Genomic DNA, 144,179 nt, shown 5'->3' on the forward strand with positions numbered 1-144,179 from the left:
ACTTCTTCACACAGAGAGTGGTGAATCTGTGGAATTCTCTGCCACAGCAAACTGTTGAGGCCAGTTCATTAGCTATGTTTAAAAGGAAGTTAGATATGGCCCTTGTGGCTACAGGGGTCAGGGGGTATGGAGGGAAGGCTGGGTTCTGAGTTGGATGATCAGCCATGATCATAATAAATGGCGGTGCAGGCTCGAAGGGCCGAATGGCCTACTCCTGCACCTATTTTCTATGTTTCTATCATCATCATCAGGTGCCGTGCCCAGTTTGAGCTTTGACTGCCATGGCCCACACACTCCTGTTTCGGGTCAAGTGGATCAATTCATTGGTATTCATTTCCAGTTCTCTGGCTGCTGTCTCCATCATCATTTGTCTTTGTCTTCCTCTTGCTTTCTTCCCTTCAATCTTTCCCATAATTACCGTGCATTCTAACTCCTCTTTCCTAATCACATGTCCAATGAAGTTACATTGCCTTCATTATGGATATTTATAGATAAACACAGATGCTTCAAAAATGGTAACAGATGAGGGGGAGGACTGGGAGTGCCTGATACTAACATTAAAAAGCAGGTGAGGCTGCATGATGGCTTCTCAGTGTATACAGGTGAAATGACAGCTGGGTGGAGGAAGGCAGATTGATGTGAGTTATAATATTGTCTGATCAAGCCAACAATCAGGAGTCTAAAAGATTTACACCCAAAAACAAGACCAGACATTATGTGTGAGATAATACAAACCGTATTCAGTTTTAAAATGATGGGACTCTGCATTTCATTGGCTTTGTATCTGTACTTGGCACAATGACAATAAAGTTGAATCTAATCTGATCTATATGTTTCATGTCGATTCCAGCACATGTTGTATTAGAGGGAATGTGCAAGTGGGATAGATTAGCAAAGGAGGCAAGTGGGTGAGCAGAAGTGGACATTCAAATAAATTACAGTAAAGGAGAAATGAAAAACATTAAAAATGACATGTTAAAGAATGGAGAAAACATTAGGATGAAGAGAAAACAGGAAGACAACTTTATAATATCTGGAAAGAAGCCGGATAGTTGAGAAATGCAGGAAAGAGCAGGAGAGAAGAGGTGATAATATCAAAATTGAGGTTTGGTCACACAGGGTACATTATTTTTAATGAAGAAATACAATAATGTGAGATGTGAGTATTGTAATCAACAAGAAGTGGTTGAGCATACATTTGTGAGGTGTCCAAGATACAATCAAGAGAGGGGATGGATGATTTTAAAGCTATCACGGAGTAAAATACAATTTAACATTAACAATATTTTGCAAAAGGGATCACAGGATTATTACTTTAAATATATGATGCAGTTACATAAGATTACAAGTTTTAATAGAATTTGATGCAAATATAAATGTGTATGATTTAGATATTCTGACCCACAGTCCAGTTCAGAAGGCAGCTGTAATGCACCTTACATTCAAGAGAATCTGCAGATGCTGGAAATCCGAACAACACCCGCCAAATGCTGGAGAAACTCAGCAGGCCTGGCAGCATCACAAACAAGAGAAAGTCCACGGATGATGGAAATGCAGATGCTGATGCTACCTGGCCTGCTGAGTTCCTCCAGCGTTTTCTGGGTAATGCGCCCTAAAGCTGTTTGTTAACCAGCATAAAATCTCAGAAGGAGAAGAAGAGAGCGAGGGAGGAGGCCAAACCGTGGGCAGGTTCCATGAGAGCAGAGGCAGAGCTAATTAAGCAAGGGAAACAGATATGTAAATGATGAGGTGGCACTAATTAACCGTGGAAACTGGGAGTGGGGCTAACTCATATAGTGGGATATGTGAATGAGCAATAAACTGATGTGCCATGGAAACTCAGTGGGTCGAGCAGTATCTGCAGGGAGGTGAGCGGGGGAGGGTGTGAAACCATCCAGGGTTTGGGTCAAATTTGGCATGTCCCCATCGATCTTTGTAAAATTTTATTGAAGGCATCCTGTCTGGATGCATCACAGGCTTGGTATGGCGACAGCTCTGCAGGTGGCCACAGGAAACTACAGCACATTGTGGGCACAGCTCTGTGCGTCAGGGGAACCATCCTCCCCTCAATGGGGCCCATCTAAACTTCAGCAGCCAGTAAAATCAAATAGCCTAACCACTCCAGACATGTTCTCTTCCAAAAGCCTGAAAGCACGTGACACCAGACTGAAGGACAATCTCTACTCCGCTACTATAAGACTATGAGATAGTTCCCCAGTGTGATAAGTTGGACTCTCTACATTGTTATGTTCATGTACCTTATTGTTTCCCTGAACCATGCTTTCTCTGCAGCTGTTATTCTACATCGCTAATACATAAGCACAGTACAGCCGATGATTTTAAACATAGAAACATAGAAAATAGGTGCAGGAGTAGGCCATTCGGCCCTTCGAGCCTGCACCGCCATTTATTATGATCATGGCTGATCATCCAACTCAGAACCCAGCCTTCCCTCCATACCCCCTGACCCCTGTAGCCACAAGGGCCATATCTAACTTCCTTTTAAACATAGCTAATGAACTGGCCTCAACAGTTTGCTGTGGCAGAGAATTCCACAGATTCACCACTCTCTGTGTGAAGAAGTTTTTCCTAATCTCGGTCCTAAAAGGCTTCCCCTCTATCCTCAAACTGTGACCCCTCGTTCTGGACCTCCCCAACATCGGGAACAATCTTCCCGCATCTAGCCTGTCCAATCCCTTTAGGATCTTATACGTTTCAATCAGATCCCCCCTCAATCTTCTAAATTCCAACGAGTACAAGCCCAGTTCATCCAGTCTTTCTTCATATGAAAGACCTGCCATCCCAGGAATCAATCTGGTGAACCTTCTTTGTACTCCCTCTATGGCAAAGATGTCTTTCCTCAGATTAGGGGACCAAAACTGCACACAATACTCCAGGTGTGGTCTCACCAAGGCCTTGTACAACTGCAGTAGTACCTCCCTGCTCCTGTACTCGAATCCTCTCGCTATAAATGCCAGCATACCGTTCGCCTTTTTCACCGCCTGCTGTACCTGCATGCCCACTTTCAATGACTGGTGTATAATGACACCCAGGTCTCGTTGCACCTCCCCTTTTCCTAATCGGCCACCATTCAGATAATAATCTGTTTTCCTATTTTTGCCACCAAAGTGGATAACTTCACATTTATCCACATTAAATTGCATCTGCCATGAGTTTGCCCACTCACCCAACCTATCCAAGTCACCCTGCATCCTCTTAGCATCCTCCTCACTGCTAACACTGCCACCCAGCTTCGTGTCATCCGCAAACTTGGAGATGCTGCATTTAATTCCCTCATCCAAGTCATTAATATATATTGTAAACAACTGGGGTCCCAGCACTGAGCCTTGCGGTACCCCACTAGTCACCGCCTGCCATTCTGAAAAGGTCCCGTTTATTCCCACTCTTTGCTTCCTGTCTGCTAACCAATTCTCCACCCACACCAATACCTTACCCCCAATACCGTGTGCTTTAAGTTTGCACACTAATCTCCTGTGTGGGACCTTGTCAAAAGCCTTTTGAAAATCCAAATATACCACATCCACTGGTTCTCCCCTATCCACTCTACTAGTTACATCCTCAAAAAATTCTATGAGATTCGTCAGACATGATTTTCCTTTCACAAATCCATGCTGACTTTGTCCGATCATTTCACCGCTTTCCAAATGTGCTGTTATCACATCCTTGATAACTGACTCCAGCAGTTTCCCCACCACCGAAGTTAGGCTAACCGGCCTATAATTCCCCGGTTTCTCTCTCCCTCCTTTTTTAAAAAGTGGGGTTACATTAGCCACCCTCCAATCCTCAGGAACTAGTCCAGAATCTAACGAGTTTTGAAAAATTATCACTAATGCATCCACTATTTCTTGGGCTACTTCCTTAAGCACTCTGGGATGCAGACCATCTGGCCCTGGGGATTTATCCGCCTTCAATCCCTTCAATTTACCTAACACCACTTCCCTACTAACATGTATTTCGCTCAGTTCCTCCATCTCACTGGACCCTCTGTCCCTTACTATTTCTGGAAGATTATTTATGTCCTCCTTAGTGAAGACAGAACCAAAGTAATTATTCAATTGGTCTGCCATGTCCTTGCTCCCCATAATCAATTCACCTGTTTCTGTTTGCAGGGGACCTACATTTGTCTTTATCAGTCTTTTCCTTTTTACATATCTATAAAAGCTTTTACAGTCCGTTTTTATGTTCTCTGCCAGTTTTCTCTCATAATCTTTTTTCCCCTTCCTAATTAAGCCCTTTGTCCTCCTCTGCTGAACTCTGAATTTCTCCCAGTCCTCAGGTGAGCCACTTTCTCTGGCTAATTTGTATGCTACTTCTTTGGAATTGATACTATCCCTAATTTCTCTTGTCAGCCACGGGTGCACTACCTTCCTTGATTTATTCTTTTGCCAAACTGGGATGAACAATTGTTGTAGTTCATCCATGCAACCTTTAAATGCCTGCCATTGCATATCCACCGTCAATCCTTTAAGTGTCATTTGCCAGTCTATCTTAGCTAATTCACGAGTCATACCTTCAAAGTTACCCCTCTTTAAGTTCAGAACCTTTGTTTCTGAATTAACTACGTCACTCTCCATGTTAATGAAGAATTCCACCATATTATGGTCACTCTTACCCAAGGGGCCTCTCACGACAAGATCGCTAATTAACCCTTCCTCATTGCTCAAAACCCAGTCCAGAATAGCCTGCTCTCTAGTCGGTTCCTCGACATGTTGGTTCAAAAAACCATCCCGCATACATTCCAAGAAATCCTCTTCCTCAGCACCTTTACCAATTTGGTTCACCCAGTCTACATGTAGATTGAAGTCACCCATTATAACTGCTGTTCCTTTATTGCACACATTTCTAATTTCCTGTTTAATACCATCTCCGACCTCACTACTACTGTTAGGTGGCCTGTACACAACTCCCACCAGCGTCTTCTGCCCCTTAGTGTTACGCAGCTCTACCCATATCGATTCCACATCTTCCCGGCTTATGTCCTTCCTTTCTATTGCGTTAATCTCTTTTTTAACCAGCAACGCCACCCCACCTCCCCTTCCTTCATGTCTATCCCTCCTGAATATTGAATTTTGCATGATCTTTTAACCTAATCTGAGATCAATCTGCCCCTTCCTTCCCACCAGCCCTCCATTTTTCTACCATCCATGTCTCTTAAATGTCACTAATGTACCAGCCTCCACCACCACCCCTAGCAGCGACTTCCATGTCCCCTCCACTCTCCGTGTAGTTGGGCGGTTCTAAAGCATTTTGTACCACTCTACACTACCAGTGTTCACTGCATGGTCTGATCTGAATGAACAGTGTGCAAGACCAGCTTTTCACTCTGTCTCGATAATAAACCATTTCCAATTCCACACCCTGAGTCAGGACTGAGAGAGAAGATGGGCAGTAACAGAGTGGAAAGAGAAGATTCCTTGAGATTTTGTGGACCGGTTTCAAAGGTACATTTAATGTCAGAGAAATGTATACAATATACATCCTGAAATTCTTTTTCTTCACAAGCATCCACGAAAACAAGAGGAGTGCCCCAAAGTTAAACCCAAAGCCCCTCCCTCCCAGCTCCCCCCACCCACGTGTAAGCAGCAGAAAAGAAATGATCTACCACCACCCCCCCCCCCACCAGGCACTCCAACATACAGCAAAGCTTGACACTTCTCTCCCTTTTCTAGATCTCACAGGAGACAAACAAGCCAGTGATATTTACTATAAATATATTAACAAGAAACACCAACTCCCACAGCCACTTCCCACACTGTCCTTGTAACAATGCCATTCCTTTCTCCTTGGTTCTCTGTCTCTGCCACCATTTGCTCTAAAGACAGGAGGCCCTCTGTTCTGGGGCAGCTGAAGTATTGTCCCTATTCAGGAAGCATGGCTTCCCTTCTGCTGTGCTCAAATCTCACATCTTCTCTGTTTCTGACACCTCTGCTCTCTCTCAGTCTCCTCAGACAGAAAAGAGAGAGAGTTTCCTGCCCTTATTTTCACCAGACGAGACCGCACACCCAGCGTGTCATTCTTTATCATTTCCAGCAGCTGCCTTGTGATCTTACTACCAGTCACATTTTCTCCTCCCCACCCTTTTCCATCTTCCACAGAGGGGGCACTATATATATATATATCCAATTGTTTCCTACTGGTTACAGTTCTTTGTCTAATTCTGGAAGCTTCTTGAGTATTGCATATTTGAATAGGGGCTCTCTGATTAACTCATATTTATGAGTTTGAATGGAATGTCTGTTATCTGTGCTATAAAAAGAGCAGAGCATGTTGGCTCTCCGTCTTTCTTTTCCTTTGTTCTTTCCTGCTTGTTACTGGACGCTTGCTGTTCTCCATTTCCAATTCCTTTGTTCTCTTTTTGCTTAATAAAACCTTTGTGAAGCAACAAGTTTTATGTCTCATTCTTGAAATCCTTAAGAACCTCCAAGCAAAAGCATCAGAATTGAACAATTTTTGGCATAGTCAGAGGAACGGGTGTGAAGATTTAAGAACGTGGAAGAATCCCAGACCAAGTGGACACTTTCAGTACCTAAACTTAAAATGGAGGTAAAATCTTCCTCTATAATTCCAAATTGTCCCAGAAAACTGTCCAGTTCGTGCTTCAATATACCATGTAGGGGAAGCTTAAGAGTGAAGAAATTACTATACATTGCTATTCTGAAAAAATCAGATTTAGAAAGAAGACCAACATTGAAGCTAATATAATACTGAAATTATGCTCATATAAGTTGGTGCAGTATTGAATAAATTTTCCAGTTGTAACCTCGTGCTTAAAAACGTTAGATTGCAATCCAGTGAAGGAAAAGCTGACATTAGCAAACCAAAAATATCAATTGCAAGTCGACAGAATTTTGGTTGTAGTACTAAAATAAAATATTGACTGCAATCCAATAAATTTTTTGCTTGCAATCCAAAAATACTTAACTGGAGTCCTATAAAGATTTTGACGCTATCTTACGAAATTTTGGTTGCAAGAGATCCAGTAATATTTTGGATCACAGTCCAAGTGATAAAAGTTTGTAAAAGTGTTAAACCAGATTGAATTAAGACAATGGCCAAAGTCGTGAAACCTACTAAAGAATCTCCAGTTACGGGTGAACAGATGCCTGAGTGTTTGAGTTCTTACCTGAATGAAACATCTGTTTCATAAAATTAATGAAAAAAAACAGATGAAACGTAGGATCAATTTAAGTCTTTTGAGAAGGCATATGATAAGATCCAGAGAATGCCTGCGGGAAAGGGAAAACAAACTGGAATATATGAGTTAAAGATAGGAACAGTTTGATTGAAAGTGTGAGTGAGTGAAAAAGTTAACAAAGCCAGTAAAGGTGTGATTGTGAACTAATCAATTGGGAAAGAAAACTGAAACGTGTGATAAACTACAAAAACTGTATGATAGACAGAGTAAAAAGTCTATAAAGAGCAAATTTTTGCTTTAACTAAATGATTGAACAGATAACAGGAAATGTTGTCAAATCAAAGTGCATTGTATGGAGCTTTGAAGCAGACTGAAGCAGTATCCGAAAGCTTGGCAGGAATTTCAGGTGGGCAGCTCTGCCAGTGACACTTCTTGGAAAACACTCCCTACGTTGGACAATGAGACAATGCCAAACTCTGAATTGGCAACCATGTCACAAGTTACTCTAGTGAAGACTAGGGAAGTGAAGACACATAGGACTGAAGATGGAACCTACAAAAGGAGACTGACAGTGGATTATCAGGCTTTTTCGAGCAACTTGTGCTTGAGCCTACTTGGGGAAAAGCCATCTTAGATTTTGTGTTGTGTAATAAGCCAGATCTTATTAGGGAGCTTAACGTAGGAAGAAACCCTTAGGAGGCAGTGATCATAATTTGATTAATTCACATTGCAGTTTGAGAGGGAGAAGCATAACTCACATGTATCGGCATCACAATGGAATAAAGGGAATTACAGAGGCATGAGAGAGCAGCTTGTCCAGCTGGATTGGAGGAGGATACTGGCAGGGATGACGACAGAGCAAAGATACAGTGGTATGCAAAAGTTTGGGCACCCCTGGTCAAAATTTCTGTTACTGTGAATAGCTAAGCGAGTAAAAGATGAACTGATTTTCAAAAGGCATAAAGTTAAAGATGATACATTTCTTTAATATTTTAAGCAAGAAAACTTTTTTATTTCCATCTTTTAAAGGTTCAAAATAACAAAAAAGGAAGAGGGCCCGAAGCAAAAGTTTGGGCACCCTGCATGGCAGTACTTAGTAACACCCCCTTTGGCAAGTATCACAGTTTGTAAACGCTTTTTGTAGCCAGCTAAGAGTCTTTCAATTCTTGTTTGGGGGATTTTCACCCATTCTTCCTTGCAAAAGGCTTCTGGTTCTGTGAGATTCTTGGGCCACCTTGCATGCACTGCTCTTTTGAGGTCTATCCACAGATTCTCAATGATGTTCAGGTCAGGGGACTGTGAGGGTCATGGCAAAACCTTCAGCTTGTGCCTCTTGAGGTAGTCCATTGTGGATTTTGAGGTGTCTTTAGGATCATTATCCTTTTGTAGAAGCCATCCTCTTTTCATCTTCAGCTTTTTTACAGATGGTGTGATGTTTGCTTCCAGAATTTACTGGTATGTAATTGGCTGCAACAAAAACCCAAAGCACGGTCGATCCACCCCCATGCTTAACAGTTGGAGAGGTGTTCTTTTCATGAAATTCTGCACCTTTTTTCTCCAAACATACCTTTGCTCATTCCGGCCAAAAAGTAATATTTTAACTTCATCAGTCCACAGGACTTGTTTCCAAAATGCATCAGGCTTGTTTAGATGTTCCTTTGAACCTTTTGAACAGAACTTTTTGGAGGCAGATTTTGGAAAGGTGCAAAAATAACAGAGTTGTTATCATGGGTGACTTTAACTTCCCTAATATTGATTGGCACCTGATTTGTTCCAAGGGTTTAGACAGGGCAGAGTTTGTTAAGTGTGCCCAGGATGGATTCCTGTCACAGTATGTTGACAGGCCGACCAGGGGGAATCCCATACTAGATCTAGTATTAGGTAACGAACCAGGTCAGGTCACAGATCTCTCAGTGGGTGAGCATCTGGGGGACAGTGACCACCACTCCCTGGCCTTTAGCATTATCATGGAAAAGGATAGAATCAGAGAGGACAGGAAAATTTTTAATTGGGGAAGGGCAAATTATGAGGCTATAAGGCTAGAACTTGTGGGTGTGAATTGGGATGATGGTTTTGCAGGGAAATGTACTATGGACATGTGGTCGATGTTTAGGGATCTGCTGCAGGATGTTAGGGATAAATTTGTCCTGGTGAGGAAGATAAAGAATGGTAGGGTGAAGGAACCATGGGTGACGAGTGAGGTGGAAAATCTAGTCAGGTGGAAGAAGGCAGCGTACGTGAGGTTTAGGAAGCAAGAATCAGATGGGTCTATTGAGGAATATAGGGTAGCAAGAATGGAGCTTAAGAAGGGGCTGAGAAGAGCAAGAATGGGGCATGAGAAGGCCTTGGCGTGTAGGGTAAAGGAAAACCCCAAGGCATTCTTCAATTATGTGAAGAACAGAAGGATGACAGGAGTGAAGGTAGGACCAATTAGAGATAAAGGTGGGAAGATGTGCCTGGAGGCTGTGGAAGTGAGTGAAGTCCTCAATGAATACTTCTCTTCGGTATTCACCAGTGAGAGGGAACTTGATGACGGTGAGGACAATATGAGTGAGGTTGATGTTCTGGAGCATGTTGATATTAAGGGAGAGGAGGTGTTGGAGTTGTTGAAATACATTAGGACAGATAAGTCCCCGGGGCCTGACGGAATATTCCCCAGGCTGCTCCATGAGGCGAGGGAAGAGATTGCTGAGCCTCTGGCTAGGATCTTTACATCCTCGTTGTCTACGGGAATGGTACTGGAGGATCGGAGGGAGGCTAATGTTGTCCCCTTGTTCAAAAAAGGTAGTAGGGATAGTCCAGGTAATCATAGACCAGTGAGCCTTATGTCTGTGGTGGGAAAGCTGTTGGAAAAGATTCTTAGAGATAGGATCTATGGGCATTTAGAGAATCATGGTCTGATCAGGGACAGTCAGCATGGCTTTGTGAAGGGCAGATCGTGTCTAATGAGCCTGATAGAGTTATTTGAGGAGGTGACCAGGCATATAGATGAGGGTAGTGCAGTGGATGTGATCCACATGGATTTTAGTACGGCATTTGACAAGGTTCCACACGGTAGGCTTATTCAGAAATGCAGAAGGCATGGGATCCAGGGAAGTTTGGCCAGGTGGATTCAGAATTGGCTTGCCTGCAGAAAGCAGAGGGTCGTGGTGGAGGGAGTACATTCAGATTGGAGGGTTGTGACTAGTGGTGTCCCACAAGGATCGGTTCTGGGACTTCTACTTTCTGTGATTTTTATTAACGACCTGGATGTGGGGGTAGAAGGGTGGGTTGGCAAGTTTGCAGACGACACAAAGGTTGGTGATGTTGTAGATAGTGTAGAGGATTGTCGAAGATTGCAGAGAGACATTGATAGGATGCAGAAGTGGGCTGAGAAGTGGCAGGTGGAGTTCAACCTGGAGAAGTGTGAGATGGTACACTTTGGAAAGACAAACTCCAAGGCAGAGTACAAAGTAAATGGCAGGATAATTGGTAGTGTGGAGGAGCAGAGGGATCTGGGGGTACATGTCCACAGATCCCTGAAAGTTGCCTTACAAGTAGATAGGATAGTTAAGAAAGCTTATGGGTTGTTAGCTTTCATAAGTCGAGGGATAGAGTTTAAGAGTCACGATGTAATGTGCAGCTCTATAAAACTCTGGTTAGGCCACACTTGGAGTACTGTGTCCAGTTCTTGTCTCCTCACTATAGGAAGGATGTGGAAGCATTGGAAAGGATACAGAGGAGATTTACCAGGATGCTGCCTGGTTTAGAGAGTATGCATTATGATCAGAGATTAAGGGAACTAGGGCTTTACTCTTTGGAGAGAAGGAGGATGAGAGGAGACATGATGGAGGTATACAAGATAATAAGAGGAATAGATAGAGTGGATAGCCAGCGCCTCTTCCCCAGGGCACCACTGCTCAGTAAAAGAGGACATGGCTTTAAGGTAAGGGGTGGGAAGTTCAAGGGGGATATTAGAGGAAGGTTGTTTACTCAGAGAGTGGTTGGTGCGTGGAATACACTGCCTGAGTCAGTGGTGGAGGCAAATACACTAGTGAAGTTTAAGAGGCTACTAGACGGGTATATGGAGGAATTTAAGGTGGGTCTTATATGGGAGGCAGGGTTTGAGGGTCGACACACCATTGTGGGCCGAAGGGCCTGTACTGTGCTGTACTATTCCATGTTCTATGTTCTATGTTCTATGTTCTATATTCTCCACTCTGAATAGTAACAGACCAGAGGAGCCCAGGGGTCAAAAGTGTTGTATCTTTTCAGGGAGGCTTGATGAACAACTGGTAGTCACTTCCCATGACAGAGACCGGAATAGAGCGTCTGCTTTGGGAGTCTGGCAAGGTATGTGGCCTACCCAATTGATCTGTCTGAGTGTAACTACATCCTCACTGCTGGAAAAATTGGCTCATTGGCGGGAGGCAAAGAGTGGGAATAATGGGGGCCTTTTCCTGTTGGCTGCTGGTGACCACTGGTATTCTGTGGGTAATGGTGTTGAGACCACTTCTCACAATTGATGTCAATGATTTTGATGACAGAATCGATGGGTTTGTGGCCGAGTTGGTGGACAATACAAAGACAGGTGGAGGGATAGGCAGTGTTGAGGAAGCAGGGAGTGTGCAGAAGGGAACCAGGATGATAGAGCTGAGGATGAGCCAGCAGGTTTACAAGTAGACGATAGGTGTTAATGTGAATGTACAGAAGGCCAAGCCAAAGATTGGGCACAACTGCAGACAGAGCAAAGAGTTAAATTGTACACAGAGGCAAAATTCAAAAGAGCAAAGAATGCAGGACTGAAGGTGCTGTACTTAAATGTGCGTAGCATTCAGAATAAGGTGGAGGAACTTGTGGTGCAATTAGAGATTGGTCAATATGACGATGTGGGCATCACTGAGTCGTGGCAGAAAGAAGGCCATAGTTGGGAGCTTAACATAAAGGACATACTTTGTATCAAAAGAACAGGCAGGAAGGCTTAGCCTTAGGTGGTGCTGTGGCTCTGTTGGCAAGAGAAGGAATTACATCTTTAGAAGAAGGTGCCTTGGGGTCAAAGAATGTTGAATCTTTGTGGGTGGAATTAAGAAATTGCAAGGGTAAAAAAAACGTTATGGGAATGATATTCTTAGCCAGAAGAAACTACAGTCTGTTCATGCAGGATCAGGGAATCATAGTAGGGTGCACACAGGTGGATAAGATGGTGAACCCACGTGTTTTTTAGTTGAAATAATAAGTTACTTGTTGGTAAATACAGATTCTCTATGCCTCACTGATCATTATTTCAAGGGGTGATTCTTGTAACAATATCTAAGCCTCCGAGTAGCAGCCAAGATGTGGGGTTGAGATTGCAAACGGAGCTGGAAAAGGAATGTAATAAGGGTAATGACACAATTGTAATGGAGGACTTCAACATGCAAGGGGATTGGGAAAATTGAGTTGGTGTCAGATTGCAAGAGGGAATTTGTTGAATGCCTATGAGATGGCATTTTAGAGCAGCTTGTGCTTGAGCCTACTTGGGGAAAGGCTATCTTAGATTGGGTGTTGTGTAATAATCCAGATCTGATTAGGAAGCTTAACGTAAAGGCACCCTTAGGAGGCAGTGATCATAATTTGATTGAATTCACACTGTAATTTGGGAGGGAGAAGCATAACTCATATGTATCAGCATCACAATGGAATAAAAGGAATTATAGAGACACGAGAGAGAATATTGCCCAGGTGGATTGGAGAAGAATACTGGCGGGGATGACGACAGAGCAGAGATGGCTGAAGGTTCTGAGCATAGTTCTCAAGGTGTAGGATAGATATGTGCCACAGAAGAAGCAGCTCTCAAATAGCAGGGGTGGGCAACCGTGACTGACAAAGGAAGTTAAGGACTACCTAAAAGCCAAGGGAAGGTTATATAAGGTAGCAAGAGTGAGTGGGAAGTTGGTTGATTGGGAAGCTTTTAAAATTCAACAAAAGGCAACTAAAGAAGCCATAAGAAGGGAAAAGTTGAACAATGAAGGCAAACTAGCCAATAATAAATAGCCAGGATATATAAAGAGTATAAGGTTATATAAAGAGTAGAAGAGAGGTGAGAGTTGATATTGGCTCATTGGAAAATGATGCTGCTGAAGTAGTAAGGGGAGACAAAAAATGAGATGAACTTAATGGGTATTATGAGGAGTGTTTGGCAGCTTTGGGCCTGTACTCAATGGAATTTTAGAAGAATACGTGGGGACCACATTAAAAACTACCGAATGTTGAAAGGGCTGGATAGGGTGGATGTGGAGATGATGTTTCCTATGGTGGGGTTATCCAGAAGAGAGGCCACAGCTTCAAACTTGAGGGGCAACCCTTTAGAACACAGGTAAGGAAGAATTGTTTTTGCCAGAGTAGTAAATCTGTGGAATGCTCTGCCACAGACTGCAGTGGAGGCCAAGTCAGTGCATATATTTAAGGCAGAGGTTGATCGTTTCCTGACCAGTAAGGGTATCAATGGGTATGGTGAAAAGGGAATGGGTTAAGTGGGATCTGGGATTGGCCATGATGGAATGGTGGAACAGACTCAATGGGCTGAATGGCCTGATCCTGCTCCTATGTCTTGTGGTCTTATGGACTTGGATGGATTAGGAGAATGGGCAAAGAAGTGACAGACAGAATATAGTGTAAGGAAGTGTATGGTCATCCTCTTTAGTCAAAGGATTCAAGGCATAGACTATTTTCTAATTAGGGAGAAAATTCAAAAATCAGAGATACAAAGGGACTTGGGAGTCCTTGTGCAGGATTCCCTAAAGGTTAACTTGCATGTTGAATCAGTAGTAAGGAAGGTGAAAGCATTGTTAGCATTCATTTTGAGAGGACAAGAATATAAAAGCAAACAGGTAATGCTGAGGCTTTTTTAAGCATTGGTCACACTGTAATATTGTGAGCAGTTTTGGGCCACTTTATCTAAAAGATATGCTGGTGTTGGAGACGGTTCAGAAGAGGTTCATGAGAATTATTCTGGGGAAAGAAAGGATTAACTTATGTGGAGCATTTGATGGTTTGGGGCCTGTAGTCACTAGAGTTTAAAAGAATGAGGGGTATCTCATTGAAATCTATTGAATATTGAAAGGCCTAAATGGAGTGAACATGGAGAAGATGTTCCCTATAGTGGGGGAGTCTAGCACAAGAGGGCACTGACTCTATAGAATAGAGGACATCCTTTTAGAACATAGATGAGGAAGAATTTCTTTAGATAGAGGATGGTAAATCTGTGGAATTCATTACCAGATGGCTGGGTCATTGGGTATATTTAAAGTGGAGATTCAGAGGTTGTTGTTTAGTCAGGGTGTCCAGGGTTTTGGGAAGAGGCAGGAGAATGGGGTTGTTGGGGATAGTAAATCAGCCACGATGGAATGGCGAAGAAGTCTCAATAGGCCGAATGGCCTAATTCCCCTCCTACAGCTTATGATCTCTCCTTCTAGATCATACCCTATAATCCAGGCAGCACCCCGGTTAACTTCTGCACCGTCTCTATAGCCTCCACTATTTCTTTAATAAGGTGACCAGAAACACACAGTGTGGCATAACCAAAAATTTCCTTACTCATAGTCAGTTCCCCAACTAATGAAGGAAATCATGCCATATGCCTTCTTTGCACGCAATCTACTTTCAGGGAGTGATTCCAAGCTGTCTGAATTTAAGATCATCCTTTTTGAATGTATGAAGATGTATATTTTTTCACTACAAACAATGGTTTAAATGTATGGCATTCAATCAATTTTCAAACAACCCAACGTTTAATCTAGTTTGCATCCATATTAATTATAATTATTTTTCTGCTTGTGATCATAACAATTTTGAAAGCTTACAAAGCAAAAATACAGATTTGCAGTTTGCCTAATAAGCAAAGAGTTCTCATCACATTTACTTATACAGTACTCAGTCACTTACTCATCTGGACAAAGTAAATTGCAAGCTGGCAGTTTACCCAAGATTGGGACTGACTCCCAGTTTCAATTCTGTACAGTTAAGTTCTCCTCATTCTCGAAGTATTTTACTTTCAAATCTTTGTTGTTCTTCCTTCAATTGCTCAGAAGTTTTGCAATTCTCAAACTAACTACTGGTACATCTGCACTATACTCTCAATATCCTTAAAGAAAGTGTGAAGCCAAATAATGCACAAAGCCTTTTTGTTTATATATATTTTTACTTCAAAAAAAATCTCAAAATTTTCCAGATATTGCAGCAAAAAAAGTTACATGGACACAACTTTACAAAACACAGGATTACTTTTCAGGCAAATACAGACAACACAAAAATTAAATTTTGTAGTCCAATACATTTTGTTAAAATCCACAGGACTTTGGATAATATTCCACCTACTTTGATATACGAATAATTTCATCTACTGTGTCTTTAACAGTTCATTGCTGGACAGAGGGAGGAATAATTCCTTCCTTACTTCATTGGAATGGACTATATTTTGCTGCTGGATATTAGAAATTATCAGTGAACACCTATCAGGCAGCTAGTATTTAAAAAAAAAGAGGAAATACAAGTGCATCTTGACTAATCCAAACCCAAATCATCAACAAAACAAAGGTTAATTTGCCTGCAGCACTCAGTAATTCAATAAATAAAATTATCAAAATATGCATAAAGTTACAGCTCTTTGTGCCAGATGGTTGTCATCATGAGGTCTCTTGTTTATATAGGAAAATGTTTGACAAGAATGGTAGAATCCAGAACAGCTTCAATTCCATTGCACTGGAAGAGGCACAACAGGTCCACCAGCATCAGCAGTTAGTGCAACCCATTCGGTGCAGTCACAATCAGAAACAGAGAAGACACCATTTAGAAACTTAAGAAAAATTAAACTGTTAAGGCAAGAGAGAAGAAATTGCTGTGCAATGAAGAACAACATACAAATGGAATCATCAAATTCTCAGTGAGACACCACACCTGGAACATGCAAAATGTGTGTGGAACTGGTACAGCACATAGGCCTCGTCACTATTCTTCCAAGGAAAACCTTCTGACTTAATGTGGAATCAGGCTTACTTCCAATTTATTTTCTATTCATGCTCTGAAAGCATTGACTCTTCTTCAACATGATTTAATTTTGGTTATATTTAATATGAAAGGACCCAGTAAGTCTTCTAAGGGTAAATAAAGTATGTGCAGAAAAACAACTACTGCTGGAAGGTGCTATAAATCAGTGTCACTCTTGAGTCAAACTAAAAAACAGGATCAAGACACAGAGTGCAGATGATGGAAATCTGGAGAACACACAAAGGAGCTGGAGGAATTCAGCAGGTCAATCAGCATCAATGGAGGAAAATGAACAGTGAATGTTTCGGATTGAAATCCTTCATCAGGCCATAAAGAAAAAGATAGCCAGTATAAAAAGGCGTGGGGAGAAGTATCTCATCTCTTTCTTTCCAGTCCTGATGAAGGATCAACCCAAAACATTGGCTATTCATTTCCTTCCCTGGATGCTACCTGACCTGCTGAGTTACTCCAATGCCTTTGTGTGTTGCTCCACACTTCAGATCAAAAAGCATGTTAGACCAATATCTCTTTCCAAGAGGGGCCACTTTATTCAAAGGTTCCAACAGAACTAAGCATTTCTTTTTGTCTTGATATCTGGACACCAAAATGAGAATTTATTACTTGATGACATTCACCAGAATTTATCAGTTTCCAAATTAAATCAATCTGAAAAGGAAGTGGCAAGCATCAACACAAATATTACTTGTAATTTAAAATCATTATACAAACTTACAACAGTTTTTTTTTATTTTTGGGAACTGGTTGTTTTATTACCTATTCTTAAATGCCCCTGAGTGATAAGCTGCCTTCTTGAACTGTTGCAACGGGAGGGAGTTGGACCCAACAACAATGAAGGATTGGTGAGAACATTCCCAAGACGGGATGCTGTGTGGCTTGGGGGGTAGGCACATGAAAGCAATGGCGTCCCCCTGTACTTGAAGCCCTTTCCTTCCTAGTGGTGGAAGTCATGGGTTTTGGAGATGCTGTCAGAGCAGCATCAGCAACTAAGTACATTTTATACAGTTCTATGATTCTGGAGGGAATGAATGCTTAGGGGGGTTGGGGGTGTTTTGTCCCAGATACTTCATTAATAACACTTTTTCTGTAAAAAGTTACAGTAATATTCACTGCTAACAATGAAGAGGTGAGTGAAGGTGAGGCTGACTTGAGGGTCTAGCTGTGTGAGTGCAGTGCAAAGTCAGAGCGAGGTCGAGATGGAGACAGGACATGTGAAGCGAAGGAGTTTTGGAGCCCAGATGCCAAAACAGAGAGCGAGGTCTGATCGATCTAAGCTCTGACAGCATCTCCAAAACTCATGACCTCCGCCACCAGGAAGGAAAGGGCTTTAAGTACAGGGGAACACCATCCCGTCAAGCCAATTTGGAAAGCTCTGTTACGAGCTGGAATGTGGCAGCACAGTCCAGGCCCAGAATCTATTGATGCAACAGGGCCCAATTCTTTGAGCAAGGTACAACCTGATGTTTGGATGATTTAAATGTCGGGCCAGGGGGAGATGATGGATGGGCCAGCTCTGCTCACTGTTCTGTGATGTCTGCTCCACTCTTTGCTGCACTGAGGAAGAGGCTGTGGGCCTACTCTGGCTACCTTGGGCTTTGTCTGAGAACTCACTTTTGTTCTGAATGCTGTTGCTTGCTTTTATTGTTTGCACAATCTGTGTTTTTTTTTCTCTCTCTGTGCATTGGGGGTTTATTGCTCTTTTTTGAAGGGTTCTTTTTGGGTTTCTTGTTTTGTGGTAGACTGTAAGGAGAAGAACCTCAAGGTTTGAACTTTGGATGACCAAGCTTCATAAGTGTTACTGAGCTACACTCATCTTGCTGAATGAGAGTATTCCATCACACTCCGAGCAAGTGTCTTGTTGATATTAGAAGAGCCTTATGGTATCAAATGAGTCACTCATCACAGGATATCTAGTCTCTTCCTTGCTTGTGCTGCCACACATTTACTATTCCAGCTGTTTCTGATTAATCAGTTGCAAACAATCCCACTCTTTGCTCATGACAAAAGGAAGATTATTGATGAAGCAGCTGAATTTGGTGGTGAGAAGGATACTGCCCTGAGGAATTCTTGCAGTGATGTACTAGAGATAGGATTAATATCCAATTACCAACATTTTGTGCATGTTACATCTAGCTTCCTCTGTATGAGGTATTATGACTCCAATCACTCTTGAATCCCACTGATATCAGATTAAACAGGGTCCTTTGATGCTGCACTCAGTGAAATGCACCCTCAGTATCAAGGGCAGTAACTCTCACCTCTCTTTGGTCCAATTATGGATCAAGTGATGAGGTCTGCGGCCAGCTGGTTCTGGCGAAAACCAAACTGAGGTCTGGTGGTCCAGTGATTGGTGAGTGAGTGCTGCTTGACAGCACTGTCAACAAAACTTTCTTCACACTTCCAGTGAGTGACAGCAGACTGGGTGGTGGTTAGCCAGATTGAATTTGCCCCAGTTTTTTTAGAACATACCAGACTATATTTCCACATTGTCAAACCAATGACAATGCCTCTGTTGTCACTGTAGTGGAACAACTTGGCCAGAGGTGCAGCTTGCCCTGACGCTCCTCAGTATTACAGTGAGTTGTTGCGTGCTGTATCCAGCTCGCTCAACCATTTCTTGATATCACATGAACTGAATCTAACTGGCTTCCTTAACAGAGAGAACCTCAGGAGGATGGAGCATCACTCGGCACTTCTGGCTGAACATGCACCTGAGTACTTCAGACTCGTGTTCTGGGCCCTGCAGCTGGCAAGAAAGGGAACATTCTTTTGAACAACTTCCTTCTCCAGCACTGCTCATAACCAGACAGGATAGAGTTGCATAGTTTTGATCAAATCTGTAGTGAAATGTCTATGAAATGCTGATAATGTTGTCAGCATGCTTATAGACTTGGGTTGTAGCTTTACTGGGCATGCCTGGTGCTTACCCAAATTTGCTTTATGGAGCCTGGCCTGATATTAATGATGGAGGGAGAGATGTGCCAGGCCACGAGGTTACAGATTGACATAGTGAACATTTCTGTCGCTGAGGATGGTCCCCAGCACCTAATTTTAAACAGACAGAACTGAAACTATTCCACTCAAAGCTACAACAGTTGAATGATAGAAGGTGCCCTAACCAATATAATTTCCAATTTCATGCTCCAGAGGAGGCTTGCCCAACTGAATAGTTGGCACAAAATAACATGGTCACAGTCCAACAAGGGTCCTTTAAAATCTTAGGATTGTGCTCAGCAGTTTCCACAATGTGGAATTGGAGGCAGTGAGGACTATGATATAGAGGCATAAATGGGAGCTATCAGGCTTAAAGTACTACCTAGCTGTTACCATCCAAAGACCTAGAACCACATTGGAAGCCAGCAGGGCACTGCCAAAAAGCAAAATAAAAAATCCAATGAGATCCCGATGATTCTTCTCTACAATAAGTGAGCTGAGCGTGGCCTCCAGGAAGGAATTCAATATCCACTGTCCATCCAGAGCAAAACACGGCACAGCATTTATTACCGCGAGAGCTCCTGATAAAGAAAGCATGTATCTGGGACAGTAACATCAAGGAAGCTAGTCAGCAATAAGTTATAAAATGCCTTCATCTACACTTTTGACAAGCAATATCTTTATATTCAATTATTCCACAATATGGATAATAATGGGCTATAAACTCTGGTAATAAATCTACCTTAAACCATAAGACATAGGAGCAGAAATAGGCCATTTGGCCCATCGAGTCTTCTTCACCATTCAATAGTGGCTGATCCTTTTTACCCCTCCTCAGCCCCAGACTCCAGCGGTCTCCCCGTAACCATAGAAAAACTACAGCACAGAAACAGGCCTTTTGGCCCTTCTTGGCTGTGCCGAACCATTTTCTGCCTAGTCCCACTGACCTGCACACGGACCATATCCCTCCATACACCTCCCATCCATGTATCTGTCCAATTTATTCTTAAATGTTAAAAAAGAACCCGCATTTACCACCTCATCTGGCAGCTCATTCCATACTCCCACCACTCTCCGTGTGAAGAAGCCCCCCCTAATGTTCCCTTTAAACTTTTCCCCCCTCACCATTAACCCATGTCCTCTGGTTTTTTTCTCCCCTTGCCTCAGTGGAAAAAGCCTGCTTGCATTCACTCTATCTATACCCATCATCATTTTATATACCTCCATCAAATCTCCCCTCATTCTTCTACGGTCCAGGGAATAAAGTCCTAACCTATTCAACCTTTCTCTGTAACTGAGTTTCTCAAGTCCCGGCAACAACCTTGTAAACCTTCTCTGCACTCTTTTTTTTTTAATTTTATTTTTATTTGGATTAGGAATTCACAATTATCATGTACTTTTTTCACACATATAACCTTTTCCATTTTTTTTATATGTATAAAACTACAATTATTTATACATTCTTAAGTACACATTGAGATGATATAAAAGGAAAATAAACATTTAAATAGATAATTATGTACTGTGGTAAATCTAACCTATTAGGCTAAGTAATGAAATTAGTTGTTAAGAAAAATGGTAATAATAGTTTCCATACAACCCTTCTGGACCATTTCCACTGGTCCAAAATGTTGCATACAAGCCTATATACCAACCATTGTAGGTGTTTATATCCCAATTTGTTCGTGCGTGTTCCTGCCCGCAGACATAATTATCCAATCCCTATGTACTTATTTACTTAATTTTTTCATTTTTTTTTATCCCTTTCCCAAATCTTTCCCTTTACTTGTGTTAATTCTCTATTTTCCAAAAAAAAACAAACATTTACACTAGGGGTGCTTACGTTAGCAATATTACTGTGTTGATGAGAAGAGCAATATAAATCATTAGGAGAGTCATCTAAAGTCTGCTCGCATTGGGGTTATATATTCAATCCATTTATTCCAGATTTGATAAAATGTTTCTTTTTGAGTTCTCAGGGAGTAAGTCAACTTTTCCATTTTAAATATTTCCAAGATAATTTTGTACCAATCTTCTAATGTAGGTGGTATTGGATTTAGCCATTTTCTAGTGATTGATTTCTTACTTGCCGCTAAGAGGGCCTGCAGCAACTTTATATCTTCCTTCTGTTCAAGGAACAATACATGCCCCAAATAGAGCGTCTCAAAGTTCAGAGGTATCTGGGACCTAAGTACCTTAACTAATGTTCTATGAATACCTTCCCAAAATAGACTTAATTTAGGGCAATCCCAGAAAATATGAAAATGATTTGCCTCCTTGGAGCCGCACCTTCTCCAGCACATCACATTTGTATCTTTATATTTTTCCTGATATGGGGTCTTGAAGTATCTTATAATGTTTTTCCAACAATGTTCTCTCCAAGTCAAAGAATTAGTCGAGGACCATTGAAAGCTGCAGATTTTCCCCCAAGCCTCCTCTGAAAGTACCAACCCCGCTTCTTTCTCCCACTTCTCTTTAATATACAGTGTATTTACATTTTTAGCATGGGAGAGTGCATTATATAGGCGAGAAACTGATTTACTAGGTATTGAACTGCAAGCCGAATTCAGAATCTTGAAAAATTCTAATTCTACTGTTGATAGGTCTGTATATCTACAACTCTGGTTAACATAGTTTCGTACTTGAAGGTACCTAAAAAAGTCATTATGTTCTAGGCCATGTTTGTCCTGCAGGATTTGGAAACTTTGTAATACTCTTTTATCTATAAATGAGAGGTAGGTTGTAAGACCTTTCTTTATCCATAGCTCAAATCTTTTATCTCCTCTGTTGGGAAGGAATTCGGTATCATATGCACACCATCTAAAGAGTTTTAACATGTTATTAATTCCACATGAATTAACCACCTTCTGCCATACTTTTAATGTAAGATTTATCCAAGCATTATTAAATTTTTCCAACTGGGCCATCAATCCTTTGTCAGCTATTGAGGCCTGAAGAGGAAAACTATCAACTAATCCAAATTCTATTTCCTTCCATCTAGCCTTATATTCCCTATTACACCAATATAACAGAGGGGTTATCTGTGAGGCATAAAAATAATTTCTCAGGCAAGGAAGAACCATACCTCCTCCTTCCTTCCCTAACTGTAAGGTGTTATATCGAATTCTAGGTTTCCTTCCTTGCCAAATGAAGCGGGAAATCCATTTGTCCCATTCCCTGAATTGATTATCATCCACCTCCACTGGTAAAGTACGGAAAAGATATAATAACCGAGGAAGAATATTCATTTTTATAGTATTTATCCTTGAATTTAAACTTAAAAAGGGGATAAGATTCCATCTATGCATATCTGCTTTTATCTCTGAGATTAATGGCCTGTAATTTACCTGTGACAGTGTTGAAAGATCCTTCGGCAGGGTTATTCCTAAATATTTTAATGATTTAGCTTCCCACTTAAGATCGTATGTATCCTGCAATTTTTTGGATGGTGTATAATTTAGGGACATAACCTGCGTTTTCTTTACATTTATTTTATAACCTGATATTTTCCCAAAGTCATCCAACAGTGTAAATAATCCTATAAATGATTTTTCTGGTTCACTCAGATAGACCAAAACATCATCTGTGAATAACGCCACTTTCTGTTCAATCCCTGCCACCTTGATACCTTTTACGATTTCGCTCTGTCTTATTAGTTGGGCAAGTGGTTCAATATATAGCGCAAAAAGGAGAGGAGAAATTGGGCATCCCTGTCTAGTGCCTCTCTCTAAAATGAAGGAGTCAGAGAGGTCCCCATTTATCTTAATTCGGGCTGTAGGGCTGTCATATAGAGTCTGAATTACTTGAATAAACCTTTCTTGAAAGCCGAATCTTCCTAACACTCTGTATAGGAATGCCCAACTAACCGAATCAAAAGCTTTCTCAGCGTCCAATCCTACTACCATTGTCTCTGTCTCGTTCTTATTAACCTGTTCTAATATGTGCAGAGTTCTCCTTATGTTGTCCTGTGTTTGTCTTTGTGGAATAAATCCAGTCTGGTCTAAATGAATTAGGCCAGGTAAAAGCTTTTCCAATCTGTACGCTAATATAGATGTAAATAGTTTGTAATCTAAATTAAGAACACTAATTGGCCGATAATTGCCACATTCTAGTTTATCTTTACCCTCTTTAGGAATAACTGAAATAATCGCTTCTCTCCAGGAAGGTGGAGTTTCTCCTCTCTGCAAGATCCAATTAAAGGTGTTAAGTAGTAATGGGGCTAACTGTGTCTTCAGGGACTTGTACCACTCTGAGGTAAACCCATCAGAACCCGGAGACTTTCTAGCCTTTAACCTAGAGATGGCCACGTTCAGTTCTTTGACAGTTACTGGTTCTAATAAACTTTCATTTTGTAAATCTGTAAGTTTAGGTAGATCTAAAAAATTCAATACACTGTCTATATAGGGCTTATTGGGGGCCCGAGTACAGCTCTCGATAATATGTTTCAAAACTCTCTTGAATTTTCCCTATTGTACTCTCCACAAGCTTTGTCTTTGGATTCTTTATTTTATGAATTGTATTGTCTGCTTGTTGTTTTCGTAATTTATATGCTAATAATCTAGCTGATTTACCTCCTACTTCATAATTCTTTTGTCTCAGGTAAAGAAAATTTCTTTGAGTTTCCAACGCAAAAATATCATCAATTTCACTTTGCAATTTCCTAATTTCCTGTTTTCGATTTGAATTACTTTTGTTGCTATCTACAACTTGAAGTTGTTTTAATTTTCCTTGAAGGTCTGCTAATTTTTGTGCATTGATTTTTTTCATGTGAGTAGTAATGGAAATAATTTTCCCTCTCAGTACAGCTTTCAATGTATCCCATAAAATCACTGGTGATGTTTCTCCCGTGTCATTAAGGTCTAGATATTCTTTGATTTCTCCCCTTAATCTCTCCATTACTTCCGGGTTATTGAGTATATGTGAGTTTAGCCTCCATAGTGTTTTCCTCATTTTCCTTTCCAGGATTAGAGACATAGAGACTGGGCTATGATCCGACAGATCAATTGTTGCAATATTACAGTTTTTTATCCTGAGTCTAACTGTATTAAAGATAAAGAAATAGTCTATCCTTGAATAGGCTGAATGAGGGAAAGAGTAATATGTATAATCTTTACTAGTAGGGTGTAATTCCCTCCAGACATCTATAATTCCCAACTCTTCCATCAATGAATTCATTTTCCGAGTCAGAGGTTTATTCTGACTAACTATTCTTGAAGAATCTAATATAGGATTTAATCTAATATTAAAATCCCCTCCACAAATTACTACCCCTCGAGAACTGACCATTAGGTCAAAAATGTGTCTATAAAATGACCATTCACTACTTGGAGGAGCATAAACATTCAGCAATGTTATTTCTGTACCTTCTATTCTTCCTGTGATTTTTACAAACCGTCCTTCTTTGTCTCTAGTCTCTGAAATATGTTCATAATTAAGAGTACTTGATATTAAAGTAGCTACCCCTCTTTTGTGACTCAATTTATATGATGAATAAAATACATGCTTAAAGCCCATGCTTTTTAATTTTCCATGTTCAGATTGGCTCATATGTGTTTCCTGGAGGAAAGCTATTTGTGCCCTCTCTTTTTTCAATTTAGACATAATCTTATTTTTTTTAATTGGATTCAAAACCCCATTAACATTATAGGAAATTATTTTTACCAATTCAGTTTGCATTTTTCTCTAGTAGAAAAAAAGCACTCTCCTTTTCTAACCAAACAGTAAGCAATCCCTTCTCAACAGTAAACCAAGACATATAACCACACCCTAGACATTTCTGAACGTATAACATTTGAAAATTTTTCCCGACTTCCCACAGTGAGGCCTGAGCACCGACCCGCCTCAGTTCAGAGGTATAACCTCTATCTTCACCCTGTGATAGAGGGCCCTCAGCAGTTTGAATAATCATAGAGAATTTTCTCCTATTTATGTCTCGACCATATTGCTATCATTCAAGCTATTCTACCTAGTTTATTTTCAGTTACCAGTTTTCATTTTACTTTTAAGTCCGATTTACTCTTTTCAGTCCGATTTACTCTTTTCAGTCCGATTTACTCTTTTCAGTCATTTCTCTTAATTAATCTGTATTCTCTGTACATTCGCGTCTGAATATTTGCAGCTTTTCCTTGTAGTTTGACACTCTGGTTCGAGTGGAGCGTCCTCGCCCCACTAACTGCCACGACTTCTGCTGAATCCTCTCCAGTAGCGACTCCGGTTGGGTGATAACTTTAATAGGTAGTCCCCGGTCCGCCAGGTCCAACATTGCCTCCTCCACCGTAGCGTAAGTTTTTGTCCCTTCGTCGTAAAAGACTCTCAGCCGAGCTGGATACAGGGTCTGGAATCTGATGTTGTTTTCCTTCAGGACTCTCTGTGTTTCCGTACATTCCTTCCGTCTGGCAAGAATCTCCGGTGCGTAGTCGTGGTCTAAACTGATTTTGCAGTTGTTCCACATGAAACCTTTCTTTTGCCATGCTCTTTTAAGCACCTCTTCCTTCGTTCTGTAACTGAGAAATCTGATCAGAATCGACCTGGGCTGGGCGCCTGCCGGAGGCTGTGGTGCCAACACGCGGTGAGCCCTTTCTATCTGTAGGTCTTTTGCAGCCGGTATATCAAGGTTCTCTCTAAGCAGCTTCTCCACGAAGGGAATCATCAATCCGGGTTTACCTTCGGTTCCTTCGGGAACTCCGTAGATCCTCACATTTTCCCTTCTCGAGCGGCCTTCTTGATCTATTAGTTTCCACTGGAGCTGGTCTTGTAGCTTCAGCATTTCTGCTATCACTTCCTTGGCGTTTTGTAGCTTCTCTTCAATTCCAACAATCCTCGCTTCGGCTTCATCTATCCGCGAGTTAGTTTTTACTATTTCTCCTTTAATATCTTCCAGCTGTTTGCTGTTATCTTGTTGGAACTCGCGAATCTCTCCGAGAATCAAAGACAGAGTCACCGATTCCCCCTCATTATCTCCGTCCTGGCTTGCCGTGGGGGAGCTAGGCCCGTCGCCTTGCTGCATCTCTTTATGTTTATCAGCCTTCGAAGCGGACTTTTTATTCTTGTTCTTAGACATCATCCTTGCCCCTTTTATTAATATAGTTATGCAATATTAAGTATTTGTCTAAATTCGATTTTGGGGCAGTTTACCTTCTTTTGTGTCGGGAGACCTTTTCCTTACGCCGCCATTCCCTTGATGACCCGGAAGTCCCCCCGCTTCTCTGCACTCTTTCAACCTTATTTATATCCTTCCTGTAATTTAGTGACCAAAACTGAAGACAATACTCCAGATTCAGCCTCACCAATGCCTTATACAACCTCATAACATTCCAGCTCTTATACTCAATACTTTGATTAATAAAGGCCAATGTACCAAAAGCTCTCTTTACGACCCTATCTACCTGTGACACCACTTTTAAGGAATTTTGTATCTGTATTCCCAGATCCCTCTGTTCTACTGCACTCCTCAGTGCCTTACCATTAACCCTGTATGTTCTACCTTGGTTTATCGTGCAATACCTCACACTTGTCTGTATTAAACTCCACCTGCCATTTTTCAGCCCATTTTTCCACCTGGTCCAAGTCCCTCTGCAGGCTCTGAAAACCTTCCTCACCGTCTACTACACCTCCAATCTTTGTATCATCAGCAAATTTGCTGATCCAATTTACCACATTATCATCCAGATCATTGATATAGATGACAAATAACAATGGACCCAGCACTGATCCCTGTGGCACACCACTAGTCACAGGCCTCCACTCGAAGAAGCAATTCTCTACTACCACTCTTTGGCTTCTTCCATTGAGCCAATGTCTAATCCAATTTACCACCTCTCCATGTATACCTAGCGACTGAATTTTCCTAACTAACCTCCCATGCGGGACCTTGTCAAAGGCCTTACTGAAGTCCATGTAGACAATATGCACTGCCTTCCCTTCATCCACTTTCCTGGTAACCTCCTCGAAAAACTCCAATAGATTGGTCAAACATGACCTACCACGCACAAAGCCATGTTGACTCTCCCTAATAAGTCCCTGTCTATCCAAATGCTTGTAGATTCTGTCTCTTAGTACTCCCTCCAATAACTTACCGGCCTATAATTTCCTGGATTACTTTTCGATCCTTTTTTAAACAACGGAACAACATGAGCCACTCTCCAATCCTCCGGCACCTCACCTGTAGACAGCGACATTTTAAATATTTCTGCCAGGGCCCCTGCAATTTCAACACTAGTCTCCTTCAAGGTCCGAGGGAACACCCCGTCAGGTCCCGGGGATTTATCCACTTTAATTTTCCTCAAGACAGCAAGCACCTCCTCCTTTTCAATCTGTACAGTTTCCATGATCTCACTACTTGTTTCCCTTAACTCCATAGACTTCAGGCCAGTTTCCTTAGTAAATACAGATGCAAAAAACCTATTTAAGATCTCCCCCATTTCCTTTGGTTCCGCACATAGCCTACCACTCTGATCTTCAAGAGGACCAATTTTATCCCATACAATCCTTTTGCTCTTAATATACCTGTAAAAGCTCTTTGGATTATCCTCCACTTTGACTGCCAAGGCAAACGCATGTCTTCTTTTAGCCCTCCTGATTTCTTTCTTAAGTATTTTCTTACACTTCTTATACTCCTCAAGCACCTTATTTACTCCCTGTTTCCTATACATGTCATACAACTCCCTCTTCTTCTTTATCAGAGTTGCAATAGCCCTTGAGAACCAAGGTTCCTTATTCCTATTCACTTTGCCTTTAATCCTGACAGGAACATACAAACCCTGCACTCTCAAAATTTCTCCTTTGAAGGCTTCCCACCTACCGATCACACCTTTGCCAGAGAACAACCTGTCCCAATCCATGCTTTTTAGATCCTTTCTCATTTCTTCAAATTTGGCCTTCTTCCAGTTCAGAACCTCAACCCTAGGACCAGATCTATCCTTGTCCATAATCAAGTTGAAAGTAATGGTGTTATGATCACTGGAACCAAAGTGCTCCCCTACACGGACTTCTGTCACTTGTCCTAACTCGTTTCCTAACAGGAGATCCAATATTACATCCCCTCTAGTTGGTCCCTCTATATATTGATTTAGAAAACTTTCCTGAACACATTTTACAAACTTTAAACCATCTAGACACCTAACAGAATGGGAGTCCCAATCAATATATGGAAAATTAAAATCCCCTACCACCACAACTTTATGTTTCCTGCAGTTGCCTGCTATCTCTCTGCAGATTTGCTCTTCGTTGACTATTGGGTGGTCTGTAATACAATCCCACTAATGTGACCATACCTTTCCTGTTTCTCAGCTCCACCCATAAGGACTCAGTAGACAAGCCCTCTGATCTGTCCTGCCTGAGCACTGCTATAATATTTTCCCTAACAGGCAATGCTACTCCCCCACCTTTCGTTCCTCTGCCTCGATCACATCTGAAACATCGGAACCCTGGAATATTAAGCTGCCAGTCCTGCCCCTCCTGTAACCAAGTTTCACTAATTGCTATAACGTCATAATTCTGCGTGTCAATCCACGCCCTCAACTCATCCACCTTCCCCGCAATACTCCTAGCATTGAAATACATACACCTCAGAAGATTTTTACCACCACTCACAACCTTTCTATTAGCGGATTTGCTTGAACTTTTAACATCATTTACTTTCACCCCAGCCACACTGTCAGCTCTGGCACTCTGGTTCCCATCTCCCTGCAAATCTAGTTTAAAGCCTCCCCAATAGAACTAACAAACCTCCCTGAAAGGATATTGGTCCCCCTGTAGTTCAAGTGTAACCCGTCTCTCTTGTACAGGTCCCACCTGCCCCAGAAGAGGTCCCAATGATCCTGAAATCTGAAACCCTGCCCCCTAAACCAGTTCCTCAGCCACCTGTTCATCCTCCAGAGCATCCTATTCCTACCCTCACTGGCACGTAGCACAGGTAGCAATCCTGAGATTACCACCCTCGAGGTCCTGCTTTTCCACTTCCTACCAAGCTCTCTGTACTCACTCTCCAGGACCTCCTCACTCTTCCTTGCTATGTCATTGGTACCGATGTGCACCACGACATCTGGCTGATCACCCTCCCACTTCAGAATATCATGCAAGCGATCAGAAACATCCTTGACCCTGGCATCCGGGAGGCAACAAACCATCCTAGGTTCTCTGTCACGACCACAGAACCTCCTATCTGCACCTCTAACTATCGAGTCCCCTATGACTACCGCTCTCCTCTTTCCCCCCCTCCCTTCTGCACTGCAGAGCCAGACCCAGGGCCAGAGATCCGGCTACTGCAGCTTGTCCCAGATAAGTCATTCCCCCCCCCCCCACAGTATCCAATGCGGCATACTTGTTGTTGAGGGGAATGGCCACAGGGGAACCCTGCTCTGCCTGCCCTTTCCTCTTCCCTCGCCTGACAGTGACCCAATTTCCTGTCCTCTGCTCCTTTGGCGTAACTACCTCCCAGTAGCTACTATCTATAATCTCCTCATTCTCCCGAATGATCCGCAGGTCATCCTTTGATGCTGTGTCCAACCAAGACCCAATCAAGCTCTACCTTAAATACACCCAACAACCTGGCCCCCACAAATGCCTGTGGTAACAAATTCCACAAATTCACCACCTTCTGGCTGAAGAATTTTCTCTGCATCTCTGTTTTAAATAGACACCCCTCTATCCCGAGGCTATGCCCTCTTGTCCTAGACTCCCTCACCATGGGAAACATCCTTTCCACATCTAAGTAGTTCAATATTCGAAAGGTTTCATTGAGATCACCCTCATCCTTCTAAATTCCAGCGAGTACTGACCCAGGGCCATCAAACATTCCTCGTATAATAACCCTTTCATTCCTGGAATCACACTAGTGAACCTCCTCTGAACCGTCTCCAATGCAGCACACTTTTTCTTAGATGAGGAGCCCAAAACTGTTCACAATACTCAAGGTGAGGCCTCACTGGTGTCTTATAAAGCCTCAGCATCACATCCCTGCTCTTGTATTCCAGACCTCTTGAAATTAATGCGAACATTGCATTTGCCTTCCTCACCACCATCTCAACCTGCAAGTTAGACTTTAGGGTGTTCTGCACAAGAACTCCCAAGTCCCTTTGCATGTCAGATATTTGGATTTTCTCCCCATTTAGAAAATAGTCTGCACATTTTTTTCTACTATCTAAGTGCCTGACCGTGCATTTTCCAACATTGTATTTCATTTGCCACTCTTGCCCATTCTCCTAATCTGTCTGTCTTTCTGCAGCCTACCTGTTTACTTAACATTTCCTGCCCCTCCATCAATCTTCGTATCATCCGTAAACCTGGCAACAAAGCCATCTATTCCATCATCTAAATCATTGATATACAGCATAAAAAGAAGCGGTCCAACACCAACCCCTGTAGAACAATACTAGTCACTGGCAGTCAATCAGAATAGGATCCTTTTACTCCCACTCACTGCCTCCTACCAATCAGCCAATGCTCAAACCACGCCAGTAACTTTCTTGTAATACTATGGGCTCTTAACTTGGTAAGCAGCCTCATGTGTGACACCTTGTCAAAGGTGTTCTGAAAGTCCAAATTTACAACATCCACTGCATCCCTTTAATCTTTCCTACTTGTAATCTCCTCAAAGAATTCCAACATAGGTTCGTCAGGCAAGATTTTCCCTTAACGAACTCAAGATGAATTTGTCCTATCTTGTCCTGTGTCATCAAGTACTGCATAACCTCATCCTTAACAATCGACTCCAACATTTTCCCAACCACTGAGTATAGGCTAACTGGTCTATAATTTCCTTTCTGCTGCCTTCCTCCTTCCTTAAAGAGTGGAATGACATTTGCAATTTTCCAGTCCTCTGGCACCATGCCAGAGTCCAATGATTTTTGAAAGATCATTACTAATGCCTCAACAATCTCTACCGTTACCTCTTTTAGAACCCTAGGGAGCAGTTCAACTGGTCCGTGTGACTTATGTCCCCTGAGGTCTTTCAGCTTTTTGAGCACTTTCTCCCTTGACATGGCTTTGAATCTTATTGTTGGTCTGCACTGCACTTTCTCTATAACTGTATGCTTTATTCTGCATTCTGTTGTTGCTTTTTCCTGTACTACCTCGATGTACCGATGTGATCATTCTTTTACATTACTGTCATGGTAGGACTAAAATTGATATTCTGTGGATTTCTTAATCTATGTATTTCATTCATTCTAAAATCTTGGAATCATACTCTCCATTTATCCATCAAATCTATCCCAGCTCAGTTTGCCCCATTCCTTGCACTTTTCATAAACCTGATCCTGTTTCCACCATCCCAGAGGCCATCCATTCCATTTCCCATTCTGACATGTTGGTCCATGGCCTCCTCTACTGTCACAATGAGACCACACTCGGGTGGGACAAGCAACACATTATGTTCCCTCTGGGTAGCCTCCAACCTGATAGCATGAACATCAATTTCCTGAACTTCCAGTAATTGTACCCCTCCCCCCATTCACCATTTCCCTCACCCACCTTATTTGCTTACCAGCCCATCACCATCCTCTGGTGCTCAACCCCCTTCCCTTTCTTCCATGGCCTTCTGTCCTTTCCTATCAAACTTCCCCTTCTCCAGCCCTGTATCTCTTTCACCAATCGACTTCCCAGTTCTTTACTTCACCCCTCCTTCTCACCTTGTGTTTCTTACTCCCCTCCCCCTACCTTCTTACTCTAACTCCTCATCTTTCTTTTCCAGTCCTGATGTTAGGGTCTCGGCCCGAAACATCGACTATACTCTTTCCCATAGATGCTGCCTGGCCTGCTGAGTTCCTCCAGCATTTTGTGTGTGTGTTGCTTGGATTTCCGGCATCTGCAGATTTTCTCTTGTTTGTGAGAAGACAATGGCAAACCACTTCTGTGGAAAATCTTTCCAAAACGGTCATGGTCATGGATACAGAAAACAACAGCATGAAGGGGTCTTCTCCACAGGCAACGATCAGATTAAAGATAGATGGAAGACCATGATAGCCCACATTATATGACATGGCACATAATGATGATGACGATGATGATGTATTCTTGAAGAGCAGCTTCCATTTCAAAGCTGAAAGTCCCACCACCCACTCATTAAATGGATGCGGTATGGACAGAGTGTTTGATTGGATCAGGATCGTAGTACGGGTACAGTAAAGTTGAAGCTAGTTTAGCTTTTGGATCTCTTTGCCAACCTGCAGTGCACTTTCTCTGTAACTGTATTGCTACATTCTGCATTTTGTTTTTCTTTTACATGACTTTGATGTACTTGTGTATAGAATAATCTGTCTCAATGACATTCAAGCAAAAGTTTTTCACTTTATCTCAGTACATGTGACAATAATAAACCAATTACATGTTATGGGAAGTGGTGCCAGAGTAGGTTGTATAAATTCATGCACTGGGATGGTTGCCAGTACCAAAAACTAGCATTGGCTGAGAAGTTTGAAAGACACTGTTAGAGTTGAAGAACAACTGTAGAGACAAAGGGGAACTAAGTAAAAGGTAGAGGAGAAATAGTGACAGCAGCTCTAGTTGACAAGCAGATCAAAGACTACGAGTCAAAACCAATCATTTTATTCTACAGTGCAGAGATTCAAGGTGGGAAATTACAAGTCACATTGCAGAGAATGGTACAACAGCTCACAGGATGGTGTAAACAAAGTAGGGGTTGGGTGGATGGAAGTATGGCAAACCTTGCTGTGGTGAAATGGTGAAGAGGAGAGGCAAAGAGAAGCTGGGCAGTTTGCAGAGAGGTTGAGGGAGCTCCAACAAAAATTATTTTAACAGAAAGGGTGAACTTAGAAAGGAGGTTTTTACTTCTTGGGAATTTATGACAGCCATAACCTTGGCAGCATGTGACAACCCCTCTCGCAGAGAGACTTCCATCAACCTTCTTGACAACAGGAAAAGGATACTTGCAAAAAGTTTCTATTACAACCGGGATGTTCAAGTGTAGGAAACCAAAGCGTGGCATGTAGTTGGTAAGACTCACTGCAACCAAAAAAATACATATCAGAAGCCCATCAAAGGCACATAAAACATATTAGTCCACAAGCTTATGAACATGGCCACAAAATCATTTAAAAAATTAACAGATCAATGCACCTCCATTCAGGGTCCCAATAGTCCTTCCAGGCAAGGCAACACTTCACCTGTGAATCTGTTGGGGTTGTCTATCTGGTGCTCCCAGTGAGGCCTCCTCTACATTGGTGAGACCCAACAAAGATGGGGCACTGTCTTGTCCAGCACCTTCATCCCATTCGCACAAAACAGGATTTCTTGGTGCCCAATCATTTTAATTCCAACCCCCATTCCCATATGCTGCTCCACAGCCTCCTCTACAACCTCAATGAAGCCACTTTCAGATTGGAGGAGCAACTCTGGAAGTTTGAAAAATCGACGTTCATGCCATCAGGTTGGAAGCTACCCAGACTGAACATGAGATATTGCTAAGAGTAGCCTCATCATGGAGGTAGAGGAAGCCATGGACTGGCACGTTGGAATTGGAATGGTTGGCCACCGGGAATTTTCCTGTCCACCTTCTTCAATTCTCCACTCTGGACCCCCCCACCCGTTACCTCTTCTCTTCTCAACTGCCTTTCATCTGCCCCTGGTGCCCCTCCTCTCTCCATGATACACTCTCCTCACATCAGATTCCTTCTTCTCCAGCCTTTTGCCTTTTTCACCCATCACCTCCCCGCTTCTTACCTCATTTCCCTCCCCAACACACCTGGTTCATCTATCACATTCTGGCTTGTACTCCTTCACCTCCCCCTCCTTACTCTGGCATCTTCCCCCTTCCTTTCCAGTCCTGATGAAGGGCCTTGGGTCAAAATGTCGTTTTATAACATGTTTTGCATAAAGCATTTCCAAAGGTGAGAAATATCTGCTCAATGAAATGGAAGGTCCAGCTCCACTCATTGCCTTGGGGGAAATGGGCAAAGTTTGTTGACATGATCACGCTAGGAAACAGGGTTCGCAATCAGAAGATTTGCAGAAAGTGTGAAGTTATTTGAAACTGCAGCAGAAAATTCTGCTGGGCTTAATGGTTTCAGATATGATGTAATCATGAAGATAACCATTGCATCCGTTTTCCATAATGTCCTAATTATACATCTTACAGCATAAAACAGGCCATTGAGTTCTCCATCTATGTTGGTGTTGATATCCCCTTTGTCTAACTGAATCAGCAGCATGTTAACGTAGCGGTTGTAAGACTGGAGTTTGATTCTCACCACTGTCTACAGTTTCTATGTTCCCCGTGACTGCATGGCTTTTCTCGGTGTGCTCCGGTTTCCTCCCTCATTCCAAAGACATCCGGCTCAGGGTTCATAAGTTGTGGATATGCTATGTTACCAGCGGAAGCAAAGCATGGCAACACTTGCAGGCTGCTTCCCAGCACATCTTGGACTGTGTTGGACTTTGACACAAAAGACACATTTCACTGTATGTTTTGATTTGCACGTGACAAATAAAGCTAATCTTTCTCTTATCTTCAGTGTGGCCTTCATTCTTCTCTCTCTCCCCTGCTTGCTAGCATCAGCTTAAAACCATCAACATCATTTGGTTCATCATTTCCTCTAGCAGCATATCCAATTTGTTTTTACCACACTTTGGCTACAGAATCATTAAAAATTTATTACTCTTGTGTTCCTCCTGGTCATTAGACAGCTACCCGACTGTATCCCACCCTTCCAGCAGCTGGAGGACTGTGACTCACAGGGCGACAGGCCCAGATCATTCACAGGTACATTTTAAATGTGGGCAAGGTTTCTACCTCAGGTTGTGAATTCCAGACAACCATCAACCACTGGGTGAAAAGGGTATTTCTCTCTCCTGTTTCTACTGATTGCCCTATTGTATTTTATGGTGAACAACTTCTGTTGATGGCTTCCAGTTAGGCTCTTCCCCAAGGTGGAAGTGTTTGTCTCTCCGGATCCTCTCTGTGAAAGCCTACTACTGTTTTAAAGATTTCTACTGTATTAAGTCACCCAATATTGTTGAAGAAAGAGCATCCAGTCTGTTCACCCTTCTTGATCTGAAACTCTCCCATATCTTGTATCATTTATGAACCTTTTCTGCACCCTTTCCACAGCCAGTGGGCTCTTTTCTTAATATGGTGACAGCATTTATACATGATACCATGTTGTCTAAAAATGTTCCAGATAGGTTTAGCGTTTATTTCTCAGTTTAAATTCCTTCCACAAACCAGTGTGTTTACTTATTTCGTGGCTTTGAGCATCTTTTAGTAATGTGTGCTTTTGCTTTATTCCCCTACTGCTAACTAGGCACTCGCCTTCCAAGTAATAGAGACTTTGTTTTTACTATCAAAAGTGAAAGCACAGAGGAATATCTCAAGAAATTTCTGATACGCTCATTCGCTGCTGTCATTACTACGCGGTCAGGAATCTTCCGGAGGGAAGGCCTCAAAATCCCCGGCTTTGCCTGCTGTTGGCGACCGAGATGGAGGTCGAATCGTTCGGACAGAGATGGCGCTCAGTACTCGGTGTCGGAGAGTTGATTCGGAGGCTCGAAGTTTTCGAATGACTCAGAGATGGATTGTGGTCGGGCATGGCAGGGAGAGTTTTTCTTCCTTCTCCCATCTGCGTGAGATGTGGGACATTTGAGAGACTTTGAACTTTTTACTGTGCTCATGGACTTCTTCATCAAGTTATGGTATTGTTGTACTGTTGTAACTATATGTTATAATTATGTGGTTTTGTCAGTTTCTTCAGTCTTGGTCTGTCCTGTGTTTTGTGATATCACACCGGAGGAAATATTATATCATTTCTTAATGCATGCATTCACTAAAGGACAATAAAAGAGGACTACATGTCTTCAAAATCTAAAAAAAAGTTATTACCTTATTTTTATATCGAACTGAACTTAAATTGCCAAACGTTTACCCATTCTTCAAGTTTATTAATATTCATCAGTCATTTGTTTGCCATCTTCCTCAATGTTGACTACCCCTGCAAGTTTACCATCAGGTCTAAGTTATTACTATGCAAACAGTTGCCCTGGCATTGATCCTTGCAGAACACCTCGACTCACCTCTGCCTCCCCATCCCCAACCCATAAATAGCAACTCTTTACGACTATGCTCTGCTGTTTATGTCTTGATGAGAGATTCTCTGACCTTATGCATTGGTCTACAACAGTGAACCTTAACCAAGGTCATTCAAAAACCTGGATAGGTTATATAAAACGAGAGCTATTTAATTATAGTAATATATTTGTCTACATATTGTAACTTTTAAAAATTGATCAAGCAAGATTTTCTTGTTTCCAAACCCAAGCTGATGATCCATTGTTTCATTTCTATGTGCCCTTTTCTCCTTTGTTAACTCATCTCTGTGTGTCCTTTGCTCTACTTCATTTTTCCTACCACCTACATATGTTATGCTGACTAGCATGACACATCCTACTTTCCTTAAGTACAGGTAAGACATCCATCAACAATCTGGTATGTCACCTTCTTCTACTGAATTATTAAATACGTGATAATGCCTCTTTTATTCTTTCCTAGATTAGATTTTAAATTCAAATCTCATTACCCATCTCATCATCTAATGTCCTTTTGTTTCACCTCCCTCATAAATATCAGTGCAAAATAATATTCCAATACTGCTTTCTCTCTGTCCCTACATCTGTTAATTCTCACCCCATTTTATCTGTAACTGGCAAGTTAATGAACAACTATGTCCTAATACTCTCACATTTCTTTTTAAGAATGAAACATCACTCGGTTAAGCAAAATGTTTCTCAAATGAACACAAAACGATTACCCCATGCCGCATGCCCCTGTTAAAAGGATGCAAAACGGTCAGGTACCAATGTAGTGAGAAAGTGGATTTAACCAAAGGAGAGAGGTTCCATATTCGACATGGAACTTTGCATTGATTCTCCTGCTCCATGTCCAGTTGAAAGAAATGGGCAATCTGCCTGAGGAAGTGGCCATAGAGAGCCAAACCTGGCAACATGACCCAAGTAGGGTCAATGTGTTCAGGTCGGGGATCAAAAACAGGGCCAGGTTTTAATAAAATGGACTGAGTTTAGTAGTAAGAGAAAAGATTCCATGGTGGAGGCTCAAGATGATGGCTTTGGACTTTGAGAAGAAGGAAGTAGCAAAATATCTGCTTTATAATGAAACAATATAAAGTGCAGCTAAGTATGCAAGCTCAGAGGAGAGAGAGATAGTGATACTGGGGGTAGAATCAAACCATGGAGAGCTGTGTTCTTTTTATTATGTGCCACTATCAATATCCCAAAGCTATGAAAATAAAGTAACAATATCTGAGCTGAGGTACTTACCCAGAAACTGTTACATTCTGTGCTGTTCTACGGACATCACTGATCTCTAAGGTATGTTTTCCCACCCCAGCTCCAGGATCTCACACAGAGCACTGAGATGCAAGAGTGAATCTGGCACAGGATGACTCCATTTCTCTGCTCACCTGCCATTTCAACTGGCACATGATCATTGGCAGCAGAAGCCCAGCCAGAAGAGAGTGAACTTGATGTGAATCTTAACTCAATGTAATGCAGCCAATTGTCTATAGAACCACACTGCCACATACCTGCATACTGAAGATGTACAGGGTGCCCAACAAATAACATATCCATGTCAGACGAGTGCTTGACTCTGATCAGCCTGGTTTGGTTTTCCATGGAAGGCTTTGCACACAGGCTACGGATAAACTCCTTCTGACAGTCTGCATTCCGCTGACACAACCGACTAGATTCAATGGTTTTCCTGGCTGGCAGGCAAACATGCTACAAAACCAAACAAATGAACAAAAGAGAGTGAGGCATACCAAGTCGTATACAGCAGCAGTCCCCAACCACCGGGCCATGGACTGGTAGTGGACTGCGAGGAAACGATATGAGTCAGCTGCACCTTTCCTCATTCCCTGTCACGCCCACTGTTGAACTTGAACATAGGGTTGCCAACTGTCCCGTATTTACCAGGACATCCTGTATATTGGACTAAATTGGTTTGTCCCTGTGACGAAGGCCCGTCACTGATTACGGACGGCACATGACACACTCAGTAAAACACTCATCCCCAGCAGTAATAGTGACTGGGTCTGAAACAGAGCTGCTGCATGGAGGTGTCTCATATCAAGGCAACAGCAACCTGCACAGGTGTGCTGATGGTGGAGGATACCATCTTTAATTTGGATAATTGAGTTAATTAGCTTTTGGTTGGTCTGGTGGTGGGGGGGGGGGGGGCTTAGCAGTTATAAGCCTCAGGTTACCAAGGCTTTGGGTTTTTTTTCTTTTGTGTTTAGTCTGTGGGTGGCTATATATATATAGTATTTTTTTCCACTTTTTTTCTTGTTTTGAGATAAATAAAAGCACCTCAATCTATTTTTGTGACAAAAGCCATCTGGTTATTTTTCTTAAACAATTGACCCACAGTCTTTTGTGACAGTCCCATATGGGACCGCCCTTGTCCCGTATTTCCCCCGCTAAGGTAGAGCGTTCCTATGAAACCTTTTGTGCCGAAATGGTGTAAAGCAAAGAAGCAATTACCATTAACTTATATGGGAAAAATTTTTGAGCATTCCCAGACCCAAAAAATAACCGACCAAATCATATCAAATAACACATAAAACCTAAAATAACACTAACATATAGTAAAAGCAGGAATAATATGATAAATACACAGCCTATATAAAGTAGAAATAATGTATGTACAGGGTAGTCGGGAAGATTAAGCCAAAACCAATTTGTGGAAAAAAAATCGGCACGTACGCGCATGCGCACGTCATGTATGCGCACACAGGTGCCCGAGCAAGGCTTCATGGTCATGGTAGTCTTTCTCGAGGTAAACACAAGCATCCCGTATTTGACTGCTACTTTTGTCCCTTATTTGGGAGTGAGAAAGTTGGCAACCCTAACTGTAAAAGACATGTTGAGGTGAGTTTAACCCTACCTGAACACCTCCCCCCGGTCGGCCAGTCCTTAAGAATATTGTCAATATTAAACCGGTCCGCGGTGCAAAAAAGGTTGGGGACCCCTGGTATATAGCACTCGAGAAATACCAAGTCGTATACAGCACTTGAGAAGGGTAATACAAGCTGTATTCCAAGCTGTGGAGGTTCTATCAAGCCCAGCACATTTTTAACACAAACTCTCCAAGCTGCTAGTAAAATTTAAAAGGTGTTTTTCTCTTCTTTAAAAGTCCTTTTACAATCGCAAGGCACTGCTGGACATTAAAAAACTTCAAGTACTGCAGGTCTACCTTAACAGCGTGTTGCTCGATTGCGGAGGAACTAGTCTTGGTGCGGACTGTGTCATTGCCTACTACAAAACGGCATCAGAGTTGGTGCGTGAAGGCGGTATGCAGCCTACCAGTGAGTGATGGATTTGGACATTTTTCTTGTCTGTTGAACATTGGTAACGTAGAATACTGGAAATTCTGTTCACTGGTTAATTGGAAAAGACAGATGGCGGGGGAGCTGCGTGGCCTTGGTTGTAGTGAGGGCTAGGCCTTGTTCCAGAGTGTCACCTATCGCAGCTGCCAGAGGCAGTGTGCAGCGACATCCATGCTGGATTGGGGCAGGTCCCTCCCACCAATTATCACCTCCACTGTTCGCTCGATGGAAGACAAGTGGGATTGGGTGCATTCGTCTGCAGAATACTGAGGGCTTGTTCTTGCTGAAAACATATTGCTCCATCAATCTACGAGGCAACTTAGGGACTTAGGCTATATTATATTTTTCTTGTGTGACTACATGTGCTATACATACCTTGTGCTGTGTGTGACTGTTGGTGCCGTGTTCGGCACCTTGTCCCTGGAGTAACACTGTTTCAATCGGCTGTATTCATGGGTATTCAAGTATGGTTGAATGACAATTAAACACCTACTCACTGACAGCCTCCTGTTCCCATCAGTTACACAAAATCTCACCAGATCTAAGATGGCGGCGCACATGGACGCAGTGGCCCCTCGGGGAGTGATAAGTGTATATAGTGTTTGTTCTGTTTGTCCTGGACGCATAACATACAGTTGGAATATGCTCGTTAGCATCAGGGCATACTATGTCGGAAAAACTGACGAGTTCTGGTGTGGCATGCACTGCTCCTGGGAAACACTGTCTCATTCTGCCCTGCAGAGCTGACGTAGTTAGAATGACAATAAAGTTTTTTGAATCCTTTTTTGAATCTTGAAAATACTGCGGGAACTCAGCAGGCTAGGCAACATCTAAGGAAAAGAGCACAGTTGCGTTTCAGGCCAAGACCCTTCAGCAGGACTGGATAAAAAAAGATGAGTCAGAATTAGAAGGCGGGGGGAGGGGTGAAGTGAAGAGCTGGGAAGTTGAATGGTAAGAGATACAGGGCTGGAGAAAGGGGAATCTGATAGAATGGACAGAAGGCCACGGAAGAAAGAAAAGCAGGGAGGAGCACCAGAGGGAGATGATGGGCAGGCAAGGAGATAAGGTGAGAGAGGGAAAAGAGGATGGAGGGGTAGGAAGGTATTACTGGAAATTTGAGAAATCGATGTTCACGCCATCAGGTTGGAGGCTACCCAGATGGAATATAAGACGGGATCTCCCAGTGGCCACCCATTTTAATTTCACTTCCCATTCCCATTCTGACATGCCAGTCCATGGCCTCCTCTACTGTCGTGATGAGGTCAAACTCAGGTTTGAGATTTCTCGAACTTCTGGTAATGCCCCCCCCCCACCCCGCTTCACAATTCCCCATCTCCTTTTCCTTCTCTCACCGTATCTCCTTGCCTGCCCATCACCTCCCTCTGGTGCTCCTCCCTTTTTTCTTTCTTCCATGGCCTTCTGTCCACTGCTGTCAGATTCCCCCTTCTCCAGCCCTGTATTTCTTTCACCAATCAACTTGCCAGCTCTTTACTTTACCCTCCCCACTCCCCGTTTCACCTGTCACTTTGTGTTTCTCCCTCCCCTCCAACCACCTTCTAACTCTGACTCCTTATCTTTTTTTCTCCAGTCCTGATGAAGGGTCTCAGCCAGAAATGTCAATTGTACTTTTTCCATGGATACTGCCTGGCCTGCTGAGCTCCTCCAGCACTTTGTGTGTGTTGCTTGGATTTCCAGCATCTGCAGATTTTCTCTTGTTTTTTTCCCATTAGTTCTTAGGATTGCAGAGTATTTTAAATTTCAGCAAAATCAAAACCTCATGGGTATATCAAAGCTCTGTGTGCTGGAGGTTGAGGTACAAGTTTGGGGAGGGTGGTGATGGGTTGTAGGGGAGGGGGGAGGGTGAAGGGTGAAAAAGAGAAGTGTGGGGAGAGAGCTGTGACTTTGGTGTGGACTAAATTCATTCATATGCTTCTTGAAAGTTTCTGAGTACAGTATACCTGCATGTCAAGGAAGAGTTATATTCCTAGAAAACTATCCATGTTGTGATTTTTCTGCAAGGTGAAGCATTGACAAAATCTGGCTTTTTCTTCCCGATTTTGTGTTTATTTTACTGACAAGTTCCATGAATGTGAATTTCCACTCTATTCCTCAATTTTTTTTGGCTTTGTTTTGTGAACTTCCCATAGGTGAATTTCTGTTACTTGGACTACTATAACACAGGAGAACACTATCCTGAAGGACAATTTGGTTTGTGCTAACCAAGAAGCCCCGGGGGAAAGAAAGTCATTGCCCCTCGCTAAAGATGGAAATGATATCATACAGGCTTTGTTTCTCAAGGTATAATGTAAATGTGTCAACAGGAAGTGAAATTTTTCATTAATTAATTGGGCTCAAATGTCATGGCATTGCTACCAGTGGCAAAACACCATTGTTTCAAAGTCAGAGGATACAGGGAGTGCAACCATACTGAAGGAGGAAGTGGAATGGTGACAGCATGCAGGAATAGCAAGAGTAGACAGTGAGAGTCCAGGGATAATTAGGGGCTGAGAGACAGCCAGTCATGAGAAGGCATGAGTGGGGTGGGAGTTGTGGAAAAAGATGAAAGAGGGGCAGTGGAGGAGGTGACATCTGTGTGGCAGAAATAAGGAAGTAAAGGCAGAAATGGAGACTCGGATAGAGTAGGAGGTGCTGGCAAAAGAGTGGAGCAAGAGGGATGAAGCAGAAATCAATATCAGAATTAAGTTTCTTATCAATGACACACGTTGTGAAATTTGTTTGTGGCAGCAGTACAGTGCAATTCATAAAAACTTACTAGTAGTTACAATAAATAAATAGTGCGCAAAAGGAATAGTGAGCTATAATCGATATAAACAGCAACCTGATGTAAGTATTGCTGTTGTCCAGGTGCCCCAAAGCCAAGTGGAGAGCCAGTGAGATTGTGTCTGCCGTAGATGCGTTGTGGCTTCTTACTTGGACAGGAGTTAACACTAGCCCTAACCAACCTCTTGAAGCACTTCATCACAGTAGACGTGAGTGCTACCAAGCTATAATCATTCAGGCAGCTCACCCAGGCACGAAATGAGAAGGGATGGGAAGACATTGGGGGATGAAGAGGAGAGATTAGGGGTCAAGTTGGAATCAGAGAGACCAAACACACTGACAAACTGGGAAACTTGAGCTGATATGGTCGGATGGGGTGGGGGTGGGGGGAATGGATGGGGAGGAGGAAGTGACAGGGTATGTTTGGAAATTCAGTGACACAGTGGGACAGAGGAGGGACAGGGTGAATGGTGGGGGTATGGGTGGAAACAGAGTTTGATAAATCATTATTGACCTGAACTCTGACAGTTTTTCTGCCTCTGTTGATGCTGGCTGATGTACTGAGAATATCCGGCTATTTAATTTAATCTCCAACAACAGTATCGTGTTTTGTGTTGGAGTTGGAGTTATACATTAGTATCCAATTGTCTACAGATTGAACATAGAAGGTAGAAATACATCATTTTCTGAAAGAAAGACTTTTACTAACATACCACAAGATGAATTCTAGGGGGACAGCTTTTAACAATGCATATTCATTTTATTTCAAACATCTTTTTCAGGATGTGGATCACTTCTCAGGACAGTATTGATAGCTCAAGACTCTCTATACTGCACTTCCAACCATGATATCTACCAGCTAGGACAAGGGCAGCAAACCAAGGGGACAGCAGCAGCAGGAAGTTGCCCTCCAGGCCACATAATGTCCTGAGTTGGAAGTATACCACCGTTCCACCATGTTGCTGGATCCTGGAAAATCTCCGTCCCTAACAGCACTGTAGGTATACTCACACCTCAAGGCCTGCAGTGGTTCAAGAAGGCAGCTCACCATCTTCTTAAGGGCATTTAGGGATGCTAATTAAATGCTCTGGGTGGTGTGGTGGAGATATGTCTCCACCAAATGAGGCATAAGGCCCTCTTTCCCTCCGCTATTGATAATGGCTGGGGTCACTCGTCTTCTAAAGACACTAAACACAAAATAATCTGTAGATGCTGGGATCAAAGCAACACTTACAGTATGCTGGAGGAACTCAGCAGGTTGGGCAGCATCAGTGGAAATGATGAGTCAACGTTTCGGGCCGGAACCCTACGTCAGGACTGAAGAATGAAGGAAGGGGAAGGATTTGAAGAATGCTTGTAGGTTTGGTTGAAAGACCAGTAATTTGAAAGACAAAGGGGTGGGGGAGGGGAAGCATTGACGTCATAGGCAGGAAAACAATGGGTAGTAGAAGAAGGAGGCGGAACCAAGAGGGAGGTGATAGGCAGCTGGGGGAGGGGGCAGAGTGAAATAGGGATAGAGGAAAGGAGGGGGAGGGAATTACCGGAAGTTGGAGGATTCTATGTTCATACCAAGGGGCTGGAGACTACCTAGACGGTATATGAGGTGTTGCTCCTCCAACCTGAGTTTAGCCTCATCATGGCAGTAGAGGAGGCCATGTATGGACATATCTGAATGGGAATGTGAAGCAGAGTTGAAGTGGGTGGCTACCGGGAGATCCTGTCTGTTGTGACGGACGGAGCGGAGGTGCTCGACGAAGCGGTCCCCCAATCTGCGTCGGGTTTCACCGATGTAGAGGAGGCCGCACCGGGAGCACCGGATGCAATAGATGATCCCAACAGACTCACAAGAGAAGTGTTGCCTCACCTGGAAGGACTGTTTGGGGCCCTGAATGGTGGCAAGAGAGGAGGTGTAGGGACAGGTGTAGCACTTGCACTTACAGGGATAAGTGCCAGGTGGGAGATCCGTGGGGATGGACGTGCGGATAAGAGAATCGTGAAGAGACCGATCCCTGCGGAAAGCAGAGAGGGGTGGAGAAGGAAAGATGTGCTTAGTGGCGGGGTCCTGTTGAAGATGGCGGAAGTTGCGGAGGATAATGTGCTGGATCCGGAGGCTGGTGGGGTAGTAGGTAAGGACAAGGGGAACTCTGTCCCTGTTGTGGTTGTGGGAGGATGGGGTGAGGGCCGAAGTGAGGGAAATAGAGGAGATGCGGGTGAGGGCATCATTGATGATGGTAGAAGGGAAACCACGATCCTTAAAGAAAGAGGACATTTGAGATGTCCTGGAATGGAAAGCCTCATCCTCGGAGCAGATGCGGTGGAGACAGAGGAACTGGGAATAGGGAATGGCATTTTTGCATGTGGCGGGGTGGGAAGAGGTATAGTCGAGGTAGTTAAAGACACTGCCCAGAAGAAGGCAATGGCAAAGCACTTCAGTACAATTTGCCAAGAACAATCATGGTCAAAGACCATGATCACCCACATCACACGTAATGGTGATGAAGATGAACTAAATGAGGGCTGAGCCTGCAAAGCCCACAGCCACAGAGAGATTTAAAAAAATACAAAATAAATAAACAGCAACTTACACTTATTATTCCAAACTGTAGGAAAGGTATCAAATTATACATAGAGGCACACAAGACTACAGATGCTGGAATCTAGAGCACTGGAAGAACTCAGGCAGCATCGATGGAGGGAAATGGGTAGCTCCTGAGATCCTTCATCTGCACTGAGAGTAGGGGGAGGTAGCCGGTATGAAGAGGTGGGGGAAGGAGGGGAACAGGAGCTGGCAAGTGATAGCTTGATCCATTTGAGGAGGCATGATAGACAAATGGACAAGGGGAGAGTAGACACTACAATAGAGGCTGGGTTGTGATAGGTGGCCACCACAAAAGGCTTCAGATGATTGAATCTGGTAAAAGAGGAAAGATGTGCACGGATTCAACTGAGGGAGGTGGGAAGGAAGATTGGAATAATGGGGGGAGGGGACCTAAAAGAGAGAAATTTGTGGGTAATGAGCAGGTGGACAGAGAAGGATGCGAAAGGAACAGAATGATTGGGGTGGATGTAGGAGAAACCAGGTAGATCAGGAGGACAGAGAAAAAGGGAAGTGGGTTTGGGTAACCTGAAATGAGAGAATTCTAAGTTCATGTGCAGATTGTAGACTATCCAGGCAGCATACGAGGTGCTGCTCATGTAATCTACATTCTACCTCATCCTGGCAGTGGAGGAGGCAGAGAAGTTGAAGTGGGAAAGGAAATTAAAGTGGCTAAAAACCGCTGAAGGTGGAAAAATGAAGTATTCAAACGAAGTATTCTACCTATTGTTTCCCTGACAATATCATACGGTAAAAACCTCAGATTTTGTTCCATTGTTTAATGTGAGGTTTCATTAAACGGGTTTCTGCTGGATTATAATGGTCAGAAAAGGTTGATCCAGACGTCAACATTAGTTGTAACAAAACTATCATTATTTCCCAGTTAGCAGTTCAAATATTTTGTTTTTCATCAAGCGCAGATCACGGAAACAATGTGTTTTGTAGAATCTCTTGTGTTTAATTTTGCATAAAGACGGGAGGACTTTTACGGTTGTTAAACACTGAATTAGTCGTGTGAGAACTAAGTGTGGTGAGGCTCACCTGGGGCATCTGCAAGTTGCCATGGTAAGAAAAGCAAATATCCACAAGGCTGTTGTTGCTACAACACTCAGTGGTTCCGTCAAGCCTCTTGTATGCTGCAGAGAAGAAAAAGTAATATTTCTCGGTTGCTCCACAGGGAAACTTAAGATCTCCTAATATGATTATGGAAATATCTGGAACTTAAATATGGTCCCATGGTGTTTATACTTGCGTACTATTGGTTGTACAGATGAACGTGATACCTTCAGGCGTTTGGAAATTGCTCCCAAGGATGAACCAGACTTGACATATTTTCTGACCTCAATCCCACAGAAAATTTGTGGGCAGAACTGAAAAAGCGTGTGCAAGCAAGGAGGCTTTCAAACCTGACTCAGTTACACCAGTTCTGTCTGGAGGAATGGAACAAAATTCCAGCAATGTACTGTGAGAAGCTTGTGGAAGGCTACCCAAAACATTTGACCCAAGTTAAACAATTTAAAGGCAATGCTACCAAATACTAACAAAGTGTATGTAAACTTCTGACCCACTGGGAAAGTGATGAAAGAAATAAAAGCTGAAATAAATCATTCTCTCTATTATTCTGAGATTTCACATTCTTAAAATAGTGATCCTAACTGACTTAAGACAGGGAATGTTTTCGAGGATTAAACGTCAGGAATTCTGAAAAACTGAGCTTAAATGTATTTGGCTAAGGTGTATGTAAACTTCCGACTTCAACTGTACATCACATCTGGGTATGACAACTGCTTTGCTCAAGACTGCAAGAAATTGCAGAGTTGTGAATGCAAACCAGTCCATCATGCAAATCAACCTCTCCTCCACTGACTCCATCCACACTTCCCACTGCCTTGGGAAAGTAGACAACATATTCCCTTCCCTACCCTGGTCATTCTCTCTTACCCCTCTCCCCATTGGGTAGAAGTACAAAAATATGAAAGAATGAACTCCCAAACCCAAGGACAGCTTCTATCGGCTGTTCTTAGTCTCTTGATCAGACCTCTCATATGTTAAAAGATGAACTCTTAAACTCCAACCTACCTCATCATGGACCTTCCACTTTATTTGTCTACCTGCACTCACTTCCCCTGTAATGCTAACACTATATTATGTATTTTATTTTTTAGTACCTCAATGTACTTATGCACAGCATTATCTGTATGGACGACACACAAAACAAAAAGCTTTTCACTGTATCTAGGTACACATGACAATAAATTAATTTGCATTTGCTTCGGCTATTTCTGCCATGTCCAATGTTATTTCAGAGACTATCATCAATCAAGAGCGGAGTTACAGGGTCAGAGTCATACAACACAGAAACAGGCCCTACAGTCCAACAAGTAGCTAAGTACACTAATCCCATTTACCAGCATGGAATGTGGTTCAACTTCATGTCTAGATACTGTACATTATATGTCAGAGTATCTGCTTCCACCATCCATTCAGGTGTAGATTCTGTAGAATTAACTCCCATGTCTTGACGAACATTCGTTGTTGTCTGTAGTCCACCGCCCACACTGCAGCCAACTCTGAGGACTCGTTACCTCTTCACTGAACCCAACTCACTCCATCTAGTTTGGGCCTCGGTTGCTTAGTCTTGCTCATACTCTATTCCAACAAATTACAAGGGGTAGAGATAGGACAGATTTAAATGAAATGTTTCCTGATAGCAGAGGTGTCCAAAACTAGTTACTTCTCTCTACCCAATTCTATTCCATTCTCCCTCACGTCCACTTAAAATACAAATTACACAGGCCACAGCCCCGGAACGAATCAAGCCCATCAATTACTTTGGAACTACTTCAACATTGGGAAATGCTCCACACAGCAAAGGACCAGATAATTCTCTGAAGGATAAATAATGTATATGTCTGTCAAATAAACCAGAGAGGTGGTTAAAATACAAAGACACTAAACACAAAAAATAATTGTCCAATCCCTATCTTTCTTCTACTCCATTCCCACCACTGGGATCTTCTCTCTCCCAGATGTTCCAAAGGAGACACGTCATTTCAGTATCAGTCTCAGTGTCATTTCATTTTCAGCTTCCTGTGCCAACTAATCACTAACCTCCTTCCCCAGATTCTACATCTGCTGAAAATATGACACCTCCTACTATTTCCCAGTTTGTTGAATGCTCTTCAGTGTCAAATGTTAACTAATTTTCAGTCTCTGCCTGACATTTTCAGCATCTACTTCCAAAGAGTATTATCTGTACCTCGAGCCACAGAGCTGAGGTGCTGCAGGGTCACTTCATTAACACAGTATCCAGTCTGAGGTTTCTGATGGATTTCTTCAATGCACTTGTGCCAATCTTCCACACAGTGAACTGAACATTTTTCTACATACTTAATAAGATCACCGGTAAACAGTCCTCTGGGTCCACTGGCTGGTGAATTCTGGGAAACAGAGAATATGCACAATTAAACCTGGAGTAAAATAATCAGCTTGAATTAAGAGGAAAGGGAGTTACTTTGTGTTATAAAGCTCTGGTCATGACAAAATTGAGATATCCTGTTCAGTTCTGGGCACTGCCTCTCAGGAAAGTGTACAAAGGTTAGGCTTGAGAGAATTCTACACTAATAATACCAAGAAGTCATAGAAGCACATTTAGGCAATTTTACCCATCGAAGTCTACTCTGATGTTTCATCATGGCTGAACCATTCTCCTGCCTTCTCCCCGTAATCTTTCACACCCTGAATAATCAAGAGCTTATCAACCTTTCCCTTAAATACACCCAATGACCTGGCCTCCACAGCTGTCTGTGGCAATGAATTCCACAGATTCGCCACCCTCTGGCTCAAGAAATTCCTCCTCATCTCTGTTCTAAATGAACAGAGGGTGTGCCCTCAGGTACTAGACTCTATCGGATCCTCCCCACATCCACTCTATCTGGGCCTTTCAATATTTCAATAGATTTCAATGAGATCCCCTCCTCATCTACTAAATTCAAATGAGTACAGGCCCACAGCCATCAAACACTCGTCATACAATAATCTTTCTGTTCCCAGAATCATTCTTGTGAACCTCTTCTGAACCTTTTCCAATGTCAGCACATCCTTTCTTAGATAAGGGGACCAAAATTGCTCACAATACTCCAAGTGATGTCTCAACATTGCATCCATATATTCTCAAAATAAATGCTATTGCCGTTGCCTTCCTCACCACCGACTCAACCTGCAAATTTAGGGAATCCTGCACCATAATTGCTAAGTCCCTTAGCACCTTGGAGTTTTGAATTTTCTCTCCATTTAGAAAATAGTCTACACTTTTATTTCTTCTACCAAAATGTATGACCAGAACTATATTCCATCTGCCCATTTTCCTAATCTGTCTAAGTCCTTCCTCAACACTACCTGCCCCTCCACCTATCTTTATATCGTCTGCAAACTTTGCAACAAACCCATTAATACCTGACAAACACCTTTACTAACAGACTGATTCCATCAAGGTGCATCACAGAATACCACAGGAGATCCTTTTTTCCTGTGGCTATAAGACTCTACAACTCTTCCTCCTGAAGTACATGGTTTCATTGCACACCTGTATTTTGCACTATTACTTTTTAATGCATATTTTGTATTTTTTGTACCCCAATGCTTACATTTTGTATTTTAAAATATATATTTCTGACTGAACAACCTTGCAACAATAATTTCCTTCGGGATGAATAAAGTTTTATCTTATCTTTTCAATTCATGTCATCCAAGTCATTGACATAGAATGTAAGAAAAAGTGGTCCCAACATCAACCCCTGTGGAACACCACTAGTCATGGGCAGCCAACCAGAAAAGGCTCCCTTTATTGATGCTCACTGCCTCCTGCCGATCAGCCAATGTTCGATCCACGTTAAACCATGGGCTCTTAGTTTAAATAGCCCGTGTGACACCCTGTCAAAGGCCTTCTGAAAATCCAAGTGCACAACATCTACCAATTCTCCTTTGTCTATCCTGCTTGTTATTTCTTTAAAGAATTCCAAAAGATTTGTCAGGCAAACTCCGCCTTCTGCCTGTGAACATGTAAGACAGCATCTTTCTGTCTGCCTTTAATTTCTTCCTTTCCCAACTTAAATTTTGAAATTTTAACTTTATTCAGTCGGATCTTTCAAAATGTTAATTACAACTGCGGCTACCTTGAGAAGCTCAAAAAAAAATTCCAAATACTGGTAATGGTAAATCTAAAAAAAACCGACGAAGCTTCTGAAGAGCCAGCCTGGGTTAATAGATTAGAAAGTCAAATGAGCTCTATTGTCGCTGAAATAACTCAACAAAAAGAAAATCTTCTTCCTTTGGAGGGAAAAATTGATTCTTTGATCTCGGATCTTAAAGAAGTAACCCGTAATGTGGCTGACATTTCTTCTCATTTGGAAAAAGCACAACGTCGGATTGTTGATTTGGAATCTCGTTCTCGTCGTTATAACATTCAAATTATTGGATTGAAAGAGAGATCAGAATCTGCCAACACACTGGACTATTTCGCTAAAATGTTTCAATCTCTATTTCCTGAGGCATTTTCACAATTGCCCGATATCGAAGTAGCTCACAGAATTGGAGTTCCAAAAGAAGGTAAAGATCGTCATGTTATTGTGCGTTTCCTTCGTATTCGAGACAAAGATCGTGTTATTAAACTGGCAAGAAAACAAAGACTGTTCAAATTTCAAGGCTCTGAGATTCATTTCTTTCAAGATTTTCCACGCGAAGTTGTTCGACAACGTTCTGGATTCGCGACCGTAATGCGAATGGCTTTTCAAAAGCAGATGTATCCCTTCCTTCTTTATCCAGCTAAACTAAGGTTTTTCGCTAAAGACTCTGGGGTTCGTATCTTTGAAGATCCAGCCGACGCATTGCGTTTTATTAATTCTCTCTCGAATGAGTCCGAAGTCTGAAGACTTCCAACTATTTGATCGTTTTGCGATATAAGGAATGATGAGATTGGAAGAATTGAGAAATACAAAAAGTCTTGGTATTAAAAAATACCTTTATTTTTGAGATAGACTGGTTTGGACGGTTTTAACTTTAGAAGATATTTTATGAGATCTATTGGAAGACTGTAGAAATTTTAAACCATTTAGAATTTCTTTCTACAAACAACAGGAATTCTGCAGATGCTGGAAATTCAAGCAACATACATCAAAGTTGCTGGTGAACGCAGCAGGCCAAGCAGCATCTATAGGAAGAGGCGCAGTCGACGTTTCAGGCCGAGACCCTTCGTCAGGACTAACTGAAGGAAGAGTGAGTAAGGGATTTGAAAGCTGGAGGGGGAGGAGGAGATGCAAAATGATAGGAGAAGACAGGAGGGGGAGGGATAGAGCCGAGAGCTGGACAGGTGATAGGCAAAAGGGGATACGAGAGGATCATGGGACAGGAGGTCCGGGAAGAAAGACGGGGGGGGGGTGTCCCAGAGGATGGACAAGAGGTATATTCAGAGGGACAGAGGGAGAAAAAGGAGAGTGAGAGAAAGAATGTGTGCATAAAAATGAGTAGCAGATGGGGTACGAGGGGGAGGTGGGGCCTTAGCGGAAGTTAGAGAAGTCAATGTTCATGCCATCAGGTTGGAGGCTACCCAGACGGAATATAAGGTGTTGTTCCTCCAACCTGAGTGTGGCTTCATCTTTACAGTAGAGGAGGCCGTGGATAGACATGTCAGAATGGGAATGGGATGTGGAATTAAAATGTGTGGCCACTGGGAGATCCTGCTTTCTCTGGCGGACAGAGCGTAGATGTTCAGCAAAGCGGTCTCCCAGTCTGCGTCGGGTCTCACCAATATATAAAAGGCCACATCGGGAGCACAGGACGCAGTATATCACCCCAGTCGACTCACAGGTGAAGTGATACCTCACCTGGAAGGACTGTTTGGGGCCCTGAATGGTGGTAAGGGAGGAAGTGTAAGGGCATGTGTAGCACTTGTTCCGCTTACACGGATAAGTGCCAGGAGGGAGATCAGTGGGGAGGGATGGGGGGGACGAATGGACAAGGGAGTTGTGTAGGGAGCGATCCCTGCGGAATGCAGAGAGAGGGGGGGAGGGAAAGATGTGCTTAGTGGTGGGATCCCGTTGGAGGTGGCGGAAGTTACGGAGAATAATATGTTGGACCCGGAGGCTGGTGGGGTGGTAGGTGAGGACCAGGGGAACCCTATTCCTCGTGGGGTGGTGGGAGGATGGAGTGAGAACAGATGTACGTGAAATGGGGGAGATGCGTTTAAGAGCAGAGTTGATAGTGGAGGAAGGGAAGCCCCTTTCTTTAAAAAATGAAGACATCTCCCTCGTCCTAGAATGAAAAGCCTCATCCTGAGAGCAGATGCGGCGGAGACGGAGGAATTGCGAGAAGGGGATGGCGTTTTTGCAAGAGACAGGGTGAGAAGAGGAATAGTCCAGATAGCTGTGAGAGTCAGTAGGCTTACAGTAGACATCAGTGGATAAGCTGTCTCCAAAGACAGAGACAGAAAGATCTAGAAAGGGGAGGGAGGTGTCGGAAATGGACCAGGTAAACTTGAGGGCAGGGTGAAAGTTGGAGGCAAAGTTAATAAAGTCAACGAGTTCTGCATGCGTGCAGGAAGCAGCGCCAATGCAGTCGTCGATGTAGCGAAGGAAAAGTGGGGGACAGATACCAGAATAGGCACGGAACATAGATTGTTCCACAAACCCAACAAAAAGGCAGGCATAGCTAGGACCCATACGGGTGCCCATAGCTACACCTTTTGTTTGGAGGAAATGGGAGGAGCAAAAGGAGAAATTATTAAGAGTAAGGACTAATTCCGCTAGACGGAGCAGAGTGGTGGTAGAGGGGAACTGATTAGGTCTGGAATCCAAAAAGAAGCGTAGAGCTTTGAGACCTTCCTGATGGGGGATGGAAGTATATAAGGACTGGACATCCAGTTTTCTAGAATTTCTTTCTGTTCGCTATATATACGATTTAATTGTTTCTTTTTGCTTTGTATGGTTTTGTTAAGAACTCTTAACTACTATTCAGGTTTCTTTTACGTTTTATAGTTAGATGTAAAAATTTAAAGATGGCGATGTTTTCTTTCCTGTGCAAATATTTCAAGAATTTGTTTTGGAAGTGCTTTTTTTCTTATCTAATGTTATGGAAGTTATTTTCCAAATCGAAGGCAGTTTCTGTTAACTGTTTTTTCTAATTCAATTGTAATGTTTTCTATGTCGACTGTAATGAGTTGCATATCTGGGAGAGGGAGACAGATTACTTTTTTTATTTGTACCTTTTACCTTGGCAGGTGGAGTTCAGAATTGTTTCTATGCATTTCTTGGGGCTTGCATCAATTAATATCGACTCATTTCTGGGCTTTGTAGGTTGGGTGGGTTTTTTACTTTTTTAATTTCTATTTTTTATTCCCATTATGGAATTCCAGAGCATATACAATTTATTATTACTGTGTTTATTATCGCCAGTTCAAATTTCTTTATCCTGACATGTGTTTAACTGCTTTCTTTAGATATAAAGTTTCATGATGTTAGTTAAACAGTTAAATGTTTTAAGTTGGAATGTCCGTGGTTGAAATCATCCTATTAAGCGTAAGAAAACACTTAAAATTATTAATCGATTCCAACCTGATATAATTTTTGTACAAGAGACACATGTCAGGTTATGTGATAACAATCGATTTTTTAAATTTTGGAAGGATCCTCTGATTCATGCAAACTCTCAAAGTAAGATTAGGGGTGTTTCCATTTTTATTGATTCCAATATTCCTTTTAATCAGGAGGATATTATATCTGATATCAATGGTAGATTTTTGATTGTTAAAGGAACTATTAAAATTTAAAAAATGGTTTTGGTTAATATATATGGACCAAATACTGATGATCCTTCATTTTTAAAAAATATTTTTGCTCTATTACCTGATTTAAATGAATATATGCTATTAATTGGTGGAGATTTTAATATTTGCTTAAATCCCCTGTTAGATAAATCATCATCTAGACATCAACTCCCTAATTGTTCTGCATCACTTATTAATTCCTCTTTAATTGATTATGGCTTAATCGAAGTTTGGAGACATATGCATCCTACGGATAGAGAATATTCCTTTTTTCACATGTTCATAATAAATATTCGAGAATCGACTATTTTATAGCCGACCCTCGACTTCTACTTAATGTTCAGAAATGTGAATATGATGCAATTGTTATTTCTGATCATGCTCCTTTAAATTTAGTATTTGATTTGAAAGATATTGTTTCAACAAGACCACCTTGGCATTTTCCAGAACATTTGTTACAAAGTTCAGATTTTGTTGAGTTTATTGAAACTCAGATAGAAGAGTTTTTTCTCTTTAACAATACAGGAAACATCTCAATGTTAGTAATTTGGGATACCTTAAAAGCTTATTTATGTGGTCAGATTATTTCTTATTTAGCTAAGTTGAAGAAACAGACTAAAATAGAATTAGATGAAATTGCTAAACAAATTAAAGAATTAGATAATCTCAACGCAATCTTTCCAAACGTTGAATTATTTAAAAGAAGAGTGGAACTACAATCACAGTAGAATTTATTATTAACTTATCATATTGAAGGATATTTGCTTAAATTAAAAACGCAAACAACAGGAATTCTGCAGATGCTGGAAATTCAAGCAACACACACAAAAGTTGCTGATGAACGCAGCAGGCCAGGCAGCATCTCTAGGAAGAGGTGCAGTCGATGTTTCAGGCCAAGACCCTTCGTCAGTTACTTATTTTTATACACACATTCTTTCTCTCACTCTTCTTTTTCTCCCTCTATCCCTCTGAATATACCTCTTGCCCATTCTCTGGGTCCCCCCCCTTGTCTTTCTTCCCGGACCTCCTGTCCCATGATCCTCTCGTATCCCTTTTGCCTATCACCTGTCCAGCTCTTGGCTCCATCCCTCCCCCTCCTGTCTTCTCCTATCATTTTGGATCTCCCCCTCCCCCTCCAACTTTCAAATCCCTTACTCACTCTTCCTTCGAAGAAGGAGTCTGAGAGTCTGAGTGGGAGTGCCGAGAAAGAGATTTTTGAAATTTTCGTTATTTTTTTTCTCCAACGGCTTTCTGAGAGGCGGGACTGCGCAGGCGTGTGACGTCGGGCAGTGCAGCGCGGCAGATTTAAAAGGGCAGACATCTTGCTTCGGGTTTGATTCGAAGAAGGAGTCTGAGAGTCCGAGTGGGAGTGCCGAGAAAGAGATTTTTGAAATTTTCGTTATTTTTTTTCTCCAACGGCTTTCTGAGAGGCGGGACTGCGCAGGCGTGTGACGTCGGGCAGTGCAGCGCGGCAGATTTAAAAGGGCAGACATCCTGCTTCGGGTTTGATTCGAAGAAGGAGTCTGAGAGTCTGAGTGGGAGTGCCGAGAAAGAGATTTTTGAAATTTTCGTTATTTTTTTTCTCCAACGGCTTTCTGAGAGGCGGGACTGCGCAGGTGTGTGACGTTGGGCAGTGCAGCACGGCAGATTTAAAAGGAACAAAGCCTCATAGAGCGGGCAGCGTAGTTTGCGGGCGGCGGAGTGAGCCGGGAGCAGAGTGAAGACTTAAGGGCTTCGGCTCACCGGGCTGAGGCGGAAGCGGGCGAGGCGAGGAAGGTTTGACATTCATTTTCTGTTGCTATTTGAGGAGAGGGGCATTATGACTGTGAGGGCAGTTTGCTGTTCTCGGTGTCGGATGTGGGAGGCCCTGGAGTCTCCAAGCCTCCCGGACGTCTACATCTGCGCCAAGTGCATCGAGATGCAGCTCCTAAGGGACCGCGTTACGGAACTGGAGCTGCAGCTCGATGACCTTCGTCTGGTCAGGGAGAGCGAGGAGGTGATAGAGAGGAGTGGAAGGCAGGTGGTCACGCCGGGGCCACGGGAGGCAGACAAGTGGGTCACGGTTAGGAGGGGGAAGGGGAAAAGGCAGGTGATGGGGAGTACCCCGGTGGCTGTGCCCCTTAACAACAGGTACTCCTGTTTGAGTACTGTTGGGGGGGACAGCTTACCCGGGGGAAGCGACAGTGGCCGTGCCTCCGGCACAGAGTCTGGCCCTGTAGCTCAGAAGGGTAGGGCAAGGAAGAGGAGGGCAGTTGTGATAGGGGACTCGATAGTAAGGGGGTCAGATAGGCGATTCTGTGGACGCAGTCCAGAGACCTGGATGGTAGTTTGCCTCCCTGGTGCCAGGGTCCGGGATATTTCTGATCGTGTCCAAGATATCCTGAAGTGGGAGGGTGAGGAGCCAGAGGTCGTGGTACATATAGGTACCAATGACATAGGTAGGAAAAGGGATGAGGTCCTGAAAGGAGAATATAGGGAGTTAGGAAGGGAGTTGAGAAAAAGGACCGCAAAGGTAGTAATCTCGGGATTACTGCCTGTGCCACGCGACAGTGAGAGTAGGAATGCGATGAGGTGGAGGATAAATGCGTGGCTGAGGGATTGGAGCAGGGGGCAGGGATTCAAGTTTTTGGATCATTGGGACCTCTTTTGGCGCAGGCGTGACCTGTACAAAAAGGACGGGTTACACTTGAATCCTAGGGGGACCAATATCCTGGCAGGGAGATTAGCGGGGGCTACTGAGGTGACTTTAAACTAGAATGGTTGGGGGGGTGGGAATCAAATTAAAGAGGCTAGGCGTGAGGAGGTTAGTTCACAACAGAGGGATGGGAACCAGTGCAGAGAGACAGAGGGGTGTAAAGTGAGCATAGAAGCAAAAAGTACAAAGGAGAAAAGTAAAAGTGGCAGGCCGACAAATCCAGGGCAAGCATTAAAAAGGGCCACTTTTCAACATAATTGTACAAGGGCTAAGAGAGTTGTAAAAGAGCGCCTGAAGGCTTTATGTGTCAATGCAAGGCGCATTCGTAATAAGGTGGATGAATTGAAAGTGCAGATTGTTATTAATGATTATGATATAGTTGGGATCACAGAGACATGGCTCCAGGGTGACCAGGGATGGGAGCTCAACGTTCAGGGATATTCAATATTCAGGAGGGATAGACATGAAGGAAGGGGAGGTGGGGTGGCGTTGCTGGTTAAAGAAGAGATTAACGCAATAGAAAGGAAGGACATAAGCCGGGAAGATGTGGAATCGATATGGGTAGAGCTGCATAACACTAAGGGGCAGAAGACGCTGGTGGGAGTTGTGTACAGGCCACCTAACAGTAGTAGTGAGGTCGGAGATGGTATTAAACAGGAAATTAGAAATGTGTGCAATAAAGGAACAGCAGTTATAATGGGTGACTTCAATCTACATGTAGACTGGGTGAACCAAATTGGTAAAGGTGCTGAGGAAGAGGATTTCTTGGAATGTATGCGGGATGGTTTTTTGAACCAACATGTCGAGGAACCAACCAGAGAGCAGGCTATTCTGGACTGGGTTTTGAGCAATGAGGAAGGGTTAATTAGCGATCTTGTCGTGAGAGGCCCCTTGGGTAAGAGTGACCATAATATGGTGGAATTCTTCATTAATATGGAGAGTGACATAGCTAATTCAGAAACAAAGGTTCTGAACTTAAAAGGGGTAACTTTGAAGGTATGAGACGTGAATTAGCTAAGATAGACTGGCAAATGACACTTAAAGGATTGACGGTGGATATGCAATGGCAAGCATTTATAGGTTGCATGGATGAACTACAACAATTGTTCATCCCAGTTTGGCAAAAGAATAAATCAAGGAAGGTAGTGCACCCATGGCTGACAAGAGAAATTAGGGATAGTATCAATTCCAAAGAAGTAGCATACAAATTAGCCAGAGAAAGTGGCTCACCTGAGGATTGGGAGAAATTCAGAGTTCAGCAGAGGAGGACAAAGGGCTTAATTAGGAAGGGGAAAAAAGATTATGAGAGAAAACTGGCAGAGAACATAAAAACGGACTGTAAAAGCTTTTATAGATATGTAAAAAGGAAAAGACTGGTAAAGACAAATGTAGGTCCCCTGCAGACAGAAACAGATGAATTGATTATGGGGAGCAAGGACATGGCAGACCAATTGAATAATTACTTTGGTTCTGTCTTCACTAAGGAGGACATAAATAATCTTCCAGAAATAGTAAGGGACAGAAGGTCCAGTGAGATGGAGGAACTGAGTGAAATACATGTTAGTAGGGAAGTGGTGTTAGGTGAATTGAAGGGATTGAAGGCAGATAAATCCCCAGGGCCAGATGGTCTGCATCCTAGAGTGCTTAAGGAAGTAGCCCAAGAAATAGTGGATGCATTAGTGATAATTTTTCAAAACTCGTTAGATTCTGGACTAGTTCCTGAGGATTGGAGGGTGGCTAATGTAACCCCAATTTTTAAAAAAGGAGGGAGAGAGAAACCGGGGAATTATAGACCGGTTAGCCTAACTTCGGTGGTGGGGAAACTGCTGGAGTCAGTTATCAAGGATGTGATAACAGCACATTTGGAAAGCGGAGAAATGATTGGACAAAGTCAGCATGGATTTGTGAAAGGAAAATCATGTCTGACGAATCTCATAGAATTTTTTCAGGATGTAACTAGTAGAGTGGATAGGGGAGAACCAGTGGATGTGGTATATTTGGATTTTCAAAAGGCTTTTGACAAGGTCCCACACAGGAGATTAGTGTGCAAACTTAAAGCACACGGTATTGGGGGTAAGGTATTGGTGTGGGTGGAGAATTGGTTAGCAGACAGGAAGCAAAGAGTGGGAATAAACGGGACCTTTTCAGAATGGCAGGCGGTGACTAGTGGGGTACCGCAAGGCTCAGTGCTGGGACCCCAGTTGTTTACAATATATATTAATGACTTGGATGAGGGAATTAAATGCAGCATCTCCAAGTTTGCGGATGACACGAAGCTGGGCAGCAGTGTTAGCTGTGAGGAGGATGCTAAGAGGATGCAGGGTGACTTGGATAGGTTGGGTGAGTGGGCAAACTCATGGCAGATGCAATTTAATGTGGATAAATGTGAAGTTATCCACTTTGGTGGCAAAAATAGGAAAACAGATTATTATCTGAATGGTGGCCGATTAGGAAAAGGGGAGGTGCAACGAGACCAGGGTGTCATTATACACCAGTCATTGAAAGTGGGCATGCAGGTACAGCAGGCGGTGAAAAAGGCGAATGGTATGCTGGCATTTATAGCGAGAGGATTCGAGTACAGGAGCAGGGAGGTACTACTGCAGTTGTACAAGGCCTTGGTGAGACCACACCTGGAGTATTGTGTGCAGTTTTGGTCCCCTAATCTGAGGAAAGACATCTTTGCCATAGAGGGAGTACAAAGAAGGTTCACCAGATTGATTCCTGGGATGGCAGGTCTTTCATATGAAGAAAGACTGGATGAACTGGGCTTGTACTCGTTGGAATTTAGAAGATTGAGGGGGGATCTGATTGAAACGTATAAGATCCTAAAGGGATTGGACAGGCTAGATGCAGGAAGATTGTTCCCGATGTTGGGGAAGTCCAGAACGAGGGGTCACAGTTTGAGGATAGAGGGGAAGCCTTTTAGGACCGAGATTAGGAAAAACTTCTTCACACAGAGAGTGGTGAATCTGTGGAATTCTCTGCCACAGCAAACTGTTGAGGCCAGTTCATTGGCTATGTTTAAGAGGGAGTTAGATATGGCCCTTGTGGCTACAGGGGTCAGGGAGTATGGAGGGAAGGCTGGGGCGGGGTTCTGAGTTGGATGATCAGCCATGATCATAATAAATGGCGGTGCAGGCTCGAAGGGCCGAATGGCATACTCCTGCACCTATTTTCTATGTTTCTATGTCTATGTTTCAGTTAGTCCTGACGAAGGGTCTCGGCCTGAAACGTCCACTGCACCTCTTCCTAGAGATGCTGCCTGGCCTGCTGCGTTCACCAGCAACTTTTGTGTGTGTTGCTTAAATTAAAGGCAGTTTTATATTTTTGGGGATAAAAATAATAGGCTATTAGCTTCCCAATTAAGGGCTGCTAAAGCTAAAAGACAAATTTTAAAGATTCGTAAAGATAATGGAGATATAGTAAGTAATTATGATGATATTAATAATATCTTTCAGGATTTTTATTCAGATCTCTATAAATCTCAGTTTCCAGCAGATCCCTCTGAAATGAAAGCTTTTTTATGTCAGATTAAATTTCCTCAAATCACTGCTGAAGATCAACAGACCCTTGATGCTCCAATTGTTGAGCAGGAAATTCAGAAAGCTATATGGTCAATGCAATCAGGTAAAGCTCCTGGACTCGATGGTTATTCGGTAGGATTTTACAAAAAATTTGAAAAATTACTTTCTCCGTATCTTTTGGAAATATTTCATGAATCTTTTGAGAAAGGCAATTTACCTTCTTTTTATGAAACTTCTGTTTCTTTAATCCTTAAGAAAGATAAAGATCCTACTCAATGCTCATCTTATAGACCTATTTCGCTATTAAATGTGGATGTTAAAATTCTTTCCAAGATAATGGCTAACCGTTTGGAAAACATTTCATCTAAAATTATCTCTAAGAATTAAACAGCTTCATTCGAGGCCGTTACTCTTTTTCTAATGTTCGGAGATTAATGAATATTATATATTCACCATTATCCAAAACACCCCAATGTGTTATTTCTCTGGATGCAGAAAAGGCATTTGACAGAGTTGAATGGACTTATTTGTTTAATGTATTAGAGAGATTTGGCTTTGGTAATAATTTTAATAAGTGGATTCAAATGATCTATAAGAACCCTATCGCTACCGTTATTACTAATAATCTTAGGTCTTCCTTTCTTTTTACCTTCATGAGGTACTCGACAAGGGTGTCCATTAAGTCCTTTATTATTTAATCTTGCATTGGAGCCTTTGGCTATAACAATTCGCAAAGCTAAAAATATCCATGGTATTACATAAGGTTTCTCTTTATGCAGATGATCTTTTGGTTTATATCTCGAATCCTGAAGAATCTATTCCTAACCTTTTGGAATTATTGAATGATTTTGGAAAATTTTCAGGATATAAACTTAATCTAAATAAAAGTGAATTGTTCCCTTTAAATGTTCCTGTTTTTATATATAAGGACATTCCATTTAGAATTGTGAATTCTTTTAAATTTTTGGGAATTATCATTACAAAAAAAATAAAGATCTTTATAAAGCTAATATAGTTCCTTTATTGGACTCTATGAAACAATTATTTTCTAGATGGAATCCTCTTACATTTTCTTTAATAGGTCGTATTCATGCCGTGAAAATGATGATCTTACCTTGATTTTTATATATTTTTCAAAATATACTTATCTTTCAAGCTAAAAATTTTTTTGATCAAATTGATTCTACTATTTCGTCCTTTATTTGGAAGAATAAAAAACCAGGAGTTAATAAGTTTCATTTACAAAAACCTAAAAAAGGTGGACTCGCACTACCTAATTTAAGATTGTATTATTGGGCTGTTAATATTCGACAATTATGTTTTTGGTTATATTGGCTCTATAAGAACCAAAAACCAGCTTGGATTGATTCAGAATTCAAAGCTATTAATCAATTTTATTTAACTTCATTATTAGGAGCTTCATTACCTTTACAACTTGCTAAAATTTCCAACTTAAATTTTTACCCTGTTATTAAACAGTCCTTATGGATTTGGTTTCAGTTTCGCAACTTTTTCTAACTTCAAACAATTTAAATTGTCTAGTCCTGTATTTCGAAATTTGCTATTTAAACCTTAAATTACTGATCCCATTTTTCTTTTATGGAGAAATGAGGGGATTTGTTCCTTTGCAGATTTATTTAGTGAGGGTCGACTGATGTCTTTTGAAGAGCTAATTACTAAGTATTCTCTCTCTCACACACATTTCTTGCAATATTTACAGGTCAGACATTTTTTACAGAAATATGTTTCTACGTTTCCAAATATGCAAGAATCTGATTTGTTGGACACTATTTTGAATATGAATCCTTTAGTGAGAGGTTCCATTGGTAGAATTTATAATTTATTTTTACTACAAAAAGATAACCTCTCACTAAAGATTAAACAAGACTGGGAGAGAGAACTTAATATGACTTTTGTTAATGAAGACTGGTCGCGAGTTTTGAAAATGGTTAATTCTTCTTCGATATGTGCCAATCATTGTCTAATTCAGTTTAAAATTGTTCACCACTATTATTTAACAAAGGAGAGGCTATCCAAAATATTTCCTAATTTAGACAATTACTGTGATAGGTGCAAAAATGAAGTAGCTACTTTGTCACATATGTTCTGGTCATGTCCCTCGTTGAAACCTTTTTGGAAATCTTTATTTTCTACAATTTCTAAAGCTTTGAAAATTAATTTACAACCTAATACACTGACTGTTCTATTTGGAATAGTTCCACATCATATTCAGGGTATTTCATTTTCAAACCAACATGTAATTGCATTTGTTACATTGTTGGCAGGAAGAGCTATTTTATTGAAGTGGAAAGATACCTCTGCTCCTACACTAACTCAATGGTTTTCCCAAGTAATGTTATGTCTTAGTTTGGAAAAAATTAGAAGAGCTTTTGATCCCCGATTTGATTTTGAGAGAAGGTGGGGCTCTGTTGTTAAATATTATCATCTAATTTGAAACAATTTACATGGTTTCCTTCCAATTTTATGTTATATGAATGTGATTTGATGGTTGTTGTCTTCTTTTTCTTTTGTGTATATATACATATATATAAATGATTGTAAGATGTATCGCACTGGGAGTTGGTTCCTAATGGGTTTTTTCCCCTTTTTTTTTGTTTTATAGTTAGTGGGGTTTTTTTAGTTAGCTGGGGTTCCCTTTTTTCCTTCTTTTTCTTTTATAATTTTTTTTTTCATTAGCATATATATGTTCTTTTTTCTTCAGCTTTATTAATTATGTATATACTAATTGGTTGAATCTCTGTATTTTATAGCTGTAGAAGATTATATTAATAAAAAGATTTTAAAATGAAAATGATTTGCCAGGCAATATTTTCCCTGAAGGAAACCATACTGACTTTGGCCTATGTTATCATGGGCCTCTGAGTACCTTGAGACTTCACTCTTAACAATTGACTCCAACATCTTCCCAACCATAGGTCAGGCTAACCAGCCAATAACCTCCGTTCCTCTGTCTCCCTCCCTTCTTGAAGAGTGGAGTGACATTTGCAGTTCTCCAGTCCTCTGGAACCATTCCAGAATTTAGAGATTCTTGAAAGATGATTACCAATGCCTCCACAATCTCTTCAATTACCTCTTTCAGAACCCTGAGTGCAGTCCATCTGGTTCAGGTGACTTATCTACCTTCAGATCTTTCAGCTTCCCAAGCCCTTTTTTCCCAGTAATAGCAATTGCATTCACTTCATACAATTGCTTGTTTATCAATGTATAGAAGGAGGTGAGTCGATTTTATTGTTTGTTAATGTTTTGCAAAACTGTACAGTTTAATGAGAATTCTTAACACTCCATAAGGCCATGCAGCCTTTTGTAATACCACGTAACTCCATATGCAACAATAGCTGAATTCCAGGAAGGACATGAAGCCTGAACTACTGATGTTATCCATGTAATTAAAAGCCATTAATAGTGTTAACACTTTGGATAAATTGTATAACCTGCCTTATTACTTGGCATACAAATTTCTTGAATATCCTACACTTCACTTAATTAACATTCCGATGACTTAGTTCTTTGCAAATTTATCAAACAAATTACTTAAAGAGCATACAAAAACATTGAGTTTTAATACTTGTAACCATTAAAACAGACTAGTGATAACATCTCCTCCTTGCTGACGATCAACACTGGTGCACTTCTGGTGTGTGTGCTTAGCCCATTGCTCTACTCCTTCTATAGCCATGACTGTGTGGCTAGGCATAGCTCAAATACCATCTATAATTTTTCTGATGATACAACCAATGTTGGAAGAATCTCAAACGGAGATGAGAGGACGTACAGGAGCAAGATATGCCAACTAGTGGAGTGGTGTCGCAGCAACAACCTGCCACTCAACGTCAGTAAGACAAAAGAGCAGTTTTTGGATTTCAGTAAGGGTAAGATGAGGGAACACAAACCAGTCCTCATAGAGGGGTCAAAAGTGGAGAGAGTGAGCAATTTAAAGTTCCTAGGTGGTAAGATCTCTGAGGGTCTAATCTGGCCCCAACACGTTGATGTAGCTGTAAAGAAGGCAAGATAGTAGCTATATTTCATTAGGAGTTTGAAGAGATTTGATTTGTCAACAAAAGCACTCGAAAACTTCTATAGGTGTACTATGGAGAGCATTCTGATAGGCTGCATCACTGTCTGGTATGGGGTGGGTGTTGGGGTGGGGCCCACTGCACAGGATCTTTCGAAGGTACAGAAAGTTGTAAAATTAGTCAGTTCCATCCTGGGTGCTCGGCTCTGTAGTACATATGACATCTTCAAGGAGCGGTGCTTCAGGAAGGCGATCCCCATTATTAAGGACCCCCTCCCCCATCACCCAGGACATGCCCTCTTCTCAATGTTACTGTCAGGAAGGAGGTACAGAAGCCTGAAGGCACACACTCAGCAATTAAGGAACAGCTTCTTCCCCTCTGCAATCCGATTCCTAAATGGACATTGAACCCATGAACACTACCTCACTTTTTCATATATATTCATTGTTTTTGCACAATTTTTAAACTATTCAATATACACATATATATTTACTGTAATTGATTTACTGATTTATTTTATATATTTTTTCCTTTCTATATTATCATGTACTGCATTCAGCTGCTGCTGCTAAGTTAACAAATTGCATGACACACACCACTGATAATATAACTGATTCTGATTTCAATATAATTGGTTTATTTTGTATTTTATTTTACAGATTTAAATACATTATTCTGAGAAGGGTCCATAGACTTCTCTAGACTGACAAAGGGATCCATGGCATAAAAAAAGGTTAAAAACCTCTGATTTAGAGGGACATGGGTCAAACTCAAGCAAATGGGACAACCAGATGAACAACTTGACTGGCAGAGGTGAGTTGTGAAGATGGTACCAAAGATCTGTACAGATTGCAATTACCCTGCACTTACCTGTACAGATAAATTGCAAGCAAGAACATTATATACTCACTCAAAAGATGTTTCAGCCCCTGGGTTAACAGAGGTTTACAGATAGTCATTTGGTTTCTCCATATAAATCTGTTAATTTGCTCAAAACCATGCCGAGGAAACATTATATTTAGTTTAACAACAAACTAGGAAAACTGTTGATTAAGTTGATCGCATTATTATCAAATTTGAGGCCTCCAACAGGCTGAAAGGTTTACCATTTAACGCTGATACTGGTGTTCTTTCGAAAGTCCAAAGGGCAACACTGAAGTGTGAGTGTGGACCCAGGATGACTGATCAGTGAGGCAGACCCTCATGCAATGGAAACTTACACTTTGCCTTCCCAACAGCAAAAGCAAGAAATGTTTCCATAGAAAAAGGAGATGGCAAAGAAGGATGAAACATTCTGCAATTTCATTGAATTCACTTTTGGAGATAATTCCTACTCTGTGTTTTTGAATAAACACAGGCTTGATTCAGGGACAGCCACAATAAATGGCCCAGTCACTAAACTGGCTCGATGATAGGCACCAACACACTACTGCTACAATGAAGTAGTGGTGTGTGGTATTAGTAATAGCAAAAGATTGTCAAAGGTGGCATTAACAATTCCATGGATGTACAGATACAGTGACCCAGGCGCAATCGTGACCTCCAGTATTGTCATTCCATGACAGAAGAAGTGGTAGAGATGAATAAAATTACAATATCTAAAAGACATTAGGACAGATACATGGATAGGAAAGGCTTAGAGGGATGTGGGCCAAATGCCAGCAAATAGGACTAGCTCAGGAAGCTTGGGTAGCATAGTCGAGTTGGGTCACAAGGCCTGTCTCCATGCTTTATAACTTAAATCACGTCCAACCAAAGCTCACCAGCTCACTGCTGAGGCAACAAGGTTTATAGGAGTGCCGTGTCTCTGACAAGATATTAAATTAAGACCCCTCAGAGAAAGAAGAAAATTGCATATTTCCTACTTCCCAGAAGTTCAGTCAAGTCTGGATGACAAATTTAAGTGGAGCACCAACACAGAGGCTGTGGACAAGAAGGGCCAGACTCACCTCCACTTCCTGAGGAGACTGAGGTCATTTTGAGAATGCAGGCCTCTCCTTCACGTTCTACCAATCTGTTGTTGCCAATACAACCTTCTATGCAGTAGTGTGCTGGGGCAATGGCATCAACACGGGTGATGCCAACAGGCTCGATAAACTGATTAGAAAGGCTTGGTCTGTTATAGGAGTCAAACTGGTCACACTGGAGGCTGTGGTAGAACAAAGGACCCTATGGAAAATCCTCGTAATCCTGGACAATGTTTCTCACCCTCTGCATGCCATCTTGTCTGAACAGGGCAGCACTTTTAGTAACAGACTAGGACAACTGCACTGCTCCAAAGAGCACTATATGAGGTCATTCTTACCCTCAGCCATTAGGCTCTATAATAAGTCAACCTATACCCAGGGAAGTGATGATCCCCTCCTGTTCGGGGTAACTTTTTAAAAATTTCTTTCTTAGTTATTTCCTAATATTTATACCTGTGCATTTGTAATGCTACTGTGACGCTGTAATTTCCTTTGGGATCAATAAAGTGTTTATTAGGTTATCAAGCACTGCTGAGCGTAGCAGCTTATATCTCTAATTCTGCTGTCAACATCACCAGATTAACATTTTTTGGCCTGATGACGCATTTCAGAAGCAAGTTCTTTTTTATTCCTTAAAATGAATCAGCTTTGAAGTTAAAGAAGAAAAAGGAGAGAAACCATCAAACATGATCTAAACACGAGGAATTCTGCAGATGCTGGAAATTCAAGCGTCACACATCAAAGTTGCTGGTGAACGCAGCAGGCCAGGCAGCATCTCTAGGAAGAGGTACAGTTGACGCTTCGGGCTGAGACCCTTCGTCAGGACTAATTGAAAGAAGAGCTAGTAAGAGATTTGAAAGTGGGAGGGGGAGGGGGAGATCCAAAATGATAGGAGAAGACAGGAGGGGGAGGGATGGAGCCAAGAGCTGGACAGGTGATTGGCAAAGGGGATATGAGAGGATCATGGGACAGGAGGCCCAGGGAGAAGGAAATGGGGGGGGGGAACCCAGAGGATGGGCAAGGGGTATAGTCAGAGGGACAGAGGGAGAAAAAGGGTGTATATAAATAAATAATGGATGGGGTACGAGGGGGAGGTGGGGCATTAGTGAAATTTGATAAGTCAATATTCATGCCATCAGGCCGGAGGCTACCCAGACGGTGTTGTTCCTCCAACCGGAGTGTGGCTTCATCTTTACAGTAGAGGAGGCCGTGGATACACATATCAGAATGGGAATGGGATGTGGAATTAAAATGTGTGGCCACTGGGAGATCCTGCTTTCTCTGGCGGACAGAGCATAGGTGTTCAGCAAAACGATCTCCCAGTCTGCGCCGGGTCTCGCCAATATATAGAAGGCCACATTGGGAGCACCAGACGCAGTATATCACCCCAGCCGACTCACAGGTGAAGTGTCGCCTCACCTGGAAGGACTGTCTGGGGCCCTGAATGGTGGTAAGGGAGGAAGCGTAAGGGCATGTGTAGCACTTGTTCCGCTTACAAGGATAAGTGCCAGGAGGGAGATCAGTGGGGAGGGATGGGGGGGACGAATGGACAAGGGAGTCGCAAAGGGAGCGATCCCTGCGGAAAGCAGAGGGGGGGAGAGGGAAAGATGTGCTTAGTGATGGGATCCCGCTGGAGGTGGCGGAAGTTACGGAGAATAATATGTTAGACCCGGAGGCTGGTGGGGTGGTAGGTGAGGACCAGGGGAACCCTATTCCTAGTGGGGTGGCGGGAGGATGGAGTGAGAACAGATGTGCGTGAAATGGGGGAGATGCGTTTGAGAGCAGAGTTGATGGTGGAGGAAGGGAAGCCCCTTTCTTTAAAAAAGGAGGACATCTCCCTTGTCCTGGAATGAAAAGCCTCATCCTGAGAGCAGATGCAGTGGAGACGGAGGAATTGCGAGAAGGGGATGGCATTTTTGCAAGAGACAGAGTGAGAAGAGGAATAGTCCAGGTAGCTGTGAGAGTCAGTAGGCTTATAGTAGACATCAGTAGATAAGCTGTCTCCAGAGATAGAGACAGAAAGATCTAGAAAGGGGAGGGAGGTGTCGGAAATGGACCAGGTAAACTTGAGGGCAGGGTGAAAGTTGGAGGCAAAGTTAATGAAATCAATGAGCTCAGCATGCGTGCAGGAAGCAGCACCAATGCAGTCGTCGATGCAGCGAAGGAAAAGTGGGGGACAGATACCAGAATAGGCTTGGAACATAGATTGTTCCACAAAGCCAACAAAGAGGCAGACATAGCTCGGACCCATGAAGGTGCCCATAAGCTACACCTTTAGTTTGGAGGAAGTGGGAGGAGCTAAAGGAGAAATTATTAAGAGTAAGGACTAATTCTGCTAGACGGAGCAGAGTGGTGGTAGATGGGAACTGATTAGGTCTGGACTTAAGTTCATTTTAGTTATTGTCAGCTCTATTAAACATTCCTTGTTTGAAGCAATAAAATGTAATTTTAGGGATAATCCCATTACACTTGATATTCAGATATGATGGCAAGTCATCGCTAGTTTTAGAGTCAGACCCTTCGGCACAGTGTGACCATGAGACCGTCAATTGCCCGATTAATCAACACTTGTTCCACAGGCTATTGTGCCTTAGTGTTTCAAGTGTTCCTTAAATGTTGCAGGACATCTGAACCCACCACCTTCTTAGGCAGTGTGTTCCAGATTGCATCTGCCCTCTGAATGAAAAACATTCTTTCTCAGATCCTCTTTAAACCTCTTACTCTGCATCTTAAACCTAAGCCATCTAGTATTAGACACGTCTGTCATTAGCCGAGATGAATTAATTACCTCTGTGACTTCAGTAACCAGTGCCCCAATTCCAGTGTAGTACAAGGGAAGGAGAAAGAGTGGCAATGAGTACAGGATGAGCAGAGCCATCAAGGCCAGGATGAAATTGTGCCATACACCTGCCAAAAGAGAGTGGAACAATTAATACTGTTTGAATTTGCAGTCCAAAAATGAAGACAGTTTTAAATACATTCTTAACTCTTCTCAATCAAAATATTTGGAAGGTATGGTTTACCTGCACAAAATACTCGTAATTGTTGGAGTGGGGAAATCAACTGCAAATGGTTTGTGTAGAGGTCAACAAATGCCCCAGGATAGACAACAAAAATAAACATTCCAAAGCCGTTAAATCTCACTTGCTCCCTGCACACAGTAAAAAAAAATTTCAATTCAATACCAGACTAATTGCTGCTTGACAAGCATTGAAATCAATTTCTAGCAAACTATACTGCACTAAGAATGGCTGAGGTCTTGCGATATGGACAGAAAAAAGCTTAGTCCACTGAATACACAGCTTCGGTGTTTTGCATCAATTAACTTTCCAGGTACCATTGGTTGTAATTGTCTCTAAAGCATTCCAATGGATAGAAGTCCAAGTAAAGAAAATAAATCCAAGACCACTTTCAAATATATTTTTCATCATTAACCTTGTCTAACTGAGTAACTATGTGACTTTTATAGCCCCTGAGTACAAAGTCAGGCTTAAAACTCATGCTACACAGGGCTGATGAATAGCAGCTGGGTTTGAGGCACACAGTTCTGAGTTAGTATCTAGTGTTACGAGAATACACATAAAATTAAGATGTTTGCTGGACTGGGCTAGCATCAATGGCATCAGCAGTTGGTCTGCCACCTGCCCTCAGGGGACGGAGAGATAAGGAACAATGGAGCAGCGTCTGGAGATGTGTAATGAAGGGACGTGGGAGAGAGAGCTGTCTGGAGCGGCTCCCCCTTTGAACCCTGAACTGTTTGAAGTGATGGACAGGCGATACCCCAGCAGGGGGATAAAAAGGGACAGGTTCGCTAAGACAGACACACACGCCACCCGAGGTAACGAGACCCTGGAAGCGGTGCGCCTCTCACGAGTGGGTGAGAAGCACCAGACAACGACAAGGGTGGAAAGGTACGATCAGCGGGAACCCGGTGTGTGTCCGCCCTTGCCTGGGTGCCGGGTTCACTGCAGAGGATCGACCGCATCTGGAGGAGGGGTCACAGTCGGTGACCTCAGGTGACATCACCAAGGACCCGCCCAAAAGCTGTTTGTGAGCCATCTCGCTGGTCTGTGAGTGAAGCCGTGTTCTGAATGATCAGTTGTTCCTATTCTATGTCTCTCTTCCCCCACCTTGTCCATCGCCATGGCAACGATTACTGTGAACTGAACTACTAACTGGACTGAACTTTGAGTCATTTTGAAATTGGTCATTTACCCCTAGACAACGATAGAGCTTGATTGATGCTGTTATCTTAATTCTGTGCACATGTGCGTTTATCATCGCTGAACTGTTGCATTTATTATCCTTTCGATTAATGTGTTGCTTGTTTCTTTAATAAAACTTTCTTAGTTCTAGTACTCCAGACTCCAACTGAGTGATCCATTTCTGCTGGTTTGGCAACCCAGTTACGGGGTACGTAACATAAGTGGGGTTCTCGTCCGCGATTTTGAACGCTAAATTTGGGACGGAGTAAATTGATTGGGTTAAAATTCCCGAAAGAAAGAAAAGTCAAACAGCAGAAATGGAGGTTGAGGAATTTATAAAGGCGCCGACCTTGGAGGCATTAGAGGATGCCAGGAAATCGGAATTGATAGCTGTGGCCAAACGGGTGAATCTTGCTAAGGTGAAGTCGACAATGAGGAGAGAGGAGATACACAGAGCTATTGTAGAGCACTATGTATCTAAAGGTGTGTTTCCCCAAGGTGAGCTGGGGGTGGTGTCTATTGAAAAACCTGCTGGAGACGCAGTACAGGTACAGCTTGAAAAACTGAGACTCGAGCACGAGTTCCGGGTACGGCAGTTAGAACACGAAGAGAGACAGTTAGAATGGCAGGAGAGAGAGTTAGAAAGGCGGGAGAAAGAGAGAGAGTTAGAAAGGCGGGAGAAAGAGAAAGAGGTAGAAAGGCAAGAGAGAGAAAGACAGTTGGAGAGAGAAGAGAGAGAGAGGGACAGGCAGTTGGAGAGAGAGGAGAAACAGAGGGAAAGGGAATTTGAGCTGGAGAAGTTAAAGATAAGGGCCGAGCAGGGGCTCGTGCCGAACCAAGGTGGAGAGTTCCGGGCGACCCAGGAGGTTAGGCTGGTTCCCCCATTTGACGATACCGATGTGGATCGGTACTTTCTCCATTTCGAAAAAGTGGCTATAAGTCAGGACTGGCCGAGGGATAAGTGGGTTGTTTTACTTCAGAGTGTACTGAAAGGGAAGGCCCAAGAAGCTTACTCAGCTTTGTCCGCGGAAGATGCCCAGAAGTATGAGGTGGTGAAGGAGGCCATCCTCAGGATTTATGAGTTGGTCCCGGAGGCATACCGGCAGAGGTTCCGGAATGCGAGGAAGCGGTGGGACCGCACGTATTTGGAGTTTGCTCGTGAGATGCAAACATATTGTGAGCGTTGGTGCGCCTCGAAAGGGGTAGAGGGGGATTATGACAGACTGCTGCAGCTGATTCTGATTGAGCAGTTTAAAGGTTGTGTCCCTGAGGGTATGAGACCCTACCTCGATGAGAAAGAGGCAGCCACGTTAGCCGCAACTGCTAAGTTAGCGGATGAGTATGCGTTGACGCATAAAATGAAGGTTGCCCCGAGTAAAGGCTACCAGAAGGGTAGTCAGGACGGCGGGGAGAGTCCACCGGAAAAGTCAGAAAGTAAGCCGGGGACTAGTGAAAAGGATAAGGTAGACCGGGAGCAGTCTGGTAGGAAGTCTCCTGGGGTCGTCTGTTATAATTGTGGGAAAGTCGGACACTTTGCGTCCAGGTGCTTTGCCCCAAGGAAGGAGACGGGGAAAGGAAAAGCGGAAATTTTGAATGGCTGTATTGAGCTGTTAAGCGAACCGCTAGGGAAGGACAGGTCTGAAAAAGTCCAGGAAGGGCGCGAGAGGTTTATCTCGGCCGGACTGGTGTCAGTGAAGGAGAGGTTAAAACCAGTTCCAGTGCGGATCTGGAGAGACACGGGAGCGTGTCAGTCACTAATACTGAAGAGTGTATTAGAGTTTAGCTCAGAGACCCAGACTGGGGAGGTAGAGGTCAAAGGTGTTGGGGAAGGGACAGAGTCAGTCCCTGTGCACCAGATACACTTACAGAGCAACCTGGTCTCTGGACTAGTCACGATCGGGGTGAGGTCCGAATTACCGATGAAAGACGTGGAAGTCTTGCTCGGTAATGACATCGCCGGAGGAATTGTGTTCCCAGTCGTGAGATTGACGGGTCAGCCTGCCAGCATTGAGGCTCGGCCCATGGACTCACAGGTTCATCGCGGGCCCCCGATGGTGAATTTGGCTGAAACATTTCTGCCAACCTTGTATGAGACAGGGTGTAGTGAGATAAGAGGTAGTGAGGGAGCTGGGACAGACGTAGCAGTAGCCAGGAAAGAATTTGTGCAGACGCAGGAGCGAGACGAGGGGCTGATGGTTTTGGCAGAGACCGCTCTCTCTGACACAGCCTTGACAAGCTATTGTGCGGAGGAGGAAGTGCTAAGGAAGAAAGGGAAATCAAGTACAGTACCCGCAGATGAGGAATGGGGGGTGGTGCAAAAGAGTTATGGGGATGAGGTTTTTAACATGGCCCACGAGGTACCCCCCGGTGGACATTTTGCGGTGCTGGAGGAAACAGTTGGTGGAATCATGAAAGAGATTTACCGGCTGCCCAGGGGGAAAAATGTTATTGATCATGACCGACGCGAACTGAGACGGTCACCGGCTTTTGATATGCTAACAAACCTAGTCGGTGTTAGCGTGGAAATCAATGAAGCTAGGGGCCCCTTGATAAGAGGAAAAAACCATTTTGAAAAGATTAGGATGGGATCGGTCAGATGGGAGAAGGCTATTGTTTTGGCCAGGTCTACTGATAAGGTCTCTCCCTTAATCCCCGAACAAAGCGAATCTTTAGAAGGAGTAATTAAACGACTCGCACCTATGTGTTTGATTGTCCTGAGGAAATGCAAAGAACTGGGACGTTGGGTGATTGTGGTTACAATAGGGCAGCCAAGTAAACAACACCCATATATTTCGAGTAATTCAGTGACTAAAGGTCTGATGAACACAGAGGTGTGTATTGGCAATTTAACACGGCTGTCTGAAGCCAGTTTGATAGTGAACCTTGAAAAAAATGAATTCGGCCACACGAGGGTCACTTACCTGGGAACTGTGGTGACACAGGGGCAGCTGGCAGTGATGCAAGCTACAGTGCAGGCTATCACTGACCTCCCAACCCCGACAGACAAGAGGGCCCTCAGAAGGCTCTTGGAGATGGTGGGGTACTGCAGGAAGTTTTGCAATAACTCTGCGGTCAATACCCGTCCCCCTCCTACTAAGCCCTTGCGAGAGAAAATTGAGTCGGAATGGGACGACCCTTGTTATTGTGGTCCGGGACAAAACCAAATGAGAGGTTACATTGGTCGCAATTCATCAGTGTTTTTGGCCACTATGAAGTTTGCTGAGTTGGAGCCTGGTCTAAGGGATTATTAATAACACGTGTAAAAGGAACAGAAAATGTGATGACTGTCTGTCAAGGTGTTGACAGCTTCAAACTCGCTGTATTAGCTAAATAACTGTTAAAGATGTATATTGTGTATGTATCAGATAATGTAGTCATGTTTGTAATTTTTACCTCCGGGTAAAAATCCTTAAAGGGGGGAAGTGTTACGAGAATACACATAAAATTAAGATGTTTGCTGGCCTGGGCTAGCATCAGTGGCATCAGCAGTTGGTCTGCCACCTGCCCTCAGGGGAAGGAGAGATAAGGAACAATGGAGCAGCGTCTGGAGATGTGTAATGAAGGGACGTGGGAGAGAGAGCTGTCTGGAGCGGCTCCCCCTTTGAACCCTGAACTGTTTGAAGTGATGGACAGGCGATACCCCAGCAGGGGGATAAAAAGGGACAGGTTCGCTAAGACAGACACACACGCCACCCGAGGTAACGAGACCCTGGAAGCGGTGCGCCTCTCACGAGTGGGTGAGAAGCACCAGACAACGACAAGGGTGGAAAGGTACGATCAGCGGGAACCCGGTGTGTGTCCGCCCTTGCCTGGGTGCCGGGTTCACTGCAGAGGATCGACCGCATCTGGAGGAGGGGTCACAGTCGGTGACCTCAGGTGACATCACCAAGGACCCGCCCAAAAGCTGTTTGTGAGCCATCTCGCTGGTCTGTGAGTGAAGCCGTGTTCTGAATGATCAGTTGTTCCTATTCTATGTCTCTCTTCCCCAACCTTGTCCATCACCATGGCAACGATTACTGCGAACTGAACTACTAACTGGACTGAACTTTGAGTCATTTTGAAATTGGTCATTTACCCCTAGACAACGATAGAGCTTGATTGATGCTGTTATCTTAATTCTGTGCACATGTGCGTTTATCATCGCTGAACTGTTGCATTTATTATCCTTTCGATTAATGTGTTGCTTGTTTCTTTAATAAAACTTTCTTAGTTCTAGTACTCCAGACTCCAACTGAGTGATCCATTTCTGCTGGTTTGGCAACCCAGTTACGGGGTACGTAACACTAGCAAGCCCTTCACCTTTGGTAAATGCACACTGATTTCATTTTCAGACCAAGAGAATAAATACAGCAAAAAGACATATTCCCTCCACAACTCTCAATCCTTTCATGAATTGTGGGAGCCTACAGAATCTGGGCCTCGTACTGATCTACCACTAGTTGGGTGAATGATAACGAACATGAAGAAACACCACCTTAAAGTTACTCTTCCAAGCACATGCCAACCAATACAACCCACTGTTCCCACAGGAAGACCAAAGACAAATGAAAATAATAAAACTAGAAAACACATCCCCCAAAAGAGGAAAAACATTTCATCTAATTGTACTGTGAATCCCTGGAGCAAAGTGAATCAGTAGAGACAATACCTGACTGCAGCCACCCCATGGCCTATTTCGTGAATAATGCCACTGATCAGAATCACAGTGAAAAAATATACCAGTTGGCTCGCAGGTAGGTTAACACCAGGCACCTGTAGATATTATAAAGAAGTAGTAAATATATTGTTCCAAAGTCAAATGGTCTGTAAAGTCTTATATAGCACTGGGTTGCTGTGGGGACGATTCAGCAATATTCAGTGTCTGTGCCTTGACCTACAATGAACATCAACCACCATTAGTTCATTGGACACACAAGGGACTACAGATGCTCAGACAGTATCTGAAAGCAAACGGATAGCCAATGTTTTGGGTCGAGACTCTGCATCAGAACCCTGCTGCAGACAACTAACAAATCTCTTCTGATTTGACTGCTACATGGAGAAAATGCATGTGGGTCAAGTATCTGGCAACTCGGGTGAAAGTCAAGGCATCCGCTTCTTAAAACTGCTTCACTCTTTCAGATGAGTGTTGTAAATAACTTGAGCACACCAACTGCTAACAGCAAAATCCTTTTATCATCTTGCCACCAAGGGAACATTTAAGGGAAAACACCCAGATTTCAACCAAACTGGCTCAAAACCCCTTTCTTACAATTTCCTTTTATAGATTTTTCTCTTGTTCAGTAACTCTCCATGATCTCTGCTTGGTTACATAGAAGGAGGAGGCAGATAAAGAGAATGATTAAAAACACACTCAACCCTAACTGCATAAGGATCAATTTCTTCAAGGGCTTATAGATTTTTGATAGATTTGGTGGTGTTGCAGCAAGCATATGTAGTCAATCATTAACCCTCTTGCAACCATATGGATCATATTCTTCCACACTAGTATCTTAAGAAATGGTGTTTTACACCTTTGTTCTTTAGTGGTATTGCGGACACGTGGCTCTTCTGTCACCCCTCACCCATTCGAAGAGATGGGAACAATGCACAAAGCTTTCAGCTGATCCTCCATTGTCAGTCTACCTCTGTTCATACTCCCTTTATGGTCATCGTTCATTTCAGGCACAGAACTGTCACGTCATATTAGGCAGAGTGGTCATACTGACAGACAAGTTGAGTTCTGCAAAACAATCTCGGCGATACATATCAAATGAAATTATCAGAAGTACATATACTGAATTTGATGCGGCCTCATTCTCAGATGAAGGCATAGGCCCAATGATGAGAAATAAAACAATTAGGGTGTACAAGAACATGGAAAAAGCACAAGTTTATAGAGGTAATAATATACTGATAGGCACAGTAACAAGATTGTATCACAAACAATTCAGTCCTCTAATACAGACAGACAGCTCTGCCCTTTAAAGCTACAACACTTACTGAGTAAACTCTTCTTTTTTAACCTCTTCATTGTCATATTCTCATCTTATCATTCCTACGTTATGCTTTCACTGATGAGTGGAGACAACCAGTCATGTGGCTTTCTAGTTGTTCTTGCACCACAACTCATCCCTCTTCCAAGCTCCAACTGAAGGACACCCAAATAATGCAAAGCTTCTCACTTGAGTTCTCTGTCTCATTCAAACGTGGTTCCTACACTGTTCCAACCAAGCCATGGGACCAGGGACAAGGAATTCAACAATCTCCGGTGCTTAGTCATACAGAACAGAAATAGGTACTTCTACCCATCATGTCTGTACTGCCCAACGTACCTGCCTTAGTTAACCCATTCAGCTGCATCAGCTTTATGCATTCAAGTGCTTGTTGAGATGCTTTGTAAATTAATCATCTGAGGCTGTCTTGATTAATTGTCTTGGACCAGAAACATTGACTATTTCTTCCTTGATCAAGATTTTGAGGGTTTTTTTGGGCATTTTGTATTTTCGTTCTGCTCCCCCCAACCCCAACAATGATAGTCATTCTACATACCCCAGGCTTGGGTCACTTACCACAACTTGCAGTATGCGTTTGTTCTCAGCTACTGTCCCATCAGCTGACATCACCGCCAATGTCTGTGCCAGGGTTTTCGTTAGAAGTATTATTGAGATAAACATGAAGACCACTCCAAATCCCATCCCAAGACTGAACCTAGAGATCAAGAAACACTCAGTGACCCAGTGCATCTTTCAGTGATGGGCAAGGCACAATAAGTGAAGTAAATGACTGCATCCCTCTCAGAACACATTCCTGAAGGGTATTAGGTTTTCAGGTTTATTAAGTAAGCAAAAAGCCCATACGACTTCTATGATAGGATCTTGAGGAACACCAGAGGTTAATTTTGAGGAGATGAAAGGAGAAATCATGCCTGATATTTTACTAGCTACAACACGATAGTTAAGAATGTGTAAAGAGTTTGCTGTCCCATACTGCTGGACAACAACAATGGGACTTGGAAGGAGAAGTCAAGGGGAGTTTATTGTTGTGTACATAAGTACAGTGAGATACAGGTACAATGAAAAACTTGCAGCAGCATCACAGGCACATAGGTTCAGACCACACACAGAACATAAATTATTCAATATTTATATATGACGCCAAATTCAAAACTCTAGTGCAAAGAAAATTATTCAAGCATATTGTTGTGCTGAGGTTTTTGAAAACATTAAGGTCCCTGTACCTTTGCCAATATGTTAACTAATAGAGTACTAAATTTTCTGATCTTCTCCTTATCTATGTAGCACCCTCAATCTGCTTCCTAGACAGCAGTCAGAATATAAATTATACAAGATAGTGACGAGAAAACTATACTCTGCAGTGCAAGCAAAATCACAATCAGAGACAATTCCATAGTAATGCAAGAGGTAAACACAGCGGATTCTGGTTAACTGGTCCATCATTTGATCAGCCGTTTATTTGGGACAACTCTTAAAGAACAAAATCTAATCGAGAAAATAGCTGGGATTTGCTTCATTTATTTGGGACCACAGACTGTTGGCGAACAGTTTCTAACTGGCGTCAGTTCTGTGCACTTGTGTGGCTGTTAGACACTATACCATGTTTAGAGCAAACAGTTTTTAAATAGCATCACTTACATGTTTTTGTGTTATGCTATACTTTTGGGTCAATGGCCAATGATTCAAAAAGCAGTGATTTTTGTTTATTTTGATTTTGATTTTGACTAAAAAATTTCAGAACCTCACCATGAAACTTCAGCTAAATGGGGCAGCTGTTCAATTGGGCCAAAATGTATTGGTACCGATGTGTCCCAATTAACCGGAATATTGTGTGTGTCTCTGTGTGTTTGTGTTTGTGTTTGCGTGTGCGCGCACGTGTGTGTGTGTGTGTGTGTGTGTGTGTGTGTGTGTGTGTGTATGACCCATTCGGACCAGTACACTTTGGCCCAATTAAGCAGCTGCCCCAAACAGCTAGTTTCATGGAAATAGTTAAAAAGGCATGAAGAAGACAAACTGAGTAACAAATCATGTATTTAAATGAAATGCAAAATAAATTAGAATACTACCAATAGTACTACAGTACTATAAAATTGTGCTTTAATTTCTAATAGTAATCAACAGGGGTTAATCCACAAAATCAATACAGACACCTAGTGCCTTCATGCAACACTATCTATGATTGCATCCTCCAAATTTTCATTTGCACTGTAACATCTGAGATGACTGTTGATACCTTTAAATTCTTCGTAGATCCTAACTTGTTGAAGTAGGTGAAATCATTTCATTTTCACTTGTGGCGTTTTCTGGCATCTCTAAGCTTGCATACTTGAAACCACAGTGAGCAAACCTATTTGGAATTGTCTTCCTGTTTATTACTCACTAACTATCTGTGACAAAATTCACTATTTTTTGAACACAAACACATACAACTGACACTACTTAAAACTGTTCGCTCTAAGCACGGTGTAGCAGCTAACAGCCACACAAGGGCGTGCAACTGACACTAGTTAGAATCTGTTCGGCAATAATCTGCAGCCCCAATTAACCAGCATAGTGACCCAGATAAATGAAGACAATACAGGATATTTTCTCAATGTGTTTTTGTTCTTTAAGAATTGTTCCAAATAAGTGACTGCCCTGATTAACCGATGGCCCAATTAACCAGGATCCAGAATGAATGCAAGAGAAACTACCCTCAGTGGTTGTTTTTCCATCTTCCTGCTTGCCGTGGATTTCTGTAACACCACTGCTCTCAGTCTTTACTCCAGTATAACTTCATACAATTAACACATTCGGCTCACACTTGAAATTTAACAGAGAAGTCGCAGATCAGTACTGATGAGCTGAATTTTCCACAAAAAAACAATCCAGCCAGCCTTAATTTCAAAAGAAACCTTATACAGGTGTCCCCCACTTTTCGAACATTCACTTTACAAAACCTCGCTGTTAGGAAAGACCTACATTAGTTACCTGCTGTCGCTAACAGAAGGTGTTTTCACTGTTACGAAGGCAGCGCGCAATAAAAGGCAGCGTGTGAAAAAAGCAGCGTGCAACCTGAGCAGCCAAGCTCCTCTCCCGGAACGGCATTCTAGCCGACATTGCTTAAACACGTGCCTGTGAGTATTTGTGCTTTATGTCGATTTATTTTGAGCATCTGTTTGCAAGATGAGTTCTAAGGTATCGGAAAAGCCTAAGAGCTTGAAAGGGTAGCGTAAAACTAGACATAATTAAGCATTTCGATCGTGGTGAACGAAGTAAGGACAAAGTGAGTTTGGCTTGTGGAAGTTGACGGAGATGATGTTGAAGAGGTTTTGGCATCCCATGACAAAGAACTGATAGATGAAGAGCTGATGCAATTGGAAGAGGAAAGGATAACAATCGAAACCGAATGCAGTAGCGAATGGACCGAAAGTGAAGTCGTTCAGGAACTGAACATGAAGCAACTGCATGAGATGACAGAAAAATGCGCGAGGCTAACCAGTCAAGCATACTGTCGTTTTTCAAGCCTTCCACATCAGCCACAGCAGACGATGAACCTCAGCCTTCGACATCGAGGCGGGCAGACATAGAAGATGATGACCTGCCTGCCCTGATGGAAACAGACGACGATGAGATGACACCCCAGTGTCCCACCACCCCAACCCCCGGGCCGTGGACCGATACATTGCCGCGGAGAATGCAGCGGTAGCCGGGACACACCCAACACATCTTTAAGAAAAAAGCCAAAATAAACAAGTTAATTAATTAGGTGCCGCCCGGCACGTAATTGTCGGCCCAGATCAGAGGTGATTGCCGATTGCGTCGCCTCTATCTGGGCTGACATTTACGTGCCGGGCGGCACCTAATTAAATAGCTTGTTTATTTTGGTTTTTTTCTTAAAGATGTGCTGGGTGCGTCCTGGCCACTGCTGGACCACTGCATTCTCCACGGATTGGTATCAGCTCGTTGCCTGGAGGGTGGGGGCCACTGCACCAAACCAACCTGCAATGACTCAGCCGAACACACTATCACACTATCATACTATCATTCCTGATTCCGGTAAGTGATACTACACTGTACATACTTATTTCTACTTTATATAGGCTGTGTATTTTTATGTGTTATTTGGTATGATTTGGCAGCTTCATAGCTTAAAGGTTACTGGAGAGAGTGTTTCTGCCGAGAGTGCTTGTGTGAGATTTTCGCTACGGAGAACAGTGCAGCAATGATTGTAGAGAAGTATTTCTACTTTATAAAGGCTGTGTATTTATCATATCATTCCTGCTTTTACTATATGTTACTGTTATTTTAGGTTTTATGTGTTATTTGGCATGATTTGGTATGTTATTTTTTGGATCTGCGAACGCTCACAAATTTTTCCCATATAAATAAATGGTAATTGCTTCTTCGCTTTACGACATTCCGGCTTACGAACCATTTTATAGGAACACTCTACCTTCGGATGGCGGGGGAAACCTGTAACTCAACTTACCACAAGTACAGGAATTGAGGTTTCCATCGTCCCATCTTTAAAAAGAAGCGATTGAAGAAAGTTGACTGCCAACGTATGTGAAAAGGGGCAATGCTGATTCCAAGTTTTGTCAGGCATTCTTCGTACCACACCTTGACACTAGGTGACGACTGCAGAATCAGAAGACTGGCATCAGTTTTATTGAGTCATACAGACAGAAACAGACCCTCCACACATTTAGTCTACGCCCACTTACACTGAACCCATTTTATTCTCCACACAAGGTCTCCCCAGATTCTACCACTCACTGACAGATTAGGAGTGGAAGATGACAGTCAAGTTGTGACAGGCTGGGGAGATGGTACTGTGGAGCTAGGATTCAGTAGCAGGTAGATGATGGGATGGTGAGAGAGAGGGGGAGAGGGGGATGGGGAGAAAGGCTCTCTCAGTCCTGGTGTATGATTTCAACCAGATATGTCACAATTCCTTTTCCCCTGCTGATGCTGCTGAACCCACTGAGTTCTCCAGCAGACTGCTGTCCAAGGACAGGCAGGTCTGTCTGAGTATCAACATTCCCCAATCTCTCACCGATAAAAAATATGCAGCACATCTCAAGTTTCTAATGAAGTGGACAAACTCATATATTTCCACTATGTACTCCATCTGCCATATGTTACCAGTCACTGCTAGTCTTTACCATTTGAAGCTTCTGCATTCTCCTCACCCCTCAAACTCACTTTTAGTTTTATGTGATCAGCAAATGTTATACTTGATCCTCTTCCATATACAGTACATAGTGAATCAGAATCAGCTTTATTATCAGCTGCATGTCATGAAATTTGTTAACTTAGCTGCAGCAGTTCAATGCAATACATAATCGAGAAGAAAAAATAAACAAACAAACAAATAAATAAATAAATTGCAGTGTACATATATTGAATAAATTAAAAATCGTGCAGAAAAACAGAAATATATATTAAAAAAGTGAGGTAGTATTTACGGGTTCAATGTCCATTTAGGAGTTTGATGGCAGAGGGGAAAAAACTTCCTGAATCGCTGAGTGTGTGCCTTCAGGCTTCTGTACCTCCTACCTGATGGTAACAGTGAGAAAGGGCATACCCTGGGTACTGGAGGTCCTTAATAATGGTCGCTGCCTTTCTGAGACACCGCTCCTTGAAGATGTCCTGGGTGCTTTATAGGCTAGTACCCAAGATATAACGGACTATATTTACAACCCTCTGCAGCTTCTTTCAGTCCTGTGCAGTAGCCCACTATCCCCCCCCCATACCAGACAGTGATGCAGCCTGTCAGAATGCTCTCCATGATACATCCATAGAAGAGCTTTTGAGTGTATTTGTTGACATGACAAATCTGATCAAATTCCTAACTAAGTATAGTTGATGTCTTCTTTATAAATGCATCAATATGTTGGGATCAGGTTAGGTCCTCAGAGATCTTGACACCCAGGAACTTGAAGCTGCTCACTCTCTCCACTTCTGATCCCTCTCTGAGGATTGGTATGTGTTCCTTTGTCTTACCCTTCCTGAAGTCCACAATCAGATCTTTCATCTTACTGAAGTTGAGTGCCAGGTTGTTGCTGCGATACCGCTCCGCTAGTTGGTTTATCTTTCTCCTGTACGCCCTTTCGTCCCTATCTGAGATTCTACCAACAATGGTTGTATCATCAGCAAATTTATAGATAGTATTTGAGCTGTGCCTAGCCACACAGTCATGGGTATAGAGAGAGTAGAGCCATGGTTTAAGCATACACCCCTGAGGTGTACCAGTGTTGATCGTCAGCAAGGAGGAGATGTTATCACCAATCTCCACAGATTGTGGTCTTCCAGTTAGGAAATCGAGGTTCCAATTGCAGAGGGACGTACAGAGGCCCAGGTTCTGTAACTTCTCAATCAGGATTGTGAGAATGATGGTATTAAATGCTCAGCTACAGTCAATGAACAGCATCACGTTTCAGGCAATGTCAGCCAGAGGAGACAGACACCTCCGCCACAGGTGGTTGACAGAAACCCAGCTCCCGCCTCTCCTGCCTTACGAGCAGAATTCTTCAACTTAATTTTTCAGTGTTTGTGTTGTCCAGGTGGTCTAAGGCCGTATGAAGAGCCATTGAGATTGCATCTGCCGTTGACCTATTGTGGCGATAGGCAAATTGTAATGGGTCCAAGTCCTTGCTGAGATAGTGGTTCAGTCTAGTCATGACCAACCTCTCAAAGCATTTCATTACTGTAGATGTGAGTGCTACAGTAGGGAACAGTAGAGATAAAAGACCAATCCCCATTAGGCACAGCCTGGCAAAAATCATTTTGTTATCTCTGTTAACCAGCTCTCAATCCATGCCATCAACCTCTGATGTGGGACTTCATTTAAAGCCTTCTGTAAATCCAAATTCACCAGATTCAGATACACCATCAAAAAACCCAATGGAGTATTCAAACACAAGTCTTCTTCATTAATTCATACTGTTCAGTCCAATTACTCTTTTCCAAGTGTCTTGCTATCAATGGGTGCAGATGCTGGAACCTGCTGATGGAACGAAGCAGGTTAGGCTGCAACAATACAGGGAAGTGCACAGTCGATGCATTGGGTTGGGACACTTCATCTTGCTATCAATCTGTTATTGTTGATTCCTGTGGTTTCCCAACTATTAGGTCACTCCAATGCTAGAAAGTTGTTATTCCCCATTTTCTCCCTGCTTTTTCCTTTAATAGCACAATCACATTTGCCCCCCTCCGATTCACAGGAACAATCCCAGAATCTATAGAGCTTTGGAAGTTGATAATCTGAGCATTCACTATCTTCATAGTCACCTTTAACAACTCTAGGATATACAGCATTGTGCAAAAGTCTCAGGCACATATCCATAGTCAAGATTCCAAAGACCTTTGCACAGTACTGTAGTAATTTTAAGTATTCCACTACACCGCTGCCACAATAAAAAACAAATTTCATGATAAACCTGATTCTGATATGGGTCTCTTTTGCGGACTGAGAGTGGGAAAGGGACAGGGAGAGAGGACTCATGGTTCGGAAAAGGGGAAGGGAGCAGGAACTATCAGAGACATTCAATGATCAATAAACCAATTGTTTAGAATCAAATGATCTTGCCTGTGTCTCAGGGCAGGGTGCGTCTGCATCTGCACCACCTCCTGCCCCGGCACTCTTCTCTACCAGCAGTCTCACACCCCTCCCGTAATGCTCCACCCTCACCATTCCCAACATTCCTTGGTCCCACCAGATTTACAAACTCGTTCTCCGCTCCACGTTAACAAATACAGTACTGTACAAAAGTCTTAGCCACCCGACCAATAGGTACATGACTAAGACTTTGCACAGTACTGTAGTCATTGGAAATTACCAATAACTTCTTCAGTGGTAATTCTACAATTGGCTCTCCTGTATGTCAGGGAGGATTTCTGTGCCTTCTTTAATAAACATTCACATTTCTCTGCCATTTCCTTATCTCCCATTATAAGCTCTCCTGTTCCTGCTTTAAGGGTACAAAGTTGCCCTTGCTAATCTTTTCCTTTTCACCTACACTGAAAGTTCTTACCCTGTTTTCATGCTTCTCACAAGTCAACTCATATGCTACTTTGCTCCCTTTATCAACTTCTTATTTGTAAAACTTTGGTCAGGCCGCACTTGGAGCATTGTGAGCAGGTTCGGGACCCTTATCTCAGAAAACATAAGCTGGCATTGGAGAGGGTCCAGAGGAGGTTCACAAGGATGATTCCGGGTATGAAAAGGTTAATGTATGAGGAGCATTTGATGGCTCTGGGCCTGTACTTGCTGGAGTCTGGAAGAATGACGGGGATCTCATTTAAGCCTATCAAATATTGATAGAGTGGATGTGGAGAGGACGTTTCCTACAGTGGGGGAGGGACAGTCTCAGAATAGAGGGATGTCCATTTAGAACGGAGGAATTTCTTTCGCCACAGGGTAGAGAATCAGCGGAGTTCATTGCCACAGACAGCTGTGGAGGCCAAGTCACTGGGTGTATTTAAAGCAAAGATTGATAGGTTCTTGATCAGTAAAGGTGTCAAAGGTTGGTGAGGGCAAGACTGAATGGCTTGGCAGGTAAATGGCAGGGAACTGGCGTAGGGGGCAGGGGTTCAGATTTAGGGATCATTGGGATCTCTTCTGGTGAAGGTATGACCTGTACAAAAGGGACAGATTTCACCTCAACCCAAGGGGGTCCAATATCCTTATGAGCAGGTTGGTTAGAGTTGTTCAGGAGGGGTTGAGTATGGCATGAGTCGGTGCATGTGAGTGTGGCTCCCGTTTTTTTATTGAAAATCTACCTGTTTATCTTTGCCGTATATTCGAGATAACTGAATATTTACCATTGTGAACAACGCGGGACATAGCTGGACATTTAAATGGCAAGTAGAATGTACCTTCGAAGTAAAACTGGGGAAAAAGATAGTGAAGCCTCGAGCAAGAAGGCTGATGTTACAGTAATGGCGCCGTTTCACGCTGCTGGACCTGGACCTGCGCTACCTGATGACTGGGAGAGGCTTCGTTTAGTACTTATTACTGACATGATGCAAGCGGTGCATTCTGCCCTAAAAAGAGAACTTGAAGATGCTTTATCATCAGTGACTGCTACCATGGAACAAATTATGTCTGCTTACGAGTCGCATGACGAACGCATTCGTGGGGTTGAAGACGGCCTGAATGATTACAGTGACCGACTGGTGAGCGCCGAAGCCGCCATTGCAGCGTTGCAGAGCGAAAACGCATTTCTGAAGGGAAAGCTTGATGACCTCGAAAATCGGTCGCGGAGATCCAATTTGAGAGTGGTCGGCATTCCTGAAAATTTGGAAGGTTCGGACCCTGTTAAATTTATGACCCAGTTTTTTGACGAAGTGCTGGGGACAAATTTTTTCCCAAGGCCTCTCGTACTTTTGCATGCTCACCGAGTCGGACGTAAACCATCCGGTGTCTCTGGAGCCAAGCAAACGAGACCAAGAACGTTCCTGGTTTGCTTTCACTCCTTTCAAGATAAGCAACGCATCATCAACAGAGGGAAACAACAGGAATTCTGCAGATGCTGGAAATTCAAGCAACATACATCAAAGTTGCTGGTGAACGCAGCAGGCCAGGCAGCATCTATAGGAAGAGGCGCAGTCGACGTTTCAGGCCGAGACCCTTCGTCAGGACTAACTGAAGGAAGAGTGAGTAAGGGATTTGAAAGCTGGAGGGGGAGGGGGAGATGCAAAATGATAGGAGAAGACAGGAGGGGGAGGGATGGAGCCGAGAGCTGGACAGGTGATAGGCAAAAGGGGATACGAGAGGATCATGGGACAGGAGGTCCGGGAAGAAAGACGGGGGGGGGGGTGACCCAGAGGATGGGCAAGAGGTATATTCAGAGGGACAGAGGGAGAAAAAGGAGAGTGAGAGAAAGAATGTGTGCATTAAAAAGAGTAACAGATGGGGTCACTCTTCCTTCAGTTAGTCCTGACGAAGGGTCTCGGCCTGAAACGTCGACTGCGCCTCTTCCTATAGATGCTGCCTGGCCTGCTGCGTTCACCAGCAACTTTGATGTATATCAACAGAGGGAAGCAGGAGCTGTATTTCCGCGGACACCGCGTTTTTTATGAAGCTTTTAGTGCGGAGCTGGGGAGAAAACAAGCAGCTTTCAAGGAGGTGAAATCCCTGCTTTACGGGAAAGGGGTCAGGTTTGGCCTCTTGTATCCTGCCCAGCTCCGGATCATGCATGAAGGTAAAAAGCATTATTTCCATACACCAGAGGCGGCCAAAAAGTTTCACCATTCGCGCTGGGGAGAAGAAGAACAAGAAGAGCAATAACTTTTTTTTAAGGTTATTCATGTAGCATGGAAGGGGCCTCATGCTGAGGTAAACTGTTAATTTTCACAATCCACTTCTTTGTTCATTTTTTCCAGTTTAATTTGTGGAACGCGATCGGGTCAAACTGCTATGCTGCTGAAACTGATTAACAAAAACTTTCAACCAGCAAAATGTAAATATTTGGGATTTGTATCTCGGGCATTTAAGTTGCCTAGTGTTTTTTTTTTGTTTTTAATGCTTAGCTTGACCTGTGTCATCTTTAGCCTATATGTTATATTAAAGGTAGTATAAGTGATAGGATAAATGTTAAGGAGGGGAGCCACCCTAGATTAGATTGAAAGTTGGGTTGTATGGGGAACACCTTGGAAGTTTTTTGTCGGGTACTGCCTGCGATCATCCTCAATTGGGGAGGTAGATCTAGGTTTCGGGGGTTAATTGGGTTTTTTTGTTGTTTGTGAAAAGGCGTGGGGGGAGTGTTTTGGGGGATTACCATGGCAGTTTATTCTTTTGTGTGTTACAGATTGATCAGACTTTCTTTTCATTGTGCGTTATTGCGTGCAACTTATGCCCTCGCACTGTTTTGGATTGTAGGCCCTGTGCTGCTGATGGAGGTCACCCTGTGAGGTTTATTTCTTGGAATGTAAAGGGGCTCAATGGTCTGGTTAAAAGAGCTAAAGTTTTCTCTCATCTGAAACAATTAAAAGCAGATATACTATTTCTACAAGAGACACATTTAAGAGTGGAAGACCATAATAGACTTCGTAAAGCATGGATTAGTCAGGTTTTTCATTCGAGATTTAATAGTAGGTCCAGGGGGGTGGCAATATTAATCACCAAAAGAATGCAGTTTACACCATCTGATATAATCAGTGACCCCAATGGTCGCTTTATTATAGTCTCTGGCTCTCTCTTTCAGATACCTGTTATTTTGGTAAATGTTTATGCCCCTAACTGGGACGATGTCCAATTTGCAAATAAGGTTTTGTCTTTAATACCTATCCTGAATACACATAAGTTAATCTTTTCCGGAGATTTGAACTGTGCTGTTGACCCACTGCTTGATGGGTCTTGCCCTAGGGGAACATTTTCTGGTATGGCAAAGGCCTTCTTGATGTTTATGCAACAAATGGTTATATGGATCCTTCGAGATTTTTGAATCCATCAATTACGCAATTCTCTTTCTTTTCTCATGTTCACCACTCCTATTCCAGGCTAGACTATTTCTTTATAGATCACTCCTTGATACCAATGATTAGACAAATTGAATACACTGCTATAGTTATATCTGATCACTCGCCCGTGAAACTGGACCTATGTTTTCCTTTAAACGTTAGAGAACGGCCTCTGTGGAGACTTAACCCCCTTTTGCTTTCTAATGAGAAATGTTGTAGTTATATATCGGCTAACATTGACACATTCTTCGAGACTAACAAAACTGAGTCGGTATCGTACTCTTTACTTTGGGAAACTTTAAAAGCTTTCTTGGGGGGGTCAAATAATATCTTATACTTCACATGCCAATAAAGAGCATAGCAAGGAAATGCAAGTGTTATTGCAATCTATTTTGGACCTGGATAGAAAATACTCTGAGGCACCCACTGCGGAATTATATAAAAGCCGGGTTGATTTGCAAGCGAAGTTTAATCTTCTATCTACAAACCTACCAGAACAATTAATTCTTAAGACATGTGGCCTCTATAATGAATATGGTAACAAGGCGAGCCGGCTTATGGCTCATCAGTTGAAGCGTCAAGCTGCATCACGACTTATTCCCCAGATAAGAGACCAAAACTTGACAAGCAATCCAAAAGAGATTAATAACGTCTTTGCCACTTTTTATTCCTCTCTGTATGCCTCAGAGTTCCCCTCAGATAAAACAAATATGGAACTTTTTTAGATAATTTGGAAATACCAACTCTTGAACCAGAGGAGGTGGAGAACCTAGATCAGGCTCTTGGGCAGGAAGAGATTAATAATGCCATTATGGCTATGCAGAGTGGTAAGTCCCCAGGTCCTGATGGTTATCCAATAGAATTTTATAAGAAATTTAAGGATAAGCTCATACCAGTCCTTCTAGAAGTGTTTCAGGAATCTTTGGAGAATGGCTCCTTACCCCCTTCTCTTTCACAGGCAGCTATTTCACTACATCTTAAAAAGGACAAGGATCCGACTCATCTCACTTTTGAATGTAGATGTGAAAATTTTGGCTAAAGTGCTTGCATGCCGTTTAGAACGTCCCCTTCCCAAGATAATTTCAGACGATCAAACAGGCTTTATTAAAAATCACCATTCTTTTTTTAATATCCGTCAACTGGCTGATGTGGTTTATTCATCCAGTGATTCTCCAAGTCCAGAGGTTGTTATCTCCTTGGACGCGGAGAAGGCGTTTGATAGAGTGGAGTAAGTATACCTGTTTAGTGTTTTGGAGAAATTTGGATTTGGCAGAATATTTGTAGCTTGGGTTAGGCTATTATACCACTCGCCTTTAGCATGTATACAGACAAATTATTTTCGATCTGACTATTTCCCATTAACACGTGGCACTCGCCAAGGCTGCCCACTGTCCCCTCTTCTTTTTGCAATTGCAATTGAGCCTCTTTCTATTGCACTTAAGTCAACTACATTATTTCAAGGTGTTAGAAAAGGGGACATGGAACACCGTGTATCCCTATATGCTGATGACCTCTGACTTTATGTCAGCGACCCTGTAGGTAGTAGTCCTGATATTGTGTCATTATTAGGTCAATTTGGAGCCTTCTCTGGCTATAAACTGAACTTTCAAAAAAGCAAATGCTTTCCCATTAATAACTTGGCCCTACAGATCCAACAGGAATCTTTGCCTTTTCCTTTATCTCAAGATGGTTTTGTATACCTAGGAATACATATTACTCGCTCTTTTACATCTCTGTTTGAAGCTAACTACAGGCCTCAGGTTAGCCAAATGAAGGCTGATTTCGAAAGATGGCGCAGTTTACCCCTTACTATAGCTGGGAGAATTCAATCAGTGAAAATGACTATATTTCCTAGATTTCTTTATTTGTTTCAGTGTTTGCCAGTTTTCTTATCCAAGTTATTTTTTAAATCAGTCGACCAAGCTATAACCCCCTTTATTTGGGAAAATAAGGTCCCAAGGGTTAATAAGCACACTCTCCAAAGAGGTCATGACATAGATGGAATGGGTCTTCCCAGCTTTATTCATTATTACTGGGCATCGAACATTCAAAAAGTATTATTTTGGCTTCACCGGCCACATATAATCTGGTGCCTGTTTGAGTCACGGTCTTGCCACTCCTCACCTCTCCCAGCTTTGGTGTATTCTTCCTTACCATTGAAATCCTCTCAATTCACATCTAACCCGGTTGTGCTCTCCACCCTCAAAAATTTTAATCAATTTCACTGCAACTATAAGTTCATATCAGCTTCAGTTTTGGGCCCCATTCATAAAAACCATTTATTTCCTCCCTCCACATTCGATTCAGCTTTCAGACAATGGGGTTTGAACGGTCTTACGCGCATTAAGAATTTGTACACTGATAACATATTTGATAGTTTTGATAACCTGTGCGGTAAGTATGGCCTTCCGCATAATCATTTTTTAAAATACCTGCAGATTCGCCACTTGGTCAAGGAAAAATTTCCCTCTTTTCCTGATCTACCACCTGCTATGTTATGGGAAAAACTCACTCTTAGCTTTAACAATAAAGGGCTGATCTCTGAACTATACTCTCAGCTGATGTCTTTGGGAGTTCAAGATCTAAACAAAACTCAAGAGTAGGTGGGAGGATGACCTCGGTATGGATCTGGTTGAGGAATATTGGGCAAAAGTATTGAATAGGGTTCATTTCTCATCATCATGTGCTAGACTGGGGCTCAATTTAAAGTTTTACACAGGGTACATTTAAGTAAAGCCAGACTGGCAGACATATACCCTGGGGCAGACGCTGACTGTGACAGGTGTTCCTTCTCTCCGGCTGGTTTAGTATATGCACTTTGGTCATGTCCTCAGCTTGATAACTATTGGGCACTGGTTTTAAAAATTATCAGTGAGGTTTTGGGGGTGACATTGAGACCTTGCTCGCTTATAGCTGTATTTGGTGTGGCAGATGATGATTTGGGTTTAAATGCAAGCCAGTCGGATATCATTGCATTTACATCGCTATTGGCCCATAGGAGAATTCTGCTGGTTTGGAAATCTGCCACTCCCTCAACTGCTGCTGCTTGGTTCGAAGATGTAATGTTTTTTCTGAAATTAGAAAAGATTAAATTTACTTTGGGGGGGTCTGTGAAAAAGTTCTATTCGAAATAGGGACCTTTCTTATCATATTTTGGGAGTCTTAAGGAATTACCTACTAGTTGAGGGCATTTGATTGTACTCGGAAAGTTGCCTCCCATTTAACATGCTTATAATTTACCTCACAGGGTAGTTGATGAATTGTAAATATGAGTGTATTTTGGATCATCTGACATGTTGCAGATGTGTGTGAGCCATCGTCTTGAAGTAGTGTGGGGGTATGGTTGTGAAATGTCCGTGCTTGTATCTGTGAATTGTCGTGTTGTAAATATATTAGCTGCCATGATATGTTCGGGGAGGGCGGGTGGGGGAGGTTTGTTTGGGGGTATGATATAAAAGCAAAATGGAGGAAAATGTAATCCATTATATATTCTGTATTGTGTCATTCCTTCAATAAAAATAAAGAGTTGTTCAGGAGGGTTTAAGCTAATTTGGCAGGAGGATGGGAACAGGAGTGATAGTGCTGAGGATGAGGTAGTTGGTTTACAAACAGAGGCAATCTGTAATCAAACTCCTAACAGGGAGAGGCTGATGATAGGGCAAAATTGCAGTCAACAAGATGAGCTGCAATGTAAAAGGTGAACAAAATCGAAAAGGGTGAATACAGGACTGAAGGTGTTGTATTTGAATACACTCAGTATACAGAATAAGGGAGATGAACTTGCAGCACAGTTGTAGATTGGCATGTATGATGCTGTAGGCATCACTGAATCATGGCTGAAAGAAGATTACAGCTGGGAGCTTAATGTCCAAGGATGCACATTGTATTGAATGGACAAGCAGGTAGGCAGAGGGGGTGGCACGGCTCTGTTGGTAAAAAATTAAATCAAATCATTAGAAAGAAGGGTTGGAAGGTGTTGAATCATTGTGGGTAGAGCTAACGAACTGCAAGGATAAAAAGACCCTGATGAGAGTTATATACAGACCCTCAAACAATAGTAAGGATGTGGCCTGGAAATTACAACAGGAGATAAAAAAGATGATGCCAAGAAGGAAGCAGAGAGGCTACAGAAGGAGAATGGGCAAAGAAGTGGCAGACGGATGGAGTGTCACGAAGTGTATGGTCACACAGTTTGGTAGAAGAAATAACAGGGTAGATAGACTTATTTTCTAAATGGAGAGAAAATTCAAAAATCTGAGGCACAAAGGGACTTCGAAGTCCTTGTGCAGGATTCCCTAATGGTTAATTTGGAGGTTGAATCTGTGGTGAGGAAGGCAAATGCAATGTTAGCAATCAATTCAAGAGGACTAGAACACAAAAGTAAGGATGTAATGCTGAGGCTTTATAGAGCACTGGTGAGGCCTCACTTTGGGTACTGAGAGCAAGTTTGGGCCCCTCATCATGGAAAGGATGTGCTGACACTGGAGAGGTTCACGAAAATAATTCTAGGATTGAATGGCTTGTTATATGAAGAGCATTTGATGGTCTGGGTCTGTATTCACTGGAATTCAGAAGGATGTGTGGTGGCCTAAATGAAACCTAGCGAAAGCTGAAAGGCCTTGATAGAGTGGATGTGGAGCGGATGTATCCTGTGTCTGGAGTTTAGGACCAGAGGGCACAGCCTCAGAATAGAGCAACATCCTTTTAGAATAGAGATGAGGGGAGGAATTTCTTTAGCCAAAGATTGGTGAATCAGTGGAATTTGTTGCCACAGGTTGCCGTGGAGGCCAAGTCTTTGTGTGTATTTAAGGCAGAGGTTGATATCTGCAACACACACAAACAATGCTGGTGAACGCAGCAGGCCAGGCAGCATCTATAGGAAGAGGTACAGTCGACATCTCGGCCTGAAACGTCAAATGTACCTCTTTTCCTATAGATGCTGCCTGGCCTGCTGCGTTCACCAGCATTGTTTGTGTGTGTTTGAATTTCCAGCATCTGCAGATTTCCTCGTGTTTGAGAGGTTGATACATTCTTGACTGGTCAGGGCATGAAGGGATACAGGGAGAAGGCAGGAGGTTGGGGCTGACAGGAAAAATGGATCAGCCATGAAGAAATGGCAGAGTAGACTCAATGGGCTGAATGGCCTAATTCTGTTCCTGTATCTTATGGTCACGGGGTGAATGCAGGAGTATGGGTTGAGAAGATAGGACAGTTGCAAGAAAAAGTTTGTGAACCTCTTGCAATTACCTGTTTTTCTGCATTACTCATAGAACGTGGTCTAATCTTCATCTAAGTCACAATAATAGACAAACACAATCTGCCTAAACTAATAACACAAAAACGATTGTATTAAGTATTAAACAATCAACATTAAGTACACCATTTAAACATCACATCCAAAGTTCAAAAAAGTATGTGAACCTCTGGGGTAATGCCTTCTACAAAAGCTATTTGGTGTCAGGTGTTTCTATCAATGAAATGAGATTGGATGTGTGGGTTGCAGAGGTGCCCTGCCCTATATAAAAAAAGACATACGAAGTCAGGTTACTGACAGAGCCTGCTCTTCTCAAGACAACTTATGTGCAAAACAACTTTCAGAAGCCCTTAGAATTGTAAAGATGCGTGAAGCTAGAAAAGGCTACAAAAGCATTTCTAAAGACCGAGTGTTAATCAGTGCACAGTATGAGAAACTGTCTACAAATGGATGAAATTCAGTAATTTATATTAACCTCGTTACCCACATTCCAATCAATTCCTCCCAGATTCTAACCCTCATATACACACTAGGGACAATTTACAGCGTCTAGTTATCCGACCAATCTGAATGGCTATGGGATATAGGAGAAACCCACTGCAATGACAGGGAGAACATACCAACTCCATACAGACATCATCAGAGGTTGGTACTGAGCTGAGGCAGCACCTCTACCTGCTCAGCCGCTGTGCCACGGGGAATGACTTGTTTTGCCCAGTCTGCGTGTGGATGAAAGACCACCAAGGTTACACTAGGGGCCGGTCATAGCGTCATACAGCAAGAAAACAGGCTCTTCGGCCCAAAAACGCCCGCGATCCCACTGAGCTCCTCGCTTACTGTGGAAGGATGGTGGGATGGAGCCTGGGGGTGAGATCAATGCAGTTGGTACACGAGATTCTGAGTGGGTGGGGATAAGAGGGCGGGGAGTCTGAGCGGTGTTTTTCACGGAGGGAACAGGTACAGGAGAGTGATAGATGCGGGACAGCAGAAAAGGGGAGACACACAGATGGGGCTGCAACCCTGCCATGCCCGTGGTGACTGAGACAGGATTCGCGTCTACCCGCCTCACCTTAAACGCCGAGTCGGCGAGACACAGCACGCACCAAAAACCCACCGGGCCCAAAACCGCCGCTGCCGGCACCATCACACCGGAAATGGCCAGACAAATAGGAGGTGACATCACCCCAACGGCGGCCATCATTGCGTCCGGCCGGCCATGTTGGTAAAGTGGAAGCTGACCAAGGCGGTGGCCATATTGGTAAGGGAAATCTAATGGTTTTTATACGGATGTAAATTTATACTTAAAATACTATGAAAATGCATTGGACCCAGAAAGTCCGCGCGGGCCCCTCGCAGAACGATCTTAACCCACCTTATCAATAACCCGCACGGTTTTGGGAGGAGAGGGGAAGTCGGAGCATGCAGGGAAATATCGACGGCCACAGGGACAGGACGGGACTCCGGACGGTGGCTGAGACCGGGATGAACCCGACCCAGATCAGCAGCAAGGCCGCAGTTATCCCCCATCTCTCATTGGCATTGCCCCTGAGAAGGTGAGAGCCAGATATCCCCTTGATCTGCTGCAGGAGGTCCCACGGTGCAGGGAAGACAGTTCCAGGGTGGATCCTCAGTGAAGATGAAAGTCTGGATGATTTGTGACTTCAAAGTAATTTCATTAATAAAGTACTATGTGTCACCATACACTGCTTGGGATTCATTCACAAGAACATAAATAAATAAATAAAATTTATGAAAAACTATACATAGATAAGCAAATAACCAAATTGTGCAAGTAAAAAATAAATAATTCTGAACACGTGAATTGTAGGGTCCTCCTTTGAAGTGCGTCTGTCGATAGTAGACTCAGTTCAAAGTTGAGGTGGTGTAGTTTTGCACGCTGGTTCAGGAATGTTGGGCATTACCTGTTCCTGAACCTGGAGGTGTGGGACCCAGGGCTCCTGGCAGATGGTAGAAGTGAAAAGAGAGCATAGCCTGGAAGGTGGGGGCCTTGATGATGGATGCTGCTTTCTTGCGGAAGCTCACTGTAAATGTGCTTATGGTTGGGAGGGCTTTGCCTGTGATGTCTCCACCACCTTGTGTAGATTTTTGTCTGTTCCGGAGCACTGGTGTTTCCATACCAGGTTGTGATGCACACAGTCTGGATTCTCTCTGCTGTGTACCTGTATTGGTTTGTCAAAGTTTTAGATGGCATGCCCAATCTATGCAAGCTGCCATGCCATGCCTTCTTTGTGACGGGACTTGTATGCTGATCCCAGGACAGATCCTCAGATATGGTAATGCCAAGGAATTTAAAGTTACTGACCCTCTCCACCTCCAATCCCCCGAGGGCAGGCTCATGGACCTCCAACTTCTTCCTGCTGTGGCCAATAATTAGCTCTTTGATTTTGCTGACATTGAGTGAGAGATTGTTGCTGTGGCACCATTTTAACCAGTCTTTCAATCTCCCTCCTATATGCCAATTCATCACTTTTGATTTGGCCAACAATGGTGGTGTCAGAGCAGACTGTGTATGCAGCGGGGTTCTGTGCACCTGTTCTCCTTGTCCCTTGGATATAGAGATTATGGGTTTCGGAGTTCCTGAGTGAATCCCCTCCAGTGTATAGTGCGGGAAATGAATGATATAGGTGGCAAACAGGCCCAGGTCGAGAAGGCTGTTTTACCCTGACGAAGCAAGAACTGCTTCTATATCTTTGAAGTTACACTCACCCAGTCAGATATTATAGTGAGGCCACTGCCTCACAGCACCAGAGACCCAGGTACAAAGTTGATTGTGGGTGCTGTGACAAGAATACACATAGATAAGATGTTAGCTGTCCTGTGTGATCAGCAGTTGGTCTGCCACCTGTCTTCAAGAGAGAGATAAGGAACACAATGAAACAGCATCTGGAGATGTGTAATGAAGGGACGGGAGAGAGAGAGCTGTCTGGAGCGGCTCCCCCTTTGAACCCTGAACTGTTTGAAGTGATGGACAGGCGATACCCCAGCAGGGGGATAAAAAGGGACCGGTTCACTAAGGCAGGACACACACGACACCCGAGGTAACGAGACCCTGGAAGCGGTGCGCCTCTCACGAGTCGGTGGGAAGTACCGGACAACACACAGGGTGGAAAGGTACGATCAGCGGGAACCCGGTGTGTGTCCGCCCTTGCTTGGGTGCCGGGTTCACTGCAGAGGATCGACCACATCTGGAGGAGGGGTCACAGTCGGTGACCTCAGGTGACATCACCAAGGACCTGCCCAAAAGCTGCTTGTGAGCAATTATCGCCGGTCTGTGAGTGAAAGCCGTTTCTGAATGATCAGTCGTTCTCGTTCTCTCTCTCTCTCCCCCAACGTTGTCCATCGCCATGGCAACGATTACTGCAAACTGAACTAAATTGGACTGAACTTTTGTGTCACTTTGAAATTGGTCATTTACCCCTAGACAACGATAGAGCTTGATTGATGCTGTTATCTTAATTCTGTGCACATGTGTGTTTATCATTGCTGAACTGTTGCATTTATTATCCTTTCGATTACTGTGTTGCTTGTTTCTTTAATAAAACTTTCTTAGTTCCAGTAATCCAGACTCCAACTGAGCGATCCATTTCTGCTGGTTTGGCAACCCAGTTACGGGGTACGTAACAGTGCACATACAGTTATCATACAAAATATTCACCCATATTACTCACTCTTAAATTGTGTTTTATTAGATTATATTGAATATACACATTTCCAAGCAAAAATAAATCTCTGATTCTTTAACTCATCAATAAGGTATGATTAATTAACCGACAATCATTCAGGCTTATTTTGCTTCACAAGAAATACTGCTTCACTCATAGCTCTGTTCCTTGAAATAAACTACTTAAATTAGTCCACCCATCAGGAAATAATTTGGGGTCAGTATCTTTCTGAAAGTATCAGACAGTTCTTTGCAGGTTAGGTGCCAATGCCAGTGGCAGGGTGAGGAGGATTCAGGTGACACTGGAAAGCCCAGTTTCACTTGACACTTGTCTGCCACAGAGCGCTTGCTGTAGGTCCTACGACCATCAGTATTAGGGAGAAATTAGGTTGAAGAACTCTGTTCACAAGGCAGGAGAGGCGAGAGCTGGGTTACTGTCAACCACCTGTGGCGGAGGTGTCTGTCTCCTCTGGCTGGCATTGCCTGAAGCTCTGGGGCTGTCTTAGCACAAAGGGATTTGGAGCCATAAACAATCTACTGGAGGAACTCAGTGGGTCAGGCAACATCTGTGGAGGTAAAAGAGTGGTCAATTGTTTAAGATTGAAACCCAGTATTAGGACTACTGGTATAAAGAGGTAGGGGTGGGGGGGGGTGGGTAAGTAATAGGTGGAACCAGGTGAGAAAGGGGTCGATGGGAAGATTCAGTCAGCTGTCAGGGAAGGAGGGAGGGAGACAGCGGGTGATGGTTGATGAGCAAAGACAAAGCAGCACAGAGATAAAGGCACATTGTTACACCACTCGGTCTCCTATCCTCTTGGTCCCGCTATCTGGAGAAAGCTGCCGGCCTAATTAAAGATCCTTCTCACCCTAATCATTTTGTCTTCTCTCCTCTTCTGTCATGCAGAAGATGGAATAGCTTGAGAACACATACCATTCTCTGCCATTGTTATAAAACTCTCGCAAGCCTCAAACCATATGCACAAAATCTTGACCTTTAAATCTACCTCATCACAGCTATAAAACCATAAGACATAGGAGTGGAGTTAGGCCATTCGGCCAATCAAGCCTGCTCCACCATTCCATCACGGCTGAACATCCTCTACACGTCCACTCTATGTAGCCCTTTCAATATTCGTTTCAATGAGATCCCCCCCTCATTCTTCTAAAATTCAGTCAGTACAGGCCCAGAGCCAAACACTCCTCCTATATCAATCTTTTCATTCCCAGGAACCTCCTCTGAACCCTCTCCAATGCCAGCACATTTTTTCTTAGATAAGAGGCCCATCACTGCTCACAATACTTCGAGTGAGACCTCAGCAATGCCTTGAGACCTCAGCAATACACCCTTGCTTATTCACTCGAGCGCTCTCGAAATGAATGCTCACATGGCATTTGCCTTCCTTACTACCGACTCAACCTGCAAGATAACCTTTTGGGAATCCTGCACTGGGACTCCCAAGTCTCTGCACCAATGATTTCTGAAATACATCCCCATTTAGAAAATAGCCTACACATTTATTATTTTATCAAAGTGCATAACCATACACATTCCTACACTACATTCCACCTGCCACTTCTTTGCCATTTTCCTAATACAAGTTCGTCTGCAGTCTCCCTGCTTCTTTCAATGTCATCCACCCCTCCACCTATCTTTGGATCGTTCACAAACAACTACAAAGCCATCAATACTGTCATCTAAATCATTGACATATAATGTGAAGAGGTTCCAGCAACAACCTACTACTAGTCACCAGCAGCCATCCAGAAAAAGGCTCCTTTTATTCTCTCTCTTTGCCTCCTCCCAGTCCGCCAGTCTTCTGTCCATGCTAGTATTTTTCCTGAACTATCATGTTTAGACCGTAAGAGATAGGAGCAGAATTCCGCTATTCAGCTCATCCAGTTGCTCCACCATTTCATCACGGCTGATCCATCTTCCTCTCAACCCCATAACCTTTCACACCCTGATTAATCAAGAATCTATCCACCTCCACCTCAAATACACCCAATGACTTGGCCTCCACAGCCACCAGTGGCAATGAATTTGCACAGATTTCCCTGGCTAAAGGAACTCGTCATCATCTCCATTTTAAATGGACATCCCTCTATACCGAAGATGTGCCCTCTGGCCCCAGGCTCCCCCATCATTCTCTCCACATCCGCTTTATCCAGGCTTTTCAACATTTGATAGGTTTCAGGGGCTCCCCCTCACTCTTCCAAATTCCAATGAGTACAGGCGCAGAGTCATCAAACGCTCCTCTTACGATAACCCATTCATTCATGCAATCACTCTGGTGAACTTCCTCTGAGCCCTCTCCAACGTCAGCACATCTTTTCTAAGACCCACTCACAATACTCCAAGTGAGACCTCATCAGTGCTTCATAAAGTCTCAACATTATATCTTGCTTTTATATTCAAGTGCTCTTGAAATGAAGGCAAACATCGCATTTCCTTCCCCACCACTGACTCAACCTGCAAGTTAACCTTTAGGGAATCCAGCCTCATGTGCGGCACTTGTCAAAGGCCCTCTGAAAATTTAACATCTACTGTCCCTCCTTTGTCTAATTTGTCTGTTATTTCCTCAAAGAATTCCAAACAGATTTGTCAGGCAAGATTTCAAGTTAAGGAAACCATGCTGACTTTGGCCTATTTTATCATATGCCTCCAAGTACCCTGAAACCTCATCCTTAATAATGAACTCCAACATCATCTAAACCACTGAAGTCAGGTTAACTGGCCTGTAATTTCCTGTTTTTGGCTCCCTCCCTTCCTGAAGAGTAGAGTGACATTTCCAATTTTCCAGTCCTCTGGAACTCTTTCAGAATCTAGAGATTCTTGAAAGATCAGTACTAATGCTTCCACAATCTCTTCAGCTACTCTTTCAGAATCCTTGGGTGTAGTCCATCTGGTCCAGGTGAAATACATATTCCTTTACTATCTTTCATCTATCCGAGCACCTTCTTTTTAAAAACAGCAATTACTCACGATTCTGTCCCAACCCTCCCAAATTTCTGGCATACTGCTGGTGTTTTCTACAGAGAAGACTGACGCAACACAGTTATTGAGTTTATCTGCCATTTCCTCGTCCCCCATTACTATCTCTCTAGCATCATTTTCCAGCAGTCCAATATTCATTCATGATTGTCTTTTTATATATTTGAAAAAAATTTTGGTATCCTCTTTTATATTATTTTGGCTTGCTTATCTTCATATTTCATCCTTTCTCTCCCTATCGTATTTATGGTTGCCTTCTGTTGGTTTTTCAAAGCTTCCCAATCCTCTAACTCCCCACTAGTTTTTACTATGTTGTAAATATATAGCATACCCTTTTGCTTTAATGCTGTCTTTGACTTCCCTTGTTAGCCACGGTTATGCCATCCTATCTTTAGAATACTTTTTCTTCTTTGGGATGCATCTATCCTGCACCTTCCGAATTTCTCCCAGAAACTCCAGACATAGCTGCTTTGCCATCATCCCTGCTAGTGTCCCCTTACAATCAACTATGGCCAGCTCCTTTCTCAAGCCTCTGTAGTTCCCTTTGCTCCACTCCAATACCGATCCTTTGACTTCAGCTTCTCCCTCTCAAATTGTAGGATGAATGCTATCATATTATGATCACTGTCTCCTAAGGGTTCCTTTAGCTCCCTAATCAAATATGGTCCATTGCACAACACACATCCAGATTTGCCTTTCCCCTAGTGGGCTCATTCACAAGCTGCTCTAAAACGCCATCTCGTAGTCATTCTACAAATTCCCTCTCTTGGGATTCAGCTCCAACCTGCTTTTCCCAATCTACCTGCATTGAAAATCCCCCATTGTCCTTTTCACTTGTCTTTGAACCTTATTTGTCTTTGTGCATCGCACTTGCTGCAAATGTAATAGTATTTTCAATTCTTTTACTGTCCTTTTGTACTAACTCGATGTACTTATGTGTGGATAGCACATAAACAAAAGCTTTTCACCCTATCTTGGTACATGTGATAATAAAGTAATTATACCCGACCATCATCCCTCCCTTATCTAGTTCCACTCACCACCTTTCTCAATTATCAAATTCCAACAACTGCAGCCCTTTATTGTTACCACATTACCTACCAGGTTCCAGCATCCAGCCTCCCAGCAAGCTCCCTCTCCCCCTTTTCACTCTCTCTGTGAGTGCTGTCAAGCGGTTATCAAAGACATTGTTTGAGGACAGGAAGAAGCAAATGATGCCTACCTGCACTTTTAAGAGGAACTTTTTGCATCTGATATTTGAACCTCGGTAACCTTTTAAAAAAAAAATTGTCAATAAATGCTTTTCAAAAAGAGATGTAGAACAAACATAGATAATGTTTAAGTAGTCATCATCCACGAGTTAACATTAAGCACCATTGTCTTGCATACCATTTCTTGAAGTAGTTTGTAGAGACAAGTTCTTCTGCATGATGTGTGTGGGGAGATGGAGTTAAGTCCGACAAACCATCTGTATAGTTGGTCAGAGTTGGGCAATTCTTTTATAATGTGACAATAAATCGGTGTTAGTGGACTGTCACACAAACCCTTCTTAATGGAATCCATGTATCAGAGGTGAGAGTATTTAATGATCTGTATAGACATATGCTGCAATGCAAGTGTTTCACAATGAGTCAATCTATCTGAACAAAATGTGGTGCAATACCATTCTTTACAAATCTATTTGTGCAATATACGGTGTCGTACAAACCTCTTATAACATATTATGGAGCATAAGTGTCAAGTTGTAAAGAAAATCAATGGGAGGAACTCGGCAGGTCAGGCAGCATCTATGGAGGGAATAAACACTTGACAAGTCAGGCTGAGACCCTTGGCCTATTACATCGACTGCGTTCCCTTCCACAGATGCTGCCTGACCTGCTGAGTTTCTCCAGCATTTTTTGTGTATTTCCAGTATCTGCAGAATCTCTTGTGTTTAGAAACAGGAAGACATACCTGAGTGCATAACAGCCTGGATAAGAGAAAAAGCTGCAGTACCTGAATATTCCCTGGTATTGGGGAAGCTTCTGGCTTCTGATCTCTGAATTTCTTCCACAGCGATTCAATTGTTAAATATGTTTGCATGGACAATTCATAAAGTGATGAACCAGTTGCCTTAGGAAAGCACAGGAATTAGCCACATACCTTCTCTACATATCACAAATCATCATGACATTAGTACTTACATTACACAGTGTCTTTAACTAGCCTTGAATCAAAACTCTCAGTGGCACCTCAAAAAGACCAAGCAGAAACGGTTGTGTATACAGCACAGAGCAAGGTGCATCAGCCCATTTATCTCTGCTCGTACTTTCACCAGACCTCCCCCCGTTTAACATCAACCTTCCTGTCTCACTGCTCACGGCTGTACCTTTTACCTCAAATCTATGTGAATGATTTCACTGGATACTGAGAGATATGGATACAGTAGACATTTCCATTAGGACAGACTGGAATCTGAGAGCACAGCCTCAGAATAAAGGGATAACCTTTCAGAACAGAGATGAGGAGGAATTTCTTCAGCCACAGGGTGGTGACTCTGTGGAATTCATTGCCACAGACAGCAACGCAGGCCAAGTAAGGCAGAGATTCATAGGCTCCTGATTGGTAAGGAGGCTAAGGTTATGGCGAGATAGTGGATATTTAAAAACATTTATTTATTTTATTTAGAAATACAGCATGAAACAGGCTCTTCAGGCCCAGTGAGCCATGTCACTCAGCAACCCACCGATTTGACCTGAGCCTACTCACAAGACAATTTACAATGACTCACTAACCTACTAAGGAAACCCACGTGGTCACAGGGAGAATGTACAGATGGTGCCAGAATTAAATTCCAAACTCCAATGTCTCCAGCTGGAATATTCTGGCCCCCCGAACAAAAAATCAAGCATGATTGAAGGCAGGGCAGACCTGATGGGCCGAACAGCCGAACTCTTCTCCTACATGTTAAGGTCTCATGGTCAGAAGCAGAATCAGGTTTAATATCACAGGCATTTGTTGTTTTGCAGCAACAGTACATTGCAATACATAGTAATAAAAAGCCCTACAAATTACAGTAATAAAGTATACTGGGTATATAGATAATTCATATTAAATAAATAGTGCAAAGAGAAAGCAAAAATAGTGAGGTAGAGTACATGTGTTAATTGTCCATTCAGAAATCTAATGGAGGAGGGAAAGAAGTTATTTCTAAAACGTTGAGTGTGTGTCATCAGAGTCCTGTGCCTGCTCCTCGATGGTAGCAATGAGAAAAAGACGTGCCCTGGGTGATGGGGGCCCTTAATAACGGATGCAGCCTTTCTGAGGCATCGCTCCTTAAAGATGTCCTGATTATGATGGAGCCTGGCTAGTTTGCACCTTTCTGCAGCTTTTTCTGATCCTATGGCCCCTTGATACCAGTTAGGATGCTCTCCACAGAACATCTGTAGAAATTTGCTGGAGTCTTTGGTGATAAAATCAAGTCCCACTCATCTCCCTTCAACACTTCACCCACTCTAATTCCACTCAGCTATGCCCTGGCCAATAACTAATTGTCAGACTGATAACCTGGTGCATTTGTGAAGTTACTGGACTGGTATTCAAATCCCACTTCAGCTGTTCAGAAATTTTAATTCACGTAATTAAAAACATAGAACATAAAACAGAGCTCTACAGACCTTTCAACCCACTATGTTATGCTGACCTTTTCATCTACTCCCAAGATCACCTCTCTCCAACCTTCCCACCCACATAGCCTACTGTTTTCTTTCATCTATGTGCCTAAGATTAATCTCTTAAATGTAGCTAATGTATCTGACTATATCACCACCCCGGCAGTGCATTCCATGCACCCACCACACTGTATGAAAAACATATCTCCAACATCCCTCCGATCACCCTAAAATGACAGCCCTATCGTGTTGTTAAAAAGTTCATAAATATTAAATGCTGATTGCTTCAGAAATGTTGTTACTGTGAGGAACTCAGAGCCAATGCGTTTGACACATAACCTGAAATAGTCAAAGTCACTCAGTTCAGGGACCATTAAGGATGGATAGTAAATGCTGGATTTACCGACAACATCGACGTCAGATGAAGGTAAGAACAGGATTACTGCAGCAGATTAGCTGGTCAGATAAATTCAATCAGCTAACTGAAATATTCTCATCAGCAGCCCATGGATACTGTCATGGGTACTACCTTCTGAAAGCTTCACTACATCTAGGCTATCTACTGATGTGGACGTGGCAGCATTTCCAGGAGCAGTGAGTGACTTTTCTCCACCAACATCTACAGCAGATGCTTTGACCATTACAATACACAACCCAGTGGCATTCTCCTACAACAGGAAAACCTGTAAAGGAGTTCTTGACAATCCATGATTGCAAGGGGCTTAATTAATTCATTGCTTTATGTGGGATATTCTTTAAACAGCATTACTGCAAAGGAAGGTTAAGAGAATGTTGTCATGACTTGGTGGCCTGTGTGATGGGAAGGACTGGGCAGGCTAGGACTTTATTCTTTGGATTGTAGGAAGCTGAGGGTTGACTTTGTAGACACTATAAAATCATAAGCCAAACGCAAGTGAATAGGACCTTGCTCAGCATGGAGGAGTTGGGTTGAAGGGTTAAATTTATTCTCAGGCAGGTATAAATCAACTTCTAGTAATTCCAATGTTTAAACACCATAACATTAATTATTAAAGTTATAATATCCCAATGAGGTACAACCTCTTTACAACTGAGGTTCCAATAAAGCACTCACCTTTGCAATTTCAACAGTTTGTTGAGGATAATACAGAGAGGCACAAGCAGTTACAAACCCACATGAGTAAAACACTTTCCTTACACGGGAACCTGTAATTAGATCAAAATAAAAATACTCAAATTAAACGAATGACAGACAGAATGGAGAAACAGTATCTGAAATAAATCCAAACAACAGGAATTCTGCAGATGCTGGAAATTCAAGCAACATACATCAAAGTTGCTGGTGAACGCAGCAGGCCAAGCAGCATCTATAGGAAGAGGCGCAGTCGACGTTTCAGGCCGAGACCCTTCGTCAGGACTAACTGAAGGAAGAGTGAGTAAGGGATTTGAAAGCTGGAGGGGGAGGGGTAGATGCAAAATGATAGGAGAAGACAGGAGGGGGAGGGATAGAGCCGAGAGCTGGACAGGTGATAGGCAAAAGGGGATACGAGAGGATCATGGGACAGGAGGTCCGGGAAGAAAGACGGGGGGGGGGGTGACAGAGGGAGAAAAAGGAGAGTGAGAGAAAGAATGTGTGCATAAATATGCACACATTCTTTCTCTCACTCTCCTTTTTCTCCCTCTGTCCCTCTGAATATACCTCTTGCCCATCCTCTGGGTCATCCCCCCCGGATAAAACATCAAACTGCATCTGAAACAAAAGCTTCCTTCTGTTCCTACCCCTTCCAGCAAGCAGAAGACCTGCCACTCCAGCAAGTGCAATGATTCCAGTCCGTGGGTAGAATCCAGGTGGAGGATTATTCAGAAAGATATAGCCATCTGTCGGAACAATTAAAAAAAAGCATTTAACCAACACAACTTCCATCCATCTATTCATCTCAATATTTTTCCTTTATTGAACCATTTTCTGCTGGTTACCTGGATAATGAATAGTGTGCTGTCCATACATTGCCACAGGTAGATTTAGTTAGCATTCCAAGTGATCAGAACAACTTTACAAATGTAATGACAAGCCTGGGACCATTAATCCATTGGGCTCAATACCCAATGTGGCCCAGGTACCTCAACGTTCTGGCAGCCCAATAGATCCAGAATGAGATTTTGAGTGAACTCACGCTTGAAATATATTTGTATTTATGGACTTATGGCCAATGTTTTTTTAAACAGAAAAGAAGGGAAAAGGCAGAAGAATTCTGTGCACAGAAGGAAAATAGCTGGTGGAAGGTAATGGGGCGGGAGGGGATTGATCAGAAGAACTAAGGTCAGGATGATAAAATGGCCAGAAAGGGTGCACTTCATCAGGTTCATGTTGACAACTCTTTTGCTTCTTTCAGTGGTGCATGTAGAATGTAGTGTTGAAAGATAAAACGGGAGAATCAGAATCTCTGTATGTTTGCATTAATATGGGAATAAATACTGTGTTTCAGGTAAAGCCTAAATATATATAGGCTGACCTCTGTACTGTAGGGAATGTACATTTACTTGGTTTATTGCACTTTTAACTGGCTTTAGACTGCAGAAGGAAAGCCATGATTTGGATAGCCCATGTGATTCTTTATGAAGCTACATTTACAACACACGTTTTCCCAATATTGATATTAGAGTATCAAAATTTCACAGCAAATTACAGGGCTACCAAAATTAAAAGCAGAATAAAATGTGTATATGAGAAACCTTAAGCAGCAGTGAATCACCTCAAGATAAGGGTTTGGTCTTTGATACATGACGACTAAGAGCTTGACGTAAAGCACTTTAGCATGAGAATGAGAATCAGAATCAGTTATATTATCACGACCCATGTCGTAAAATTTGTTCTTTTATGGCAGTAGTACAGTGCAACACAGAAAATATACTCTAAATTTCAACAGGAAATATATAATGCAATAAGAGAGCAGAAATAGTGAGGTAGTGTTTGTGAGTTCATGGATTGTTCAGGAATCGTATAGTTGAAGGGAAAAAGCTGCTCCTAAAGTGTTGGGTTTGTGACTTCAGGCTCCTGTACCTCCTCCCTGGTAGTGGCAACAAGAAGAGGGCACGTCCTGGGTGATGTGGGTCCTTACTGATAGAGGCCGCCTTCTTGAGGCACTGCCTTGTGAAGTTGTTCTCAATGCTAGGGAGGCTAGTGCCCATAATGGAGCTGACTGAATTTACAACTTTCTGCAGCTTCTTCCGATCCTGTGCAGTGGCCCCTCCATACCAGACAGTGATGTAATCAGTCAGAATGTTCTCCATGACACATCCGTTGAAATTTGCTGAAGTCTTTGGTGATTTTTCCAAACCTCCTCTAATGAAATACAACTGCTGACATGCTTTCTTCATAATTGCATCAATGTGTTGGGCGCAGGATAGATCCTCAGAGATGTTGACTTCCAGGAACTTAAAACTGTTCACCCTTTCCACTGCTGGCCGCTCAATGAGGACAGGTGTGTGTTCCCTGACTTCCCCTTCCTGAAATCCATAATCAATTCCTTGGTCTACTGACATCGAGTGCCAAGCGTGTTGTGACACCACTCAACCAACCAATCTCTTTCACTCCTATATGCCCCTTTGTCACCATCTGAGATTCTGCCCACAATAGCTGTGTTATCAGTGAATTTACAGATAGCGTTTGAGCTGTGTCTAACCACACAGTCATGGTGTAGAGAGAGTAGAGCAGTGGGCCAAACATGCATGCTTCAGGTGCACCTGCGTAGATCGTCAGCGAGGAGGAGATGTTAAGCATAGAAAAACATACAGCACAATACAGGCCCTTCGACCCACAAAGCTGTGCCGAACATGTCCCTACCTTAGAACTACCTAGGCTTTACCCATAGCCCTCTATTTTTCTAAGCTCCATGTAGCCATCCAGGTGTCTCTTAAAAGACCCTATCATTTCCACCTCCACCGCCAGCAGCCCACTCCATGCACTCACCACTCTCTGCGTTAAGAAACTTAGCCCTGACATCTCCTCTGTACCTACTTCCAAGCACCTTAAACTATGCCCTCTCGTGCTAGCTATTTCAGCCCTGGGGAAAAGCCTCTGACTATCTACACGATCAATGCCTCTCATTATCTTGTACACCTCTATCAAGTCACCTCTCATCCTCCGTCGCTCCAAGGAGAAAAAGCCGAGTTCACTCAACCTATTCTCATAAGGCATGCTCCCCAATCCAGGCAACATTCTTGTAAATCTCCTCTGCACCCTTTCTATGGTTTCCACGTCCTTCCTGTAGTGAGGCGCCCGGAATTGAGCACAGTACTCCAAGTGGGGTCTGACCAGGGTCCTATATAGCTGCAACATTACCTCTCGGCTCTTAAACTCAATCCCTCGATTGATGTATGCCTTCTTAACCATAAAGTCAACCTGCGCAGCAGCTCTGAGCGTCCTTTGGACTCAAACCCCAAGATCCCTCTGATCCTCCACACTGCCAAGAGTCTTACCATTAATACTATATTCTGCCATCATATTTGACCTACTAAAATGAACCACCTCACACTTATCTGGGTTGAACTCCATCTGCCACTTCTCAGCCCAGTTTTGCATCCTATTGATGTCCCGCTGTAACCCGACAGCCCTCCACACTATCCACAACACCCCCAAACTTTGTGTCATCAGCAAATTTACTAACCTATCCCTCCACTTCCTCATCCAAGTCATTTATAAAAATCACAAAGAGTAGGGATCCCAGAACAGATCTCTAAGGCACACCACTGGTCACCGGCCTCCATGCAGAATATGATCCGTCTACAACCACTCTTTGCCTTCTGTGGGAAAGCCAGTTGTGGATCCACAAAGCAATGACCCCTTGGATCCCATGCCTCCTTACTTTCTCAATAAGCCTTGCATGGGGTATCTTATCAAATGCCTTGCTAAAATCCATATATACTACATCTACGGCTCTACCTTCATCAATGTGTTTAGTCACATCCTCAAAAAATTCAATCAGGCTCGTAAGGCATGACAAAGGCAATGCCTTTGACAAAGCCATGCTGACTATTCTTAATCATATTATACCTCTCCAAATGTTCATAAATCCTGCCTCTCAGTATTTTCTCCATCAACTTAGCAACCACTGAAGTAAGCCTGTAATTTCCTTGGCTATCGCTACTCCCTTTCTCGAATAAGGGAACAACATCCGCAACCCTCCAATCCTCTGGAACCTCTCCCATCCTCATAGATGATGCAAAGATCATCACCAGAAGCTCAGCAATCTCCTCCCTCGCTTCCCACAGTAGCCTGGGGTACATCCCGTCCAGTCCTGGTGACTTATCCAATTTGATGCTTTCCAAAAGCTCCAGCACATCCTCTTCCTTAATAACTACATGCTCAAACTTTTCAGTCCACTGCAAGTCATCCCTACAATCGCCAAGATCCTTTTCCGTAGTGAATACTGAAGCAAAGTATTCAAAAAGTACTTCCGCTATTTCCTCCGGTTCCATACACACTTTTCCACTGTCATACTTGATTTGTCCTATTCTCCCATGTATTGACCTCTTGCTCTTCATATACTTGTAGAATGCCTTGGGGTTTTCCTTAATCTTGACTGCCAAGCCCTTCTCATGACCCCTTCTGGCTCTCCGAATTTCATTCTTAAGCTCCTTCCTGCTAGCCTTATAATCTTCTAGATCTCTATCATTACCTAGTTTTTTGAACCTTTCGTAAGCTCTTCTTTTCTTCTTGACTAGATTTACAACAGCCTTTGTACGCCACGGATCTTGTACCCTACCATCCTTTCCATGTCTCATTGGAACGTACCTACTCAGAACGCCACGCAAACATCTCCCACATTTCTTCCGTACATTTCCCTGAGAACATCTGTTTCCAATTTATGCTTCCAGGTTCCTGCCTGATAGCTTCATATTTCCCCTTACTCCAATTAAACATTTCCCTAACTTGTCTGTTCCTATCCCTCTCCAATGCTATGGTAAAGGAGATAGAATTCTGATCACCGTCTCCAAAATGCTCTCCCACTGAAAGACCTGACACCTGACCAGGTTGATTTCCCAATACCAGATCAAGTACAGCCCTTTTCTTGTAGGCTTATCTACATATTGTGTTAAGAAACCTTCCTGAACACACCAAACAAACTCTACCCCATCTAAACCCCTCAATCTAGGGAGATGCCAATCAATATTTGGGAAATTAAAATCTCCCACTACAACAATCCTGTTATTATTACTCCTTTACAGTCTGTCTCCCTGTCTGTTCCTTGATGTCCCTGGGTGGTCCATAGAAAAAACACCCAGTAGAATTATTGACCCCTTCCTATTCCTAACTTCCAACCACAGACACTCCGTAGACAATCCCTCCATGACTTCCTCCTTTTCTGCAGCCATGACACTATCTCTGATCAGCAGTGCCACGCCACCACCTCTTTTGCCTCCCTCCCTGTCCTTTCTGAAATATCTAAAGCCTGGCACTCAAAGTAACCATTCCTGCCCCTGCACCATCCAAGTCTCTGTAATGGCCACAACATCATAGCTCCAAGTGCTGATCCACGCTCTAAGCTCATCCGCTTTATTCATGGTACTCCTCGCATTAAAATAGACGCATCTCAAACCATTGGACTGAGCGCATCCTTTCTCTATCATAGAAACATAGAAAATAGGTGCAGGAGTAGGCCATTCGGCCCTTCGAGCCTGCACCGCCATTTATTATGATCATGGCTGATCATCCAACTCAGAACCCAGCCTTCCCTCCATACCCCCTGACCCCTGTAGCCACAAGGGCCATATCTAACTTCCTTTTAAACATAGCTAATGAACTGGCCTCAACAGTTTGCTGTGGCAGAGAATTCCACAGATTCACCACTCTCTGTGTGAAGAAGTTTTTCCTAATCTCGGTCCTAAAAGGCTTCCCCTCTATCCTCAAACTGTGACCCCTCGTTCTGGACCTCCCCAACATCGGGAACAATCTTCCTGCATCTAGCCTGTCCAATCCCTTTAGGATCTTATACGTTTCAATCAGATCCCCCCTCAATCTTCTAAATTCCAACGAGTACAAGCCCAGTTCATCCAGTCTTTCTTCATATGAAAGACCTGCCATCCCAGGAATCAATCTGGTGAACCTTCTTTGTACTCCCTCTATGGCAAAGATGTCTTTCCTCAGATTAGGGGACCAAAACTGCACACAATACTCCAGGTGTGGTCTCACCAAGGCCTTGTACAACTGCAGTAGTACCTCTCTGCTCCTGTACTCGAATCCTCTCGCTATAAATGCCAGCATACCGTTCGCCTTTTTCACCGCCTGCTGTACCTGCATGCCCACTTTCAATGACTGGTGTATAATGACACCCAGGTCTCGTTGCACCTCCCCTTTTCCTAATCGGCCACCATTCAGATAATAATCTGTCTTCCTATTTTTGCCACCAAAGTGGATAACTTCACATTTATCCACATTAAATTGCATCTGCCATGAGTTTGCCCACTCACCCAACCTATCCAAGTCACCCTGCATCCTCTTAGCATCCTCCTCACTGCTAACACTGCCTATCCTCCCTTTTGTATTGTCTCCAAACTTTCTCTATTTGTGAGCCAACCTCCCTTTCCTCCGTCACTTCAGTTCGGTTCCCAGCCCCCCAGCAATTCTAGTTTAAACTCTCCCCAATAGCCTTAGCAAACTTTCCCACCAGGATATTGGTCCCCCGGGATTCAAGTGCAACCCGTCCTTTTTGTACAGGTCACACTTGCCCCAGAAGTGGTCCCAATGATCCAGATTCTGAATCCCTGTCCCCTGCTCCAATCCCTCAGCCACACATTTATCCTCCACTTCATTCTATTCCGATACTCACTGTCACGTGGCACAGGCAGTAATCCCGAGATTACTACCTTTGAGGTCCTGCTTCTCAACTTCTTTCCTAACTCCCTGTAGTCTGTTTTCAGGACCTCCTCCCTTTTCCTTCCTATGTTGTTAGTACCAATATGTACCACGACCTCTGGCCGTTCTCCTTCCCACTTCAAGATATCGTGGACACAATCAGAAACATCCCGGACCCTGGGACCTGGGAGGAAAACTACCATCCGTGTTTCTTTCCTGCGTCCACAGAATCACCTGTCTGACCCCCTAACTATAGAGTCACCTATCACTGTTGCCATCCTCTTCCTTTCCCTACCCTTCTGAGCCACAGGGCCAGACTCCGTGCCAGAGGCACGGCCACTGTTGCTTCCTCCAGGTAGGCCATCTCCCCCAACAGTACTCAAACAGGAGTACTTATTGTTAAGGGGGACAGCCACTGGGATACTGTCTAGCACCTGCGTCTTGCCCTTCCCTCTCCTGACTGTTACCGACTTCTCTGTCTCCTGTGGTCCTGGGGTGACTACCTGCCTATAGCTCCTTCCTATCACCTCCTCACTCTCCCTGACCAGACGAAGGTCATCGAGCTGCAGCTCCAGTTCCCTAACACAGTCCCTAAGGAGCTGCAGCTCGACACATCTGGTGTTACTTCTGATCTGCTCTGACTGTGGTCCATAAGACTATAAAACATAGGAGCAGAATCAGGCCATTCAGCCCATCGAGTGTGCTCTGCCATTCCATCATGGCAAATCCCGGATGCTACTCAACCTCATACACCTCCCTTCTCGCCAAATCCGTAGTCTCCCAATGACGAAGAGGCAGTGCTCGAAGCAGCAGAGGCTGAGTAAGCAGAGCATTGCTTCAATATCTTAAGTGGTCAGAAACTGGAAGGTACTGGTGTTTAGAGTGCCCCAGTGCCCTTACACTTGGGTGCCAGGACTAAGGCGGGAGGAGAGAAAGCAGCGCATCGCGTGTGCGTAGCCCTCCAGTGAAAAATGATATCGTATCCGTTAAATAGGGGCCGTGGACAATTCTGATTTGATGGAGATGGACGTGAAAGCACAGAGGAACATCTGGAAAAATTTCTGAAACACTCGTTCGCCGCTGTCGTTACTGCGTGGTCCGGAATCTTTCAGAGGGAAGGCCTCAAAATCCCCAGCTTTGCCTGCTGTTGGTGACCAAGATGGAGGTCGAATCGCTCGGACAGAGATGGCGCTCAGTACTCGGTGTCGGAAAGCTGATCAGAGCTCAAAGTTTTCGGATGACTCAGAGTCGGACCGTGGTCGGGTATGGCAGGGAGAGTTTTTCTTCCTTCTCCCGTCTACGTAAGATGTGGGACATTTGAGTGACTTTGAACTTTTACTGTGCTCATGGACTTCTTCATCAAGTTATGGTATTGTTGCACTGTTGTAACTATGTGTTATAATTATGTGGTTTTGTTTTTTTTTTTCAGTCTTGGTCTGTCCTGTGTTTTATGATATCACACCGAAGGAAATATTGTATCATTTCTTAATGCATGCATTACTAAATGACAATAAAAGAGGACTGCATGTCTTCATAATCTAATGCACAAGTTCAGTAAAAATAACTCCAAAGGGCTCGGTTTGAAAGGAATTTGAAGACGTGTAGAAACTTTGCTCTATTTGTATAGCATCCTACCAAGACTACAGCTAGAATAGTGTGCATAGGTATGATCTGCTACACTTGCAATACACTTGATACACAGAAGATACACTTGCAATGGAGGAACTGCAGCAAAGGTTCACCAGAAGGGTCACTGATATGGTAGGTTTGAGGAGAGATTATGCAGATTGGATTCATATTCTCCAAAGTTCATAAGATAGAGAGGTGATCTCATCAAAACTTACTTCTGTGACGTCACAGGGTAGATGATTTCCCTGGATGAGGTATCTAAAACCCACTTTATGGGTAAAGTAAGAGGGTGGCCATTCAGAACAGGCAATAGAATAAATTAATTCACACGAAGAGTGGTTAACGTCTGCAGTTCAGTACATTCAAGGCAAAAATGGACTTGCAGCTAACTAAAGTTGAATCAGCCTCAAGATAAAAGATCAGTCCTTAATGGGAGAGCTGGCCTGAGGGAGGGGGTGAATGGTGTAATTCTGTTTTTATTTCTTATACCATACAGAAATGGATGACAAACTCAGATAGATTCTTACCTTTTCCAAGCTGAACAGTTTTTTCTATTTTAGGCTTAAGATCCTTGTAAACACCCTTAAGAGAGAAAAAAAATGAAATAAATCAAAGTAAGGTCTGTATTCAATGAAGAACAGAGTCCTCAAGAGCTTACGCTAAAGTTAAAAGATTCTATTTGTATTTGAAGAACTTTTTTTTAGTCCTATCCCTGACAGACCTGAATAAATATTCTCAGGGTCAGTTTATGAATGGGGCCCTTGTCTTTTACAGAGCAGATCTGAACCACATGACCCAGTTACCCATAGAAATCATCTACACAGCTCCGTAGGGTGAACTTTGTATATATACCTTCTTCAGATTGTCTGCCTGATACCAGCAGACAATCTCTGAAGGATACTGATCATGGCTGAGGCTCACCATTTTGTAAAGACGCTGCCCAAAAGAAGGCAACAGCAAACCACTTCTGTCGAAAAAATTGCCAAGAACAATCATGGTCATGGATAGAGAAAACATTGAGAAGAGCTTTGGATTAAAGAGAGATGGAAAACCAGGATCACCCATGTCATATGACACAGTACAAAATGATGATGTATTCTCCAGGACTTTTGTAATCTTTCTGCCGATTGGCAGAGTGAACAGTCGCTTAAGCAAGACAAAAAAAAAGTAATTGTTGCTGAATTTCACAAGGATTGACCATATAGAGTATTAGCTCTATACCATTATGATGGGAAACAGCTTCTTCCCCAGGCTGTAAGACTACTGAATTACCTGCCACCACCAGGTCTCATCATGCAGGAAGTGCCATTACGGTACATTGTTTACCTTTCATATTGTGTTATAAATGCTCTTGTTGATTCTGCAGGGAGCGCTCATGGAGTGAGGTCATCTCTGACTTCGTTCCATTCCCATTATCTTTTTTAACCTATGATCTCCTTGATCTAATTAATTTTATCCACACCAGAAGATTTATTCTATCTTACTGATTTACTGATTTTACTGATTTTTTTCTTAAATTGCGACTCTGGAATTTAAAGAAATGAGTACGAGATCCAAAGCCAAAGATGGGAAAGACTCTTGACGGAAATGGACGAAAAAAGAAAGGTGATTCCAAACAAACGGAACTATCTTATGAGGTTATGATGAAGTGTCTAGAGGAAAAGTTCGAGGAACAACGGCAAAAATTATCTGAAAGTTTATCTGATAAATTTGAACAACAACGTCAAAGCCTTAATAAAGATTTAAAATCAATCATGGAATCTCTGGAATCCCTGGATTGTGAAGTTCAAAAACATTGAGGTAAAATCTCTGAACTGGATATTAAATCTCAGAAGACGGATTCAAAAGTTGAGAACTTAGAGAAGAATTTAGCTTTGACTAATAAACAACTGAAACACTTTAAATCCAAAGTCATCGATCTTGAAAATCGATCGAGAAGACAAAACTTACGTATAATTGGTCTATCTGAGGACGTTGAGGTTGGAGACTCTTTAATATTCTTTGCTCAACTTTTAAGGGATACATTCAGTTCAGTTTTTCCCAATGAGCCTCCATTACTTGATCGTGCCCATCGTATACCATGGACAAAGTCGACATCAGCTGTATCCAAACCGAGACCAATTATTCTTCGTTTCTATTATGTTAATGTTAAAAAACAGCTTCTCCAGACTGCTCGTCGAAAAGGGATGATCAAGTATCGCCAGCATTCCTTCAGAATAGTTCAAGATTACAGCCCCGAACTGACGAAGGAGCGCAAACAACAGGAATTCTGCAGATGCTGGAAATTCAAGCAACACACATCAAAGTTGCTGGTGAACGCAGCAGGCCAGGCAGCATCTCTAGGAAGAGGTGCAGTCGACGTTTCAGGCCGAGACCCTTCGTCAGGACTAACTGAAGGAAGAGTTAATAAGAGATTTGAAAGTTGGAGGGGGGGGGGAGAGATCCAAAATGATAGGAGAAGACAGGAGGGGGAGGGATGGAGCCAAGAGCTGGACAGGTAGGATGATGAAGGAGCGACTGACTTTTAAACCTCTAATGTCAGAATGTTATCAAAGAAATCTCAAACCGGCATTATTGTATCCTGCATGTCTCAGAATTTCTCTTTCTGATGGATCTCGTCGTGTCTTTCATTCCATAACCGCCGCTCGAAGCTTTTTGGATGGTAACTACCCATCTGATGCAGACACCGCCCTTTAATTAATGTCCTGTGCTCTCAGTACCAGCTTTTATCTCTGGTGTTTTTTTTAAAAAAATAAACCTTCCACTATCGTACGATGAAGGTTTTTTATAAGCTCAAGATTTTTGTTTTGTGCTTACTACTATAGTTATTACTTTACAATTTATATAAAAGTTATTTCTTGTGAATAATGTTATTTTCTTTTAGTTAATTTTTCCTTAACTTTTTGTTTTTCAATATTATTACTAACGATTTGATTTGACGATCATTTTTAGTTTATGTTCTTTATTTTTGTTTCCGTATAATTAAAATGGCGATTTGTTTTTCTTTTTGCATAATCTCCTTTGTTCTTTTTGGGACGCCATGTTCTTATGTTTCTTCTTCCCATAATCCCCTTTCTTTTTTGGAAGTAATATTTTACTTACTCATTTATAATTAACTAATCATACGTATTGATACTAACTTTTTCTTATTTATATATTTTAGTAATTATACTATGTAGATTATTTTAGTATAGTGTTTATTTTTTATATATATATCAGTTTCCGGGGGGGTCATCTTCAGCCCTTTCTGGCTTCGTTCGGGGTTCTTGGGGACAGTGGGTGGGGTAGTCTTTTTCTTTTTTAATTTTTTCTATTAGGCTGATTTAGAACTACAAAGATGTCCGCAATGTCGAGATTTCCGGTTCCTCTCTGATCATGTATTCCTCTTCCGATTTCATGAGCTCACATTATGGTTAATCCTTTACTCACCAAAGGGTTAATCTTAAATTATGGCTCACATTATTAATTTTGTCTCTTGGAATACAAATGGTTTAAACCATCCAATAAAACGGAAAAAGATTTTCAAAGTATTCCAAAGACTGAATGCTCATATTATTTTTGCACAAGAAACTCATGTAAGGAAAGAGGATAATCAACGCTTCTTTAAGTTTTGGAAAGAATAACAATACCACTCAAATGCCCAAGCCAAAATTGAAGGCGTTTCGATTTTTATAGATCCCTCAATTACATTTATTCATCAAGACATTATCTCAGATCCTAATGGCAGATTTTTGTTAATCACTGGGTTACTTTTTAATAAAAAGGTTGCTATGGTTAATGTTTATGCTCCGAATGTGGATTATCCTGAATTTTTTAGACACCTATTCACTTCCTTTCCTAACTTAAATGAGTATATGTTGATAATGGGCAGTGACTTTAATTTATGTTTGAATCCCATGTTGGACAGATCCATAGGTAGTTCGGCTTTACCGAATAAGTTGGCTACTCTTATTAACTCTTTTATGTTTGATTCTGGGATTTCAGAAATTTGGAGATTTCTACACCCAAACGATAAAGAATTCTCATTCTTTTCACATGTTTTCTATGTTTCTATGTTAATCGTTCTTATTCTCGAATTGACTACTTTTTTATTGACTCTCGATTAATCCCATCTGTAGTTGATTGTAACTATGACATTATCGCCATTTCAGATCATGCTCCAATGAAACTTTCTATCAAGTTAATGGATACTTCTTGTACTAATAGACAACGGCGATTTAACCCTATTTTGCTTCAAGACTTGGACTTTGTCAAGTTTATAAAGGAACAAATTGATTTCTTCTTTTCAACTAATACTACGGCAGAAGTTTCCAGTGGAACAGGATGGGATGCTTTTAAAGCTTATATCTGTGGTCAGATTATTTCCTATTCAGCTGGTTTGAAAAAACGTGTTAAGAATGAAATACTTTTGTTGGTTGATAAAATTAAAGAAATCGATAAAAAATATGCTATTTCTCCCAGTAAGGAGCTGTACAAACACAGAGTTGAACTTCAATTGGAACATAGCTTATTATTAACATCCTCGATTGAAAATCAATTAATGAGAACTAGAAGTGATTTTTATATTCATAGTAATAAATCGGGTAAACTATTGGCTAATCAATTGAAATTTGCTTTGATTAAATGTCAAATTACTAAGATTCGCAAACATGATGATACTTTGACAGTTGATCATGATGGGATAAACAAAACCTTTCAAGAATTTTATACCTCTTTATATCACTCTGATTTTCCTCATGATTTTAATATCATGCATGATTTTTTAAAGTAAACTGAATTTTCCGAAATTATCACCCGAAGATTGCTTATCATTAGAAACTCCTATTACAGAGGAAGAAATAATAACTGCAATCTCATCATTGAATTCTGGTAAAGCACCCGGTCCGGAGGGTTTACAGTGGAATTTTTAAAACTCTTTTCCTCTATTCTCTCTCCGAGGTTGTCTAGAATATTCAAAGAAGCAATCAGTTTAGGTAAATTACCAAAATCGTTTTACGAAGCCTCTATCTCCTTAATTCTTAAAAAGAATAAAGATCCTACTGATTGTGCATCATGAATGTACATTCAAAAATTTTAGCAACTAGGTTAGAGAAGGTATTACCTCAAATTATATCTATAGATCAAACCGGATTTATTAAAAACCGTTATTCATCCTTTAATATTAGGAGGTTAATGAATATTGTTTATACCCCCTCACTTACTACCCCGGAATGTATTATTCCTTTAGATGCTGAGAAAGCCTTTGACAGAGTCGAATGGCCTTATTTATTGAGTGTCCTTGAGAAATTTAATTTTAGTTTGATATTTATATCTTGGATTAAATTGTTATATTACTCCCCGGTAGCCTCGTTTTGTACTAATAATCATAGATCTCCCTTTTTTCGTGGTACTAGGCAAGGATGTCCTCTCAGTCCTTTACTATTCAATATCGCCCTTGAACCTTTAGCAATTACTATCCGTGACTCGCCCAATATTTTGGTATTACCCGCGGAAATGAAATACATAAATTATTACTATAGGCAGATGATTTGTTGTTATACATCTCTAATCCGGAGAAGTCAATTCCTGCTATCCTAGCTTTGTTGGCTCAATTTACTAATTTTTCGAGTTACAAATTGAATCTTAATAAGAGCGAATTATTTCCCCTAAATAAGCAGGTACCTATTTATGGACGTTTACCATTTAAATTGGTTACTGACTCATTTATATATTTAGGGATAACAATTACGAAAAAGTATAAAGACTTATTTAAAGCTAATTTTTTACCTTTAATTGATCAGATTAAACTTTTGTTTACTAAATGGTCACCAATTTCTTTGTCTTTGATTGGTCAGATTAATGCTATTAAGATGATTATTTTGCCCAAATTTCTATATGTATTTCAATCGGTTCCAATTTTTATCCCAAAATCTTTTTTCGATAATGTTGATTCAAAAATTTCCTCATATATATGGCAGAACAAAAATCCTAGGTTAGGTAAAAGGTATTTACAGAAATCTAAGAAGGAGGGGGGGCTTGCCCTCCCGAATTTTAGATTCTATTATTGGGCAATTAATATTCATTATTTAAAATTTTGGCTACGAGATTTGGATGTATCTTTAAACCCACATTGAGTAAATCTTGAATGTAATTCATTACAAGGATCTTCTTTGGGTTCAGCTTTAGGAACTTCACTTCCTTTTACTTCTTCTAAATTGTATAAACAAATGAATAATCCAATAGTTAAGCATACTTTACGTATATGGTTTCAATTTCGAAGATTTTTTGGGTTTAATCAATTTATTTTATCAAGTCCTATTATATCTAATTTCCTTTTTCAACCTTCCACAATGGATCAAGCTTACTTTGATTGGAAAACCAAAGGTATAGTATGTTTTCGTGATTTATTTTTGGATAATTGTTTCATGTCTTTTGATCAACTTTCTAATAAATATAACTTACCCAGATCTCACTTTTTTAGATATCTACAGATTAGGAACTTTTTAATTACTGTTTCTCCTAATTTTCCACACTTATATCCAATGGACACTTTGGAAAAAATTTTAGATCTAAATCTCTCTCAGAAAAGTATTGTAGCAATTATATATAATTATGAATTTATGTCCTGATGTTTCCAATAAAATTAAAACTGATTGGGAAAGAGAACTTAAGACTATTATACGGATTGAAAAATGGGAAAAAATCCTTCAGTTGGTGAATTCATCCTCTATATGTGCTAAACATGTGTTAATACAGTTTAAAGTAGTGCACAGGGCTCATATGTCCAAAGAAAACTATCTCATTATTATTCTTATATTAATCCAATATGTGACAGATGTCATTCTGAGACAGCCTCTTTAACCCACATGTTTTGGTCATGTCCTTTGTTGGAAAAATATTGGAAAGATATTTTTGATATTATTTCAACCGTTTTGAATACAGACTTACAACCTCATCCAATTACTGCTATCTTTGGATTACCAATGATAGACTCAAATTATTTAACCTCTTCAGCACGCCGGATGATTGCATTTCTTACTTTAATGGCCAGAAGATCCATTTTGCTGAATTGGAAAGAGATTAACCCTCCTACAGTATTTCACTGGTTTTCACAAACTATGGTGTGTTTGAATTTGGAAAAAATTAGAAGTGCGGTTTATGACCCTTCCATTAAATTTGAAAAAACTTGGAGGCCATTCATTCAGCATTTTCATATGATGTAATTTGACCATTCCCAAACTTATTTTATTTCTCTGTACTGTTGGTTGAGAGGAATGGAGTCGTCGACACTAAGGTTTTCTTCTTTTCCATTTTTAAGTTGTTAGAATTGCCCAAGTCTTTTAGTTTAGTTGACTAATTCTGTTTAGTTTAGTTTTTTTTGTGATGGGGTTTGTTTTTTTTTCTTTCTCATAATTTTTCTTCAGTTTTTTTTTGTCCTGTATTATCCATTGTTATCCTACATGATCGGGAGTTTTGTACTATTTGGTCTTTTAATTACTCATTTTAAGTACAACAATGTATCTCCTACTATTTGTATTATTGTTATGTTATGTTTTTATTTTATGAAACTAATAAAAAGGTTGAAAAAGAAAGAAAGAAATGCTCTTGTTATTTGTGGTAATAAATAATGTGTGAGCTATAGGTACTATGTTGTGCACCCTCGTCTGGAGGAACCTTGCTTCATTTAGCTGTACGGTTGAATAACAATAAACTGAACTTGAACTTGGCTATATTTGAAAAATGTAATCAGAATTGCAACTGGTATTTGGTTTACCCAGGTAGATAATTTCATACTTAGATACATCGAGGTAGTCCTAATGGAAAATGCAGAATATAATGTGTGAGTTAGAGAGGAGTGCAGTGGAGGCAGACCCAGTTGAAGAGCATGGTGTGCTAGACTGAGAGATTAAGAGTTCATCTTCAGTGTTTAAGTCGTCTGTTCCCCACAGACAGCTTACTGACGATTGGAACTGCAGTAGAGTGGGAGACTGTGTGCAAGAGTACATTCAGCCAGAGACTCATTCCACCGAGATGCAACACAGAGCGTCATAGGAAGTCATTCCTGCCTGTGGCCATCAAACTTTACAACTCCTCAGACACCCTGAGCCAATAGGCTGGTCCTGGACTTATTTCATAATTTACTGGCGTAATTTACATATTACTATTTAACTATTTATGGTTTTATTACTATTTAGTATTTATGGTGCAACTGTAACGAAAACCAATTTCCCCCAGGATCAATAAAGTATGACTAGATACAGACCAGTTTGACCAGGCAAATACAATTCATGTAATAACAGAAATAAATGTACAAACTACACTTAACACCATTTACTGATTCTATGTTGACTACTGGTCATTTCAAATTTCTCACAGTGCTTATCTGGACGAAAGAAATTTCCTGCTATTGAATATGGAGAAGAATGAAGCCAGTGCTTTTGGTTCCTGCCACAAACTCAGTAACCTGGCCACCATTTCCATTGCAAGTTGTCCAGACTTGGTCTGTGCCAGATCTTCATAGACTAGTCCAGTCAGTCCTAGTCTCTTGTTCTCTTCAGCAATGTCTCTTCAACAGTTTCTCTTGTGCCTAATTAATTTGTTTTGAAAACCTCAACTGATGACACTACCCTGACAGACAGAAATTCCAGAGCCTACTGGAGATGCAAGAGATTGCACATGCTGGAATTTCCAGCAATAAACAACTTGCCAGGGGAACTCTGAAGGTTGATCAGCATCTATGGGGAAAAAAGAAATTGTTGACGCTTCAGGTTGAAAATTTCAGCTGGCTGAAAATCCCAGGCCCTAAACAGTGCATAAGAAAACTTGCCCCCTGTATTTTTCTGCCCATCACAGTAAATCATTCATCCAATTCCTGAATAGTCCACTAATGGAACAGGTTTTTGTCTATTTATCCATCAAGACCTTGTATACACCCTTAAATCTCCTCTGCATCAGCTTCCATGGTTTTATATCTCCAGTCTCTGTGAATGCTTGTCTGAACAGCCTCCAATCACACCCCAACCTTAGCTCACTTGCCTTGTTCACCGGCTACACGGATTCCTGAAAGAGCACAAATTAAAGCAGTGCGGACAAATGTGTTTCAGTGAGCTCAAGGCAAGATGTGCACTGGGCAGTGTGGGCAGAGCAGTTCACAGAAAGACAATGTAGGGTGAAACACTATTGTTATTGGGCAGTCTAGAGCAAAAGAAAGGATGTGGTGTTTTGAAAAGGATGCAAAAGGGTTTTACCAAGATGCTGCCTAGATTAGATGGTATGAGCTATAAGGAGAGTTTGGTCAGTGTCAGAAGCTGAGGGAAGATAAGATATACGTTTATAAGATTTTGAGAGGTAGACAGTCAGAATCCTTTCTTCCTCAGGGTAGAAGTGGCAAATACTAGAAGGCATGCATTTAAGGTGAGGGGGGAAAGTTCGAATGAGACGTGCAGGGCAGGTTTTGTTTTACACAGAGAATGGTGGGTGGCTGAAATGAGCTGCCAGGGGTGGTGGCGGAAGCAGATAGAATAGTGACATCTAAGAGGTTATTAGATATGCAAGAGATGGAGGGATATGGATCAAGTGCAGGCAAAAGAGATTTAGTTTAGTTCGGCATTGTGCTCGGCATAGACACCGTGAGCTGAAGGGCCTATTCCTGTTCTAACATCTTTCAGTCAAGATCTTCCATTTATGAAAAGGATTGGCCATATGCTATGACAGCTTTATCAGCAATACAATAGGAATGCTTGTTAGATAACAGAGTACTCTTTTAGACACGTGCTCACCTGCAAGCGAAAGAGAAGCAAGACAAGAGTGCTTTAGGGCCATGTTTGACAAGACCCCTGAAGAATTCAGGTCTGTCTTCAAATGGGAACCCATTCCTAAGGGGTTGTTATGAAATGGAGCACTCTCTTAATCAGGACCTGGACCTATACACAACATATCCAAAGAATAACAGTAACAATCCAACAACTTAAAAAAATGGCAAAGGAATTGCCAGTAGCTCAGATGATCCTGAAACCAATGTTCCCATCAGCTAGAAACCTCTCCCAAGTCTGAAGGGAACATCAGATAACTCAAATTGAACCACATTCTTCTCAAAGGACACAGTCCAAATGTTTGCCATACCTGATACTGAGTGATGTACGGTTCTGCTGACTTTCGTAAAACAGAGATGCTCTCTTCAAGATGAGTTGGTTTTGCTTCCTCAAAGTGCGAGGTTTTAGTTGGGGTTGTATAAAGCGACAACTGCAAAACAAGGATGGAACGTGGCTACAGTAGGTATAGACCACTGAGTTATTCTCCTCAAAGGCTGCAAAAGCAAAATTAATGCAACCAATTCCATGTGATAAACTTACCAATGTAAATTACATTCTATATTGCTATATTAATCCAACATTTATCCCACTGCCCAACACATTCCTTGTAATCCTGCAACAAACCAACCAAAAGACCATTATCTCAATCTCCCCATTACCTTGAATCAATCGAGAATCAAATTCTACTGGCCCACTCTCTCTCATTCTCTACTGAAGAAACATTAATTCCAATCGTTATATTTTGTAACTCCAACTAGCTGAAAGCAAAAAGACGGGAGTGCAGAAGAACTTGTCTGAGTTTCGTTTTTACTTTCAGAGAGGCATGCGTGTATGCCGTGACAGCATAATGACAAGTGCCATTTATGTAATTTTACATATAACCCACAATGCATTATGTAAACCACAATGACGAATCAAATATTATATTTACAATATTACTCAAATATTACTGAAATATTAAATACACAGCTCCCTGCTTACCTACAAATGGAGTATGGAAAATGGAGCCCTGATGAGTTTAAACAGTGTGTGGTAAATGGGGCCCTAGTTAGTTTAAAGCGAGTGTTGTATACAGGACCCTGGTGAGTTTAAAGGGAGTGTTGGATACGGGAACCTGGTGAGTTTAAAGGGAGTGTTGTATACAGGACCCTGGTGAGTTTAAAGGGAGTGTTGGATACGGGAACCTGGTGAGTTTAAAGGGAGTGTTGTATACAGGACCCTGGTGAGTTTAAAGGGAGTGTGGGAAACGGGACCCTGGTGAGTTTAAAGGGAGTGTTGTATACAGGACCCTGGTGAGTTTAAACTGAGTGTTGAATACGGGAACCTGGTGAGTTTAAAGGGAGAGTGGGAAATGGGAACCTGGTGAGTTTAAAGGGAGTGTGGGAAACGGGACCCTGGTGAGTTTAAAGGGAGAGTGGGAAATGGGAACCTGGTGAGTTTAAAGGGAGTGTTGTATACAGGACCCTGGTGAGTTTAAACTGAGTGTTGAATACGGGAACCTGGTGAGTTTAAAGGGAGAGTGGGAAATGGGAACCTGGTGAGTTTAAAGGGAGTGTGGGAAACGGGACCCTGGTGAGTTTAAAGGGAGAGTGGGAAATGGGAACCTGGTGAGTTTAGAGTGTGGGAATTGAGGCCCGGTGAGTTTAGAGTGTGGGAAATGGGGCCCTGGTGAGTTTAAAGAGAGTGTGGGAAACAGGACCCTGGTGAGTTTAAAGGCAGTGTGGGAAATGGGACCCTGGTGAGTTTAAAGGCAGTGTGGGAAATGTGGCCCTGGTGAGTTTAGGGGAGTGTGGGAAACGGGCCCTGGTGAGTTTAAAGGGAGTGTGGGAAACGGGGCTCGGTGAGTTTAAAGGGAGTGTGGGAAACGGAAAGCTGGTGAGTTTAAAAGAGAGTGTGGGAAACACGAACCTGGTGAGTTTAAAGGGAGTGTGGGAAATGGGGCCCTGGTGAGTTTAAAGAGAGTGTGGGAAACGGGAACCTGGTGAGTTTAAAGGGAGTGTGGGAAACGGGAACCTGGTGAGTTTAAAGGGAGTGTGGGAACAGGAACCTGGTGAGTTTTAAAGGAAAATGAAAAAGATCAGGTTAATCTGAGGCTAAACTGTCAGGATTTGCGATCACTGGGGCAGAGGATTATCAGAGCTTTACTATAAATCCAAATCAGGGAATTATGTGAGCTAAAACAACAGGAATTCTGCAGATGCTGGAAATTCAAGCAACACACATCAATGTTGCTGGTGAACGCAGCAGGCCAGGCAGCATCTATAGGAAGAGGCGCAGTCGACATTTCAGGCCGAGACCCTTCGTCAGGACTAACTGAAGGAAGAGTGAGTAAGGGATTTGAAAGCTGGAGGGGGAGGGGGAGATGCAAAATGATAGGAGAAGACAGGAGGGGGAGGGATAGAGCCGAGAGCTGGACAGGTGATAGGCAGAAGGGGATACGAGAGGATCATGGGACAGGAGGTCCGGGAAGAAAGACGGGGGGGGGGGTGACCCAGAGGATGGGCAAGAGGTATATTCAGAGGGACAGAGGGAGAAAAAGGAGAGTGAGAGAAAGAATGTGTGCATAAAAAAGAGTAACAGATGGGGTACGAGGGGGAGGTGGGGCCTTAGCGGAAGTTAGAGAAGTCAATGTTCATGCCATCAGGTTGGAGGCTACCCATACGGAATATAAGGTGTTGTTCCTCCAACCTGAGTGTGGCTTCATCTTTACAGTAGAGGAGGCCGTGGATAGACATGTCAGAATTTTAATTAAAACACATTTTAATTCCACATCCCATTCCCATTCTGACATGTCTATCCATGGCCTCCTCTACTGTAAAGATGAAGCCACACTCAGGTTGGAGGAACAACACCTTATATTCCGTATGGGTAGCCTCCAACTTGATGGCATGAACATTGACTTCTCTAACTTCCGCTAGGCCCCACCTCCCCCTCGTACCCCATCTGTTACTCTTTTTTATGCACACATTCTTTCTCTCACTCTCCTTTTTCTCCCTCTGTCCCTCTGAATATACCTCTTGCCCATCCTCTGGGTCACCCCCCCCCGTCTTTCTTCCCGGACCTCCTGTCCCATGATCCTCTCGTATCCCCTTCTGCCTATCACCTGTCCAGCTCTCGGCTCTATCCCTCCCCCTCCTGTCTTCTCCTATCATTTTGCATCTCCCCCTCCAGCTTTCAAATCCCTTACTCACTCTTCCTTCAGTTAGTCCTGACGAAGGGTCTCAGCCTGAAACGTCGACTGCGCCTCTTCCTATAGATGCTGCCTGGCCTGCTGCGTTCACCAGCAACTTTGAATTATGTGAGCTGGAGGGCAGGCAGGTGATGCTGGGTAACTGCAGTGCATTTTGCAGAAGGTACATAATACAGTCACAACGTGCTGCTACCTTAAGGAAGTCGGGTGGGGCAGTAATTAAGTGGATTGTTTTGACCTGTGTTTCATTGAGAACTTCTGTGAAGTTGGTGCTGTCCTTATCCAGCCCAGCTCTTGATTTGTGCATCATGGATAGTGGCCCAAAGGAAGTTTCTGTCTTGGGTGATATTTGAGAAGTTGGTTACTCACTGCATAGCTCTCTATATGTGCACAGTGAGGGCAGCAGAGCGAAAAAATAACTTGTCTTCAGAGGCATTGCCCGTGGTCTGGAGATACGTCTGAACGCTGAAATGGATGTCAGCTTGCGACTCAAATAATGTTAATCACCAAGATCTAGAAGCCAGGTCAGAATGTGGCTCATCTATTGCAATGCACAATTCGCATAGCTCCAGCATGAACTTGCACCAAAGCTGAAGTTGAGATACAAATTGAGAAGGCATGTACAGGCATGGTTAGACGGCCGAGTCAAAAGCCGGAACCAGTCATGCTTTGCCGCCACAAGAGCCAATGCATCTTACTAAAGAATATGTCCAAATGTATTTTGGCTACAAAAACATTAGTGGGCCAGCTCTACAAGAAGCAGCTGTCCTCACCACTCAACCAGCATGTATTTCACATAGTCCAGGTTTTGACAGTCAAGGTCTATAGCTGCAAAGACCCACAACATCCCTTCCACAGTTTTTGCCATCGTGAAGAGTTGCTGCAGATGCCAATCCCACCTGCAGACATGGACAGACTGAACTACCATCCACCCCAGGAAACACATTTGGCAAACCAGTTTCCACAGTGCTCTCATTCAAGAGCTGCAGGTCCATTCAATTTGGCTTGAGACCTAGTCACAGCAGGACTGTTCCAGTTATCTGTCCTGGAAGTCGAGCTTTCACAACACCATGGAAGGACAAAGTCTCAAACCAAGCAAAAAGCTAGACCTTCTCTGTAACTGGCTTGGTGGGGAGTCACTGCAACATGCAACGAGGGTTAGGGCAGTTCACATTAGTAATCCAACTATGGGGTACAAATGCTGTAGTAGAGGCTGGACAAATGCTGTGGCTTTCCAGAGGCAATCAAAAAATCTCCCTTTAACAGACCTGATCATTTCTAAAGCTCTGACACAAAGAACCACGGAAGCTCCGGGAGCCTGTAGTTCCAAAAACAGATCTGCAAGCTGCAAAATGCAAGGGTTACCTACTAGGACTGAGTTTTTTGGACATTGCAAGAGGAATAACCCCTATAGTGGAGACACAACCAAACAGCATGCTAGAACAGTGGAAAACTGGAGGGTTCAAGTATCACGTCCCCATTCACCATTTTCATTCTTTCTGGACTTCATCTGCCACCATGCAGAAATGCAAAGTGACCCTGGTTTTATCCTCTCAACTTCTGGTAACACCTCATTCAAAGAAAGGTCTCCAGCAAAAATATGGAAAACCAGAACTCCTGTCATAGTCAGCAAAACTGAAGTAGAAAACTCTATCATGAACCCCGATAGACAACATCCTGTCTTTAAGAAACCTCACCCCTTAAGGAAATGCAAAGGACTCAGAAAAACAAAAATGTTTAGAGACCAGAGGCACATTCTAAAGGAGCACTCAATATATTTCAAATGTTGTGCTTCAATAGCTCAACAAGCAAAAGACTAAAGCTATCATACACTGCACTAAGTGCAACAGTGACCAGCACATTATCAGCACTTCACTCGGGGTTAGAACCTTGGCTATGACCGGTTCCAGCGCACCCGCAGGTCACGGTGGTCAGCCCGCTGACCATCCATGAGGTGCATCTACTTCCTCATGCACACAGGTATGCGGGAAAGGCTTCCAACACAAATCCTGCTTTAAAATATGTCGAGTCAACATCTACCTAAAAGGACATCCTGAGCAAAAAAATAAAGGCGTATGTGATATTGAAGATCACAGCAATGTGTCATTGGCAAAGTCAACATTCATTGACCCACTCAGTATTCAAAGTTCTGTTTCCCCTTGCGTGCTGAAGACAAGTCTGGAAAATCAGAAGTTGCCAGGCGAAGAGCCATGGATTTGTCATAGAGCCAGTGGGAAGGGTGGTCTGCGTACCCTTGCCATGTTTCATTGACTGCGACCATAATCCCAACAGCAGAGGAAATGCCAGCTCCTGAAGCTGCACATGGTCATTCATATCCTTTTTTAAAAATTTTTATTTATTTGGATAAGGAATTCACAAATATCATGTACTTTTTTCACACATATAACCTTTTCCATTTTTTTATATGTATAAAACTATAATTATTTATACATTCTTAAGTACACATTGAGATGATATAAAAGGAAATTAGACACTTAAATAGATAATTATGTACTGTGGTAATTCTAATCTATTAGGCTAAGTAATGGTATTAGTTGTTAAGAAAAATGGTAATAATAGTTTCCATATAACTCTTCTGGACCATTTCCAATGGTCCAAAATGTTGTATATAAGCCTATGTATCAACCATTGTAGGTGTTTATATCCTAATTTGTTCATGCTTGCTCCTGCCCGCAGACATAATTATCCAATCCCTATGCACATATTTACTTAATTTTTTCATTTTTTTTTATCCCTTTCCCAAATCTTTCCCTTTACTTGTGTTAATTCTCTATTTTCCAAAAGAAAACAAATAAAAAAGACATTTAGACTAGGGTTGCTTACGTTAGCAATATTACTGTGTTGATGAGAAGAGCAATATAAATCATTAGCAGAGTCATCTAAAGTCTGCTCGCATTGGGGTTATATATTCAATCCATTTATTCCAGATTTGATAAAATTTTTCTTTTTGAATTCTCAGGGAGTAAGTCAACTTTTCCATTTTAAATATTTCCAAGATAATTTCGTGCCAATCTTCTAATGTAGGTGGTATTGGATTTAGCCCTTTCTAGTGATTGATTTCTTACTTGCCGCTAAGAGGGCCTGCAGCAACTTTATCTTCCTTCTGTTCAAGAAACAATACATGCTCCAAATAGAGCGTCTCAAAGTTCAGAGGTATCTGGGACCTAAGTACCTTAACTAATGTTCTATGAATACCTTCCCAGTGTAGACGTAATTTAGGGCAATCCCAGAAGATATGAAAATGATTTGCCTCCTTGGAGCTGCACCTTCTCCAACACGTCACGTTTGTATCTTTATATTTTTCCTGATATGGGGTCTTGAAATATCTTATAATGTTTTTCCAACAATGTTCTCTCCAAGTCAAAGAAATAGTCGAGGACCATTGAAAGCTGCAGATTTTCCCCCAAGCCTCCTCTGAAAGTACCAACCCCGCTTCTTTCTCCCACTTCTCTTTAATATACAGTGTATTTACATGTTTAGCATGGGAGAGTGCATTATATAATCGAGAAACTGATTTACTAGGTATTGAACTGCAAGCCGAATTCAGAATCTTGAAAAATTCTAATTCTACTGTTGATAGGTCTGTATATCTACAACTCTGGTTAACATAGTTTCGTACTTGAAGGTACCTAAAAAAGTCATTATGTTCTAGGCCATGTTTGTCCTGCAGGATTTGGAAACTTTGTAATACTCTTTTATCTATAAATGAGAGGTAGGTTGTAAGACCTTTCTTTATCCATAGCTCAAATCTTTTATCTCCTCTGTCGGGAAGGAATTCGGTATCATATGCACACCACCTAAAGAGTTTTAACATGTTATTAATTCCACATGAATTAACCACCTTCTGCCATACTTTTAATGTAAGATTTATCCAACTGTTTTAAAATTTTTCCAACTGGGCCATCAATCCTTTGTCAGCTATTGAGGCCTGTAGAGGAAAACTGTCAACTAATCCAAATTCTATTTCTTTCCATCTAGCCTTCTAACAGAGGGGTTATCTGTGAGGCATAAAAATAATTTCTCAGGCATGGAAGTCATCCAACAGTGTAAACAATCCTATAAATGATTTTTCTGGTTCACTCAGATAGACCAAAACATCATCTGCGAATAACGCCACTTTCTGTTCAATCCCTGCCACCTTGATACCTTTTACGATTTCGCTCTGACTTATTAGTTGAGCAAGCAGTTCAATATAACCATACCTCCTCCTTCCTTCCCTAACTGTAAGGTGTTATATCGAATTCCAGGTTTCTTTCCTTGCCGAATGAAGCAGGAAATCCATTTGTCCCATTCCCTGAATTGATTATCATCCACCTCCACCGGTAAAGTACAGAAAAGATACAATAACCGAGGAAGAATATTCATTTTTATATTATTTATCCTTGAATTTAAACTTAAAAAGGGGATAAGATTCCATCTATGCATATCTGCTTTTATCTCTGAGATTAATGGCCCATAATTTACCTGTGACAGTGTTGAAAGATCTTTCGGCAGGGTTATTCCTAAATATTTTAATGATTTAGCTTCCCACTTAAGATCGTATGTATCCTGCAATTTTTTGGATGATGTATAATTTAGGGACATAACCTGCGTTTTCTTTACATTTATTTTATAACCTGATATTTTCCCAAAGTCATCCAACAGTGTAAACAATCCTATAAATGATTTTTCTGGTTCACTCAGATAGACCAAAACATCATCTGCGAATAACGCCACTTTCTGTTCAATCCCTGCCACCTTGATACCTTTTACGATTTCGCTCTGACTTATTAGTTGGGCAAGCAGTTCAATATATAGCGCAAAAAGGAGAGGAGAAATTGGGCATCCCTGTCTCGTGCCTCTCTCTAAGATGAAGGAGTCAGAGAGGTCCCCATTTATCTTAATTCGGGCTGTAGGGCTGTCATATAGAGTCTGAATTACTTTAATAAACTTTTCTTGAAAGCCGAATCTTCCTAACATCCTGTATAGGAATGCCCAACTAACCGAATCAAAAGCTTTCTCAGCGTCCAATCCTACTACCATTGTCTCTGTCTCATTCTTATTAACCTGTTCTAATATGTGCAGAGTTCTCCTTATGTTGTCCTGTGTTTGTCTTTGCTGAATAAATCCAGTCTGGTCTAAGTGGATTAGGCCAGGTAAAAGCTTTTCCAATCTGCGCGCTAATATAGATGTAAATAGTTTGTAATCTAAATTAAGAACACTAATTGGCCGATAATTGCCACATTCTAGTTCATCTTTACCCTCTTTAGGAATAACTGAAATAATTGCTTCTCTCCAGGAAGGTGGAGTTTCTCCTCTCTGCAAGATCCAGTTAAAGGTGTTAAGTAGTAATGGGGCTAACTGTGTCTTCAGGGACTTGTACCACTCTGGGGTAAACCCATCAGAACCCGGGGACTTTCCAGCCTTTAACCTAGAGATGGCCACGTTCAGTTCTTTGACAGTTACTGGTTCTAACAAACTTTCATTTTGTAAATCTGTAAGTTTAGGTAGATCTAAAAAATTCAATACACTGTCTATATAGGGCTCATTGGGGGCCCCCGGGGTTGGGAGTACAGCTCTCGATAATATGTTTCAAAACTCTCTTGAATTTTCCCTATTGTACTCTCCACAAGCTTTGTCTTTGGATTCTTTATTTTATGAATTGTATTGTCTGCTTGTTGTTTTCGTAATTTATATGCTAATAATCTAGCTGATTTACCTCCTACTTCATAATTCTTTTGTCTCAGGTAAAGAAAATTTCTTTGAGTTTCCAACGTATAAATATCGTTAATTTCACTTTGCAATTTCCTAATTTCCTGTTTTTGATTTGAATTACTTTTGTTGCTATCCACAACTTGAAGTTGTTTTAATTTTCCTTGAATGTCTGCTAATTTTTGTGCATTGATTTTTTTCATGTGAGTGGTAATGGAAATAATTTTCCCTCTCAGTACAGCTTTCAATGTATCCCATAAAATCACTGGTGATGTTTCTCCCGTGTCATTAAGGTCTAGATATTCTTTGATTTCTCCCCTTAATCTCTCCATTACTTCCGGGTTATTTGGTATATGTGAGTTTAGCCTCCATAGTGTTTTCCTCATTTTCCTTTCCAGGATTAGAGACATAGAGACTGGGCTATGATCCGACAGATCAATTGTTGCAACATTACAGTTTTTTATCCTGAGTCTATCTGTATTAAAGATAAAGAAATAGTCTATCCTTGAATAGGCTGAATGAGGGAAAGAGTAATATGTATAATCTTTACTAGTAGGGTGTAATTCCCTCCAGACATCTATAATTCCCAACTCCTCCATCAATGAATTCATTTTCCGAGTCAGAGGTTTATTCTGAGATTCTTGAAGAATCTAATACAGGATTTAATCTAATATTAAAATCCCATCCACAAATTACTACCCCTTGAGATCTGACCATTAGGTCAAAAATGTGTCTATAAAATGACCATTCACAACCTGGAGGAGCATAAACATTCAGCAATGTTATTTCTGTACCTTCTATTCTTCCTGTGATTTTTACAAACCGTCCTTCTTTGTCTTTAGTCTCTGAGATATGTTCATAATTAAGAGTACTTGACATTAAAGTAGCTACCCCTCTTTTGTGATTCAATTTATATGATGAATAAAATACATGCTTAAAGCCCATTCTTTTTAATTTTCCATGTTGAGATTGGCTCATATGTGTTTCCTGGAGGAAAGCTATTTGTGCCCTCTCTTTTTTCAATTTAGACATAATCTTATTTCTTTTAATTGGATTCAAAACCCCATTAACATTATAGGAAATTATTTTTACCAATTCAGTTTGCATTTATCTCTAGTAGAAAAATACTCTCCTTTTCTAACCAAACAGTAAGCAATCCCCTCTCAACAGTAAACCAAAACATATAACCACACCCTAGACATTTTTGAACGTGTAACATTTGAAAATTTTCCCCGACTTCCCACAGTGAGGCCTGAGCACCGACCCGCCTCAGTTCAGAGGGATAACCTCTATCTTCACCCTGTGTTAGAGGGCCCTCAGCAGTTTGAATAATCATAGAGAATTTTCTCCCATTTATGTCTCGACCAAATTGCTATCATTCAAGTTATTCCACCTAGTTTATTTTCAGTTACCAGTTTTCATTTTACCTTTAAGTCCGATTTACTCTTTTCAGTCATTTCTCTTAATTAATCTGTATTCTCTGTACATTCACGTCTGAATATTTGCAGCTTTTCCTTGTAGTTTGACACTCTGGTTCGAGTGGAGCGTCCTCGCCCCACTAACTGCCACGACTTCTGCTGAATCCTCTCCAGTAGCGACTCCAGTTGGGTGATAACTTTAATAGGTAGTCCCCGGTCAGCCAGGTCCGACATTGCCTCCTCCACCGTAGCGAAGTTTTTGTCCCTTCGTCGTAAAAGACTCTCAGCCGAGCTGGATACAGGGTCTGGAATCTGATGTCGTTTTCCTTCAGGACTCTCCGTGTTTCCGTATATTCTTTCCGTCTGGCAAGAATCCCCGGTGCGTAGTCGTGGTCTAAACTGATTTTACAGTTGTTCCACATGAAACCTTTATTTTGCCATGCCCTTTTAAGCACCTCTTCCTTCGTTCTGTAACTGAGAAATCTAACCGGAATCGATCTGGGCTGGGCGCCCGCCGGAGGCTGTGGTGCCAACGCGCGGTGAGCTCTTTCTATCTGTAGGTCTTTTGCGGCCGGTATATCAAGGTGCTCTCTAAGCAGCTTCTCCACGAAGGGAATCATCAATCCGGGTTTACCTTCGGTTCCTTCGGGAACTCCGTAGATCCTCACATTTTCCCTTCTTGAGCGGCCTTCTTGATCTATTAGTTTCCACTGGAGCTGGTCTTGCAGCTTCCGCATTTCTGCTATCACTTCCTTGGCGTTTTGTAGCTTCTCTTCAATTCCAACAATCCTCGCTTCGGCTTCATCTATCCGCGAGTTAGTTTTTACTATTTCTCCTTTAATATCTTCCAGCTGTTTGCTGTTATCTTGTCGGAACTCGCGAATCTCTCCGAGAATCAAAGACAGAGTCACCGATTCCCCCTCATTATCTCCGTCCTGGCTTGCCGTGGGAGAGCTAGGCCCGTTGCCTTGCTGCGTCTCTTTATGTTTATCAGCCTTCGGAACGGACTTTTTAATCTTGTTCTTAGACATCATCCTTGCCCCTTTTATTAATATAGTTATGCAATATTAAGTATTTGTCTAAATTCGATTTTGGAGCAGTTTACCTTCTTTTTTGTCGAGAGACCTTTTCCTTACGCCGCCATTCCCTTGATGACCCGGAAGTCCTCCGGTCATTCATATCCTAAGGCTACAGCTGACAAGATCTTCCCACTTGACCCTTCTGCTGAGATTCTCCTCTTGCTTGGCAGAGACCAGAGACACCATCTGTGCACATAAGGTACATGAACAGAGTAACGGTTGGCACAGTGCGCCTTAAGCCCAATGACTGGATCTGGGTTGGGTCATAGTGGGTGAGGCCTCCCTCGATGGGGCTCATCAGCCCACTGTCAGCACATTTAAGACTAATGTCCTAGAGAACAAGTGTCGAAGTCATTTCAGATCCTGTGAGAGCAGAATTTGTATGAAACAGAAGACTGCAGGAAAGCAAACCAAGCACATACTTACATACTCACACTGACATACATCTCTGCTTAACCAGATTTAGGGAAGCCAGACGAAAAGCTGGCATCTTCCACCGAAGATGCGTTCTTCCTTCGAATCATGAACAGAGTTTAGCAGGGATGAGTCAAACAGTTGGGCAGCTCCCCATCCTTTCTGCGCTCCACAACAACTTCTACCAAACAACAGAGAGCAGACCCTTAGTTGATTCATGTCCCTCAGTCACACACTGAAGAGGAAACCAGGAATGAAAGATTATGTGGAGTTGACTCTTCAGGAACAATGATGCTGAGTTATCGCCTCCACCAGATTCCAGCAAAGAAATCTCACAGAAACCTGCACAAATATGAACAGTCTTTGATTCAAGTGTGCAGTTCAAAGGGTTATCACTGAACAATATGCTCCTATGGGGTCCAGACCCTAATAACAGTCTGCTCCGGGTCCTCATGCATTTCAGAACTGAGTCTATCGCAGTGAAGACAGACATCGAGCAAATGTTCCATAGCTTCCCAGTGAAAGAGGATCATCGAGACTACCTCAGACTCTTGTGATTTCGTGACCAGCAAATGGACAATAATACTCAGAAGTACCCACAAGAGCTCATGTATTTAGTAAGTGAGTCACAGCACCTGTGGCCATCTATGGCCTGAAAAGGATCGCTATCAAGGAAGAGAATGAATTCGGACTGAAGCACGAAGGTACACAATGAGGCATTTCTATTTCAAAGATGGTCTGAAATCATTTTCTAATGCAGAAGAAGCAGTCAATGCACTGAAAACAGTGCAATACACGTTGACTGTCTAACCTCGGACCGCATAAAATCACATCCAACAGTACTGAGGTCATGCAACCCTTCCCATCTGAAAATCTGGCCAAAGGTCTACAGAATCTTAATCTTGGACTGGACCTGCCTTCTACGCAGCATAGTCTGGGCCTTGGATGGGACCTCATCACTGGCACCCTTACTTTCCAGATTACCCACTATGGCGTGCTATTGGCCATCAACAGCCTCTTTGATCCTCTTGATTTGCTGCTCCAGTCAGTAAGCAGGGATGCTTCATGTTAGGAGAGTTGACCTCAGACACTTGTGATGGGATGTCCCGCTCCCTAAAGAGTGGCAGCAGTGGTGTTCTTCCCTTCAGCATCTTAAAGATCTGAAAATTCCAAGAACCTGCAGAACAATTCCACCATCTGCAGCCCTAAAGAAAGAGGTCTGCATCTTCTGTGATGCGTTATCTAAAGCTTTTGCTGCTGTTGCACAGAAGCTGCTGGATTGAATGAAATTAGATTCATTCTGGGCAAGGCAAAGCCTCTCCCAAACCAGAACTCACCATACCAAAGCTTCAACTCAGTGTTGTATGTAATAGGATCCAACATTTCACACATCAGGCGATCAACTGAGAAGAGCCAATAGAACTATGTTCCTACTGATCTCGGCCTGGCTGATTATGCTCCAAGCTAATCAGCTGACACTCTCCTCATGGTTAAATGGCCCAGCACTTCTTACTGATCCTCAACAGGAACATCACAGGAACTTCTCTCGGCACAGAGCAAGCTTTCCCCGATTCAGCTGAAAAATGCTCAAAGCGTGTCCCTCAGAGTCAAGAAAGGGGCACAGTTTACTAAGGGGACTTTGGTTTGAGAGCAAGAAACTGCACTTCCTCTGCATAAAGCTGGAGTGTGAATGTGTAAATTAAATTCCCGGTGTTAATTGCTACGATGCTCTAGAGAACAACGTGATTCAAAATGATAGGGCACTGCATCACAGAAACTGGCCCTTTGGCTTGCCTGGTCCATTTGAACTATTATTCTCCCCATCATTGAGCACATCTACATGGAGCGCTGTCGCAGGAAGCAGCATCCATCATCAGGGACCCCCATCACCCAGGCCATGCTCTCTTCTGGCTGTTGCCAATGGGAAGACGGCACAGGAACCCCAGGACCCACACCACCAGGTTCAGGGACAGTTATTGTTGGTTCTGTTCATTTGGGTTATCTAAGCATTTAGTCAGCACGCGCACTTTACCCGCTATGGGCATGCATGCGAAGGGTGAAGGGGAATCATGAGTACAAGATGGTGGCTCTCTTGTATTGATCGGAGACAATGAAAGTTTAAACAAAATAAAAAGCTGTCTTTGTTATTTGAGTGTTAGCAGTTATTACCCCTCAACCATCAGCCCTTTGAACCAGAGTACCACACATCACTGAACAGGAGTCACATTTAAGGACTCTTCATCTCATGTTCTTGATTATTTATTTATTATTTTATTCCTCAGCTCAAGCTGGTAAAACCAGAGATACAGGCAGTGTGAAGCACATTTATTTCTCAATTGCTAGGAAATTTTGAACTATTCTAGTGGTGTTCAGTGTTGTAACTTTCTGGAGATTTACATAAATGTAGTTGTGTAGGCCTAATTGTTTAATGCTATTGTGTAGTGACTTTGGGAGGATAGCAGTTGTAGATATTACTGCTGGGACAATGTATCCCCTGTCATGTTCCACTGTCTTTCAATTTCCTCTTTTATTTTAGCATATTTCTGGGGTTTTTCACTTATTGATCTCTGCAAGTTGTGTGTTTGGAATGGCTATATCTATTAAGTAAGTTGTTCTTGCTCGTTTATCCTGTAATATTATATCCAGATGGTTATTATGGATTACCCTATCTGTATTAATACTTTGGTCGTAATATAATTTGGACTCTAACTCTAAAACTGGATCAGGCTTGTATTTACAGCAAGGAATGGTGTCGTTTATGGGTTTGTATTTTAAGATTTGGTGAATGACGTTTGCATTTGATTGTGCCGGTGTAAATAATCAGACTGAGTTACACTGCTGCTCAATCCTATAATCTGTTGGATTGTTTCTGGTTTCTCTTGACATTTTCTGCATTTATCATCCAGAATTTGTTAGTCATTTATTATTTATTTTTGAAATTTCTTGTGTTGACATATTATTTTTTCTCTTTCTTTTTGTATTTGCAGAGTTTTTTTGCACATTGGTGTCCATCCTGTTGGGTGTGGCCTTTCACTGATTCTATCGTGTTTCTTGTATTTACTGTGATTGCCCATAAGGAAATAAATCCCAGGGTTGTATATGGCAACATACAAGTATTTCAATAATATATTTACTTTGAACTACAAAATAAGAACATATCAATATTACCAGAGTACAAAATAAGAGCATTACCTGATCAACTTTGAGGACCCCTTTCATTTCTTTGTTACTCTGTGCAAACACAGGCATTGGAACGAGTCCCAGGAATGTGTGCAACCTTCCCACTCCCACAACCTGGAAGAAATGGTACCAAGTTACACAGTGGCCGACCTGCAATGTTTGGGATACTGCCCTCACCCACTGCGCCTGTGGGCACACATTCCAGTCTCCAGGCACCCTTTTACAGCCAACTATGTAAAACTTTGGTTAGGCTGCACTTGGAAATTGCAGTTCTGGCCACCTCGTTACAGGATGTGGAGGCTTTGGAGAGGCGGTAGAAGACGTTGTCTGGATTACAATGATAATGAAGGTTATACCCCTCACTCGCCGCACTGCATGGCATGAAATATTTCCTTCGCTCGTAGTCATGCAGTACAGAAACACGTCCTACCTACTGCCCAAAGTACCTATCCAAACGAGTCCCATTTGCCTGCGTTTGACCCTTAGCCCTCTAAACCTTTCCTGTCGACATAGCCCTGTCCAGGTGCCAGTAATATGGAACTGGAACTCTCGCACCAATGCAGCTGTCGGTGTACAAGGTCCCGCTGCTGACTCCACAAGTCAAGCACTGTCCTCTACTGCACAAATCCCCCTCCGTTCACCTAGAGCGTTTCCACATCTCTATCTCGTCCACAACACCGCACACCTCCACACCCACCAACCGGCCTGCGGTGCTCAGGCCCCGTCCCGCACTCACCGTCTCCGCCGAACTCCCTCCCAGGATAACCCGTCCGCTCTACCTACGGCGGCCGCCGAGGACAAACACGCAACGCAAATTCAAAATCGGCCGCAGCTCCACACCGACTCCCAGCTCACCGTCTCTTCCCTCCCCTGTCCTCAGAGCAGAGAGGGTCCCGGGGATAAGGGAAGCGCAGTCAGTAACAGTTAGTAGGATCCCCGTATTGTGTGTGTGGGAGGGGAGGGGTGAATAACCCAGTGTTTCTTGTGTGTGTCTGTGTGAGAGAGAACATACTGTATGTTATGTGTAGAGATCCTATGCGGTGTGAGTGTGTGTGATCATGTGTTATACGATTGTGTGTGTGTGTGAGAGAGAGAGACAAACAGACCCTGGGGCATGTGACCCTGCTAGAGTGGTAGAGTAATACAGCACAAAACAGGCCCTTTAATCCAACCCCTTCTGCCCTGACTGAAGCGCCCACCTAAGCCGGTTCCACTTGGCAACATCATTTGCCCATTTCCCTCTAAAGATTTCCTATCCATGTACATATCCAAATGTCTTTTAAATGTTTTAGTTGTTTACCTGTCTGTGGGAGATGGCTACATGGCAGGTAAATGACCTTATAAGGCCAATGGAGATGAGCCTTGTGAAGCCCCATGAGTTTTGCCAATCTTTCCTTTCTCTCCTCAGCTAAAGGGACAGTACATGTCACCTACCACTGACATCATAAAATTCAGCTCTTTCTTACTGTGACCGCAATGTATTTCACTCCATGTCCTTATGGATTCATTGTACCCGCTGGGTTCATGCCTGCCTCTTTTGCCAATGTTACACATTAAGCAACTGGTCACTCCAGTACTGTCAGTGAATGTACTGCATCCTCCCACTCCCACACCCAGACCAAATCACTACGGAGCCACATTATGGGGAAAGTTTATAGCCTACTGGATGGATATTGAGAATAAAGTTTCCTCAGGCTAAATGGCACTGAAGCACCAGGCTGCCCTTCTGACTATTTGTTTCCAGCAAAAGAAAGGAGCCAATGATCCTTCAGCATTTGCGTCATTGGTACCATGATACCACTTAGTCCAAGAGTCCTCAGTTCAAGCCGGGGAATAGTAGATGAAACTCATATTAGGCAATTGTCCAAGATACCTAATAAATGCTCAAATCAATTTTTTAAAAATTGGGTTCTTTCGGTTTTCTTGTTTTGTGGTTGATTGTAGGCAGACGAACCTCAAAGTTGCAGTTACATATACTTTGATAATAAATGTACTTTGAACTTTGAACACTAGGATTATTTCTGCAAAAGGGAACATTGTGCATGACTTGATTTCAATGTTCCTACGTGTAACTAATGTGTAATTCTTCCAAATTTCTAACCAAAGTTCTTTTTGTATGATCCAGAATCAAGGGAAAAAATCCTCTGGTATTATGTTGGTCTCTCAATAATCTAATGACAACTGTATTGGCTTATTATTGTCACATCTACCAAGATACAGTGGAAAGCTTGCCTTGCATACTGTTCACACAAATCAAATCATTGAATAAGATAAAACAATAATTATGCAGAATAAAGTAAAAGCTACCAAAAAAACTCAGTGCAGGTAAACAATAAAGTGCAAGATCCTAACAAGTTAGCAAACAACAGGAATTCTGCAGGATGCTGGAAATTCAAGCAACACACATCAAAGTTGCTGGTGAACGCAGCAGTCTAGGCAGCATCTCTAGGAAGAGGTACAGTCGACTTTTCAGGCCGAGACCCTACGTCAGGACTAACTGAGGGAAGCGTTAGTAAGAGATTTGAAAGTGGCGGGGGGGGGGGGAGAGATCCAAAATGATAGGAGAAGACAGGAGGGGGAGGGATGGAGCCAAGAGCTGAACAGGTGATTGGCAAAGGGGATATGAGAGGATCATGGGACAGGAGGCCCGGGGAGAAAGACAGGCGGGGGGGGGGAACCCAGAGGATGGGTAAGGGGTATAGTCAGAGGGACAGAGGGAGAAAAAGGAGAGTGACAGAAAGAATGTGTGTATAAAAATAAATAACGGATGGGGTACGAGGGGGAGATTGGGGCATTAGCGGAAGTTGGAGAAGTCAATGTTCATGCCATCAGGTTGGAGGCTACTCAGACATAAGGTGTTGTTCCTCCAACCTGAATGTGGCTTCATCTTTACAGTAGAGGAGGCCATGGATAGAAAGGGGAATGGGATGTGGGATTAAAGTGTGTGGCCACTGGGAGATCCTGCTTTCTCTGGCGGACAGAGCATAGGTGTTCAGCAAAGCGGTCTCCCAGTCTGCGTCGGGTCTCGCCAATATATAGAAGGCCACATCCGGAGCACTGGATGCAGTATATACAGTAGAGGAGGCCGTGGATAGACATGTCAGAAGGTGATGGGATGTGAAGTTAAAATGTGTGGCCACTGGGAGATCCTGCTTTCTCTGGCGGACAGGAGATCCTGCTTTCTCTGGCGGACAGAGCGTAGGTGTTCAGCAAAGCGGTCGCCCAGTCTGTGTGGGGTCTCACCAATATAAAATAGAGGAGGCCGTGGATAAAAAGGACTGTCCCCAGACAGTCCTTCCAGGTGAGGCGACACTTCACCTGTGAGTCAGCTGGAGTGATATACTGTGTCCGGTGCTCCCGATGTGGCCTTCTATATATTGGCAAGACCTGACGCAGACTGGGAGACCGCTTTGCTGAACATCTACGCTCTGTCCGCCAGAGAAAGCAGGATCTCCCAGTGGCCACACGTTTTAATTCCACATCCCATTCCCCTTCTGACATGCCTATCCACGGCCTCCTCTGCTGTAAAGATGAAGCCACACTCAGGTTGGAGGAACAACACCTTATATTCCGTATGGGTAGCCTCCAACCTGATGGCATGAACATTGACTTCTCTAACTTCCGCTAATGCCCCACCTCCCCATCGTACCCCATCCGTTATTTATTTTTAAACACACATTCTTTCTCTCTCTCTCCTTTTTCTCCCTCTGTCCCTCTGAATATACCCCTTGCCCATCCTCTGGGTTCCCCCCACCTTGTCTTTCTCATTAGGCCTCCTGTCCCATGATCCTCTCATATCGCTTTTGCCAATCACCTGTCCAGCTCTTGGCTCCATCCCACCTCTCCTGTCTTCTCCTATCATTTTGGATCTCCCCCTCCCCCTCCCACTTTCAAATCTCTTACTAACTCTTCCTTCAGTTAGTCCTGACGAAGGGTTTCGGCCTGAAACGTCGACTGTACCTCTTCCTAGAGATGCTGCCTGGCCTGCTGCGTTCACCAGCAATTTTGATGTGTGTTCCTAACAAGTTAGATTGTGATGCCAAGAGTCTATATTATTGTTTGAGAGGTCGGTTCAAGAGTCTGATAACAGAGGGATGGAAGCTGTCCTTGAGCCTGTGCGTTCAGGCTTTTGTATCTTCTGCCTTGATGAGAGGGGAGAAGAGAGCATGTCATAGTGGGTGGGGTGTGTGATTATATTGCCTGCTTTACAAAAGCAGTGCAAGGTATAGAGTCTGTAGAGGAGAGGCTGGTTCCTTTGATGTGCTGAGCTGTGTCCACAACCCTCTGCAGTTGCTTGTGGTCACATGCAGAGCAGTTGTCATACCAAACCATTATGCATCCAAACAGAATACTTTCTGCGCTGTGTCAGTAAAGATTGGCAAGAGTCGACAAGGACATGCTGAATTTCCTGAGGAAGTAGAGGCATTGGTGAGCTCTCTTGGCCATAATGTGATAGAACCAGGACGGTCTATTGGCAATTTTCACAGCTAGCAATTTGAAGCTCTCAACTTCAACACCGTTGATATAGATAGGGTGAAAGACCTTTAATCACTGTAAGACCATAAGGGATAGGAGCAGATTTAGACCATTTGGCTCATTGAATCTGCTCCACCATTCCATCATGTAAAATTTGCCAAGAATAATCATGGTCAAAGACCATGTTCACGCTCATCATACGACACGGCACGGAATAATGATGGTGATCAGCCTCTGATTTCAATAGACCAACATCTGGCCTCCACAGCAATGAATTCCACTGACGGACAAAGAAATCCCATCTCATCTCTCCTTTAAAGGGACATCCTTTTACTCAAGATTGATTTGAAACATCAGCTGTTCCTTCCTCCAATAATGCTGCCTAACCTGCTCAGAACATGCAACATTTCTATCTAGAGCCAGAAGCTGCTGGTTTCCCTCCCTGCTGGTGGTCTCTTCAGTCACTCCATGAGATAGAAAGTTCCACGTTCTAACCAACTTCTGACTGTAAAGTACCCCCAGTTGGACTGATTCCCTGGAGGAATCATTTGATATCTATCATGCTTTAGCTTTTCAATACATTATTCACCATCTACCGTAAGTATTCCAAATTCTAAAAGACAGCATGTTACTCTGAAACACTATTGATGTAACAAATTAGCTTTGCATTTCTCAACTTTTCTTGTCTGGATCATTAGGTGATCACACCAGGTGGTGGAATTTTGCATGGATTTTCTTACACTGACTAAACAATTCTGTCTGTTTGACATTCATTGCCATTACTGCTCATTGCATCTAACCACTGTGTTTTTTTTTCACCATTATCATGCCCACACAATAGAACCCCAGCCTCTGCAATTCAGGGGCAAATAATTTTACGTCATAAGTAAGACAATTTTTTCAAGGAAGTGCAATTGTTGCTACCCTTAAGCAACCAGATTTTAAATTCTTCCTCCAACAGAGTAAATAGGTTTTGTCTTTTTTAATCCAGCAATATTTAATCAAGTGTTGTAGAAATGTGGAGGTGATAACTGTGTGTGGGTGGGTGGGTGTGTGTGTGTGTACTGTGTGCATGTACGGGGTGACTGTGTATGTGTGTGTATAGGGGGGTGACTGTTGTGTGTGTGTAACTCTGCATTGTGTGTATAGGAGGTGACTGTATTGCTGTGTGGGTGTGTAACTCTGTACTGTGCGTGTATAGTGAAGTGACTGTGTTGCTCTATGGGTGTGTAAGGAGGTGACTGTGTTGTTCTGTGGGTGTGTAACTCTGTACTGTGTGTGTATAGTGAAGTGAGTGTGTTGCTCTGTGGGTGTGTAAGGAGGTGACTGTGTTGCTCTGTGGGTGTGTAACTCTGTACTGTGTGTGTATAGTGAAGTGACTGTGTTGCTCTGTGGGTGTGTAACTGTACTGTGTGTGTATAGTGAAGTGAGAGTGTTGCTCTGTGGGTGTGTGGGTGTGTAAGGAGGTGACTGTGTAACTCTACTGTGTGTGTATAGTGAAGTGACTATATTGCTCTGTGGGTGTGTAACTCTGTACTGTGTGTGTATAGTGAAGTGAGTGTGTTTCTCTGTGGGTGTGTAACTCTGTACTGTGTGTGTATAGTGAAGTGAGTGTGTTGCTCTGTGGGTGTGTAACTCTGTACTGTGAGTGTATAGTGGTGACTGTGTTGCTCTGTGGGTGTGTAAGGAGGTGACTGTGTTGTTCTGTGGGTGTGTAACTCTGTACTGTGTGTGTATAGTGAAGTGAGTGTGTTGCTCTGTGGGTATGTAACTCTGTACTGTGTGTGTATAGTGAAGTGACTGTGTTGCTCTGTGGGTGTGTAAATGTACTGTGTGTGTATAGTGAAGTGAGAGTGTTGCTCTGTGGGTGTGTAACTCAGTACTGTGTGTATATAGTGAAGTGAATGTGTTGTTCTGTGGGTGTGTAAGGAGGTGACTGTGTAACTCTACTGTGTGTGTATAGTGAAGTGACTATATTGCTCTGTGGGTGTGTAACTCTGTACTGTGTGTATAGTGAAGTGAGTGTGTTTCTCTGTGGGTGTGTAACACTGTACTGTGAGTGTATAGTGGTGACTGTGTTGCTCTGTGGGTGTGTAAGGAGGTGACTGTGTTGTTCTGTGGGTGTATAGTGAAGTGAGTGTGTTGCTCTGTGGGCGTGTAACTCGGTACTGTGTGTATATAGTGAAGTGACTGTGTTGCTCTGTGGGTGTGTAAGGAGGTGACTGTGTAACTCTACTGTGTGTGTATAGTGAATTGACTATTTTGCTCTGTGGGTGTGTAACTCTGTACTGTGTGTGTATAGTGAAGTGAGTGTGTTGCTCTGTGGGCATGTAACTCGGTACTGTGTGT

General features: G+C 42.5%; 2 protein-coding genes across 8 annotated transcripts; both read right to left on the reverse strand.

Annotated features, from left to right (window-relative positions):
- Nucleotides 1-15,319: 15,319 nt before the first annotated feature.
- Nucleotides 15,320-93,983, reverse strand: mbtps2 (membrane-bound transcription factor peptidase, site 2). Of its 5 annotated transcripts, none has more exons than XM_063051307.1 (11): nt 93,853-93,983; nt 80,553-80,701; nt 76,637-76,775; nt 74,734-74,837; nt 68,904-69,031; nt 68,669-68,787; nt 48,102-48,282; nt 45,884-45,978; nt 37,663-37,858; nt 32,998-33,073; nt 15,320-19,712 (listed from the first exon to the last, which is right to left on the reverse strand). In XM_063051307.1, the coding sequence occupies exons 1-11, from the start codon at nt 93,979-93,981 to the stop codon at nt 19,490-19,492; spliced, it is 1,539 nt and encodes a 512-aa protein (XP_062907377.1). In that variant the 5' UTR covers nt 93,982-93,983; the 3' UTR covers nt 15,320-19,489. The 5 variants fall into 5 exon arrangements, with proteins under 5 accessions (XP_062907377.1, XP_062907378.1, XP_062907380.1 ...); XM_063051308.1 differs by lacking the exon at nt 15,320-19,712 and adding an exon at nt 85,181-85,358 and having other exon boundaries at nt 31,690-33,073; nt 93,853-93,924; XM_063051309.1 differs by lacking the exons at nt 15,320-19,712; nt 93,853-93,983 and adding an exon at nt 93,404-93,480 and having other exon boundaries at nt 31,693-33,073.
- Nucleotides 93,984-96,468: 2,485 nt separating this feature from the next.
- LOC134348237 (MICOS complex subunit MIC26-like) lies at nt 96,469-138,141 on the reverse strand. 3 transcript variants are annotated; one of them, XM_063051313.1, is made up of 9 exons: nt 138,091-138,141; nt 137,367-137,468; nt 122,672-122,791; nt 113,098-113,152; nt 104,866-104,964; nt 104,201-104,292; nt 101,453-101,569; nt 100,680-100,729; nt 96,469-97,031 (listed from the first exon to the last, which is right to left on the reverse strand). In XM_063051313.1, exons 2-8 carry the CDS (start codon nt 137,421-137,423, stop codon nt 100,688-100,690), a joined length of 582 nt encoding a protein of 193 aa, XP_062907383.1. In that variant the 5' UTR covers nt 137,424-137,468; nt 138,091-138,141; the 3' UTR covers nt 96,469-97,031; nt 100,680-100,687. The 3 variants fall into 3 exon arrangements, with proteins under 3 accessions (XP_062907383.1, XP_062907384.1, XP_062907385.1); XM_063051314.1 differs by lacking the exon at nt 138,091-138,141 and adding an exon at nt 137,996-138,073; XM_063051315.1 differs by lacking the exon at nt 138,091-138,141 and adding an exon at nt 138,040-138,069.
- Nucleotides 138,142-144,179: the final 6,038 nt, after the last annotated feature.

The sequence above is a fragment of the Mobula hypostoma genome, chromosome 6 (genome assembly GCF_963921235.1).
Source record: "Mobula hypostoma chromosome 6, sMobHyp1.1, whole genome shotgun sequence".
Taxonomy (NCBI): Eukaryota; Metazoa; Chordata; class Chondrichthyes; order Myliobatiformes; family Myliobatidae; genus Mobula; species Mobula hypostoma.

What these genes read in the sequence shown, in the direction of transcription:
- mbtps2 (XM_063051306.1), bottom strand. Translation starts at nt 93,981, where the DNA reads ATGGCCGCCGTTGGGGTGATGTCACCTCCTATTTGTCTGGCCATTTCC. An exon ending in CATGGGGTGGCTGCAGTCAG is followed by an intron (nt 69,032 to 74,733) that starts GTATTGTCTCTA and finishes TACTGTGTGCAG; the next exon opens with GGAGCAAGTGAGATTTAACG. An exon ending in GCAACTTGCAGATGCCCCAG is followed by an intron (nt 37,859 to 45,883) that starts GTGAGCCTCACC and finishes TTGGTTTTGTAG; the next exon opens with CATGTTTGCCTGCCAGCCAG.
- LOC134348237 (XM_063051313.1), bottom strand. Translation starts at nt 137,423, where the DNA reads ATGCCTGTGTTTGCACAGAGTAACAAAGAAATGAAAGGGGTCCTCAAA. An exon ending in AACTGTTCAGCTTGGAAAAG is followed by an intron (nt 104,965 to 113,097) that starts GTAAGAATCTAT and finishes TTGTTCCGACAG; the next exon opens with ATGGCTATATCTTTCTGAAT. An exon ending in AAACTGTTGAAATTGCAAAG is followed by an intron (nt 101,570 to 104,200) that starts GTGAGTGCTTTA and finishes TGCTTTCCTAAG; the next exon opens with GCAACTGGTTCATCACTTTA.